The sequence below is a fragment of the Sceloporus undulatus genome, chromosome 1 (assembly GCF_019175285.1).
Source record: "Sceloporus undulatus isolate JIND9_A2432 ecotype Alabama chromosome 1, SceUnd_v1.1, whole genome shotgun sequence".
Lineage (NCBI taxonomy): Eukaryota > Metazoa > Chordata > Lepidosauria > Squamata > Phrynosomatidae > Sceloporus > Sceloporus undulatus.
In genome coordinates, this window is record NC_056522.1 from 124,337,320 (window position 1) to 124,480,083 (window position 142,764).

Here is a 142,764-nt window from a genome sequence, read left to right on the forward strand (position 1 = left end):
GTTTAAGTGTACACAGGCTTGCTTGTTTGTTGGAATGGAGATTCTCCAGTATGCATGGATGTTCTCCACATGAGTTGAAACCCTGATTTTCCAGGTTTCCAAGTGGTTGGAAATGATGGGTGGCTTAGGTGCCACATTGGGAGATAGGCAGGATATTACACACACACATGTGCACAGAGAGAGACAGACAGAGAGACAGATGCACAGAAAGGTTTATTATATTTTGTAGGTTTCAATTGAGTTCAATATATGGTTAAAAGATGCTTTCCCTATATATTGTGACATTTGTTGCTGCTCTATAATACTTCCTGGCATAAAAGTTTTAGTCAGGCAAAAGCTGCTCATGGAGAAAAAACAACAAGCCTGAAAGACAAAGGAGATTATTGCACTGCCTTTTCTCCCAGCCTCAGTGCGGACTGAAACTTTTAAAAAATGGGTGTTATCTCACACTTCTGTGCCCGGTCCGGAGGCATCATGTACCTGATCTTGGTATCCTGTTCCCAATCCATACTTCTCTCGTACTTTGCAAAGAACTCGGAAACTCTTAAGTATGAAATCACGCTCACTCTTCAGTACATATCCATGTACATTTCCACAGTCCATGTACATTTCTAGCACATGGCTTTAGTGTATATTAATAGTGTACCAAGCATTGATGTAAAATACTTTTCTAGCACATGTCTGCTGGATTGCTTATATTTTGCATCCTTTCCCAGTAATGGATCCCAGATACTTGTGGACCACAACATGTCCTCTCACATCTGACTATGCTTGCTGGGGATGATGGGAGCTATAGCTGAACATCTAGAGGCACACATTTGGGAAGGTCTAAGAGAACAGCACAGAGTTAATTCATTATGCCTGAATACAACACTGTGAATGTTGAGACCGAGTTATTCCTGATTTAAGCCTCATTCCACTTTAGATGACACTGTGTCACTTTGTCAGCTTCATGAGCTTCACATTTCCTGTAAATGCTGGCATTCACTGTGACACCAACTGCATTCATTCTCAATCTTTTCCCATACTTAAGTGGTACAATAGCCATTTATCCATACATTGAGAAACATTCATAGCGATACTGGCCACCTGAAACTGCCAGGGAAATAATGGTACAGTGGCATTAGACAACTAAAATCAATGCCAAATGTTTGCGTTCACCCCTGTGATGGGAAGCTGAATGGGTACCTGAAAGGCCCTTTCTTAGCTTAAACAAGCTTTTGTGTGTGTGCTATCATATGAGGCCTTAATATCTTGAAAGGAAAATTCATAATGGACTTTCAGTGCCACTGATGTGCTGCTGGGGAACTGCCAAGATCTTCCATCAAGCATTGTCTTCCCTAGTGATTTCCGAATGTCCAGTCCCTGTTCTGTTTCATTAACATGGCTGTCAACATGGCAGATTTAACTAAAGCTGATTATGTACTTGTAATGATTGCTAATGCTGAAACTTCTTCACAGTCTATGCAAAAAATGTTTTGAACTTATGGAACTCTTACTGATAGACTCCAGGCTTTGTTGTTGTGTGCCTTCCCGTTGTTTCTGATTTATGGAGACCATAAGGCAAGATTTCTTTAGAGGATGCTTGCAATTGCGTTCACCATGCAACTTGCCCAGCAGGCTACTTGAAGCTTATGAAACAACAGAAAGGGTGGGTGGATAGGATCTATATTCTGAAAATCTATGTGTTGTTGTTTTCAATGGCCTGATCCCATAAAGAATTGCACTAAGATAGGACAAGATAGGGGCATGGAAGGAGAACTGGATAAGATGGCCTCTAACTATTTCAGTATACTACAGCTCCCAGGATCACCTACCCAACATGGCTCAGTCAGTGGCTGTGCTGGATGGAGATTGTGGGAGGTGTAGTCCATCCAAACAAAGGAAGAAGAAAGAAAGAAAGAAAGAAAGAAAGAAAGAAAGAAAGAAAAGTTATGTTCCTAAATTGTACTTATTTTCTCCAAATGGAGTCCCTGTCCCCCACACATGCAATTTTATAGGAAGAGGGTTCATGCAAGTTGCACCTTCCATTCTGGCATTCTCATGTTTCTAAGCTTTGATGAAAATGATCTAAACTGAACTGGAATACTGTACTAATGGAATATAAAAGAGGAAGGGAAGCTATTTCCTGTGACACTGAAAGGAATCCGAAGGGGCCTTAGGAAAGCCACTTTTAGGGGGGTTCTCAGATTCCTTGAAATTTAAATCCTAGGGGGAAATGGGAATAAAGCCAAGGAAATAAAGGGTGGCATGGTCATTCTCCCACAAAATCAGCTTATACAGGTCTGGCTCTGGATTCTCCACTCCAAAACATGCATCTGAGGAAACAGGCTCATTTCTATGAAAGCTCATGTTACCAATTTCTTTCTTTCAGTTAACCTCAAAAATGGTTCCAGTCCCTAGAAGGCTGCATAGTAGCCTTTCTCAGCCTGGTACTTTCCCAGTGTTTTGCTTTAGTGCCCTTCAGCTCCAGGTAAATACAGTCCTCCCTGCATTCTCACGGTCTTCAGATTTGTGTCCCTCACTTATGTAATGAGGGATGAACTGAGGGAGAATGAATTGGGCACGTGCCCATGCACCCATGCCTATATTCAAGACAATGAGGCTTGAATATAGGTGAAACTTGGTTTTTTGCGAGGGGGTCCGGAACGGATCCCTCGTGAAAAAGGAGGGGTGACTGCAGTTAGAATAGCTCAAAACTGTGGTCTAAGCACCTGGGAAGCAGCATTCTCCAGAAGGAAGGCTTTATTGGTGTTATTTCCTTTGATTTTGCAAGAATTTGTTCCAGCATCCTTGCTTCTTTCTGTAATGCTACAGTACTATAAGACAGCCAGTATGGTATAGTGGTTTGAAAGTCAGACTAGGACTCTGGAGAACAGGGTTCTAATCCCCACTCAGCCATGGAAACCCACTGGGGACCTGGGCAAGTCACACTCTCTCTCCCTCAGAGGAATCCAATGGCAAACTCCCCTTTGAATAAATTTTGCCAAGAAAACCCCATGATAGGTTCACCTTAGGGTCGTCATAAGTTGGAAACAACTTGAAGGGCACACAACAACAACAAACAATCCTATACTATTTCTTTGTTCATCTTCACAGAAAATTCTTATCAGGGATATCCTATTTTGCAGCTAAAATATTTTCCATGGTCTCTCCCCGCCCCGCCCCCCGCCATATATATATATATATATATATATATCCATTGAAATCATGTTCCTGCTGGGAGATTATGGAGGTGAAGTTGGATCTTTTGTTTCACTAACAAGGGCTGGCTGAAGTCATCTTCATGGTTGTGTAAGGCAGACTTCAGGTAAACCAATGTGCCAAAGAAACATGAATTACTATAATAAAGCTCCTTGAGTTTTGCTGGTTGTTGTTGCCTCCATGTCTTTTTGGGAGGTGGGGTGGGGGCACTGTCTGGATCTGTACTAGGACACTTCCAAAAGTTTTCTAAAACTGAGCTGTGGTTTGATAGGGTGTTCCTATGGTAGGAAGGGCAATTTCCCCCATCTCTGAATTTTTAATTTTTCCTCTTAGAATTATAGTTCTGTAGAACAAAAATTCCATTCCACTGAGACACTATGCCACTATAATTCTATTTTTAAAAAAGGAGGGGGAAGGAGGAGAGGTGAAGGATTCATAGGCGGGTTACAGACCGCCATGAAAGTATGCGCAGAGCGCGTACTAGGGTTAGGAAGGGGCGGTGCTTCTGCACCCCCCCAACCCTGCCGCCACCATGATGGCGTGACAAACGTGCCATGTCCAAACGAGGCGGCGCGGACGTGATGCCATCGCTCCGCATGAGGGCGCTTAATGCGTCCTTTGCGCGGAGCAGGAAGGAGCTCCGTTTTGGAGCTCCTTCCTGGTTTGCGTCGCTGGGCGCAGCCTTCAGACGGCTGCGCCCAGCAACGCAGGGGAGAAAGGGGCCAAGTGGCCCCTTTCTCCTCCTCCTTTTGCCGCTTCCCCGCAGCCTGCAAAGCGTTGGATCGGGGCCTCGGAGGCTGCCGGTCTGGCAGCTGAGGCCCCGATACACCGGGGAAAGGCGCACCTACAGGCCGCCCAAAAGGGGCGGTCTGTAACGTGCCCTAGTTTCAATGAGTCTCAGAATTAAAAAGAAACTCACTTGAGAGTCGGAATAGGATGTTGCAACTGGTGTTGGGAATTGCAAGGAAGTATGCTAGGACCACAGAAACATTGTGGGGATTTTTAAAAAAGCATACAAATCAAGGAGTATAGCAACAAATACTGCAACCTCCCAATACTTTGGGCTAATCTGGAGGAGACATTTCACACGTACACAGTAGTGCGGTGATACATTTTGAAGCACAGGTACTCATCATGACAGCCACCATTGCCACATACCCCAAGGAGATTTAGAAAAAATGCAGATAGTTCTGTAGATCTAAAACAACAAAACTGGCTCATGCAGTTTTCATCTCAGGCAAGAGCAGGTCGTTTGCAAAGCTAGTGTGCCTTCAACTCTGATTCAAGACCAAGCTGGCCTAAAAATATTGCATTACAACATGACAGATCATAACACTACCTTGTTGCTGGGAAAATCCATTCGTCTCCTGGCTTCTGTGAGAATTACAACTAAACTCGCAGAGACATGGAAATTTGGGGGTGAGGGCAGATGATATTGTGGTCTCTGCTGATCAAAATGTTCTGACAGTTTGCCCCTGAGCCCTGGTTTTACAATAGCACTGCATACAGATCAAAGTGGGATGGTGAAGGAGTCTTTTATTTAAAAGGACTTAAATAATGTACCCGCATTACAGAAATAATCCAGTTTGACACCATTTTAACTGCCACGGCTCAGAGCTATGGAATTCTGGGAATTGTAGTTTTGTGAGACATTTAGCCTTCTCTGTCAGAGAATTCCAGTGTCACAAGAAACTACAATTCCCAGAATTTTCATAGCATTGAGCCATGGCAATTAAAGTCATGTCAAACTAGATGCAGACTTAGCAGGAAGAGGTTTACTTTCATAGGAGGACTGGCAGGGAAGGAGGAAACAAAAATAGTTCTTTTGCTTTGTAGTCTAGTGGAGAAGAAGTGGGCTGAAGTAGGTCTGAAAAGTTAATGCAGAGCAGGCAGGAGATTAAGCTTTTCTGGGAAATAGGGTGTGAAAAGAAATGGGGTTTGGAAGGCAATTAAGCTTGCCAGGTTGAATAGACAAACAGAACAACTGTGCCTTTAACACAATGGAGAATGTAGGAGAGGGGCAATTTGTGGTGTTAGGAAAAAAAGAAATTTCTAGCACAAGCTAGCCTACTGGAGTCCATGAAAGCTTATGCTAGAAATGTGTTTTTCTCAGTTAGTCTCAAAAGTGCCACAGGATTCCTTTAAATCTTTTTATGCTGATACAGATGAAGATGGGTATGTCTTTGAATATTGTTACTAGTATAGGGATCAGTTAGTGATATTAGATATAAAACCCTTCAAGGCAGGCAGATATAAAGCTTAGATTTACTGGCATGGAATCTGAAGCATTATCTGTCAGAGGAAGCGGGGATATATTCCAAAGCCATTTCAATAAAATGCCAGAAGCAGATGCTACTGTGGCAAAGTCAGCGGTCTTTTGGCATTTTCAATGGCTTAAAACACTCTTTTTGGTGTATGTTTTAAGGCCCCAGAATCCAATTGGTTAGCTGCAGATGTATGCCACAATTAATGTGTTCATCTTTAACATGTCATAGAACTCTTTCTGTCAAAATCTTTATCTGGGAACTTTTCCTCTTGATTCTAGTAGGTGGATAAGTTGCTCCCTGTAAGTAAGCTAAGGTGTCCTCAAACCTTCAAACATGGGACCCCAGGCTAGAATGCACTTCTGTCACATATACATGTTATGCCCTCAAGTTCAAGGATTCGGTTGGGCCCAAAGAGCTCCTAAGGACTTGTTTGTATTCACTGTAAAGGCAAATCTTGCTCATTGGTGGATTGGGCCCATAGCTTCACCAGTCTTGAAGTTGAGAAAGAAGCTTGGATGGCTGTTGCCTTATTTTGGCAGCTTTTCATTATTTCAAGTAGCTCTGTGGCAAAATGGCGGAATGACAGTAGTGTATTCATTAAACCATTACATTGTTAAACCATTAAATTGTTTATAATATTATCTTCAGGCTATGCATATAAGACATATATGGGGGGAAATGATTTTCATATTTAGACTTGGTCCCATTCTCCAAGATATTTCAATATGAGTATGCAAATATTCCAAAATCTGAAAAACTCCAAAATCCAAAACACATCTGGGCTTAAGCATTTTGGATAAGGGAGACTCAGGTTCAAAACATACTGCAGAAATAATCCAGTTTGAGACCGCTTTAATTCCCCTGGCTCAGTGCTAGGGAATCCTGGGAACTGTAGTATGTTGTGGACCCAGAGCTCTCTGACAGAGAAGGCTAAATGTCTCACAAAACTACATTTCCTAGAATTCCCTAGCTTTGATCCAGGGCAGTTAAAGCGATCTCAAACTGGATTATTTCTGCAGTGTGTTTTGGATCCCAGGTTGTATAGACAGGTCTCATACCCACCACCTATCCTGACTTGTTAGAAATAAATAATTCCAATTAATCTTCTGTGGTCCCACTTTTTTCATCTGCTTATAAAATGTCCCAGTTTCTCTCTTTCCCTCCCACTTTCCTTCTTTTCTGCATACTTCAATTGCTGCAAAGTGAGTTCAAGATGGAAAAGTGGAGGCCAGGGAAAGGATGAGAGAATGGGTCAGACTCTTGTCCTTCCCAGGAGGCTCAAGCAAAGCAAACAGCTGCAGCCTTTCTACGCTTGTCGGTTATTCCTCATTAATAACCTTTGCCCTCTTGTCTGTACTCTGATGTTACTTGGCACATGTGCCCTAGTTTGCATCTGTGAAAAGCTGTAGGCTATCAGGTTGCACACACATATCCCGGCAAAATTCTTCTTTCCCCCTCCCCTGCCCCAAGTTCAAACCAAACAAACTTTTCAGGACTCGGTTTTGTTTTGACAAAAGACACGGGAGCCAGATGAACCCTCAAGGTTGTGTATAAAACTAGAGAAATGCTATTTATATTCTTGCCACCAAACAAGAAGCAAACCTCAGAATATTAAGCAGTCTGAGGAACTTTGGGTTCGCAGAGTCTGCACAGTTCACTGCCCCAGAGAGAACTTCAGATGAGCCAGCCAAGCATGGTTAAGATGCTTTTAGGCAACAGTCCGCAAACCAATTATGGCTAGAGTTGATTTCAAAACCAGACCAAAATGCATTAAAAGTGCAACCATGATAGATGGGTTGATTGGTGGAATGGCTCGTTAAAATGCATCATATATTAATTCTGTGGTGGTTTTGTTCCTTATGTTACAGATGCGCAATGGAGCTATTTGTTTTACAGCTATAGCTGAGACCCACATTACGGGCTGGGGATGCCACAATTGAGTGGAAAAATATAGGTTTAAGAAGCTAAAAGTCCCAGCAATCTTTGGTAGCAGGAATTGGGAAGAAGACTCCTGCTTCATTTCCTAAAGTGCATCTAGAAGTAATGCAGTTTGACACCGTTTTAATTGTCATGGTTTCATCCTACAGAACCTGAGATATCTTGCTTTGTGAGGTATCAGCAATCTTTAGCAGAGATGGCTAAAGACCTTGTAAAGCTACAAATTGAAAGATTCCTTAGAATGGAGCTACAGGACTTAAAGTGGTATCAAACAGCATTATTTTTACAGTATAGATGCACCCTGAGAGAGCTGTTGTCAGAGGAAACACCAGGCTAGATTGACCTGGTCTTAGAGGTTTTTAAACTGAGGCTGGATGGTTATCTGTTGGGGGTACTTTGACTATGTCTTCCTACATAGCAGAATGGGGTTAGACAGGATGGCCCTTCAGGTCTCTTCCAACTCTATGATTCTATGACCTGGGACAGGGAGCACTGGGAGTGATTGACCTACTGGGATAGTCTCAGGCTCACAGCTGGAAATTAATACTTTCTAAGCAAGAGTGCTCCCTGTAAGGCATTACTTTGTGGGGTGAGTAGGAAGCCTAACACAATGCAATGAGTGATACAGTTGGCCCTCATCCATGGATTCTGAATCCATGCATTCAACCATCCATTGTAATATTCCCATTTCACATGTAATAAGTAATGTTTGATCATAGCTTTTACACATTTTCTTTTACAGAACATTTTGAAGGGCTTGTTTCTCCACTTTTCAGGCCATTTCCTCACTATGGGTTCATACAGACAGGCCAAAATAAAGCTGCTTCGGGTTACTTTGGAGGAATGCTATTTAAATGATGCATGTGTCCCAAGAGGCCAGAAGCCATGCCAAAGCCACGCTCCAGTCCTAAGGACTAGAGTGCAGCTTTGGCGCAGCTTCTGGCCTCTTAAGATGCATGTGTCATTTAAACAGCATACCTCCAAAGTGGCCTGAAGCAGCTTTATTTTGGCCTGTCTGTACGGGCCCTATATAGATTTAAAAAAAGAAAAGGAAAAAAAGGAAAGGAAAAGAAATCTGAAGGGAAATAACAAGAAACCGAATGAGAAAGTCAACAAGTTACTTCTTTTAAAAAATTGTAACAAGTGATGATAACGAGATGCTTTTGTACATTTCCACAAGTACAGTGGTACCCCGGGATACGAATGCGCCGGGTTACGAATTTTTCGGGATACGAAAAAATCCCATAGGGATTTATTGCTTCGGCTTACGAAGGTTTCTTCGGGTTACGAAAAAACCGCGGCGCTATTTTCCGCCACCGGAGGGCAGCAGAGAGCTATTTTTCCATTAGCGCCTATGGGAATTCGGCTTACGAAGGTATTTCGGGTTACGAAATTAACCGCGGAACGAATTAATTTCGTAACCCGGGGTACCACTGTAACTGGAATGGTATTGAAAAGAAATTTTCCAATCTCTGTTCAAGGCTAGCTCCAAGTCCGAAGGGCCCACATTCTTCTTCTCCACTGAGAGAGGCTGAGAAGGTGGTCATGTGCCAATGGTTGGCAACAGTGAAAGGGCACTTGAATAGGTTGTGGGTGGCTCTATAGTCCTTAATTTTCCTTGGTATTCCAGATTGATGCTATGCTATGTTGAGGGCACTGTGAAAAATGTTAAGGCTGGCTGGAGCTAACACAAGGCAGACATCTGTTTGTCTTGTCTGTCTGTCTGATTCTTGTCTTTTCCATCTGATTTGTGTCTTTTCCCCAGAAGTGGGACATCAGTGGTGGGCATTTTAGAGTGATCAGTTCCCACCTTTGATTAATTCTGAGGTAGCTTCATGATTTTAACAAACACACATGCATGAACAGTAAGTGAGTAGTGAAGCCGTACTGTTCTTTCTGACATATAAGGATGAGGAACTTTCTGTTCTTCAGATGTTGATGAACTACTACTCCCATCATATCCTGCCCCTACTAGGTAGGCTGACTAGAGCTTATGAGAATTGAAGTTCAGTTATATCTGGATGACCACAATGTTACCCAAAAGGTGAGGGGACCTCGGGTTCCCCGCCAACAATGATAGCATCTTCTTAGTACAATGCGCTCTTGGTATCTGCTGGGGTTTGGTTCCAGACCTCCCCCCCCCCCCCCCCCGATACCAAAATCTGTGAATGTTCAAGTCCCATTAAATACATTGGCAGAATAAAATGGTGTCCCTTATACAAGAGAGCAAAATCAAAGTTTGCTTTTTGGAATTTATATATTTTTTAATATTTCCAATCTATGGATACTTGAATCAGTGGATAAAACATCAGTGGATATGGAAGGCCTACTGTATCTTGGAAGAAATATTAGCTCAACAGGAGGCCTGCGAGAGGTTGGGTGACTTAAGGGCAACTTTCCACCTATGTATACCTCAACTGGGAGCAAGCATGGTGTAGTGGTTTGAGCATTAGACTATGACTCTAGAAGCCTATGGAGTAACCTTGGATTCGTCTCAGTCTCAGAGGATAGCAATGGCATACCTCCTCTAAGCAAACTTGCTAATAAAACCCCATAATAGGCTAGGATCGCTATCAGTCAACTAACTGCAAATAAACTCTGGTTTCAATGAAAAGAGTTTTATTTAAAAAGGTGCAAAGGTGCATGCAATCACACAAAATCAATGCAATCTTTAGAATCTTTAGAACTACAGAAGGAGAAAGGTGTGGATAGTGAGTTATTGGGAATTAGAAGCGGTGATAATTACCAGTCCTGAAGAGAGGGTTCCATGGAAGACTGTGAGTGGATCAGACCGAGTCTGAGGGCAATACAGAGAGCACAGCTTCATTTTGTTTAGCAGAATCTTGATCTGTAGTAACTGTATGTGCAAAATGGCCATGTGTGAGGCTGTTATTTATATCCTGTTTTGCATCTTTAGGGGTACTTGGTGCTATCCTGCAGTGTAACAATGCCCTGATGCTCTTCCCATGAAATGGACAATAGGATTGTGGAACGGCTGATGGTTGTTAACTCTGGAGTGACAAAAAATTGATTGGATTTGAAACAACCCATGGATGGTTGAATAGGAATAGGTAAATGGGGACACAGCTTGGGATGAGAAGGAACTGTGGTCTTTAACTGCTTTGCAATGGAGCTCATTCAGTCCCTGTTGCAAGAGGATATGCAGAAAGGCTGGGGAAAGATGGAGTGATCAGCAAAATCATTTAACTTTTATTGTGGTACTATCTAGGTCTTCCACATATCTTTGAGCCAGTGTGCCTTTCCCATGTGAAACTTCCTAGTGTCCCAAAGGTCACCACAACCTCTTACAAACATGCCTGTGGCGAAAAGGACCCTGGGATGTGGCCAAAATCTACCCAGAATAAATAAATTAACAGATAATCTGGGTTGGGCGGGGAGGAGAGATGTTTAGACTTCCCAGCCTTATTCATTATTACTCACTGGGATGTGAGGGGGGGGGGAGAGGATGGGGAGCAACCAATGAGAGTGCAAGCTAGCAAGATCAATGGGTAAACAATGAGGATATTGGTTGATAAGATTTTGGCATGCTATGAAAATTAAAAAGTACATCCCTTTTGTATTTGGGCAATGGAAATATGTGGCAATGAATACAACTCAAGTCTAGTTTATTTTTAGTAAGTATGACTAATAGGGTCACTGCAGATCAAGAAAATGTGAGGTGAAGCTTCTTTTGTCACTGTAGACAACTCCTTGGGTAACCAGTGGTAGCAGAGCCCATCTTCTCTGTCTCGGTTATTCAGATGGTTCACTTAAACAATAAAATTCTTTTCAGATGGTCTTCAGTTGATGGTTACAATTATCAGCTTCCATGCATGCTATCAGATCTTCAAAACCCTAAGTCACCTTGGTTCAGCATATCTGAGAAACACCTTCTCTGATGAAAACCACCAGCACCTGGCCCCTGCCAGGACATAGAGGTCATATACAAGAGTTCTGAGTCCTACCTCGCTCAGGTGTTAGACTGGTCATGATTGTGAATAGGGCCTTCTGTGTAGTGGGGCCCTCACTGTTTATTGATGAACTCCTGCAAACTTGCCCAATGAGCCATTATTTTCTAGGATGTTGGCAGAAACCATCTTGTTGGAGCAGATCCTGGTTGTGGATGGCATTGGTAGTAGTGTGGAGTTGCTAAGTTATCAGGTGGTGAAAATGTGGTTTTTTTAAAAAAAAACACTGTGCACGTTTTCTTATTTTTATTTTGCTATTGCTCCAATGCATTTTTTTAGAAGACCATGTTATTCCTTTGCACATTTGAAACAGGCATTTGCTTTATCAATGTATTTATTGTTTCATATCTTGTTATATTTATTTACTTGTTTTATTAGCTGCCCAGAGCCACATAAGGAGGTGCTTTTAAATTAAAGCCCCCCCCCCACTATGTTCAATATTGCCACAGCAGAGATCGCAATTGCTGTGTCTTTCAGATCTACCCACGTCAATTAATGCTCCATAACTATGCTGATTTATACAGGCTGGACCTTTCCTTGCCAGCAAATTGTTCGTGATTGATGAGACTTGGCTTTTACAAATAAACACTTTTCGCCATGCTACAAGCCTTGGAGGATCAGCATATTCTCCAAAGCATACACTCAATGAGAGAAGGATTGCTGTACAATTATTCCTGGCAGGCCGGCCTTTTCAGTTCTGATTTGCATATCAGTGAACTCTTAAGCATTTCTTCCTTTTTAACCTCCCTAAAATTTAGCAGCAGCTCCCCCAATGACACACCAGAAATGTCTGCTCCAGTTGAGAGTTTTCTGGCAGGCAACACAACTGCAAAGAAAGAGGAGTATTTTCTTCTTATTCTTCTTCTTCATTCTGTTCGTCTTTCCTTTCTGACACCCTTGCATCTCTTTCCCTGAAGGATACCTCCGGTGTGTCATTATCGTGTTCAGAAAAGCATAGAGAACAGACACACAATTAGTACTGTGGAGTTAAAAGAGACAACTGTATTTAGCTAAGGAGATAAATCCTGATTATATTAGTCCTTGCCAGACTTTCTAGAAAAAAAGTAAGCCTACTGTGAGATGGTAAGATTGCCCTGTCCAATTCCCCCCCCCTACTTTTTTGGGGAAAGAATGTGCATTTTGTGGGTTGTTTTGCATACAATTAATATAAAGTGCAGTATTTTACTAAATATTCTAAATTTTAAAATGCAAACTAGATATATTTTACATAAACTGAACCATGGGGCTCTCCTGTAGAACATTATCTTCAAAGAACACAGCCTGCTGCTCTTGATATTGCTTTCAGCCATCGGGGGCTCTTCATACTATACAATTATCACACGTCATCCGACTTTCATGGCCATAGCTGCTTTCTATGCAGTCCTGGGGTTTATAGTCTGGTGAGGCACTAGAGGAAATCTCTGGCTGAGAACTCTAAACAACTTTTCCTAACAGCAAACCCCAGGATCCCGTAGGTTTAAACCACAGCCGTTAAAATGGAATCAAGGTGTGGTAACTGTGCGTGAATGAACCCCTGGTGTTTTGCACAAATTATGTTTCATACAAATTACAGTATGAATATGAACTATGAAAAGCAGATATGAAAAACATGATGGATACCCCCCTCACTTTAGCATCTCAGTCTAGCTTTGAGACTGCGCTCTCTTAAGGGGGCTGACAAATGCTCCGAGTCCCATTTTGTCATGGCAATATTGTTACGTTCAAGCAACACAAGATGAGTAGGGAGATGGCATAACTCTTCTCTCATACTATGAACTAACTTTTTACAGTCTCTCACATTTGCAAAATGTTCTATGCATGGATTTTAGTTCAGTCACAGTTACACACATACAAATGTACATTTTCCTGGTATATAGTCTGTGGATACCTGTCTTAATTTTTGTGGGACAAGGGGCAGTTGAAATAGATGAACACTGATCTTCTTGGATTTCTACCTCCTTCCCTTTGGGAGGGGAGTGACAGCCACTCTGTGGACAGGCATAGATTTAACTGAGCTTCAGATTTAGAACTCCTTTTTTTTTTTTTTTTTTTGGTTCCTTGGCTCAACCCTGGAAAAAGTAAATTAATTATATGTCCCTGGTGATGTGTAGATTGCCTTTCTCCAACCCACCATCTGTTCGAGATTTGAACTATATGCACTCCAACATTTCACTGGGACATGTGTGGCCAAGCAGCATCACCAAGTGTGGTCAAAATGGCAAAGGTTATTAATGAGGAAGAATATACAAGCTAGGAAATGTTGCAGCAGTTTGCTTTTGGTTGAGCCTGTTGGAAAGGACATGATTCTCTCCCCTCCTCTCTTTTCTCCCCATTCTAAGTTAACTAAGTGCAAATTTTCCACTTTGAACTCACTTTGGAGTACTAGAAGTAAGGCGAGGACAAAGTGAGGAAAGTGGGAGGAGGGGAGGGAAACCAGGACATTAGAAAAGCAGCTGAAAAGGTGGGATGGCAGAGGATTAATTGGGTTGTCCCAGGACAGATGGTGGGTATGGAACTACCTAGTTAAGAGGCCTGGCAACACTGGGCTCCAGCAACATTCTCATTAGGAAAATAAACCATGGATCATTATCAGCCATGTCTCACAGACTTTCAGAAGAATGTGGCAGTGCACTGGAGTGAAATGAAGAGGACTTGTCTGACAGCAGTGTCATGCCATAATTGTTCCATCACCAATCCTTTCAACAAGATTCACTGACATTTCCTTGGGGTTTTGTGCCAGCACATCTGTTTTACGGTTTGCATGTGAGGTCTTGGAGCCTCATCGACTGCAATGGCTTCCAGGACAGCATGTGTCTGCATTGTTGTCCTCAAGCTAATTTGAAGAGGGCCATCAACTTCTATTGTGAAACAGAGAAGGTGCTTGTACTTTGACACAGCTGGTATCACCTTAGCTAGCAAATCAGAATAGCTGTTCTATCAGCAATTAATTAATTACCAGAGACCAAATTACTTCTTTGCATCTAGTAAATCCTCCCTTTATTGCCTCGGAATTTAATCAGCATGATTTATTTCTTTATTATGCAAAAGGTAAGTGGAGAATTGAGACAATAAATTGGATTTCCACCAAGCAATGCTGACATGAGCGAACTTTCACACATAGGTGCTTTCAACCTAGAAGGGATTTGTTTTAGAATAATGTAGAATGGCAGACTTCCAATTTTGTCTTTGATGATTCAGCAGAGAGTAATATTCAGTTTTTTTTAAAATTACTGCTATAGGTATGAATTAGGAGAAGTGTGTGTAAATACACTTGCTATTCTCTAGTAAAATGGTAGTGTGGGGGAGAAAATCAGATGTAGGAAAACACATGGTGTATGTGTTTGTGGGCAGAAAATTGTGAGAAGAGAAAATATCAGGAGACAGACCAATATTTGTAATGCACATTGTTGAATAAGTAGAAATTGTGTTCCACTTGCAATTTCTTTTTAATATGAAAAGCTTTAACTTTCATTCAACATCTGATAGGCAAGAGCAGTGTTCACAGAACACCAACCTTGATATACATATTTTAAAAGTAATGTGTTAGTTATTAGCCACTACTTTTGCACACCAGTATATGCCTTTATGAATAATATATTAATACTACTAAAATGTTACTTTTTCATTACTTTTCATTTTCATTTTTTTAAAAATTCACTTAAAATAACCAAAAAAAGCTCTCTGAAAGGCCTTCAGAAACAAAGGCTTGATGTAAAAAAATCTGATACCAATTTTATTTTTTTTTTAAAAAAAGTAATGCCATTCCCAGATATACATTCTTTTAATTGACAGCACTGGTCACACCATTACTAAAGAAATAATAATTTCTTGCAGGTAACCTGAGTTGCAATGTACTATTTCCAAGCTCGGATTGTTGGTAGCAATGGCACACATGACTTTGCTGTCCCTTTTACACATGCTTTGAACATGAGAAGTAATTTCTAAATTGAGCTGCAAAAAGGTTTGCCATATCCTGGATTCTGCCGGGAAATTCACGTTTTTTGGACGTTTTGAATGTCCCAGCTGTCACCTCCTCCTCCACTGCCTCAGCCATACGTTAGTGGTGGCATGAGAGGACTAGCAGCCTCATTAGATGGGGCGGGGCCTCCGTTGCCACCTGCCACTTGGGGTGGGGCCTCAGCCAGCGGTGCCTCTGCTGGCCAGCTGGGCCCTTCTTATTTCTCCTCCTTTTCTTCTTTTTCTTCCCCTCTTCCTCCTCCTCTTCTTCTTCCTCTCTTCCTCTTTCTCCTTCTTTTTTCTCCTCCCCCTCTTCCTCCTCTACTGCTGCTGCTGCTGTTTTTATATGGCGACCCTGCAGTTTCCTTAGCAAGTTTCTTTGGGGTTGCCTTTACCTCCCCCTGAGAGTCTGAGAGAGTGTGACTTGCTGCCCAAAGTCACACAGTGGGCTTGCATGGCTGAGTTGGGATTTGAACCCTGGCCTCTGATTGTCCTAGTCCAATACTCAGGCCACTACACCATGCTGGACCCTCTACTGCACTTAAAGGTACAGTACTCAGTTGTTATTTGATGTTGTGTACCTTCAAGTTGTTTTCCACCTTATGGAGACCTGGGGTTTGCTTGGCAAGATTTGTTCTGAGGAGGTTTGCCATGGCTTTCCCCAGAGGAGAGAGTGTGCCTTGATTGAGGTCACCCAATAGGCATGAAAGTGAACCCTGGTCTCCAGGGTCCTTGTCCAACACACAAAGCTACATTCCAACCTTCTATCCAGGAAGAATGTCAAAATGACTGAGAAACATGAATTTATATTGTTTTTTATTGTTTTGTCCTCCATATTCTCAAATGTCCTACAATTTGTCCTACATTTTGTGCTACATCATGTCATATTTTTCCTACACTTTGTGGCAACCCTAGCTGCAAACAAATAGAAACACCTGAATTGGAACTTAGCTTTCCTTAGCTATTTTTTCGTTTTCATAATATTGGCTTAACCTTTTGTCTGTTCTAAGGTTGATCTTCTGGTGCCCTCTGTATGGGCTTGCTCAGAAAAGATATCTTGTAAAAAATATTGTTTTATGTGTGGAAGTGAAAATTGGAATTGTCTGCTGTAACTGGACCTCCTTCTGTTATGGTTTGGCCTGATTCCTCCCCAATCCATATAGATCTTTAGTCCTTCTTGACCTTTTTAAAAATACTGTAATGGAGGGCAACCAATCACTTTGCCACTTACTATGTGATTGCCATAATAACCATCATCATACCCAAAGGACATTCATAGGTCAAACCTGCATGCAGTGTCTTTATTCTGTTACCTGAAGTTACTGGAATGATGTTCTTTACACAGTGATGGACCATCAAATATAAAAAAAGAAAGTTAGGAGGATCGCCAGTCAATTCCATGAGCAGAAACAAGTGTTCTGCACATCACTGTACTGAGAAAAGCACACATCAGATGGCAGATAGTTTGTTATTTCAGCAACAAATGTTGCTGAAAGGAGTTTGTGTGCAATCAGATCTGGTAACACTGGAGAAGAAATCTGTTTTTGTCCACATTTTATGCAACCCTACTTCATTGAAGATTACCAAACCAATATGCAATGTAAAATGCAGTTGTTATTCAATATTCACACTTTGAAAACTTTGGAAACCATTCAATTTTGGGGGGAAAATGCAAACATGCATCTTTCTATTAGGACAGGGAACCCCTGGCCTAGGAGTTCAAGCTGACTTTACAGTTGCTTAGTCTTGGAAAAACCATCTCCCCCCGCCACCAGTAGTGCACATCCCCTTAACCTTGTTTCTCTTTTATGAGAAGATTAAATACAAAGGTGAGTTGTGCATGAGCTGTGTGGCCTTGCAAAGCATAGGGCACTGTACCTCAAGGACAAGATTGGGCAACTTTTAGGGGTGCAGTAGTGCATTCAGATGCATTCACCCTCTGAAACATCAAAGAGCCGCCACCTCCAATTCCCCCATGCCCCTCAACATTCCCAGAAGGGCAAACAGTCTCAAATAGCTAATTGTGTCCTCTAGAGCAGTGGTTTCCAACATTTGTTTTGGACTTTAGCTCCCAGAAGCCCCAGCCAACTTGACCATCAGCCAGGAATTATGGGAGTTGAAGTCTAAATCATCTGGAGGACCAAAGGTTGGGAACTACTGCTCGAGAGGTTGCAACTGGGATTTTGCTTCACCCCAACTCAGCCAGGGGAAAACAGGAGGCAGAAGACAGCTTTCTTCTCCAGTAAACTGCAGAACCAGAGTTGGATGCTGCCTGGACTCCTCCACTAAATGGCTGGTGAAAAACATTAGGAGCTGCCCTATGGTGTGATGGGGCTAGAAGCATGACTCTCTTCCTGTATAATGTAGGACTACAGCCAACCTGTGTTTTATAGACTTACCAAAATCTTTGCAAGATACCTATCGGAGAAATCAAAAAAGAAGATGCCACGACTTAGAACCAATAACCCAAGCACCCTCTACATCATTTACTGCTGCTGCTGAAATGGTTTGTAGACTAATTGAGACACTTCCTTGGGAATTAATCAACATGAATGCCTTTGGCTTAACTGGTGGCACCTTCCTGTCACATTATTCAAATTGAGCTTATTACTTGCTAATCATTATCAGATTGAACAGCTGCTACAATCAGTGTGGAAGTTCATCTTCTAATTATTATCAAAAGAGAACCTAGCATCATGATCATACTCAAAGGAGACTACCACATGAGATGCTAGTAATGGAACAGAAGTAGAATTACAACCTATGATTCCTCTCCTTTTTGGATGACATCATCACTCATCCATTGTTAAACCATTATTATTGTGCAATTTTGCATTAACAAGAGATACCCATCAAGGACCACCAATATTGCTACATTCATACATTTGTGCAGGTGAGAATTGTTCTAGTGCAACAGTAATATTATTTTGAGGTTGAAGTGGTGCAAGTGTCATCAACCTCTCTCCCTGGTTATGTTACATCAGGGACCTTCCAGTTTAGTGAGAAGGCTGGTTTCTATGAATTCTTGAGGTGTTAATTTACTTATTTATGTATATGTCTCTGGTGATTATCACAGTCCACAAAACAGAGTTCAGGTTGCAATAACTGGATTTGTTATTTAGCACTCCCCCCCTTTTCCATGTTTTCTTGGTGAATTATGCTTTAATATGAGAGTCTCTGCTGGCATATGGAATCCAAATGTGTTGCAACAATCTGTGGTTTTCAGTCTTCATCAAAATAACACTTTTAAAAAATGCATGCACAAAGCAGGAAGAAAAACGATTGGAGGCTGGGGTCATGTGTGTTGTGTAGAAAACAGAGACCGGAAACATTCATCACAAAAAAAAGGACTGCTGTGCTATTGAAATGTAATGGAGAAATAAGTGCATTAATAGTGTTATTTGTACAATTGTAATCGCATTAAACAAACTGTGCCATTACAATGCAAAAGTACCCTTGTGCAGTCATCTCCTCAAATAATGCTAGAAAGTGGGTTGCATGCATCTATACTACATAATTAATGCAGTGTGACACCACTTTAAATACCATGGCACCATCCTATGGAATCCTGCGTTTTGTAGTTTGTTGTGGCACCATTGAGAGTGAGTGAGTGAGAGAGTACTAAATATCTGACAAATGCAGCTTGACACTTTGCAATTGCCAAATCTCAATGCTATGGAATCTGGGATTTGTAGTTTTGTCATGGCAGTTAAAGTGGCGTCAAACTGCATTAATTCTACATTGTGACAGCAGCCTGAAGTAAGGGCAGTGAGAGGTATGGTCAGATCGAAATAGAGAGTAAGTTGGGAGCTGAATATGTAGTTATGCTGGGTATTTGCCATAATAAATGAAATGAATGTGTAGTGAAGTGCTGAGTAAAGAATTGAGGGCAAAGTTGTTGCAGTGAAATTGTCTGCCCTCCATATCCACAGATTCTGCATTCATGAATTCAACCATCTATGGCTTGAAAAATCTTCACACACACATACATACATACTCAACACTTACACACACAAGTCCAAAAAAGCAAACCTTGATTTTGCGATTTTATATAAGGGACACTATTTACTGTGTAATTGTCTATAATGGGACTTGGAATCCATGGATTTTGGAACCAAACCCCACTGGCTATCAAGGGCCCACTGTATAAAAGCAACTTACTTACTTGATATCTGTCATCCAATAAATCTTTATTTTGTTGTTCCACACTTCTGGCTGAATGTATTTTTATTTAAGGATTTGTAGGAAGAATCAGTCATGAGTCTAAAAATCTGAAGCCACCAATAATTTTGCATGTTATTGTACTTGTCAGATGTATTAGACATCTTACTACATGAATAATACACTTAAGGATTGGTTAAAAAGTCATAAGAGGAAAGTGAGTAAGAGCACCCTGGAGTTGGTGTTTGCATAAACAACCTGTGGAGACAATCTAGTACAATTAAATGGTTGGCGAGTGGAACGAATCTGAAAACTTTGGTAACTGAAGACTTTGTGAATGCTTGCCATTTCATTCAACTGTGGGATAAAAGTAAATGAGTTTGGGACTTGCAATCCAGAAAAAACTGATGAGTTTTACCTTTACCACACTCCCCTGCAATTGCTATTTCCTTTGGTATTTTAGCCCTCTTCCTTATTTCCACATGGCATGATTAATATTTTTTTCAGGCCAAACAATAAACATCAGGGTTGATCTAAGGATAAGATCAAAGATTTAAGCTATAACAGGCATCTGTCTACCTTTGAGGCTCCCATTCCTCATTCTGAGCTTTCTGTCCTGTGAGCCTAAGGCTGACTGCCACATTCAAATTTCATGTACTCAAGGGCTTTCTGTGTGAAACAGGCCGTGAGCTATGTGGATGGAAAGAATGCATCAGGAGATAAAAATAAACAGAAGCACACACAAAGCAGATATTTGAAAATGTTTTAGTAGGATGTTAACACTGCTTAGCAATCTACAGGCCACTTAAAAGCGTCTTCCAAAATGCATCCTGGGATGATTTTTATTTCTTCCATTCAACACCCTCCACTTTTCCTATGATTTCAATTTTGGTGGCCAAAGTTATAGATCTAGGCTTTCTAAAAAAATAATTCTTTTTTTAAAAAAATTTTCCAACGTATTGATTAACATGAAACCACCAATTTCACAACAATCATATAATACGACAACCCAAACATTCCTAGACATTCCCATACATTTCAATACGATGAGTCCCAAACTTTGGTCCTCTGGATATTTTGGACTACAAATTCCAAAAGCCCCAGCCAAATTGGCCAACAGTCAGGAATTCTGGGAGCTGAAGTCCAAAACATCTGGGAGATCAAGGTTTGGGAATCACTGTTCTAATATATAACACATAATAGTATTACATACAATTTCATTTACTTAACTTTCTGTCTTACAGTATTTGGTTTTGAAAAAAAATACTTCAACTAAATGTCTATCTTTTATAGTACTGTGTCTATCTTTTTCTGATGGTACTAATTAATATTTCTTGTCTTCTCCCCCATTTTTGTTGTTGTTATATTATTATTATTATTGAGAGTATATAATCAATAAATCACCTCATTTCTGCTTCAAATATTCCATAATTCTATACTAGTATTTTATTTCCCCTACTCCCCCCAAATTCCCGTCACACATCAATCTTGGGTCTGTCCATTTCTGCTATGTTGCATATTTTTATCAGCCAGTCTTCCACTGTAGGAATCTTATCTTTCCAGATCTGGGCTAACAGAAGTCTTGCTCTTCACACACACTCAGTAAGTGATTCTGGAGGCAACTATTTACCTTGCCTGTTGTACATAAGCACATACATCTACAGTAGGATCACTACAGTAGAATCCCATTCATTGTTTATTGTTGTTGTTGTTATTATTATTATTATTACATACCCCATCTTCCTCCCTGTACAGGGACTCAAGGTGGCTGCTGCAATCCAAAACTGAGTCGTTATCCAGTCCTCCTTTACCATCCTCCCAATGGGGAAAAACAAAACAAAACAAGTTCCAGATAGACCAAAGGCAACTATCTGTTTGGGCTCTGAACATTTAGGTGGGATGACAGATAAAAGATTGAGAGATAAGATTCCAACTTTCATAAACCAAGAGAGAAAGAAAGCACCACACTGCTACTGCTTCTTAAGGAGTTGTTCCATTGGGCGGGGGGACAAATTCACAGCCACCAACTTCTATAAAAGAACTGTATTAGAAATCAAACTGTATTTCCCTGCTCCATGCATTCATGTTTTTGAGATTCTCCTGCCATGCTGGAATCATCTGGTGAGCTACAGTGTCCAAACTACTCACAAAAAAGATGTACCACACAAGCTGAGTCTCATCTTTGCATAGGTGTCAAATAAACTCCCACAAAACAACATATGAGAACATCAAGAGGTTATACAGTTTAGTCATGTCCCACCTCACCATCAACTATGCATGATGGCCACCTCTCCTACCATCCATGCATTTGGTGAATGTGACAAGGCCTTATATTGATATTGCATAGAGATCCTCACACAAAGAAGAACCCTCATTAACTCAGGCAGGATCCTCACTGCATATGTACTTCATTGTGCATATGAATGGGAAACTTCTGAGAGACATGGCTAATATATTGTTGGTATGGGAGCAGGCCTTAATGTTTGTGGAGTATCTGAATATCCATGAAATTACCTTCACAACATCAATGATCTTTATTCTTTTAGTTATGGAAAACCTCACATATCAGTAGCAACCACAGCTATGTGGACTAGCTTCAGTTGCATCAATGCAAATAAGAACCAGCACACGAGAAATGGCAAGTTACATACCTGTAACTGTAGTTCTTCTTGGTGGCCTCTGTGATTCACACAAATGGGTTATTTCACACCTGCACAGTGCATCTATATGGACTGGCTTCAACTGCATCGATACAAAGCAGCAGCAGCACACAAGAAGCCATTTTTATTGTGCCAATTTTTGTTTTTACTGTTAAAATTATTTTCAGTTGTCTGTTAGCTGCTTGAGCACAGGATAACATTTGGGTTGTAAATGAGCAGCCGCCACAGAATCAGTTCAAGGGTAACAGGAGTAAGTTCAACAAGAGTAAACTGCCCAGTGGTTCATCCTCTCTCCCCAGGTAATTTAATGGCTAAATTAGAATTCAAGAAATTTTGGGTGTGTTTTTAGACATGAGCCCAAATAAACAGTTCAAATCTATCACAGCAATAAATGCTGTGTGTCACTCTTACTAGGTGGTGATTGAAAAGGAAATTGCCAGTCAGCCGGATGATTAAAGAGGGAGATGACTGCTGTCTTCAAAGGATTGCCATGTGGAAGATGGCAAAAATTTGGGATCTGTTACTTCAAGGGTGAGGACCAGCAACAAAGGGTGGAAATTGCAGGAGGCAGATTTCAGCAAAACATTAAGATACATCCTTATACATTAAAAAAAAAAGAAGCAAACTGTTTGACAATGGAACAGACTGCCTCAGGACCTGGTAGTTTTTTCTTCATTGGGTGCATTTAAGCAAAAGTTGTCTGCCTGTATTAGATGTTGCCATTTATCTTGCACTGCATTCTGTATGCAGCAGAGACTTGGATTTGATGACCTCAAAAGTCTCTTCTTATTCTAATTGTCTCTGATTTCAACACTGCAGATGTTGCTTATTATCACTTTAACCCAGAAGTAGGCAAATGCAAGAAATTTGGGCACTCACACATCCCTTTCTGTGAGGCTTTCTCATATTTCTCACTGAAATGGTTTTTTTAAAATGAGAATTACCACTTAATTGTAAATAAATACTGTATCTTCCAGTTATATAACAATAGATGTTGCTGTCGTTGTCTTCTTCGAGTAATTTCTGACATATGATCCTACAATGAACCTAGCATGGGTTTTCTTGGCAGTATTTGTTCAGTGTGGGGTTGTCCTTGCCTTCCTTTGAGGCTGAGAGAGTGTAACTTGCTGAAGGTCACCCCAGTGAATTTCCATGGCTGAACAAGGAATTCAGACCCTCATCTCCAGTGCAACTCTCAAACCAATACACCATACTGGCTCTCACAAACAGATGTGCAAGGCGATAAATCAGGTGTGCTCTATTGTGCTGGGGAAGGGGGGCAATTTTACCCTTCCAAGCCCCTGGTGGCTCTGAAACAGTAGTGGTGTGATGGGGAGATGTGTGCTAGGATGCACATGTGGTGGGCTATGGTGTATCAAATAGAGCTACAAAATCCAACTTTCATCTCTGTTGCAAACAAAAAATAACAAGAACTAACAGGTGTAAAAATCATTAACTTTGCAGCATGATGCACTGACATCTCAAAGCATTGGTATCTTCTAGAATCTTTTCCAGCTTTATTGAAAATTTGTAAGGGAGTAAACAAGAAGTGTCAGAAACACTTCCTGTGATGCACTTGACTGGCATGGATTCTTGTATGCTGCTTGCTCCAATTATTGCCTTAAGTGACTCTTAGGCTCTGGTATGCATTTGTTTAAGAACGTTTGCCTTCCTATTTTGAGCCAAGAATTAGGAGTATCAAAACAAAACCATCAGGATTAGACTTGAGACATTTCACTTCTGGCTAGTCTGTGTCCAATTTGATAGAATCCTTTGGTTGGGGAAAACACTGGAAAGCGGCTTCTCTTTCTGATCCAGAAGATAAAATAATGTTTATGGCTCCTCTGTGTTGAACAATGCTTAAATGAGGAGGAATATTTCTGTATTTCTGCCTGCCCTGGCATTTGTAACATCTTCAGTATTTTAGAATGCCACAATAAATACAAAATAGTGTGTAAACCGTATAACTAGAAGAGGAAATGAGAAACCCAATGGCACAAATGAGAGAGAGAGAGAGAGGAAAAGGGAGAAAGGAGCAGGAGAATAGAAAAACAGTGAGGAGTAGTCATAAATAACATTCAGGTAAAGTCAACCACATCCATGTTGAAGGTAAGTATAGAGCCTTTTAAGTATTTGAAGGAAAGCAGATTGGAACCTGAAATCACAGGCATTATTTGTGATCAGGATTAAGTACCACCAACTTGTTTCATCTCTCCATAATGCCTACTGATTGGAGGCACTTAGGCTGATGTCCATGGCTGATGAATTGCATTTGGCTTGCAATTCTTTATAAATTGTCCTTGCAAGACAAACTACTTCTTCACCTGAAAGAAAGCTGACTGTACCAAGATATGTATATCAAGACTGGACTGTTTTTTCCAGTTTATGCAGGACAATTTCTTTCATATTTACCAGAACTGATTTTAGGTCATGGCTGTGTAAAATATTCAATAGCTGTCAAAATGTTCAGTTTGATGATTTGATATTACTGTAAATGATCAGAAGTATTTCACATCCTAGCTCTGTGAAATAAATCTGGCTAATTATCCCCTTTAGCTATAAATACTCAAGGGCTATCAGAATAAGTTACCACATGGCTGGGTAATTAACTCCTGTGTTAATGATGGTGTCATTAGCTAACCAAGTTTAATTATAAAAAATAATTAAGAATAAAGTGAGAAGAAAAAGATACATATCCAAGCAATTGTAGGAGAGGGAGATTTAATGACATGTATACTGGTAAGAAATTGAGATTCAGAACTCACAGAATGTATGGCCACCTGAACAATCCAATTTTTTCTATCTCTCATTTTGATTCTTACTAAAAATCAGTGTATCTGTTCTATATGACTAGACTCCCTTTCACCTTAATGAAAAATAAGATGGTGCCATCATGTTAGAATCATAGAATAATAGGGTTGGAAGAGACCACAAGGGCCATCCAGTCCAATCCTCTGCCATGCAGGAAATCTCAATCAAAGCATACCCAACAGATGGCCATGCAACCTCTGTTTAAAGATCTTCAAGGAGGGAGACTCCACCACTCTCCAAGGAATTGTGTTCCACTGTTGAACAACCCTTACTATCAGGAAGTTCCTCCTAATCTGGAGGTGGAATCTCTTTGCATGGAGCTTGCATCCATTGCTCCGGGCCCTAGTCTCTGGAGCAGCAGAAAAAAAGCTTGCTCCCTCCTCAATATGACATCCCTTCAAATATTTAAACAGGGCTATCATATCACCTCTTAACCTTCTCTTCTCCAGGCTAAACATCCCCAGCTCCCTAAGTCGTTCCTCATAAGGCATGATCAGAACAGAATAGAGTGGCACTATTACTTCCCTTGATCTAGACACTATACTTCTATTGATGCAACCTAAAATCGCATTGGCCTTGTTGGCTGCCGCATCACACTGTTGACTCATGTTCAACTTGTGGTCCACTTGGACTCCTAGATCCCTTTCACACGTAGTTTCGTTCAGCCAGGTGTCCCCCATCCTACATCGGTGCATTTCATTTTTCTGCCCCTAAGTGCAGTGTTGAAATTCATTTTGTTAGCTTTGGCCCAGCTTTCTAATCTATTAAGATCATTTTGAATTTTGATCCTGTCCTCTGGGGTATTAGCTACTCCTCCTAGTTTGGTGTCATCAGCAAATCTGATAAGTATACCCCCAATTCTGTCATCTAAGTCATTGATAAAGATGTTGAATAGCACTGGCCCCAGGACAGAACCCTGAGGGACCCGCACTGGTCACTTCTCTCCAGGAAGAAAAAGAGCCACTGTTGAGCACCCTTTGGTTAGACCAAGATCCAATGACAGACTTTTACTGTTGTTGTTGCTATATGCCTTCAAGTCATTTCTGAATTATGGCAACCCTAAGATGAAAGTATCCTGGGGTTTTCTTGGCAAGATTTATTCAGAGGACATTACCATAGCCTTCCACTGGGCTGAAAGAGTATAACTTATCCAAAGTCACCCAGTGGGTTTTATGGCCAAGTTGGGAAATGAATCCTGATCTCAAGTCATAGTCCAACACTCAAACCACTATGCCATGCTGACTCTTCTGTTATTCAGTTGAATCAGTAGGTGAGTGATGGCTCCCTCCCCACTTCAATCCGTCATCTCCTCTTGCCACGTTTCCTCTCACTCTTTTCTTAATACAGAGATTGCTGGCAGATACATTTTCAGAGGCACACTACCTATGTCTTCTCGATGTCCTCCTGAATCCAAATTGCCAACCAATATTCAAAAGTGTTCACCTTCAGCTCACTTTCAGAAGAGTCCTACCTCGATTCTGATATTTTTCAAAACTGTTTGAATAATCCCAGTTCAATTCTGGGTTTAGGATTCAGTTGACTACAAACCACAACCCCTATGTTGAGTAACATGTCTGGTTACTCAACTGTCTGCTGTCTGCAATGTATTTGGCTATGTTTAGGCTACACAGCATTTTCAAAGTGCAAAAACTTGATGTTCAATCAGCAACTTCTTTAAAACTGTAAACACTAATACTCCTCTATTTAATACACCTCCTGTAAAGCTTGAGTGGTTTTAATAACAACTTTTATCATGTCTAGAACTTTATAACAGACTTAATCAACAGCATTTTTTTAAAAAAAATGCTTTAATAAAGGATTTAATTAGGTGACCAAACATTATTGCTAATTTGGACGGTTTGTAAATAAGTCCCCAAAGCTAAATGAAGAATTTTTATTTGGAAAAACTGTTTTAAAGATTGCTTACAATATTTGTTTCCCTCCATTATTATTAATCCCCATGTGGTCCCAAAATGGGCACTTTCTGTTTCTACCGGTTAAAAAAAAAGTTTCATTTGTTCCACTGGAGCTCTTTTTCCGATTCAAATATCTGATGTAGCCTGCCTGCACTATCTGGACTCGCAGTGGAGGGTTTTGTTTTGTTTTTGGACAAAGGGTTAATTCATACTGGAGCCCTTTCTTTTAAAATATATTCATGCCTCTCCATGTTGTACGAATGACACTGCATCTAGTTTGGTCCTTACCTTGAGCCAATGTTGGACATGTTCAGGTATTATTGCATAGCTGCCACACGTACAGCAATACCTTATTCTAAACTCTTTTCACTGGTTTCAATTAATCCATGTGTACATATTTAAGCTCCCATGTGGAAGCTACCTGAATTATCTTTCACATGGAAGCTTAAAGTACGAAGAGGGTTATTATATAGACATTATTGCTATTGCAAACAACTGGAGGCAACGTAATTATGGCAATTCATGTCTTTTTGTTACAGATCTTGTGCGGAGCTGCAAAAGGTCTCCCTTACCAATGGTTGTACTCTGTATACCATGGTACTATGGGGCAAAAGCAACACTTATTTCTAGGACAAGCATAGATAAAATTTCTTTTTCATGTTATAATTTTCACTGAATGAATAAGTATGTCTCAGGGAACTGTCAATATTCTATTTGTCTTGAAAAGGCAGTAATTTGACTACTGTGAATTCACTAGAGATGGGATTTATATCATAAGGTGCCTGTTCAACAGATTGCTTTTATGTGGAGTAATTAATTAATTAAAGTCAGTTATATCATATCACTCTGGGAAAGAACAGAATACTTAACAGGAAAAAAATATCTCTGAATTCATTTTTGCTTTGCTTATCAGCAGATGTTGTAGAGAACAATTCGTTATCTAGTAATTAAATTTGAGAAGGAATATCTATATACGCATATTTATTCTGCTCCCTCTGTCACTAGTATTATCATGATTCAGATGAATTATTTTGGTATTAACAGAAACTAATGTACCTAGGACTTAATCACAAGTATGAGTTGGTTTTTTTATTAAACACTGTTCATAACTCATAACAAAAGCAAAAGCAAATAGTTTTAACATAAAGCTAGATAAAGAAACTTTTCATTTTCAATATCTATAAATCCCATTAGTGCATTTCTCACATAGCACCACATTCTAAGGTAATATGGCAGTCCATTGTCAAATTCTAGAGGTGTTTTACAGCTACGTGGAAGGAGGTGGGGTGTAGCACATGCTTTGCATTTTCCAGTGCCAAACTGGATAGGCCTCTTTCCTGAAAAAAGTTAGGGACAGTATGCAAAATGAGGCTGGAGTGGAGAAGAGTGATATCCCACCAAGAATGACTCCTAACCAAGATGACAATGCAATGGATTGAAACAAACTGCATGCTGAACTGGTTCTACTGTTCAAAATATGTATAATTAAGTTCTTAATATTATGTCCCAAATCAGTGACATCACTAGATGTGGTGACACCCAATGTGGGGGACTGCTGTAGGGGATGGATGGTGGTGGCCTGCCCTCCTGCTCCTTTGTTCACCTGCCACCTTCCATTGTTGCTGACACCGCCCCGACTCCCTCCACAGGGAGACAGCTAGGCCAGTGATGGAGCCACAAGGGCGCACTTGTCCCTTCACCACAACAGGAGGGGGGCCCAACTGGGTGTCACCCCTTCTCTGAGGTGTCCCCTGGTGTGGGCTGCACCCTTTCACCACCCACTGATAACACTGCCCCCTCCATCCGATTGCACTATATGTTTTAATAAATATCAGGACAAATTTAATATATTCAAAGTTTCATATTGAGAATAAAGTTGTTCAACCTCAAGCGACATAAACAAGTCCTTTGCCACCATCATCATGAACTGCTAAATACCTACCGAAACAATTCTGATACCAAAAGAGGAAACTGCATCAACATGGCTGCCAATGGATTTCATGCTTACTCTAATGACATATATCCTTTCAGTGGTGAAAAACGCTTAATGGCTGGCTCCTTCTTCAGCTTGCTAATGCCCAGCAATGTTACAATGCTGGACAGTTTCTTTCACCAGTTTCTATTTCTGTTGCATTCAAAAGAGTGCCTATTCGCCATAAATAAATACAGAACAAGGGAAATTGATCAGAAAGGTGAAAAATAGCTTGATTGAGGTTTTGCAGAAATTTCTTCTTTTCTTCATCGCAGGCAGAACTGGGAAGGTTTTGCTGTTCTGTCTCAGTTTCAAGAAGCTGTTCTAAAATTCTACACGGAAAGAAAATATTTTCATATTGTATACTCTGCTTGGCTTGAATCTAGGAAGAAAAGAAAACCAAGATACTGTTTTTAGTATAAAATACTGTTGCTTGGATGAAAGGTAAGAAACTTAAGGCCAGTTCAAACATGCATTCACATGACTTGATTTTCACATTACTCAGTATGTGATGACTCAAAGTTGCATGTGTGAACAGATTGCATGGGAAAAAACATTGTGTCTGAGGTGATAATGAATTCTATCTGTGGTGTTTGATCTATGATGGCTTATTCACAGATGCAAGTAACCACTCAATGTTCCAGTAATCACCAAGTGATAAACATACATAGATGAAACAGTTCTTAGAAAATTTACTCTCCACATAGGAGGCATACTTTTTTTTAAAGAAAATGATTCACAATGGATACATTACAATATTCTTTTAGTGTAAGTCTCTTTTAGTATAAGAGACTGACAAGTCCCACAGAATTATAGAAAAACAACATGGATGTACCAGAGTATCTTCATAATGTTAATCATTTAGACAAAGGGTAGAGAATTATGTAGAGATTTTATAATGTCATACTTATGGTGCATCTACATTGTAGAAATAATGCAGTATGACATCACTAACTGCTATAGCTCTATCCTACAGAATCCTGGGATTTGTAGTTTTGTGAGGCCCCAGCACTCTTTGGCAGAGAAGGCTAAAAACTTTGTAAAAGTACAAATCCCAGGATTCTACAGGATACTTTTAAAGTGGTGTCAAACTACATTATTTCTACAGTGTACATCCACCCTTAAGGGTGTTTGTATCTTTTTGTCCAAATTTGATATTCCTGGGAAAGTGTATTCAAATATTATCACTTGCAACTGTTCTGATAATGATTTGTTTTGCACGTGACTGGATCTTGGAAGTACCAAATTACAAGGAATGCAGTTGTAGGAAACAAGTTGCTTTTTTTTTTTAACAAGGGTAGAACAAAGTCACATGAACAAGTGGGAATGAAGTCCCTTTACTGGTGTAATGAGTAATGTCTTCCATTTAGCTTTCAAAGTTATGATCAAAATGCATCTTTGGAAGTATATGAGCATTTCAAAAAGGTTTTATGCCATTCTATTGTTTACCCCTAAGGGTTTTTAAGTAACTAAAAGTAACAGGCAATATACCAACTGATGCCATGAATTACCTTTTAAAACACTGGAAGAGCACTGACAATAAATTACTATTCAGCCACTATAATGAATAACAGAAATCAATTACTTTTTTCAAACCTGTGCTTAATGCTGAGATGAGACTGCTGTTATCATTTTGTTTCTTATCCTATAGTTGACATTCTTTCAGATCAAGTCTACCATGTGTTTAGACAAGAGATGTCATTGATAACTGGTTTGCTTCCTCATTTTGATGAATCCCTTACAATTTCCCACTAAAGTTTTATCTGTTTGCACTGCCTAGCGGAGAAGTGGGTTTATGCATTCTTGCCTTGCACGTCATGCTCACAACTATCCTGTCTCTTATTAACTCCTCTTTTATTGTTCCATAGTCACACTGTTCAGCAGTGATAAAAGCTTCTGCAGTTTCCCCTTGCTCCAGGCATCTCCTATTAAATGTTGCTCTTTCATATATAACACTTGCTCTCCCTACAAAACGGTTATCAAAAGCTTCTTTCACTTCCCTAGAATCTTTACTGTCTTCTGCAGTGAGGTACCCTGTTGCAAAAGTGAAAGCATTTAACGATTTCTCCATAATCCCTGATGCCATTCTATTACTGTCAAACTTCCTAGTGAGCCAGATGCTTAAATTTTGAAAATCCAGAGTTGTTATTTTTTTGGCGGGGGCAAGTAAAGTGTCCCCTCCCAAAAAAGTGGAAGTGGAACCATTTCCATAGTTTTTTGTGGATTTTTCAAGCTATGTGACCATGTTCTGGAAGAGTTTCTTTCCTGACATTTCGCCAACATCTGAAGATGCCAGCCAGAGATGCTGGTGAAACGTCAGGAAGAAACTCTTCTAGAACACCGCCACATAGCCTGAAAAACCTACAAAAAAACTATGGATGCCAGCCATGAAAGCCTTTGACTTCACATTGGAACCATTTCTGTTATTGGATCAGTACTTTACAAATGGATGTATCTTAATTCTCACTTGGCTCTCTCATTATTGCAGGGTCTCGTGTCTTCTCTTCCTATGAATTTTTAATACGCACAAGGATCTTATAGAACCTTTGAGACTAGATGTGTAGAAGAAATTGTAGTATAAGCTTTCATGAACTTGGTCTACTTCACTTTTAGTGTTTCTCCCTTCCACTACTTTGCCTGATTTAAATATCCTGCTTCCAGTGTCCCCCAGTCTTTTTGTTTTCTAGTTACTCTTCTTGCTGCCTGAGTGTGTTGTTCCCACCTTCAGTTTTCCTTGGTGGGGAAAAATATTAGGCATCAAGAGCCCTGTTGAAAAAGAAACTGAAGTATCACCTCTACCTACTCCGGATAGTGCCTCTCCTACACTGAACCCCACTGTTTCCTCTTTAACACATATGCATAACAGTAGCATAACATCAGCACACTTGTTGGAATCAGCAAGGAGAATCCCTTTGCCCTAAATAAGGTAGGCAACCTCTTTTTTCTTTTTTCTTTTTTCTTTTTTACTTGTTCTCACCTTTTTTCTCAAATGGACTAAATCGTATTGTTGCTCCGGAGTAGAAAAGACCTACTGAATCAATGAGATTCACCTACATGTTGACCCACAACAGTCAGCCCTCCACATCTGTGGCTTTGACTTTTGCAGATTTGATTATCTGAGGATTTGATTAATATGTTCTCACTAGGAATCACTAGGTCCTTCAGAGAAATTCTGTGGGATGATGATCATAGAGCTGTTCTGGAGGACCTAGAGATTCTTAGCAGAAAAAAACTTCTCCAGGTATTTTTAGGCCCTCTAGATATTTTTAAGTCCTCATGATTCTATGGTCAAATTATAGCAGATGTTGACCACAGAGTATGCTGGAGGACCAAGAGATTCCTAGAGAAGAGTGTCTTTTATTTGTAGTTTTTCCACATTCACAGAGGTCCTGTGCCCCCAACTCCAGCAAATGTGGAGGGCCTACTTTATTCAACATTTGACTGAATTAGTCCTACTCTAGTCAGGGCTCACCACCAGGAGTCAGCCAGAATATGCAGAGCTCAGCACAAGTGCTATTGTTGATGGCAATCTTTGAAGTGCTCTTCTGACTCTCTTCTCATTTGTTTGGAACTTGCATCAGGATTTTCTGCCTGTTCATATTTAAAGTACTGCTCAGTACAGTAACAATTAAATTGATGATGATGATGATGATGATGATGATGATGATGATGATGAATGATTGAGTCCTTTACCTCTTCAAGGATGTTCAGTCAACATCTAACTATATCACTCATTGTTACAGACAGTCCTTGAAACAAAGGCATAACTAAGAACTTAAGGGGATGCGGTGGCTTAGTGGTTAAGATTCCAGTTCTGATGACTGGAAGATTGGAAGGATGGCAGGTTAAGGCCTGAGTGCTGCATGATAAGGTGAGCTCCTATCACTAGTCCTAGCATCTGCCAACCTAGCAGTCTGAAAGCATGCAAATGCAAATAGATGAACAGGTACCACTTTGGTGGGAAGGTAACAGTGTTCAGTGAAGTCATGCTTGCCACATGACCACCAGAGTCTCCTTCAGACAATGCTGGCTCTTTGGCTTAGTAACGGAGCTGAGCGCCACCTCCTACAGTTGGTTAGGACTAAATATTCATGTCAAGGGACTACCTTTACCTTTTTAGGCACTTAAGACATAACACACAACACAATCACACACATTTTGTTCTCCAAAGTTTTGAATTTTTAAAACCAAGTGTAATGTCAGGAAGCTAAACATTTGAGCCCAAAACAAAACAAAACAAAATAAAACAAAACAAAACCCTGGCTTAACTCTTTCTTCGGAAGCTTAAAATGAAATTCAGCACCGTGTTAATGAAAATATATGGGTACTGCTCTGATAGTTTGAACGAACTGGTTATTTTCTACACCCAAAGATACCTTATGCTACACCACAATTGCTACTATAAAAAAGTGAGAAACACTGGTTTGGGCAATAACCATATCATCTTGGTTGCCTAAGTTGCAAATGAAATACTAAATTAATGCTGAAATTTGGGAAATGTTCAAACAAGGTTTTTTGATATGATTTCCTTTGATGTATAACATCAATGGGTTTTCTACTTTACTAGGCAACAGCATTAACATTTATGCAGTATATGTGCATGTACAGAGAAGTGAGGGTCCGGGAAAAAACAGAAATTTGATCTGCATGTCTGTTTGTATGTGGGTATATTACAATATTTGTCATAAAATAACAATTAAACATATTGTTACCTTAAAAGGTAGGGGGCATTGCCCCTCCCCTTGCAATGACAGTGTCTCCTTGAAATTTGGGGAAATTGTAGCTCAAAGGAGGCCTGTGAGAGGAGGGTAACTTTGGGGAGTTTTTTCACCCATGTATACTGGCAATAACTGCAGAGAGTGCTCCAGTTTCAGTAAATAAGGTGTTTTACTGGGTGTATGCAGTGTTTTATTGGGTACAAGTGTTTTACTGGGTAGAAGTGTGCATGCAGACATACAAGAACTGAGGCAACGTTAAATAACATACAAGGATATCAGAAAGAAAGGTGAGGAAGGTTGGATAGAGAGAAGTTAGGCGTCAGAGAGATAATTATTGTTCCTGCATAGAGGTCCATGAAAAATGTAAAGGGGCTCAGACTGCATTGAGGGTTACAAAGGAGGAGTCATGGTCTGTGAACAATGTGGCTAGAGTTAGGGCAGATTTTTACCCCATTTCATATCCTTAAAATAATAAGCCCTGTTATTTTAAATGGATGATTGGGCATGCTGTTATGCAGCCATTTCTTTTGTTGTCTGTGCATTTGTCCTGCATTTTTTGGTATCTGTGGGGTGGTTCAGAATGGATCCCTCACAGATTAGAAGGGATGACTGAATTTGCAAGCTACACCTGACCCATATTATACATGAGGGATGTGCATACTGTGGTCCCTGGGCTGTAGGTGGCCCTTGGACCCCTAAAATGTGGTTTCTGGGACTCCTTAAAATGCCTCCCAGATCCATTCCCAAAATTTATTTTTTGGGACAATTTTGGGGCAGTTTTGGGGAACAAAATCTCCCCAAATCATTTAGAAATGAAAAGATTGCTTCCCCTAAACCCCAAATCTTCAAACAAACAAAACAAAAAACAAACTCAAATGGAAAAACAGTGTAATAACATCATGAATGCTGGCCAGAATTGATGTCACATCACTTTGGATGCACCAAATCCTATTAGTACAGCTTGCTGGGCACGCACAAGGAGGAAAAATTGCCCCCACCACCAATGCTACATGTTAAGGTCTGAGCATATTCAATTCATAACTGAATGCTGCCTCCTAGCATGGTGCCTTCTCTTTATTACAGCATCATAATCTCTAAGCACTTAAAACTAAGATGGAGACACAATATATGCAGCACTAGCATGGTGTAGTGGTTTGAGTGTTGGACTACAACTCCGGAGACCAGGGTTCGATTCCCAGCTTGGTCTCTCAGCCTCAGGGGAAGGAATGGCAATCCTCCTCTGAACAAATCTTGCCAAGAAAACCCCATGGTAAGTCCATTTTAGAGTCACTATAAGTTGGAAATGACTTAAAGGCACACAACAACAACAACATACAGTGGTACCCCGGGATACGAATGCGCCGCCTTACGAAATTTCTGGGTTACGAAAAAAATCCATTTAAAAAAACTGTTCCGGGTTACGAAGGTTTTTTCGGCTTACAAAAAAATTTTTGGTGCTTTTCGGCGCTATTTCACACGAAATCGCGGCTTTTCCCCATTAGCGCCTATGGGTTTTTCGGCTTGCGAAGTATTTCGGGTTACGAAAGCGGCGGCGGAACGAATTAAATTCGTAACCCGGGGTACCACTGTATAAGAAAAAGTTAGCAATGACAAAACCTTGCCTGGAGGCTAACAAATCTTATCAACAGTCTTCATGCTTTGGCATTAACTCATAGCTTTTATTTACTTTTTATGGACCATATATGAGATAGCTCATTCAGAGGCAATGCACGAATTGAGAACACCAATTTTTGTAACATGGAACAGTCCTTGTACTATGATGACTACAGCATATGACTTAGAAATGAATATAGTTATCGGTCAGAAATAGGTGATTGTTCTGATAAATATATTTACTGTATGTTTCTGTTAGAGTTACAGACCTTTGGGACAAGTGAAACAAAACCCAACAAGAACTGAAGGCCACAATATTTCTCTAGAACAGGTCAAAATGAATGAAAGGAAAATTCTGCAACAAGTAACTCATTTTGGGTGAAATATGTACTATGATGATGCCCTCTTCTGATAGAGAAAAATACCTCCTAGAGTAAGGAGAATAAATAAATAACGGAATAGTAAGTTAATATTTTTTGTATCCAAGCACATGAAAGCTAGCCCATCCAAGACAAAAGTAAAAGTGACTGCACAACCACAGACAAAACAGAGGTTAAAATATATATATATTAAAATAGTCAGATTATTATCACAGGTGGTCCAGCTAAGGCATAAAACAAATCTTTTGAAGTAGCATGAAATACAATTTCGAGATGCAGGAGAAGCAAGGTCCATCAAGATGCAATATGAGAAAAAGCACAAAGGCTAACCCTTTACAGTCAAATATAGTATACTAAAATGGTGACTTGCCTAAGGCTACCTGATGACTATACGGCTGAACTGTGATTGTACCTGGATGGGAATAGTTACATTCACAGTTCATGACTATAACTACAATGCTAAATGAACTCTCAAGACAACTGTAAACTGTTTACTCATTTCCTCTGACTGAATCCTGATTTCATGACAGTGGGGTGTCTTTGTAAGACTGAATAATTCAGGAGAAAAAGATTTGTTGAACTCAGTCATTCTGAATGTTGATCATATCAGTGCATCTTTAATCTCCTTTAAGTACTCCCAGTTTAGCTAGTATGAAGAGGAGATCATTAAACTGTCACACTATATACTTTGTGTTTGCAATCTTCAATTCCCACCAGCTAGGTTTCAACAAGCTTTGTTTCCACTTCATTCTAATAACCTTGGAGAAAAAACTAATTTAGGGCTAAATACTTAAAGTCACCAGATCCTGTCTGATCTTGGAAGCTAAGCAGGGTCGTGTCTCATAGGGCATGGTTTCCAGATCCTTTACCATTTTAGTGACCCCCCCTCTGAACACACTCTGGCTTCTCAACATCATTCTTGAATTGTAGTGCCCACAAAGTATTTCGGGTGAGGTCTGACCAAAGCAGAATAGAATGGCACTATTATTTCCCTTGCTCTAGATACTATACTTCTATTGATGCAGCCTAGAATTGCATTGACTATTTAAGCTGTTGTATCATACTGCTGACTCATGTTCAACTTGCTATGTACTAGGATTCCTGGATCCCTTTCACATGCACATTGATTAAATCAATCCATGACAGTGATTTCTGATACCTTCTCAATTCTCAAAATAATTTCCTCCTCCATCCCCAGGTCACATTTGACTTATACATTATTAAACAAATGTTAAAACTGGATCTGCCTATATAAACTGATCCTGGAGGTAGCAGACTGGACTGTACCACTTTTGACTCCAAGATCTGGAATAACCTTTCTGGATTCCCACTTACTTAGCTGGCTATATACACATGTGCCAAAACTGAAGAGACTAGGGCAACCCCTGTTGCAAGAAGCTTAGTGTGGGCATGAGAACCTTATATTATGTATCTGTTGGCTTCCATCAAGGGAGATGTTTGCAAGTCTTCTAATACACATGGTTCTACTGTAAATACTGCACATAGAAGGCTAGGTTAAAGGAGGCTCTATTATTCATAAAATACTTGTCTCCAACTAAGGATTTTTCTACCCTTCCAATTTCCAGTTACATAAGAAAGATAACTTTAACTGAAAGTTACTGGAATAATGCCACTTAATCAAATATCAAAATAGTTTCCTGTAGTTATGCCACTGAGACACCAAGGCAAAAATTAATGTGGTATGTGAAAAACAACTAGTAAATAATGACTTACTAGTCAGTAAGCTTTAAATGTGATAAAGTGCAAATATCTGTTATATTTCAAAGCAAAAGGAGCTTTCGTGCTTGAAAGGAACATACTGTATTTATTTTATTTTTTGTAGCATTGATATAGAACATCTCCACTCTTGGGAAATTGGTTTCAGTGAGTGTTTTTTTCTCCCTTCAGATTAAAGTCACCAAGTAAAAATCTTGGCAAATAAACTGAATTACTGTTTCTTGTTGTTTTTGCTCATTGATTATGAACACTTCATTTCAGAGTTTCTAGATTTTCTCTCTCATAAAAGAACAGGTTTAGACCAATTTTCCATATGATATAGAGAAAGGATTAAATAAGGGAAAGTATCTAGTAAATCTCTCCTGCAGTTTATCAGTCACACTTCAAATACTGTTTTGTCACAATACACATTGTAAGAAATATTGGCTAAGGCAGCCAAGATAACTGTAAACAAAAATGGCAGGATAAATAATAAGGAATAGAATCATGCCAATATCCACACAGTGGCTATCTTTCAAGCCATTTGCCTCATGGCTCTCCAGGATCTGCCCCAAGGACTTCTTTCTATTACTCCATGAGACATCCCTCAAAGGGTAAACTCTTTCCAGGCAGTCATTTATCATGCAAAGTGATAAATTTTGTTCACTACATATTAAGGATATTGTGGGTCAGGCAGTCTGAGGGCTTATTCCTTTTCAGAAATTCTCCTGGGTCACATTCAAGTGGTGGATGCTGCAAAAGGTTACAACCAAATATACTAAGCTATTGTAGTTTAGAGCTCTTGTGACCATAATTAAATCTTAGGAAAGGTGTTTTGACATTTTAAAGTTGGGATGGGGGGGGGGGTTATGAAGATTAGGAAGCCCTCAATTAATAATGCCATGGGTAAAGTGATATGGCCTTCCTGGGATCTCCAGGGAGGATGGATTCTCCCTCAGTGCCTGATGTCCTGGACCTAGCTATACATCTTCTATAGCAGGGGTAGGCAACCTGCGGCCCGCGGGCTGGATGCGGCCCGGCAAGGCCTTGGGACCGGCCCCCGCCCGGTCCTGCCGCCGATTGCCGCCGGAGCCTTTGGCCTCTCGCATGAAGGTGTGGGGCCTTTGGCCTATCAGGAGGAGGCGGGCAAGCGGCAGGCAAGGGGGGAAATTGTCTATAGAAGCCTCAGAAACATGCATTTATATTAACATTTTTTAAAAAATCAGCATTTTTTTTTGCGTGTTCTCCATTTTTTTTAAAAAAATTGTCCTCTATTTGAAAATTTTGTCCCACATTTGTCCCGGTTTATTTATTTAATTATATATTTTTAAAAAAAATATTTAATTATTTATTTTTTGGCTTCGGCCCCCCAGTTGTCTGAGGGACAGCAACCCGCCCCCCGGCTCAAAAAGGTTGCCTACCCCTGTTCTATAGCTTCTGTAGAAGGGAAAGCATTGAGGTTATGAGTGGCTGACCATGAACAGTCAATTGGTTAGACACAGCTGGGAACAACATCATTTGAATCCTGATCTTACAGAGTTCTATCCCAATGCTCAAACTATTACACCACAATTTCTCTCCAATATTAGTATGGTCCTAGACAGACAGACAGATCTTTGGGGATAGAGGCTTTTCAGTTCTTTCACAGTTTGGCAGATTAAGTTATTTTTGAATAACAACATTGATATCATAAACAAGCTGTACCTTAAATGTATACCTCATTAGACATTTCTTGAAACACATGAAATGTCCAGCTTACTTTGGCTGTTATCAACAAAGTACATATTCTCCTTCAGGAGATCTTGTGTACATCAGCCCTGAGATAAGGAAAGGGGCAGGGACAAAAAGGAAGATATATACTGTATAATATACTCGACTGTAAGTCGATCTCATGTATAAGTTGAGGGCAAAGTTTTGGGGCCAAAGTTATAGATTTTGGTATGGCCCATGGATAAGTCCAAGGTAAAACTTTAAGGCTCCTCAGGTCCATGGTGGCTCTTCAGCGTTTCCCCGGCAGTAGACAGAGGCTGTTTCTCTGCTGCAGTGAGGAAGCACCAAAGAGCCCCCTGTTGCAGCCATTCTTTTCCCTTGGAGTGGGGTTAAACAGTCAGAGGCACCCCATGTCTCTTCAATCATGCCAAGAAACCTACTTTTACAGTAGACTTTCCCCAGAATGGAAACTCTTTACTGCTGGCCCACCCACAGTTGTCTGTAGTGGCCAGCTTGTCTTCCTGCAGAGGGTGAGGAGGAGTCGGGGGTGAAAAGTCAGTTGGGAGAGAGCTAAACATAAAAGGAGTTAAAGCAGGGAGGGAAAGAAAGTGTGTGTGTGTGTGTGTATGCTGGACTAGGGAAAGTGGGGAGGAAGGTGTATGTGTTTGTCACTGGATCACCTGTTGCTCCCATAGAAATAAAAATTGTCCTGAATTAGCTCCTATCATTGGAATTACCATCTGAGCTTTATATAAATCCAAACAAGGCTATTGAGGGGGGGTCAGGTTTTGGGCATACATTTCTTGACTTATGAGAGTATTATTATGGTAACCGTTTACTGTCATGATTATTGCATAATCTCCATGGAGACTGATTCTGCCAACAATGAATTGGTACTTGAAAGCTGGAAACACCTTAGAATTTTGTGCCATTCCCAAGAAAAATGTACTTTCTTGATAACACTCACAAGCAAGCTGGAAGTGCAGTGTGTGAAATGTCTAATGAGACATACATGTAAGATGTAGATCTGTCTCGTTTATGCTAATGATCAACCATAGAATGATCCAAACTATAGAAAACAGAAAGAGACGCCTCTGCACCATATATTTTTTAAAAAGCTCCCCTCCAAATACTTTTATCTAGGTTCATGCTAATATTGCAGAGCAGGGCTCCTTCCCACTTGCTGTTTAAATTGATTCCTGATTCGGTCTTGCGCTGTATGGAAGTCAATTCCAAAGGTCCCTCGTTCCCACTATAAAATGGATTTTTTCTTACCCCATTGTAATTGCTTCTTTTGTGGCACATTTGTTGTCTCCCCTTGTGCCGCTTCAAAATGGGAGGAGGAGGAGGAGGAGGGAGAGAACCCCTTTGCTCCTGCCTCTCAAAACCTGGACCCCTTGGTTTGACCCCTTTGGCTGTGACCCACTGAGGGTGGTCAGCTAAGCGGTGGTCAGCCCCTCTACTACCAGGGAGAAATCCTCCTGCCGATGTGCGCACCTTCTGGGGCAGAGTAGGAGGGGGACGGGGGGGGGGAGGCCAGAGGAACATTTGGCTCAAGCTCTCCCCTTCTCTGCCTCGGCTGCTTTAAGTCACCTCCTGAATCACCTGACCCCCTCAGCAGGAATCTTATGCTTGGGGCCTCCCTCATGCCCCCCTTTCCCATCTCCACCAGTCCCTGATGGCTGGCCAGGGACTCTCTACATAAGCACAGCTGTGCTGCCCTGCCTGCCATCCTTGAGGAGGAGAAGGAAGCAGAAGGGGACTAAAAAGGTAGTTGGGCCGGGGGAGGAGCGGGAGAGTGGGAGCAGGGGTCCCTGTCGTGGCGGAGAGGAAGGGATGGCGCTTGTGGAGAGCCCTGGGGGCTCCTATGTGAGAAGGGAGGAGGTAATATCCGCTTCCAGCCCCCCGAGGCTCCCTCTTCATGGGGCCTCCCTCACCCTGCCCGCTTCCCCGTCTCCACCGTCCCTGATGGGCTGGCGGGGGCTTGCTTGGGTGCTTTTCTTCTGCTAAAAGAAGGACCTGGAGGAGGAGGGGACACGTTTTTATTTTTTAAAAATAAAGTAATCAATAAATCGATAGAATGGTCAGTAGTGCGTGACTAATCTATCAATTTATCGATTACTTTTATTTATAAAAAAGCACCCAAAATAAAAAGGCAGCAGTGGGGAGGTGACATCTCTGAGGAGGACGGTAAACACCCCTCTGCCATTTACCTCTCCTCAGATGAATAAATTCTGATCTGTTGTTCCACTTTTGCGCTTCAGAATCCATTCTTCGAAAAGAACCACTATATAACTTACTGTCAGAAAAAAAATTGGTTTTTTTTTTTGCGTTTGCCCACTTTGTTGCAACAGAAATCGATCAATTGTGAGAACGACGGTATATAAGCCGATCAGCGATTCGCTGAAATAGTGTGTGACCGAGCTTGCACCAAAGTTTTTTTTTAAAGCCCCTCGAATACTTTTATCTGAGCCAGTGTGGTATAATGGTTTGAATGGTGGACTAGAGCTATGTAAGATCAGGGTTCACATCCCTGCTGGATATGGAAACTCACTGCATGGTCTTGGAAAGTTCACACTCTTTCAGTCTCAGAGGAAGCAACAGCAAACTCCCTCTGAACAAATCTTGCTGGAAAACCCAGTATTAGATTTGCTTTGTTGAAAACAACTTGGGGCAAGCACACAACAACAACTAATTGCCATATTAATGTACATGTATGTTGACGATAATTTATTAGGGATTTTATACTTTGTGCATCCTTTGAAATGAAGAGGATGCCAATTCTCTCTTATGGAGATCAAATTTCCTGCAAGCGTAATTCAATTTCTAATGATGAATAGAATATTCACAAACTGTATTGTGGTTTTGCCTAAAACAGAATTTTTCTTCCTCTCTTTTACAAAGCACTTTGATATTACCCTTAGTTTTTCATGCCACAGAATCACCACTGAACTAAGTGAAAAACAGTATCAGCTTTTGCACAGGGACAGATTCTTCCCGAGCTATAATAGTATATTCAGATATAAGCATATGGCCATTCTGTTTTCCCTCAGGCGACAGTGTATCTGTTTGATAAGAAATGGTACATGGCAAGGGGCAATCTGACTAGAGCATAAAGCCTACAAAGTTGAGCTGAAAATAATCATGTATTGACAATATCCGACCAAACTTTCACTCTGTTGAGACACAGTATGTCACTATGGATGTTTTATAACTCATGTTCACACCCAATGTCCCCACCCTTTATGAACTGACATCAGCTTGTTCTTGGCTATGAAGACTGATATTAAAAAACAGAATAAAATGAAATATTGGGATTCTCTCCTCCCTCCCTCACAAACCTGGAATGTTTTACAATATTGCCAATCCGACCTATCTCTCCCCTCTACTGCCAAGATCCTGGTTCATGCCCTAGTGTCTCACGACTCGATTACTGAACTCCTCCTGGCTGGGCTTCCTCTTCTCACCTCCGTCCTTTAATCTCTGTCCAGCATTCGCTGCACGCATTATCACATCCACCGCTCTGACCACATCTCTCCTGTGTTGGCATCCCTTCACTGGCTCCCCCTCCCTTTCCGCATCAGTATAAGCTCCTGCTGTCGACATTTAAGCCCTCCATGGACTGGCCCCTCTTACTATCAGACCTCTTTCTCCTCACCTTCCCACCAGGGCCCTCCGTTCTGGAGTCGGTCTGCTGTCCCAGCCCGGATTTCCTCTGCCCCCACCCGGATGCCCCTTTTCACTTGCTGCCCCCCACTCCTGGACCTTCTTCCCCCACAAGCAAGAGCCATCACTTCTTTAACCAGCTTCAAAAGGAGTTGAAAACCATCCTGTTCAGAGAAGCTTCCCAGGATTGCATATTGTTGCTTACTATTTGTGTTCTTTTGGTGCCTGTTTATCAAACCATTTCCTGTATTGCAGTACTTGTAGTATTATCCTACTTGAGAGTATGATTTCCCTGGAAAATGAAACCATCCATTATGAAGCCAAGCCCTCCCTCCAGTCCATCTGCCTTGGTCCAGGCCGGAGGTAGGGGAACTGCTGGACTCTTACCCTTTCCCTCCACACTCCCTTCTCCTTCGTGTCATGTCTTTTAGATGTGTAGCCGAGGGCAGGGATCCGTCTAACTAAAAAGATTGCATGTACAGCGCTGTGTAAACTTACAGCGCTTCATAAATAAAGGTTAAAATAATTATAATAATAAAATTAATATATAATAATAATAATTTTGTTTTTGCTGAACCTAGACAAATACTATGTAACCTGTACATACTTTTTAATGTGAAATTCTGCAAACTATGTAGAAGTATAACTTTATTTTCTGAGTTCCCTGCAAGCAACACATGAGAAATATGAAGAGGAAATGACCATTTCTCTTTCATGAATTTAGATTTTAAAGATCTCTTTAAAACACAGCAAATCTAATTTAGAAAGGCACAGCTAGGCAGGACAAAGATGTAAACTTTACATTGCTGATTGGACTAAGAATTTATAGACCAAACATTCTGCATTTTATAGGGAGAATATTGGAGAGTAGGAGATGAAAAATCTATTCCATACATTTAATTCTTAAGAAATATATCAAATCTTAAAAATAATGTAATCTTCAACAGTGATTATGGAAAAAATTCTGTGTCACAAAACTGAAACATGAAACTTGTCTCTTAAATTAAAGCAAATATTGGAGGTAGATTTTTATTCTTATTTAGGCTAAAGTCCTACATACACTTACTTTGGAATAAGCCTCACAAATTATATGTGATCAATTTCTGAGGGGTGAAGCAGACCGGCAGCTTGGAGTGTCCTGCGGCCACTCCAGCCCCAATTGGCCCCCAATCAGTGTGGGACCATGGTGAACAGAGGGCTTGTTCTGAAAGCAGGCCACCACCGTGGTCCTGAACAGGACGCCAGGAGGAGTGGCTTTTTGCTGCTCCTTTTTATGCTGGCTTTTCCTTTATCCACACGGCTTCAAGCCACTCTGGGGGCATACGTTGTCTGGGCACCCCACTAAGCAGCTGGAAGCTGCTTTATTTGGCCCATCTGCTTCAGACCTGGGAGAACAAAAAGCACAGATTTGCATCATTAAAGTTTATTTAAGACAGAGATATTGCATAAAGTGGCCCACAGAATGAAAGTGTAGGCCCCATTGAAAGTATAACTGACTTTGGAGGATAGAGGGGAGGGGAAAGTAATGTAGCAGTACCTTTATTTTAGCATGAGCTTTCATAGATTTAAACCCACTTCTTCAGATGCAGTACAGAGTACAGTTGGCCCTTCCTTTTGTCTTTGACTATTGCCGATTTGATTAGTCATGGATTTATTTAGTATGTTTTCTTTTGGAATTTCTAGAACCTCTAGCATAGGTCAGCTGGAAGCTGACCATAGAGTCACACAGGAGGACCTAGAAATTCCTAGAGAAAACACTTCTTTAGACATTTGCAGTCCTCCAGAATGATTCTATGGTCAACCTCTTGTTGCAGTTCACAACAGATTTGTGTTTGAAAACCTAGAAATTCCTAGACAGGTGTTCTTTCAAGTTAAAAAAAAAGGAGTTTTATTTTTTTTAATTTTTATTTTATTCCACTTCACAGGCAACCTGTGCCTCTTTCGCCAGCAAATGTGGAGGGCCACTATACTGGCATTTCTTGCGCCAAGTATGGTAAAAGTTTTTCTTTTAAAATTTTGAGCATTACTTTGCTTGTATGGGAGATTAATGCAATAGTCCAATAGTTACTAGAGTTTCTAGTGTCTCCTTTCTTGGAGAGTGGAATGTACATTGAAGGTGTCCCATCTGTATATTGAAGGTGTCTCATTGTTCTGTTTTCCACATGTGTTGGTAGGTGATGGCGATGATGATGATGATGATAATGATTATGATGATTTTGAACTGAATGGATTATACCTCTATAGCTTGAAACAGTTTATCAGTATGACATCTGCTCCTTGTGATTTATTGCTTGGAAATGCTTTGAGAGCCTTTCTTACTTCACTTTTAAAAACTGTGGGTTCATCTTCAAATGGTTCTCCCTTTAAGGAATCTGTCATCCTTTCATTTCTTTTATTCAGACAACTGAATAAATAACTTCAAACAACTTTTATTTTTAACTGACTGCATAGTGTGTTTCCCTGTTGGTCATACAGCATTCCTATTCTTGGTTTTAATTTTTTTAAATTTTTTGGATCCTGTGGAAGAAACCTTTCCTACCATTTTGTTGTCTTTGTCTGTTTCTCTGCTTTAATTATTAAAACAGTACTGTGATGAAGTATACTGAGGCCTATGAAAGCTTATGCTGTCAAAATAGGTCTTTGTTACATTGTAAGATAGCACCTAGCCCTCCTCAAGGTTAGGATCTCAGGTATAGATATCAGTCTAGCCTCTTCACACCGAGTTGGCCCCCAGTCTGCTCACACAGTTGCACACCGTGTTCACATAGAGCTTCTTCCACTCACTGTGTCACTCTCAGATGCCATCTGAGCCACACCCTGCTTTCTGTAGTCTCCTCTTCAGGACAAGTAAATATCATCCCCCACTATCCAATTTCCATTTCAGTTAGCTCTGTATGATGTTGCTGCTTGAATTACTATCATATGCTTGGTTTTACTTTTGCATATTTCTAAATATTTTTTTTCTTTATTCACCAAACATGAAGTCCCCCTCAATTAGTACTAGTATAAATAGGTAGAAATGATCCTCAACATTACCTAGCCTCTCTCAAGCCTCTTTGGGCTAAGCAATTCTCCCAACATTTAAAAGAGAGGCTGACACAGTTGGTGGGGACTCCCCACCACCAGCCCCCCCTTTTTTGAGTAACACTATAATACCCCTTTGCATACTGATCTGGACTAAAATGACTATGCCTTTCAAGTCTCTGAATAGTTGAGTTCAGGATTCTGACTGTTTATGTCACCTTTTACTTTTTCTTCTCACATTTTCTTAACCATTTGAAGAGTTTCATCTGTCATCCAATTAGCCCCCCCCCCCCCGACAACAGATAGCATCTTTTCACCTTCTTCTCTGACAATGTCCCTGGTTTCAGTCCAAAATTCTTCTGGTTCATGGTCTTTAAATTCTATTGGATGTTTTTCAGGTTATAGTTTGGCATGCTGATTTAATGTTCTTCCTTGGCTTTACTTTAATTTTTGATAACAGCAGTTCATGATCTGTACCACAATCTGCTAATGGTCTTGTTTTTGAAGAGAGACTGGAGCATCTCCAGCCTTCTGCTTGCTTGCTTGCTTATTTATTTATTTATTTCATTTATGTTCCATCTTTCTCCCAAAATGGGATCCATTGGCCATCAGGTGATGTCCATTTATATAGACATCTCGTGGATTATAATTACACTGTATAATTATCTGACTGAACATGTCCCACTACAAACCACTTTAGCTTGATTACAGCAAGTATGGCTATGTCTATATGTTCAATTCCTTGTTTCAACATTTTCCAGCTTTCCTTGATTCATGCTTCTCACATTCCATGTTCCTACTACACATGCAATCTTCAAACTTTTATTTCATCTCTGTATATGTCAACAGTTGAATGTCCTTCTGGTTTGAGTCCAACTGCATCATTATATACAGAGTCACTCATACTTGCCCTCTGTAAGCAGTTGTATTTTTCTTTTTTTCTTTCCTCCTTGTTTTTCTTTATTTTCTTTTTTGCCATGACAGCATTTTAAACTAGCTACTTTAATTCTCAGGATAAAATGTGTATTATTCTTCATTTGAATTTCTAATTGCTGGTTAATCCTTGTTCCCTATTTAAATATTCAGAATTACGACTTCATAATCCTTTTGTTTTTGCTTTAGAAATGAAAAGAATAAATACATACATCTGTTTTATCTCTAAAAGAGGGCAGGATTGAGGGTGAACACATTATCCATTTAGCATACTAGAATTATAGCAATATGGGAATTATTGGTGGGATATAGACCCACCAAAAAGGGCGGTCTCCCGCCGCCCTGGTTTGCTCCGCGAGGGAGCGGCAGCGGACAAACTGTGCGGCTCTGTCGCGGAACAAAAAGAACCCGCAAAAAGCGGGTTCTTCTTGTGGTGCCTTTGTGATGCTGCAAGGCACCAATGGCGCACTTGCGGCATCACAAAGGCGCCGGGACGTGTGGACGCTAAGCATCTGTTGCGTCAAAATGACGGCACCTGTATGTACAGGGTGCCGCGATTTGGATGCCCCTGTCACATGCTAGGGGTGAGGCCAATACGGACGGTGAGTCCTCGGCCAACCCCAGCATGTGACGTGGGCGGTGCAAAGGCCCATGTAAATCGGGCCATTGCTACTGTAATCAAAACAACAGAATTTTTCTCTTATAATTCCAACAGATATTCATTGCTGTTCCAAGGAAACACAGAGTAGTAGAATACAATACAAAGTTCATGTGAGTGCAACCTCTTTTTTTTGTCTTCTGGCTAAGATTTTGAGAAAGTGTGAAAAATATGTTTGCTTTTTGTGTTATTATGCAAACATCTGCATCCTTGCTACAACTAGCAAATTCTTATCTCATAGGAACTGACGGTTATTTCAAATATAACTAGATTTTAAAAAAAATAACACAAAAATAACACATGCACATATGGAAGCCTGAAGGGAAAAATGAAAAAAAAAATGATGTCAATTCAACCAAACTGTGGTGCTTTCTTGTTTACTTTGTGCAGCCAGTAGGCAATGGAAAACTCTCTGCTGAATAATCTTGAGCATGGAGAATCAAATTCCGAACTGAATATTAAGATTCTAAGCAAAAAGACAGGCAGTGTAAACCTGAGATATATGAAATCTAAAAAGTGAATTTCATTTCCACAGGGGCACAGAAGTGTGGGCAGCTATATCCAACAATGTGGCTCAGAAGTGAGAAACATTTTGCCAAATGAAATATACAAGCAATTATTTCTTTCACTTCAAAAGTACCTTGACAGAAACGTAACTAGGTTTTCCTAATGAAGTTAAAACCTGAATTGATCTCATCTATATTGCTTCTATGTTAATTGTTTCATTTCCTATTTGTAATTCTCAGAAGAGAATATCTGCACAGTTTTATTTCTTTCATATTGAAGTATTTGCAAAGGTGAAATATGGATGTTACATTGCTGGTCAGCTTCACAGAATCTTTGCAGAAACATTTCATATGGTGATCAGAGTAAAAATTCCTGTACTTTACATAATGTATAAGTGACTGGATTCTTCTCTCCTTTACTAGCCACTCTGAAAGAATTATATTCAAAATACAACATGAAATATGCAAAAAGTATGATATTATGTAAAAATTAAACCATGGCGCTACTCTAATGAAATTAAATTAATACTTGGATCTGTTCCATTAATGTAGCATTAAAAATCACAAATTTCAACATGTGATAACTCAGAAGGCATAGCCAGGCACTGTAAAAAACAATTTCTCATTGTTCTCTCATGCTATTTGTCTTATCTGACCTCCCTAGGTCACAAGAAATACAGTCATTTTCTATGACAGCTGTAGTGGCTAGGTGTTCCATGCTGTTCTGTAGTGAAAGGCAACTAGTGGAAAATGCATATACTTTCTTGGCCCTTGATTGGCTTTGTGATGGTGGAAGAGGTATATCAAACCACACACCACGTATAGAAACTATAGCATGTTACAAGAATCCATATGTGAGCTTGGATAATGGTCAGGGATTTTGGAAGCCAAAGTCCAAAACATCTGGGGGAATCAAAGAAGCACTGGTTTGGAATGCTTACTGAAAAGACAGGCAAAATTTAACCAGTGGGCTGAGGGTGCATCAACACTGCAGAGATGATGCAGTTTGTCACCACTTTAAATTTCAAGAATCCTGGGATTTGTAGCTTTGTGAGGCACCAGCACTATTTGACAGAGAAGGCGTAAGACTTTCTAAAACTACAAATCCCAGTATTCCATAGGATGGAGCTATAGCACTTAAAAGTGGTGTCAAACTGCATTATTTCTACAGCGTAGATGCCCTCCGAATCCAGTTCCCCGTGATGAATTTAAGTCTTTTACTCCAAGTCTCAAGTCAAGTCTCAAGTCTCTGCTTTGGAAGATACTTTCAAATCGTGTTTCAAATCTTACATAGTATTACACAGAATAAAGTAGTAATCCAAGATAGAAGCATTTCTTTTGTTGTTGTATGCCCTCAAGTCATTTCTGACTTACGGTGACTCTAAGACAACCCTATCACAGTATCTTTCCCTAGGTACTTTTCCCCCTCTTCCTTCTACCACTACTTCCAACTTCCAGCCTCTGCTTCTCCCTTGCCCAGCTGCCTTTACCCACCCCTTTCTTGTCCAAGGTTATCCAGTGGGTTTCCATGGTTGTGCAGGCATTTGAACTCTGGTCTCCAGAGTCAACAGTCCAACATCCAAACCAATACAGCATGCTGTCTCAACCACTCACAATTAGTAGCTATTAGTATTACCATTCTCGTGGATTTATGCCTTTTCAAATTGTCCAAAGTGGCATCTATCACTGCTTCTACTGACATAAAATTCCACAGTTTAGCTTTATATCCTGTGTGAAAATATACTTCCCTTTCTCTGTTCTGAATCTCCCACAATTCAGCTTCAGTAGATGAGCTCTGGTTCTGTTGTCAGAAAGGAAAGGTTTCCCTCTATCTACTTCACCTCACACACAATTTTTATATATCTCAGTCATGCCTTCCCTTACTTGCCTTTCTTCTAGCTACACAATCCAAAACATTATAATTTTTCTACTCCATAGGATAATAGAATTGGAAGAGACCACAAGGGCCATCCAGTCCAAACCACTGCCATGCAGGAACTCACAATCAAAGCACCCCCGACAGGTAGCCATCCAGTCTCTGCTTAAAGACCTCCAAGGAAGGAGACTCCGCTACTCTCTGAGGGAGTGTGCTCCACAGTTGAACAGCCTTACTGTCATGGAGTTCCTCCTAATGTTGAGGTGGAATCTCTTTTCTTGGAGCTTGCATCCATTGTTCTGGGTCCTGTTCTCTGGAGCAGCAGAAAACATGCTTGCTCCCTCCTCAATATGACGTCCCTTCAAATATTTAAACAGGGCTATCATATCACCTCTTAACCTTCTTTTCTCCAGGGTAAACATCCCCAGTTCCCGAAGTCGTTCCTCATAGGACATGGTTGCCAGACCCTTCACCATTTTAGTTGCCCTCCTTTGGACATGCTCCAGTTTCTCAACATCCTTTTTGAATTGTGGTGCCCAGAACTACAGTACTCCAGGTGGGGCCTGACCAAAGCAGAATAGTGTGGCACTGTTACTTCCCTTAGTTTAGACACTATACTTTTATTGATGCAGCCTTCTGATCATTTTGGTTGCCCTTTTCTGCCCATAACTATAGCTGGTTTAAACTAGGAAGGGGTGCTTTATTCTTCTCCCTCTCCTTATATTGTGGAGCAGAGGGAAAGACACTATGCAAAAGCCTTGAGAAGACTTGTTGGTGCAGCACACAAGTTTTAGGTCTATTCTCAAACTGGACCATTATTTTAGTAATGTGCAAACCTTTCATTTGCAAAATGTTGATAAGATATTGTATATCTGGGCACTGACGATACTCTACCTGCTACTGCTGCTACTACTACTACTACTACTACTACTCACACACACACTGTACACTTTCTTTTTAAGAATAATTAAAAAAAATGTTTTCAAGCCAACCTGATTTTTATAACTATAAAGCTATTGGACTATATCCAAACAATGTTAAATGTATATCTTCTGTCTGAATTAGGAAAAGTTTGGCTTTCCACTTTTAATGTTTATCTGAAATGACTACTAAATATTAAAATGTTGTGGAGAACCAGATAAAAATATTACACCATTAATGAATTACGGTACTACTCCTAAAGTTGCAACTACTTCTCAGGTGACATTTTTAAAGACTGATTCTATTGGTTGATTTTAATGTGTTACACTACACAGCCTATTTGATGGCCTACAATTGGTTGATAATAAGCATAATGTTCATTCATTGTTAAACGATTCCTGCAATTCAAGTCTTTTTTTTTATTAATAACTTGACCTAAGAACATTTCTTGTATGAGCCATGCATATACAGTATTCCAAAACAAGAACTGACATGAATGCATTGATGTTTATAGTAATTCTGTCAGGCAGTAAACCATGACCTGGTCAATGCTGTCATCAATGCTGGAATGAAAATGTAGCATAAAGTCTATCAAAGCTCATGCTACAAACTTCTTCTTTTTTTGCTACACAATCTCTATACATAGATTCTTTGTAGTATTGCTAACATATATTGCATGAATAGTAGCTGTATGACTGTTATAAAATACCATTATTTTGAAGAAGGAAATTTTAGGATAAACTTTTCTCATTTATTACCAATTAAAATATTATATGTCAGATAAAAACAAATTCATAATTTGAAAATGGTAGAATTTAATACTCATTAATAAATGTTACAAATTTTATGTTCCTTTTTATATTCTGTATGGAAAAGCACAGCAATTGCAATATATGCACTGTAACATAACTAATATTTTAGAATGATTAATCTAGTGCAAAAAGTAAATCTCTGAAAGGTGATTAATTAGAGAAATTGCTCTTGCATTTATGGCTGTACAAATAGTTACCAGTAAATTCTATACTGCAAGTCACCATAGGGAATTTTCTTTAAATAACCTTTGCAAAGTATCTGACAAAGTTAATTGCGGTTTGGAATTTGCAATGTATGAAGAAGTGCTATTTATCACTGATGTCCTAAAACCAAATTACCTGCATTAAAAAAAAAGTCAAAGCCAGCATTTAGAACCACTATTTTATCATTATTTTGTACAGCTGCTTGCAATGTGCAGCCATTTCACCTATTCTTTCCAAGACTCACTCAAGTTTCCCATTTATACAGTTGGTTCTCCATATCCACAGATTTTTCAATCGCAGATTCAAGCATCCACGGCTTTAAAATATTCCAAAAAATTATAAATTCCAATAACCAAACCTTGATTTTGCCATTTTATATAAAAGACACCAGTTGACTGAGGCGGGATACAAACCGCCGCTTTGCGGCGGTCCCCCACTGGCGCCATTTGCTCCGCGTGGGAGCTTCAGCAGCCAAACTGCGCGGCTCCCGCGCGGAGCAAAAAAGAAGCTCCATTTCGGAGCTTCTTTCCGCGGCGCACTGATGACGTCGCGAAGCGCCAAGGGCGCATTCGTGACGTCATTAGGGCCGTGCGATGTTCGGACGCTCAGCGTCTGATACGTCAATATGGCGCCGGCCGTGTAGAAGGGCCGGCGCCATATTGTACGGACACAGTCCGTACTAGATTCAGGGGCGTCTAGAAGAGACGCCCCCTTTTTTAAAATGGGACGTCCTCTGGACGTCCCAACTGCCGGTATGTAACCGGCCTATGTCATTGTATTTAACAGCACTTGAGCATCCACAGATTTTGGTATCCATGGGGGGTCCTGAAACCAAACCATATGGACTGGCAAGTTTTGTTGGCAAGATTTATACAGACGGGGTTTGATATTGCCTCACTCTGAGGCCAAGAGAATGTGACTTGCCCACATTTTCATGGTTCACTAAAGATTCAAACTACTCTCTCAGAATCCTATCCAAAACCAAACCAAACACAGACTATTATACCAGACTGGGTCTCTGCAATTTCATGTTTTTAGCATAATTTCATGCCAACAGAAAAGACAACTTCTGGCCTAAGAAGTAGCAGAATCAGAATAAGCCCTTGTAAAGAGCTAGGCAGATAGAACAGGGCTCTGAGAGTTACTATTTTGGACCACTTTTCGAATTTCTGAGACACAGGAAGGGCTAGTTCTCTGACCATGCCATTATAAAATGAACCATTCTTTAGACTAGATGGCCAAAATCTATAAAGATATGTCGCAAGGTTCTTGCACAGTTCATAAAGACTTATCTCTGTGGCAGATGGCTTTCATTATTATTAGACAAACAAGTCCCGCAGAACTGTGATATTATGGGGCAGGAAGGGGGGGCAGATGATAAGAAAAGGGCACTGAAGAACACCAATTCAGAACTTTGGTTGGATGAGAGCTGATCTTAGGGATGAGGAAAGTCCGACTTTCCAGATTCTTTTGGATTTCAGCTTCCATAACACCTCACTATTGGCCATGTTAGCAAGGACTGACAAAAGTTGCAATCCAACTTCTGGAAAGCCTATTTCCTAGCTTTTTCCCAATCCTATTTGTTTTTGCAGCTTTAAGCACATAACAGCAATCAGTGTTTTCCTCTAACTGACTTCTTTCGGTCACTGAAAATACTCCCTACCACAGCAGATAGTGAAAGGCAAATACAGAAAAACAGGGTAACATTCTAAATGACAAGAAGGAGGACATGTTGGGAAAAGTTTTTAAAGTATAATAAAGCTTCCCCAGCCCTGCAGTCATGAAAGTCTGTTTGTCTTCAATTGTTCTTATGTTTCTTCCTCAGATTTGCACTGAACCAAATGTTCCTGTTCTTCACCTGCCATCCCAATGCCTCATGGACATTGATTTACCACAGTGCAATAAAATGTGTTGGCAATTCAAGAAACAGAGACAAACATCTCATGCTACAAGCCTAACATTTTTCTTTCTTCAGACCTGATTAATAACCTGTCAAGGATGACCAGTGAATCTTGATTTTCTATAGTACATAGGAATTTCTACAGTCTATATGTTATGTAACTGAAGCTCTTCACCTCCTTTGCCTTCCAGGCCAATAAGGTGACTGCCACAGGTAACCTTGCTTTGTTTTCCCCTCAGTCAACACACATCTATACCTCTGAACTATAGTCCACTTAGGGAAACATTGAGATGTTGATATATAATTCTGTTTGAAATTATTTTCCACTGCATTTCTGACAATCACTTTTATGACATAAAATGAAATCCAAGGCCAGAAAGAAATTAAGACTTCCTTGGTGGTTCAGACTGGAAAAAAAACCTACAACTTTTTGGCAACTGGATGATTACATATTCCCACTTTGCTACTTGCTTGTCAGTATATATTAGGAACACATTATTGCAGAAGGAGCAATGAATTCTTCTGCATATCTTAGATGAATAATTTCAATTGTGGCTCTGTTCACATGAAACCTTGTAATCATCATCTGGCTGACTGGCAAAAGGAAAATCCCACAAGGAACAATCTCAGTTTGGAAAGTGCCTGCTGCTTCCAATTGATTCAAAACTATTCAGATGTAATGATGGTTTCAAACACTGATATGTGAGACGAGCGCCTTTTCAAATCATTTTCAGAAGGAAAGTACACCAGGCAAATTGCAAGGCACACTTTTAATCCATGGGACAATTATACTGATTAGTCCTGATAAAACATTTCAGCTGACTATGGGCTGTGAAAGTCAGACAGAAATTGGTAACAAGACCAGAGACTGGAAATGCTTCTTTTTTGGGACTATGATTCCCAGAATTTGCTGGCCAACTGGGATATTCAAAGCAGTAATGTCTCCAAGCTCTAACATAGATTCTAGAGCTCATGTTCTTGGCTGCAGAACTTCATCCTGAATGTTCCTTCAGAGAAACAAAAAACTAAGCAATAAAAAAGAAAAGAAACCAGGATGTCTGTCACTGGCAGATCTCAGTGATGAGTATGTGTCGGATGAATGGATGACTACTGCTCTATAGACTGTCTATAGGCTAATTTCTTAACATTCTAGCACAGTGATGGTGAACCTTTTAGGGACTGAGTGCCCAAACTCAAAGGTGTTTTGGCACCAGGTGTTACCCAGTACCAAGGGCAGAACTTTTTTTTGGGGGGGGGGGGGGCTTACAGCGGTGGGACTTCTGCCTTCTGGGGGCAGGGACTCTGAAGGCAGGACTTCCCTGGAGACAGCTAAAGGAACGGGAAGGCGGAAGGGGGAGGAGGAACAGGCGCACACCTGTTCCTCCACTTCCCCCACCCTCCCAGGCCTTCAGCTGTCTCTAGTGAGACTGCTAAAGACATGGGAAGGTGGGGGGAGAGGGGGAACAGGTGCAGGCCTGTTCTTCCTCATCCCCCGCTTTATAAGCAAATGTCTCTTCGTGTGCCCTCCAAAATTGCTTCGTATGCCAGGGAGGACACACATTCCATAGGTTCACCACTACAGCTCTAACAGGTTTTCTTGTGGACAACTAATTGTGTGCCATATGTGCACCTCTGGCTGCAGATCCAAATTCTACATCTGACAGTTGTAATGAGAAAGAATGAATTTCCATTGTTTGAAACAAGAGTAAAATCAATGCAAAACAATCAAAATTGTTTTTATTGTTTACAGAATGTAAACTCTGGGGTTCCATTAACTACCAACTAAGATATGACACATGTAGAAACTGGATTAGGACCTACTAGGGATCCTCTCTCCTAATTCAACTGCAATCCTTCCATTTACAACAAATGCTATGGTTTAAAAAAACCCTTTTACTTTGAATGAGTGCAATTGCTTTGGCTTCAATCATCCATACTAAATTATTGCCTGTTTTTCTGATTTAAGCAAATGCCCTCAGTGACCATACCTTATAAACTGAGTGCACTTCAATTTACTTTTTTGTAACATGGTATTTGCAGTGTATCTACCAAGAGGAACAGCACTGAAATGAATGAGCATAAAGATGAGAGTGAACCACATTTCTCTAAAATAATTTGTTTTTGCAAAAAAGCAGGTATCTGGTATAATTAAGCAGGGATGTCAGTGAACAAGGCAGGGACTTAAACAGGTGCATCTTAATTATCTATAACCAACCAAGATTAAGCAACAAGAAAATGATCCCCTGGACTAATGCATGAATGAAATAGGCTATGCATATTTACAAGAGGCCCAGCTGTCACTTCTTAATGATAGCTGAATCAAAAACACTGAGCTGTAACTAATTATTATAAGAAAAAGAAAAGGAAAGGAGGGTTAGCTAAGTCTAGAATGCACACACAGTTGTATATTTGGTTATTCAAGGCACATCAGCGTACAATATTATCTCAGCCTGGGTTGAGGCCTCATGCTGATGTTTCATGCCAACCCATCTCCTTATTAATTATTGGAGGAAGTTACAAGCCGTTTTCATATTGTATTAGTGAGCTTCCTTGCATAGTGAGCTACCCTGATTAAAAGCAGTGATAGAATCCACATCCACTCAACAAGTTATGGCAGTAGACATGACAGGCATGCCTGTGGAAAGGCAATACAAGGGAGTAATTGGATAGCGATTCAGGTAGACCAACCTTCAAATACTGAGTATGAATGGGAGTATGGCTAGTAATGAATACTGAAGTCAAAAGGGTTGTCTGCAACTAGCTTTTCATCAGACAGCTCTCGATGACACTTCCTTCTTTAGGTTCTTGTGGTCTCCCTGGATGCTTTATAAAGTCTGAGGGGTTTGTGCCTTGCATAATTACTAATGGAGACCAACTCTTTGAACTCTGCTGAAGAACAGAAAAAAAGTGTGCCGTACATCCTGCTGTTTGAAGAACATACTGTTTCAACTGCATCCATCTGATAATAAAAAGATTGCACCTCATTCCACATTGTGTGAGCAGATGTGACAGCATTCAGCCTGCAGTAGCTTCTGAGGATGTATGGAAGAAACCTGAATGGACTCACTCCATAGCATTCAGGTTAAACAAGAGAACATTATTGTACTGTGTCTGTAGGCTCTGGCAAAGAAATGTTCACTCTGTCTTTTTGGTCATGTTGAATTATCAAGAGAACCATATGAGAACTCTTTTGCTCACACTCTAATTTAAGAACTCCTCAATCCTGTATCGAAAATATACTTTGGTTAGAAAAGATTACACCTCGAGTGAAAGAAGATCCTGCAGAGCAAGTGAAGCAATGCTGCCTAAACAAATATATTTGGTCTGCTGCACTATTGATCCTCACCACAAGAGAGGGACCCAATAGGATTGCGCTGACTAGCTGGCCATGAGTTGGCAGATTCTTAATAGCTGCAAACTCTTGCATGGTTTTCAGTGACAATATACCTCCACACAATGTGGTTCATACTGACAGGTGAAAGTGATCATTTGATGTAAAGAACTGTTCATGTGTTCATGCTGGTGCACCTTGGAATACGTCGGCAAGGGGGAGGAGACAAAATGTTCTCACTGTCAGATGTGGAATAAAAATGTCACTAGGCATTACAACACAGGTGGTAATTATGCATCTCTACCGTGCCATTTTTACTCCTCTGTCAAGAACATTATCACACAGCCTCATGTCTGGAACATACCACTTTGAAAAATTTGTTATCACACTTCTCTTCTTTTGCATGACTGTGCTGTTTGGACCCCGCTGCCAGGGTGGGATAAGCCTCTTCACTTCAATTACAGCATTACACCCATGATGTGCTATTAGGGGGCCTGTTTCTTTTCCCTTTCCCACTTGGTATTCCAAAGAGGGCTAATTCTGTGCCTGTTGGTGTATTATTACATACCTGCTGTAAAATTACAGCAAAAATGATTGAGACATTTCAAAATTATTTTTTATCTTATTTTATTGTTTTGCCGTAAGTAGGAAAACACAGCAAAGATAAAAGCAAAAAACAAATTGACAGGAATAGCAAATGGACAGAGAATCAGGTCCCATCTGGCTGCAGGACTGTTGCAATGCCGGAATTGAAGTGAAAAGACTTTTTACACAATAATATCTGTGCTTTATAGTCCTCTCTCTATATTCGCGCGGGTTAAGGGAGTTGCAAATAACTCCACCACCACCCCCACTTAGAAGTCAGTAAAAAGGAAGGGTGAGTGGAGAAAGAGGAGCAGCGCTGTGTGCTCCTCTTTTCCTACCCTCTTGTCCCTTTAATTGGCTCCCTGCTCCTTTTCCTCCCTGCTCCTTTCCCTGGACAGCCCAAGGAGAGGGTCAGGGAGGAGAAGGCAAGAGGTGCTTTAGCCCCTCTGAGCCCCTCTGCCTCCCTGATCCTTTCCCTAGGAAACCCAAGGAGAGGATTGAGGAGGAGAAGGCAAGAGGTGCCTATGCCCCACCAGAGCCTTCTCCTCCCCACATTTCCCTGGGCAGCCTAAGGAGAGGATCAGGGATGAGAAGGGTCTGGGGTGCCTTCACCTCCCCAATCTCTCCCTGGACTGCCCAAGGAGAGATCAGGCAGTGAAAGGGAGGAGGAATGCCCACATTAGTGGCCTTGACCTCATGAATAATAGAAATTGGGAGTCTCAAGGCTGCAAATATGGAGGGCCGACGGTAATAGCAAGATTTTGCCCATCAATGAAAAGGTACACTACAGTAAAAGGGCAGCAGCAGGATGGACATGACATCTTTTGATAAATACTGGTCAAAGATACTTTCATCCTCTTAAAATTTTGCATTTTAATTTCATGTGGTAAAGTCCCAAGTCCCCCCTCCTTTGTTTCAGAAGGTGCAGTTCTAAAATAAGGGATACTCCCTAAAACCTTTCCTCAGTTTTTTTTAAACCCTTCTGGTTACTTCTATGAGATAGAAAATGGGTCCTAAACCTTCAGAATTTTCCTACTCCTCTAGTGGACTTTTAACAGCAGAAGGAAATGCCCAAATGCTCATCAAAATATATAGAACCAGCTATATTTTCTAGGTATCCGTCCTTCAGCTATAAGTCCAAAAGCACAGCATAGTGGGGTGGCGGGGAGTTGCATGAACCATAGCCAGCCAGTAAAAATGTTTTGCCAATTTTGTTTGAAAAATGAGTAAAAAGGGTCTTTTCTAGTCTAATTCATTTTCTAGATTTATTACACTGTGCTGATGAAAGGAGGTAGGAAGCATGTTCTGTGCACACTAATTTCTATATGGCTGATAATGCTCTCTATGATTTATTCCTCCTGTAGTTGCCTCTTGAGATTCAGTAGTCTGATTTCAAGTGATCACCACCCACAAAATTCTCCATTCCATCCTTATTCCTTCCAAGCTAGTTCCTCTAGAATTCTACTGGGAGTGATATATAGTTTTGTCCTACTTTAATTTGCTGATTTCAGATCTTCAAATACCCTGCCTACTCATTCCACATTTGGTTTGTTTTTTTGGGGGGGGGGGGGTATAGGAATTGTCAACAGACTTCTTTCCTAGATCCTGATCCTAGCTTTCTGTCAGTAAGTTCAAAAGTAGCTTTGTTGACTCACTGTCCATGAACTATTTAGGCTGAAACTTGGGGTTTTTGCTGGCATTCTGATCTCATAGGACTGGTTTTGGTATGGAGTGAGGTGAGGCTCATATCTTCTAATTCACTAACTGCAGGTCTTCAGCATGCATTGCCTTTTTCTCCCTACTTCCATTTTCATTTCTCCTCTGAATAGGACTGAAGAAGTTAAAATAGAATTATCATGTGACTGTGAAAAGACCTGCAGGTAAACCTTTCAAACGATAAGACACAGATGAGGCACGCTTCAGTGTAACATGGGTCGTCATTTTTCAATGCCTCAGCACACTTCTCTTGAATGGAAAGCTACATTCTTCCAACAGCCTTTGTTAATAAAGAGATCCTTTCTCTTCATGAAATCCATTTCACTGCTCCTTCTGCTGAAGAGAAAACACCTGAGTTTTCTGATTAAGTGTCACCCTCAATTTTGCTATACAGAAAAACCAAGTGACAAACACTTGCTCTTTTTTTGCTAGAATTCCATAAAGCCATTTTTTCACAGGAACAGAGAAGATATAAGAACTATTCATCTTTCTGATGTTCTAACTAGCCTACTACAATATTTTGTATATTCTCTGGCCATTTGTAAGGCATCTGTCACCTTGGTGTGGGCCAAGGAACAGTAACTGTGACATATTTGAAACATAATACCAAAAACTTCTCCTATCCCACTTTCATGTAAAAGCCAAAACCCACAGGAGAAATTCTACATAATTTTTTTTTAAAAAAAGGAGTTGCAGTTCAGCTTCTAGGTTGTTCACCATTTCCTAGAACTAAACATTTTTTCTGCAGTATAAAGTACTTTCACTTCTTTAATATTTCTCTTTGATGCTTTCAAGTAAACACAGTATATGTCCAAGACATAACAACTGATAAAATGCAGTAAGAAATACTAGAAGTTAGAGCAGGGAAGGGGAACATCTGACCCTCTGGATTTTGGTGAACCGCAGTTTCCATCATCCTTCATTGCTGACTATTGTTGACTATGTTAGCTAGGGTTGGTAGGAGTTGCAGTGCAACAACATCACTTTCCCCATCCCTGGACTAGATGACTGTGGCATGTCATCAGAAACAGCCTAATGCTATCAGTGGTCTGAGCTAGACTGAGAAGGCTGTAGGCACACCCACATGTTACCTAAGATGCACAAAGAATAAATTTACCACAGAGGTTTCCAGAAAATGGGCTTCTGTTGAAAAGCTACTGTGCACTTACACCACCATTTCCCTCCTATACTACCACCATTACCTCAATAAAACAGTAGGACAAAGCAGTGGAAAAATACAAGTAGAGGTTATAGATAGAAGATGCCATTCTTTGCACAAAGTGGTAAATGCTGCACATGAAGCAGGTGGATTTCACAATAAAAGCCTCATATGGAAACAACCCAAGTTAACAAAATGGGAACCAATAGAAACAGACTGCAGTGCACACTGCACAATTGTCAGATTGTCAAAAAACTAGCCAACCAAACCCAGATTGCCTAATTGTAACTCTAGTTTTTTGAGTGGTCATCTGTGCACTTACAGATATGGGTCGTTGTGTGTCTGTGCAGTGATTTTTGAAACTTTGTAGAGCTGCATTTGGGCAGTACTCCTAACTCTCAGAGATATAAGCCATGCATACCCAGCAAAACCCAGTTCCAAGTCCGCCAATGGGAACCCTGGGAGGTAAACATCTCAGAAAATGGTGACAGTTGCCTCTGAAGAGCCCAAGGACTCTGGAGAACCATGGTTGGGCCACCATGGGGTGATTGTCCTCCTCAATCTTTGTAATGACTCTGGTGAAAAGAAGAAAGGAAGGGAAAACATACAGTAGTGGCTTCTCCCATGACAAATTAAATGTATATCTCCTAGAGACTCCCTGTTTGACAATTCCTGATGCAGAATTGAACAGATTGTGTGTGCTGAGGGTGTGAAGAGGTCTACTGAGGATGTGCCTCAGCTATGGAAGAGACTTGGAAGGAGGACTAAGTCTATCTTCCACTCATGGAAGGAGGAAGTCACCCTACTGAGATTGTTTGTGAGGACACTGTCTACACCTGGCAGGTGCATCATAAAAAAATGCCCCTGCAGATGTACCAGTCCCAGATCTGGAGGGTGGAGCTGAAGGAGGATCCAGGAGTGTGTTTCTTCTTGTTTGTAGAAGGCAACCACAGTTTTATCTGCAGCCACTTAAATGGTCTTGTGATGGAACATTTTTTGGAATGTATGAAGGAATTTCCACAATCTCTGTAAAAGTAGAACACCGCTGTGATCTAATTTGGAACAGCAGTATATAAATAAATTATTATTATTATTATTATTATTATTATTAAAGTGAAGAAGGAGAACATCCAAGACCTACTCTGGTATCAAGAGGAGTAGAAGGGCGTGGCTCCTAGTCCAACTCGACATGTTGTATAACTTCAGGACCAAACAACCCTGGAGTCAGATCAGGGACCTTCTGGTGGTTGCTGAGGGCAGGATCCCAGAGAGAGAACATTTTTCCAGAATCTCCTGTTCTGAGTAGAAGCCAAGAATTTGAACCTCATTGGAGGGGTGAATATCCATTTCCCTAGCGATACTCTTCAGGACAGGGCTAGGGAGCAATGAAGACACACTGGAAAAGTTAGAATATGAGATGAGATAGCTCTTGACTAGGTATTGAAGGTTCCAACATAGCTGAATTTTGAGGGGCTAGCATCAGTGGCCTGTTCTTATGCTTTTAATTCTTAGGCTCCATCTGGCCATATAACAGGATGTTTTTCTTTCTAGAGGCTTACCAGGAGTGAGAGGAACAAGAGTGAAGTTTAAGGTCTTCACAGGGTGTTGGGTCTGAGGGTGCTAACCTTACTGCAGTAGGTTGAGTAGCAGCCACAGCAATTTGGCTCAATGAACTATCTGGCTGAAAGTGGGTGGGAGCAGACTTGATTGTCTTCAAGTAAAGTGATTTTAAAATTACACATGGAAAGCAAAGTAAGACTGAAATGCTTTTCTGACAGTTCTCCCACCCCCCCGCTCCCACTATGGCTCCATTTGAAACAGCACCTTTGAATCCTCTCTCTGTGATTCTCACAGGCCTTTATATAATCTGACTATGTTTACAAAGCTATGAGATAGTTTTAGGGATTGAAAAATCTGCCAAGCTTGATTTAGCTCATTTTTTTCTGCAGTTAACAGATGCCAAAATTGTATGGAACAATACATATTTTCAGTCACATCTCAAACTATGCACTTTTGTACACATTTTTTCAAAAATCTGTCTTTTGGGGAAGGGAATGTTTTTCTTAAGTACATTTCTGTGCATACTCTCCTGTATTACAACAGCTGAGATCAACTTGCAAGTGTATTCCATTTCATATATACTGTATGTGCATGGAGTTTTCATAAAAATGCTAGAATTTCTCAAGCATCCCTTGATAAACAATAATTAAATTTCTTACAGTTAATTGAAGCATAAATATGAAGTGAAACATATCAGTGTAGTTTTTGAATACCTGATGCACTCACATACCTCTATGTCCCTGCATACTATCTAGAAAAAAATTCACTGCTTAACGTTTCATCCATAAAAGACATTAACTGAATATTTCTGTAATCCTGAAAGCCAAGGGTTGCTCTAAATAGTATTTGGGGGAATGAAAACTGCCATAGTATGGCAGCTAAAAATGATCTGCAAACCTGTAAAGTAATAGCGCAAATTATACCTCAGCCACAAATGGCAATTTAGGTAAGCTGAGGGTCTCTTAGCCTTACAGCCCATTCTTGTATTTGTTTACTGAAAATTTCATTATGTGCTACATGGCCAATCCCCACAGCTGACCCCCCCCCCCCCCCAACATTATAGCTGTTGTAAGGCAAGGTAGGCAAATGGCAGCCTTGAAATAATCCAGGGTACCACAAGAATGTTTCTGGAGCCCTAACTTCCTAAGACTCTCTGGACTGGCAAAGATGGTAAATGGCCTCTGCTGTCAGTGTCCAGGACCAGCAAGTTCCCTTTTAAATAGATTGTAGAGTCAGCCCTAGTCAGTACTTTTATGGGAGACTGCCAATGAATACCAGGTGCTGTAGGCTAGAGGAAGGAACAGGGAAAACAACATCTAAGTATTCTTTGCCAAAGAAAACCCTATGAAATTCATGAGGTTGCCATAAATCAACAGATAACTCGAAGGCACACACACAAACCATCCTCTACATGATTTACAAGTTTTTTTTTTGGGGGGGGGGACATCATTTTTTTCCAACTAGAAATGGACATCTACTTCTGCCTTTCTGTGTTTGTTTTGTGGTCTGTGGAGACTCCAGAGAGTCCGGGGCCAAAAACTGCCCAGTGAAACTCTCTGACAAGACCCACCCCTTTTGTAAGGAATCCTGAGATACCGGACACAAGGTATGACATCTGAAATATAAATGTCAAGTAAATAATAATAAGCTATCACAAAGACCTATATCACAGTAAAGTGTATGTGCACACATTTACTCTATGGTCAACTTAGAAAATACTGGAATGACACTCAAAGAATAAAAACTGAATTATATCTTCAACAATGACATATCTAGAATCTTCAGAAAGCAAAATTATACTAATAGAATGAACGAATGAATAAACACGCACATTTCATTTATACATGTTGTTGTTGTTGTTGTTGTTGTTGTGTACCTTCAAGTCATTTCTGACTTATGGCGACTGTAAGATGACCCTATTACCAGGTTTTCTTAAGAAAGATTTGTTCAGAGGGGGTTTGTCTTAGCCTTCCTCTAAGGCTGAGAGAGTGTGACTTGCCCAAAGTGGGTTTTGGTGGCTGAGTGGGGATTCAAATATTGGTCCCCAGAGTTATAGTCCAATGCTCAAACCACTGCAGCTCTCTCACTCACTCACTCTGTATGTGTATATATGTGTTTGTATATATATTTATGGTAAAGGTAACCCTTGAACTGACTGTCTGGTCATAATTGACTGCAGGGGGTGATGCCCATCTCCATTATTAAGTCAATGTCTGAAGATGACTCCAGTAGTCACATGACCAGCATGAATGCATGGAACACTGTTACCTTCCCACCGAAGTGGTACCTATCTATCTACTTGCAGTTTTACATGCTTTTGAACTGCTAGTTTGGCAAAAGCTGGGACTAGTGATGGTAGCTCATTGCATCATGCGGCACTTGGGCCTTGACCTGCCAACCTTCTGACCTTATGATTGTCAGAATTGGCATTTTTGAGTGAAATTAAAAAAAAAATATGTAAAGCCCTTCTGTGAGTACAGCTTGCTATGGATGGGATGATAGCCATCAATGCTGAGGGAAATCATTGCGGGGTAAAAAGTGCAAAAAGAGAAAGAAAGTAGACAGTATGGTAGTGAAAAATAAGGTCGTTCGAACTCTCCAAAATTTCGTTCCTGGAAGGAAAAGCAGATCATTTCACCAAACCAATCCCCTTCCACCCACGTCCAGAAGACTTTGTACCCATCTCCAGAAATAAAATAAACTATCCTCTTTGCTTTATCATTTAAAATCTGATGTGTGTGATGATTTGAGAAGGCTTTTCTTTCCCTCCCATTCTCACCACTGCAGAGAGCTGAAGAGCAGCATGCTGATGACTATGAGCAGTGGCATCTTAGAGCATCTTCCAAAGGCTGCTGAGAAGGAAGGAAGAGAAGTCCTATCCTCCATACTCTCCACTACTGTAATGACCAGCTTTTAAAAGGTAGGGAGGTATATTAAAAAGGGGAGTGTGTTTTAGGATTTCGGCTAGCAAGGAAGCATGGATGGGAAGCTGAGAGGAAGACTTCAATTCAATCAAAATTCAATTCAAATTTTGATCTGAACTGTAAAAGGGGTGTGTGTGGAATTAAAGCTCACTCTTTCTTTGGGGTTTTTGACCCCTTGCTCCACGAAATCATTATTGAACATAGCTCATGTGAACTTCATTAATCCCTAATGAATCATCTCTATAGACAATCCTCACATATGGTTTGAAATTTAGTGCCAAAATGACAATTTAAAGGCAACAAGGAAAGCTTTTTGGGAGATAAAGTTACAGTTCAAAAACGGCAGCTCACCAGTGTCAAGGTGAAATCTATAACATTTAAATCATTATGGCAGCCATAAAATCTCAAGCACAACAGTACCTCATTGGTATGCTGCAACTCATCAGCAAATCGACTGACTTTTCTGAAAAGCAGGGATATCGTAGAGTTCCTTATAGCGGTGCAGCGGCCAAGCAAAACGAGGGCATGAGATATAGAATCTTGCATCTGAAACTAATTAAAAGCATCATTAAGCATCAGATGGTTAAAAACAACAACCTTAAGTTAAAATGTGCCAATATACTTTCATAGGACACTGAAAAGATCAACTGGCTAATAAAATATGGTAGAATCATATAGTATTATGTCATCCTAAGTATATGTACTCAGAAGTAACTAGTAAATCCACTTAAGTTCAATGGGATTTACTCACAAGTAAGTTTCTTTAAGCCTAAATACAATGAAGGTACCAGACTCCAGCTGATTTTGCAAGCTAAACAGAATCAGTCCTGGTAAGCACTTGGAGTGGGATGGGGGACCAGAGAATACCAGATGGTGTAGCCTACAGAAGTATGAAGGCAACAGCAAACTACCTCTGCATATTGAGCTATTCCACCTTCAGTTCACTCTGTTCCCCAAAATGGATTGGGGAGCCTACCAACCATGCCACAAAACCTTGCCTTACTCTTATGTAATGCCAGGTCAGTCAAAAACAAGACTCATATCATCTATGACCTTCTCTTAGATGAAGAGGCTGACCTGGCTTGTTTTACCAAGACCTGGTTGGGAGAGGACAGTGCAGTAACTTGGGCACAGGCCCTCCCAGCTGGGTACTCTGTCATTGAGCAGGTAAGGGGAAGTGGGTGAGGGGGTGGAGTGGCTCTGTTTCACAAAAACAACCTCACCTTGACCAGGATACCTGTCCAGAAAACGGTCCACTTTGAGTGTATGTACCTAAGCCTGAAGACCAAGGATAGTTTGGGGAATCTGTTAGTATACCATCCACCCCTTTGTCTAACAAACTCCCTAACCGAGCTGACACAGCTGGTCTCAGAGTTGCTGTTGGAGTCGCCCAGACTTCTTATTCTGGATGACTTCAACAACCCATTTGAGACCAGTCCATTAAATCTCACAGGTGCAGCTCGGGAGTTCATGGAATCCATGACAAACATGGGCCTATCCCTATTGGTCAGCAAGCCTACTCATTGTGTGGGTCATACACTCAATGTGGTCTTTAGTACGGAACAGGAATATCCATGGGTGGAGGTAACAAAAACCTTCCCATTGTCATGGACGGATCATTTTCTGATCAAGGCTGAACTCAGAGCCACTGTCCATCCCGTAGGGGGTGGAGGACCCATTAGAATGGTCTGCCCTCGAAGGCTAATGGAACCAATTGGATTCCAGAAAGCCTTGGGGGGTTCATTGGTTGGTAATGCTGGTGATTTTGTCGAAGCTTTGGTTAATACCTGGAACAATGATCTTACCAAGGCTATCGGCAGGATCACTCCCAAGCGTCCTTGCCAGCCCGCTTCAAACCGTCATCCATGGTATACAGAAGAACTCAGAAAGATGAAGCGGGTTGGACAACGACTAGAGTGCGTCTGGCGAAAAACTCAACTCTCATCTGACAGGACTCATCATAGGAACTTCCTTTGTTCCTATAGAGGCAATACGTGCCATGCAGAGAGCTTTCTCCTCTGCACGTATTGCGTCTGCAGAGTCTCGTACAGCAGAGCTCTTTAAGGTTGTGAGGGAACTGACACAGGTTCCACCTGTGCAGAACCCTTTACTTAACCCGACAACGGTCTGCTGTGGTGAATTTAACAACTACGTTGTAGATAAAATCTCTCAGATAAGAGCCGACTTGGACACTAGACTTATAACCAAATCAACTGATGAGGTGTCCAGCAACTCCGCTGATGTGGTTATACTGGATCAATTTCAATCTGTAAGTACTCATGACGTGGACATGCTCCTTGGTAGAGTGAGGAAAACAACTTGCCCTCTCGACCCTTGCCCTTCGTGGCTGGTCGTCCAGGGGGGTGATGCCTTGAGGGTGTTGTTAAGGGACATCATCAATGCATCCCTTAGGGAGGGTCATGTTCCATCTTGTTTGAAGGAAGTGGCGGTTAGGCCACTCCTGAAAAAACCTTCCCTTGACCCCCTGGATATGAAGAACTACAGGCCAGTCTCTTTACTACCATTTTTGAGCAAGGTGATCAAGAGGGCGGTTGCTCTTCAACTCCAAGCTGTCTTGAAGGAAACCGATTATCTTGATCCATTTCAAACTGGCTTTAGGATGGGATTTGGGATGGAGACTGCCATGGTCGCCTTAGCTGTTGACCTTCATCTGGGCATTGACAGGGGTAATGTAACCCTGCTGGTGCTACTGGACCTCTCAGCGGTGTTTGACACTATAGATCATGGCATCCTCTTGAATCACCTGAGAGGGTTAGGAATAGTTGGTACTATAGTAGTAGTAGTAGTGGTTCCGTTCCTTCCTCTTGGGCAGATTCCAGAGAGTGGTGCTTGGGGACAGCTGCTCAGCAAGGAAAGAGCTTAATTATGGCATCCCACAAGGCACCATCCTGTCCCCGATGCTTTTCAACATGTACATGAAGCCTCTGGGAGAGATCATCCAGAGGCATGGGGCAGGGTGTTACCAGTACGCTGATGACACTCAAGATATATTTCTCCATCCCTCGGTCCTCAGCGTTGACTTCAGATGGTGTCTCGCCTCTCAATGATTGTCTTAAAGCGGTAATGGATTGGATGAGGGAAAACAAATTGAAGCTGAATCCAGACAAAACGGAGGTACTTACGGTATCGGCTCCAAACCCAGGTATTGGAATACAACCTCCAGTCCTAGAAGGGGTCACACTCTCCTCAAAGGACTGTGTTTGCAGTCTGGGGGTGCTCCTAGATTTGTCGCTTCACATGACAAATCAGGTGAATGTGACGGTCAGGAGCACCTGTTATCAGCTTCAGCTGATATGCCAGCTGCGCCTTTTGCTGGAAGTCAGGGAACTTGAGACTGTAGTACATGCACTGGTAACCTCACGCCTTGATTTCTGCAATGCACTCTATGTGGGGCTACCCTCGTGCTTGGTCCGGAAACTTCAATTAGTCCACAACATGGCAGCCAGATTGGTCTCCGGTACTTCCAGAAGAGACCATATAACACTGATCTTAAGATCACTCCACTGGCTGCTCATCAGTTTCCGGGCCCAGTACAAGGTGTTGGTTATCACCTTTAAAGCCCTAAATGGCTTGGGTCCAACCTATCTTCGGGACCACCTCCTTCCATATAATCCTCCCTGCACACTTAGAACCTCAGGGAAAAATCTGTTACAGCCTTGTGTGTCTACGACCTCCCAGAGGACCTTTTCAGCTGTAGCTCCCAGATTGTGGAATGGCTTGCCGGACAAGATCCATCATATTACCACTCTAAACAGCTTTTAAAAAGCTATAAAGATGGATTTCTTCCGGCAGGCCTTTCCTGAATAGTTCTCCGGCTATCAAAAGGAAAATCTAATTGCTGACCTCTGACTTCACCACAGTTATTGTATTGTTTTTAAGTATGTTTTAAATTCTACATTGTTTAATTGTATTTTAAGGGGTGGTGGGTTGAGGGTTCAGATTGTATATTTTTAATCTTGTAAACTGCCTCGATTGCATTTTGTAGAGAGGCGGGATATAAATAATAATAATAATAACTATTTTTATTATTCCTTGTCTAAGAAAACCCTACAATATCCACAAGGTTGCCATATCTCAACAGGCATCCTAAAGCTCCGTACACACATACACAGAAGTATTCTTAAGACTAGAATCTACTGTATATCAGTAGTTTGCAAGTTCTGGTCCTCCAGGTGTTTTGGACTTCAGCTCCCAGGAATCCCAGGCTGCTTGGTCAATGGTTAGAGCAGGGGTAGGCAATCTTTTTGAGCCGGGGGCCGGGTTGCTGTCCATCAGACAACTGGGGGACCGAAGCCAAAAAATAAATAATTAAATTTTTTAAAAAAATTAAATTAATAAATAAACCAGGACAAATGTAGGACAAAATTTTCAAATGGAAGACACTTTTTTTTAAAAAAATGGAGGACACACGAAAAAAATGCTTTTTTAAAAAAAATGTTAATAATGCATGTTTCTGAGGTTCTATAGACAATTGCCCCCAAAGGCCCCAGCGGCAATCGGCAGCAGGCTGGGCTGGGGCCGGTCCCAAGGCCTCGCCGGGCCACATCCGGCCCGGGCCGCAGGTTGCCTACCCCTGGGTTAGAGATTCTGGGAGCTGAAGTACAAAACATCTGGAGGATCCCAGATTGAGAAACAGTGACTAAATTACTGATGCAGCTCCCACTCAATCCACCAAATCAGTTTGGGGGCATCTTCTACCCAATGAAAACTGCATTAGAGTAGTTGTACAGCATTTTAGATGCATTGCTAGTGTGGATTTGTAATTTGGAAAAAAAAGTAAAATACAGTAAACAGGTTTCATGTTGACTGAGTTTGTACTTTATGACATAAAACTACAAACATCTAGATGTATTAGAATTGTCTATTACACAGATCACACTGCTAGCAGATTCAAATAACAGTGTGTGTGTGCATGCATACCTTTGTGCTATCAGTTTCCACAGAAATTTTCTGTTCACTGGATAACAGGGATGTTATCCCACAAATACTTGTATTTTAAATCATTCATATTGTAAGGCCTCCTAGGTGAGTGGAGGGAGGCAAGGCATTTGTTATTCTTCTGTATTCTGTTCCCAGATAAGGCCAGAATCCACAGGAAAACAGTGAGCCTGGATTCACTCCAGACATGTTTTTGCCAATCAGCCACAATTCTAGCAAGTACACCCCCACATCGGCAGATGAGAGAAAAGCATGTATTCAGAGTACAAAACCTTACAGTGCTATGATTTCAACGGAGGGAATGTTGTTTGTTGTTTGCAGCACGTTTGGGGTAGTCTACTACCACATAAATGACCCATCTGCATCCAATACCTCTATATAAGCATATATAAAGTTTTTTGTGAGGTGGCTAGCAGAAGATACAAAAGAAGAAGAAACATACAGAAGAAACATACTTTAAAATAAGTTTTCTGTTCACTGGATAACAGGGATGCAACAGTATGAACATAAAAAGGTAGTATTTCTATGTTTAAAAGAAACACATTGAAGTCCTGGATTTTTTTGATTTTTTTTTTTTTTTAGAAAAAAATGTTTGTAAAGGGACTTTCACAATTTGGTCACCATGTCCCTAAGCTCAGAAGGTAGGGATTTTTGCAGCAGAAACTTGAATGACCTCAAAGAATGGCCTAGTTCATATGACCATTCAAGGCTGGACCTTCAAACGGAAAAAGGGGGATTATTATTTCTACAGAGGTACAATTAACAAGTCATGGGACAGCTGCCTGTCAAGATTTGTTATAGGTCAACTGTATTTTATTGCTTGGTCCAATGAACTATGGGGCAATGACTGGAGGCCATACGTTTCAATAATGTCTTCAGTGCTGGCCCAGTTTGGCCTCCAACCAGTTATTTTACAGTGGTCCCTTGTTATACGCTGGGGTTTGGTTCCAAGATCCCCCGTGGATAACAAAATCTGTGAATGCTCAAGTCCCTTTAAATATAATGACACAGCAAACTGGTGTCCCTTATAAAAATGGAAAATCAAGGTTTGATATTAGAAATCTATACTTTTTTTTGAACATTTTAATACCGTGGATGCTTGAATCCATGTATAAAAAATCAGTGTATAAGAAGAGCCGACTGTATATACTATTCTATAAGTCTAAAATTTTAATCAAAAAATTGACTCAAAAAACCTGAGTCGACTTATCCATGGGTCGATGTAAGTACTGCACCTTAAAGGAACCATCCTCTGGTGAAAGGCAAGAACGTCATCTATCCTGGAAGCACTGACCTGCCTCTACTTTCTCATCCATCCAGCCTTTAGTGTGAGCAGAAACAGTCATGCTTGCTGGAATTTTTTAAGTTCTTTGACACTGTCTTTCTTCGCTCCATTCTTTATATCCTTTGTTACATGCCCTTAAGTTTTTTCCTTGACTTATCCATGGGTAATATCAAAATCCATAATTTTGGCCCCAAAACCTGCTCTCAACTTATACATGAGATCGACTTATAGTCGAGTATACACGATACTTTCCCCAGAGGTGCAAGGAGTCTAAACAGCCACATAATGAACAGGAGGCAAGTTTCACATTTAGATAATATCAAACCTATGTCTGCTGACCCTAATCCAAATTCACTGAAGTGGGACAATTTAGATACGTAACACAACTTTCCCTGAGACTGTAAGTCTGAGCACTGGGAACTGTCTAATTAACAATTTGCAAGCCACTCTGACAGCATTTCTAAAGAGCAGAGTATAAATACAATAAATAAACAAATAAACAAATAATACAGTTTGATACCACTTTAATTGCCATGGCTGAATGCTATAGAATTCTAGAATTTGTAATTTTGTGAGATATTTAGCCTACATTCTCAAAAAGCTCAACAAACTATAAACCCTCAAATTCCACAGCATTGAGTCATAGAGGTTAAAGCAGTATCAAAATGCATTAATTCTGCAGTGAAGATTAGACATCAGTCATACTGCATTCAATGTGCATCTTTTAATGTCCAATATATCAGATCTGCATTACATAAGATTCTTAGCTTCTTATTTAAAGTTGTCATTTTTTATTACTTGCTTGCATGCTGATTTGTGCAGAAATTAAATGTGCATCTTAAAATGGAGATCTAAAAATGATAAACATGGAAAAGTAAACTCATTAATTCCAAAGCCCATTTTAGAACTTTTTGTGTTAGTAGGCTGGAATTAGGGATGCCATTGAAAATGCACTATAGAATACTCAGGTACCATATTTTGCCTGTTAGGAAAAGGTAACATCCTTGTGATACTGGGTTAACTTAGTCTCAATGAAATCTTTAGGCCAATGGGATTGAACCATCGCCCTTGAAATTTATGGAAATATTTATATATAGGCCTGTGTAAAATACTGTGTTGCTTTCAAATGTCATAGCTGTTAAATAAAGCAATGCAAATAAAAAGGAGAAAGAAGCAACACAATTTTGCATATACAAATGCATGTAAGTCACTTTCAATAATAACATGCACTAGCATTAAAATAAAAAATACCCAGAAAGAATGCTTTGCAGACAATGTTGTAGATGAAGCACATGACCTGGTAAAATACAACGCTAGCTTGAATTTTCCATGTCTGATTAACTCCACTATGTGACTCATTCTTATAATTATAGTGTACTTCACATTTACCACTTTTGCTTAAATCCTTTATTTATGCCTGCATATAACCATTTCCACCTATATTAGTTTTATTTTGAAAGCAGATAATCACCACAGCTATCTAGATATGCTATTTAGTATAGAGTACATTCTGTGCAGCTGACCTCAGAAATGAATGACTGTTATCCTCATTGGTCTTTAAAATACTAACCTTCCACTAGTGGGTTGAAGCAATGGGATTGGAACTATTTTTTTCTTTTTCATACTTGCCAGTCAATCTTGAATAACCAGGGAAAGGAAACAATACACACGCAATCAGTGATATAAACACACAGATGACCACTCTGGAGTCCAAATTCTAGTCAGGCTGAATTGAGAAGGAAAATAATGAAAGTCAGAAAGAGAGAAGGAGAGAGAGGGAGGGAGAGAGAGAGAGAGAACAGTAACCAAAATCAGTCTTGTGTTGAAGGTTGGAAATTAAAGGTAGATTACTGAAACTTCTTTCGTAGAAAGATAGCTGCATCAGGCTGTATCAGGGAAGAGATCGATTCTTTAGTCTGATATTAGACAGTGTTCTTTGCTTGGCTTCAGAGAAATATGTCCACTGAGTTCAGTAAGATTTACTTTGAGGTGAGTGTGTATAAGAATTGCCCAGATTTACAAATGCAAAAGCTTTCAACCATACACACCTGCAACAGGCAAATGTGCATTCCTTATCTGCGATGGTATGTATGTGATTCACACTGCTTCCACCATTAGATAAATCAACATTTGTAAAATGGTTAGGAACCTATGAATGAGCCTTGACTTAAGAAAGAGATGATTGAAAAATTGTTTAGCATTGAACCAAGCATATTTAAATTTTAATATTCAAAATAATATTTTGGGGATGAAGGGAGGGGGGGGGGAATGATTCCCCAAACAGGCTTAAACAACAAATATTCTTTTTTTTTCAATCTACTGAATGTACACTGCCATCATCCCTCACACTTTGAGGGTAGTCTAAGAATTCAATTTTTCATAACAAATCTTGCCAAGAAAACCCCATAATAGGTTCGCCATAGATCAGAAACAACTTGAAGGCATACAGCAACAACAGCAAAGGTAACCAGATTGATCACTGGAACATCCAAAACAGATAATATAACACCAGTTTTAAAATCTCTACACTGGCTACCAATCAGCTTCTGGGCGCAATACAAAGTGTTGGTTATTAGCTTTAAAGCCCTTCATGGCTTGGGCCTGAGTTACTTGAGGGAACTCCCTACATAATCCGCCCCGCACTCTCAGAACATCCAGGAAGAATCTTTTAGAATACTCAGACTAGATTTATATCAACTTCCCATAGAACATTCACTGCCATGGCCCCCAAGTTATGGAACAACTTACCGGAGGAAATCTGTTTTATCACCACTTTAGATGCCTTCAAGAAGGCACTAAAGACGGATCTCTTCAGGTGGGCATACCCACCCGACCTTCTGTAAGGAAATGGAAGAAATCCCACTTCTGATTGTAACATCACATTGTAACTGATGTTTTTATTAGTATTGTTGATTCAAGTTTTAACTGATTGTTGTTTATAATATGTATTTTAGATACCATTGTATTGTATGTGGTTTTATGGTTGTAATCCCGTCTCGATCCAGTGGGAGAGGCAGGAAAATATAAATAAAATTATTTTATTATTATTATTATTATTGGTGCATTTTCCCCAAAAGGGCATAATATTTAACCAACTTGAAAAAACAAACCAACATCTAAATATGAGAAACGTTGGATTGATTTAGAAAAGTTCCCTTGGGGCTGAAAGGTGGTGGTGGTAGATCTTAGGTCTGTTCTCTCCCCCCGCCCCCTCTTGTTGTCACTGTGTTCTGTGCACACCATTTGACAGGATCGGGAAGGTGCTTTCCATAACCTTAATTCTAGCACCTGAGCAAGTCATGGAATAACAGCAACCGCACAGCCATAGGGAAATGTTCAGAAAGACTCTGTCAGAACGTGAGATACGATCATTGGCTTACAGTGGCCAACCTGACAAACAGGAGGATGATGAATACACAAGAAGAGAGAGGACAAGCAAGCCAAGCCATGTGCCAACAGAGTATATGGAAAGAAGTTGTTATGCTTACGCACTCTCTTTCCTACCACTATTCTTCCAGCTGTCAATGGAGAGTATATGTATAGCTAATTGAAACCAATAGGTATTGCCATTCATTTCCATGCCATCACTGATGGCCAAGACAACTGTTTCAAAGCGTCCCCAGAAATGGCGCCCTCTGGAACAGAATTGGGATGCAATGGGAATGCGCGGCGGCGGCGGCCCCCCATGCGATAAAGTCGCGTTTTGGGCCCCATCTGGTGCCCATCGCGTTCCGTGCGTGCCCCCGCTTGCCCCCGTTAGAATGCGCTGGGGACCGGTTTAGGCCCCGTGCGATAAACTTCAATCTGTCACAAGGACTGTATCTTCCCATATGAGCTTGCCTGAGGATCTGGAAGGGAGGCACTTCTCTTTATATCACTACTTTCACAGGCACAGTTGGTGGGAATGTGGGAGAAGGCCTTGTGTATGGTTGCCCTCACACTTTCCTAGGAATGTTAGAGTGGCTCTTTTTTGTTGTCCTTTCAACAGCAGGTTAAACTACTTCTTTTTTTAAATCAATCAAGCTTTTGGTAACTGATTTTTAACAAAGGGGCTTTTATGGTGCTGTACTGTTTCCAGTACCACAGAAAAGATACAGAAATTCAATCTAGACAATAAGGAAATCAAAATAGTTAAGAATTCCCATACCTAGGATCAAATATAGACAAGAAAGGTGACTGCAGACAGGAAATAAGAAGAAGATTGGGAAGGGCAACTATGAAAGAAGATGAAAAGCTACTGAAAAATAAAGATATACAACTGAGCACAAAGGTTAGAATTGTTCAAGCCATTGTATTTCCCATCACTATGTATGGATGTGAGAGCTGGACAGTAAAAGAAGCAGACAGAAGTCAACCCATCTGAGACGTGATGGTTGAGAAGAGTGTTTAGTATACTGTGGACAGCCAAAAAGACAAACAGATGGGTCTTGGAATAGATCAAGCCAGAGATCTCATTAGAAGCCAAGACATTGAGACTGATGTACTTTGGCCATATTATAAGAAGGCATGGAACACTGGAAAAGACAATAAAGTTAGGAAAGGTAGAGGGCAGAATAAGGAAAGGAAGACCACATGCCAGATGGATTGATTTGATTGGGGGGGGGTATGGACATGGGATTGTAAGAACTAAGCAGCGAAGTGGAAGATAGGGGATAGGGGTACTTGGAGGTGTCTCTTCCACAGGGGAGCTTATCAGACAAGGGAAATTGGAAGTATAATCCAATGGCAATCCGAACGAAATCATGGGGTTTAAAGTTATTGCGTGATAGACTACCACACACAATTTCAGGCAATGGGAAATCAGTCCGAACGCAATCATGGGGTTTCACGTTATTGCGTGACAGGTGATCACACACAATTTCGAGCAATGGCAAGCTATTTTCGGGCAATGGGAAGTCAGTTTGAATGCAATTCGAATTCACGTGAATGTGTTCTGGCCCCACTTTCTTTTCATTCGAAATTAAGAGAAAATCCTCCCATGTGATAAACTCCAGGGTCTCCATGAGTCAAGTTTAACTTAGAGGAAGATAACAACAACAACAACAACAACAACAACAACTAGTTCCAGTCTCAGTTTTAAAGTAAGATTTTAAAAGTTTTAAATTCTGTTGTTTAATTCTGTTTTAATCTTAATTTCATGCTTTTAACTACATGCATTTTTATTGTATTTCCTGCCTTTCTGTATGCAGCCTTCAGACTCAGTTTGGGAGAAAGGCCAAATATAGATAAAGGAATGGATGAATGAATGGATAGCACTTTCATGAGTGTTGCAAAGAACAAAACAAATAGTGTGCAGAGTATAGCACCATTTAAACTGTCCCTGACATGCCTACCTTTCTGTGTGTTTTGTGTGTGTGTATGCACTATGGAGCAGCACTGCTTGGAAGAAAATATTGTTGTAGTACAAAATGATGTCAGCCATATGGGATGACAGTAGGCCCTCCAAAGATGGCAGGTTGTTGGCTCACACACACACACACACACACACACACACGGACCTAGAGTGCACCTACACTATAAAAATATGCAGTTTGACACCACTTTAACTGACATGGCTCCAGCCTAAAGAATCCTGAGATGAGTAGTTGTGTGAGGCACCAGCACTCTTTGGCAGAGAAGGCTAAAAAACATATACAACTACAAATCCCAGGATTCCATACAGTGGATCTACAGCACTTGAAATGGTGTCAAACTGCTTTATTTCTACATTGTAGATGCACCCCAATTCTTGTGGTTAATGTGGCCATAATCCCAGAAACAACATTTTGAACAGAGGAAGTTTTTATGAAAAGTATTAACATTAAACAAATTAACTCTGAATACACTGTGATCATTCCACTTTTACATAAGTAACTGATGGTGAATTGCTACCATTTCTTTGCTAAAGCAATTAAGTCTGCCAAGCTGTACAGGTCACAATATTACGAAGTGTCAAAAAGTATGGTATAGTTCACAATATTATAAGGAAGCCTTTTCCATTTAAAAAAAAATATGAAAGTGCTGTTGCAGATAACCTGTCACTTTTCTTGCTTTGAATTATTGCAATTTTATATGCACAGAATAAAAAGGAAATCATATTTGAAAGATTAAAAGAGCTTTGTGCTAAAATACTCTCTGATGATGGATGAATGGTATTAATACAATTTTCAAGGACCTTTCTTTTATATAACATCTGTGGAAATAGGTGAAGTATTGTAAAATAAGCAAAGGAATATGCTTCAGAGATAAAACTCACCCCTTCCTCACCAATCTATCTTTTTAAAAAAAATGCTGCAGAGAACAAAAACTTCTAAGCTGTTTTACTGGGCAGACTACTTAACATTAAGCTTTGGATTTGGAAAGCAAACACATGAACAGCTTACTTTTGTTTTGAGTCTCTTCTTTCTTTTACTGCTTGTAGCTTTTTATCTGTCATCCATGGTTTCTTCTGTTTCTTTTTCACTACTGTAAGTGTCTGTCTGCATTCTTCTTTTATGTCCCTGGCTTCTGACCATAGTTCTTCCCGGTCTATTGTGCTTAGTAATGTAAATCTGTTCCTTACATTGTCAATAAATTCTGTTGAAATATTGTTTAGATCAAAGTTTGGTATGATGACTATTTGCTTCTTTTCTTAAGTTTTACTCTTACTTTTGACATAAGTAAATCAGGGTCTGTGCCACAGTCAGCACCTAGTCTAGTCTTGGCCACCAAAATGGAACTTCTCCATCTTTTGCTTCTGATTATATAATGTATTTGGTTCTTGTGTTGTCCATCTGGTGATGTCCATGTGTATAGCCTTCTCTTTGGCTATATGAAAAAGGTGTTTGCAATGAATAGATTGTTGGCTTCACAGAAATCTATCAGACGCTCACCTGGTTCATTTCTTTTGTCTAATCCAAATCTGCCTACTGTTTTTGATTCCTCTTTGGTTCCAACTTTGGTGTTCGAGTCACCTTTTATTAGCTTAACGTCTGTGTTGGGGTGTTGGCAATTTCTTCCTGGATTCCTTCATCCTCTTAAGCATCTGTGGTTGGTGAATATACTTGCATTATGGTAATATCCACAGCTTTTCCAAGGAACCTTATTGAGATAATAATAATAATAATAATAATAATAATAATAATAATAATAATTTTATTTCTATACCGCTATTCCAGTGATCACAGCGGTGTACATCAAAGAGTAAGACAATCAAAACATCAGCATGACAATAATACAAAGTTAACAATTAAGAACAGTAAAAACTAACAACACCCTATACAGGTGGCTGTGTAGAATGGAATACACAAAAACATTGCCAAGGGGAAGAGAATGACCACAAGGCTCACGGGGGGAAAGCCTGGCGGAACAAAAAAGTCTTCAAGTTCTTCTTGAAAGCATCAAGGGAGGTGGAAGTACGGAGCTCATTGGGGAGGGAGTTCCAGAGCTGAGGGGCTGAAATAGAGAAAGCCCTCTGAGCTGATACATATCGAGCGTCTGGAACTCTTAAAAGATGTCTTTCACCCGACCTGAGAGTGCGGGGCAGATTGTATGGGGAGAGGCGGTCCTCCAAGTACCCTGGGCCCAATGATTTGGTCTGATTTGGCATTATATCCCTTTACTGATTTTGCCACATGTCTCCTTATAAGAATGCCACCCCATTTCTTTGTGTATTCTCATTCCCTGAGTAGAACAATGTGTAGTTGTCTGAGTCAAACTGGCCCATTCCTGTCAATTTTAGCTCACTTACTCCCAATACTGTTACGTTCATGCATTCCATTTCCATTTTTATATATCCAGCTTCCCTTGGCTCATGCTTCTCACATTCTATGTTCCTATTATATGTGTTGTGGAGCTCTGGAAAGCTTTTGTGCACATTGTGCAGTGCTAACAATTAGCCATGATGTCACTGTCGTTCTCTCAACCTTAATGCCATCCACCATCACTGCTGCTGCCCAGTAGCTGTTTGCCTCTCTGTAATCCCTCCCCCTTGTTGTTTGATTGTTTCTCTACCAATTTCCTTCCTCCATCTGTTTCCCTTCCCCCTCATGTCCTCCTCCCTCCTTTAGTTCTTCAGCTTTCTCCTGGTCTCTCATCGAGTTTCTCTGGCCCTTGTGGCCTGGATCTGGTGCCGCCTCTTTGTCGCCTGGACTGGGGGGGGGCAGGGGTGGAGGTGGGCTTTGCTCTCCTTCACCCCATTTTTCCCAGGAGTCCTCCAGGCTCTGGTGTTTCTTCTCTGTCCCTTGGGCTTGTTAAAAGTATTTTGCTGAAAATATTCTACTGGTTAGAAAACAAATACAGTAAAAATGTCTAATCACATGCAGAGGGCTTTTTTTTGCGCCAAGAATGTGCCATCTATTCCTCCCATGGAATTAAGGTGACAGGTAATAGCACGGATAGTACGGATCCCCATAATCTCGACTTAGCTACAGATCTTCTTCTGTCCACTATGTACACAGATTTCAAAACAGCTGGATTTGCTACTTCATAAGAATTTTAATTGATCTATAAAATGTTCCAACTATTACTTAATCTAAAAAGATGAGTATGTTATCTTTCTGCCAAATGGCTTTCAAAGAGGCTTAAGATAAATTATAACACTGCAGCATCATATGAGAAAATAAACTTTTTGTTTATGCAAGCTTTTAGTAACTGATTGGTTGATGATGAAGAGCTTTTAATAGGGGTGCTGTGTTGCTCCCCCTCCTCAATGTGCTTTTTACATTTTAAAAGATGGGTTGGTGTTTTAACATGATAATCTCTTTAACTGTGTTTCCATACTACAACTTATTTTGTTTTTAGCGGTACTTGTTTTTTTTTAATCATTTTGTGTGCTGCCTTGCATGCCAGTAATGGAGAAAGGCTGGACTATTCTATATATACAGATCAAGTTTTTTGTCTGGTGGTTACACCCACTTCTACCAGTAAGGGAACCAGGATTGTGTTTTTGGTGATAACTCAGCAACTGGGCAGATTTCTACAGAAACAGAATGGAGTTTATCGTACCGGGGATAAAACGTTCTCCGATGCATTCTAACGTGCACGAGCGGGGCTGTGCACAGAGCGTGATCGGAACTCGATGGGGCCCAGAACGCGACTTTACCGCACAGGGAACACAGCCGCCGCCACCACGTGTTCCCATTGCGTTCCCATCGGGTTCCAAGGGACGCCATTTCTGGGAACTGTTTCAAAGCGTTCCCAGAAATGGCATCCCCTGGAACCCGATGGGAACGTGATGGGAATGCGTGGCGGCAGTGGCGGCGTTCCCTGTGCGGTAAACTAGCATTCTGGGCCCCATCGGCTTCCCATCACGCTCCATGCGCAGCCCCGCTTGTGCACGTTAGAACGCATTGGGGAACGTTTTATCCCCGGTGCGATAAACTCCGATATCTTGCAGGTACCCTGGTTTTGACAATTTGGTAGAATTTTATTGGAAACAAACTGGAGCTCCATGCACCTTCCTTTCTTGTAGCTGCCTTGTTCTGGTTGCCATGTTCTGAACCAACCAATATTCCTGAAGACTTTTCAAAGACAGCATCATATATCATAAGTTTTACTTAACCATTGTCAGACATTACAGACAACTAACAAGATTAACAAGGCAGGATCTGTTCTAATTAATAAAGTTCCCCCCAAGTAAACATAAATTCAAAGACATAGCCGTGTTAGTCATCTGAGGAAGTAGGCTTAAAGTCTACATAACCTCATGCTATCAACCTCTTCATTTCTGTTGGTCTCAAAGGTGCTACAAAATCACTTCGCATGCCAAGTAATCATAGTTGAGGTGAGATCCATATCCCAATCACAATGATGGTAGTGAGAAGAAGATGAAATTAAAATGGACTCAGTAGCATGTACATCTGTTATCTGAGGTTCTAAAAACTAGACAGAAGGAACAAGCAGAGGTCTGCAACAGGTCAGTGGCTGTCCTTAGCTTTCATCTCATCTGAAGTCTGGCTTAAAAAAAGAAAAGAAAAGAAAAGAAAAGGATAAAAAGAAAAGTTCTTCTCCAATCCACTCTGAACCATCATAGTATTATGAATGCTGTTCAATACTGGTATGATCCAGCTTACCCACATTCTAGCCTTCTGTTATGGTGATGAAAGCAAATACAAAACATTTGGATGAAAATCTACCCACAAATATTTTATTTTCTGAAAGAATTAATTGCATTAATATCTTGTCTTGCCTCCAATAAGCTCAAGTCAACACACATTGCTCTCTTTCTTCCAAGCTTAACCACATAACAAACCTATCAAGGTAGGTCAGAATGAGAGAGAGATTGGCTCAAGGCTACCCAGTGAATTTCATGGCTCAGTGGGGAACTGAACCCAAATCTCCCAAACCCTAGTCCAGCACTACAACTACTACACCTCATCTGCTGTAAATTAAAGCACACTTTTTTGTTTCTATTTCTTGTTGTGTGCCTTCAAGTCATTTCAGATTATGGAGATCCTAAAGTGAATCTATTATGGGTTTTCTTGGCAAGACTTGTTCAACAACCTTTTAATTTCAAGCATGAAGTCAAAGCTAAGCTCCATATGGATGAATCCCCCCCTCCATTACTTTGCAAGATAGACTGTTATAGAGTCCCACAAAGGCTGGTATTTGTTAATACACCAAGTAGGAAAAGCTAAATTCTGTAATGGTAAATCATGGTAGAATTTCCACAAGCAAATCCTGTGAGCATTACTTATAACTAACAGATGAAAAAGATCACGAAAGAGAACAAAGAGTAGTGGGGAAGAAAATATCAGTGCTAATAGCCAAAGGAGGAAATGAAGCATGAAGAGAATTTGAGAGACAGGCTCAAAATAAAAAAAGAGACTGGGAATAGCCCCCAGTCAATGATACATCACCTCTCTTATACAACTGTAGTTAACCAGCAAAGAGTAATAAGACAACTACATACATTCTTCCAGTCAGAATGGCAGTTCACTAACTCTACAAAGCCTATCTAGTCTGATTATGGTAATGGATTTAAATGAAATCCCTTGAGCATTTTTGTTAAAAAAAATATTCTTGGAATATTACAGGCATTATTGTGTTCAGAACAAAACTGATTCTATTATCTTCAGTGTCAGAGATAACTTGATAACAGATGAATCTAAAATATTCTCAGTCTCTCTGTGTGTAATGAAAAAGAAATCAAAGTAATTGTCTCATTTTGAAAAACTTCTTAAGGCCTGTGGTGAGACAAAGACAGTTGATCAGCATGTTTCATGACCTAGCTTGGAAACTGGGGGTTGCCTCTTCCATTTTTGCTGTCCTATTTATTCATTGATGCTAAAATACCCCAAAGGCACCCACCAGATCCCATCTGATCTTGGAAGCTAAGCAGGGCAGCTCTGTCTAGTACTTGGATGGGAGGCCACCAATGAATACCTGATGTTGTGGGCTATATTTCAGAGAAAGGAACTGGCAAAACCACCTCTGAGTACTCCTTGCCTAAGAAAACTCTCTAAAATTCATGGAGTTGTCATAAGTCAACAGACGGTTAACACACACACACTTTAATTATTTAGGAAATAGTACAGATACTTAAATCCACTGGTATCAGCAAGAAAGTTGTAAGATTCTAACCCACCCCCTGCCCCAGTTCATCCAAGCATGGCAATGATTGGAAATCTGTCTTAATGAAAGTGATTATACTAGGAATTTAAGATGGACTACATGCTTATACCACCCTTTTTTTGTGTTTAAAATGTCTAGTTTTATTTTTTCGAAATCCTGCCATTATTAAACTCCCCCTTTTCTCTTGCACCATGTTGTTAAGTCTTGCTCTATTGTAGCACATAACAATTCAAAAATTGCCCATGGTTCATTTTCTTCCCTCTGGAAAAATAGAAAGGAGTTATTTGATTTCATTTGATTGATAACCTTCTTTATTAATTCCGTAAGATCATGCTTTATTAACTGTCTAAAGGGGACTTTTCCTTGTAACCGTGAGCGACAGTCTAAAAGGACTACATTTCTTTAAAAAAAAAAATGTAATCAACAGACTGAACAGTGAAGCTTGTTCACACATAGGCCTTGTAGGAAAAATGAAGATTTGCTATTATTTTATTTTTTAAAAAGATATTATTCATGGTGATCTTATAGCTTATAAAAAGTCTATTTTGAAAGGAAGACTCTATTTTTAAAATTTGATGTTCTAACCAAATACCCTCTATTTGGCTAATCATTCATCACATACACTCAGTCAGATTTCCTTAGCCATGTGTTTTTGGAACAAAAGAATAGCCCAAATCTGTTCATTTTCATAAGCTACAGAGCAGGGATTGGCAACCTCTGGCTTTCCAGGGGTTGTGTGCCACATATGTCAAAGCCAGCATGACCCATAGACAGAACCCAACAAAATGTGTATGGCCACAAGTTGCCCACTCCTACTATGGAGACAGTACAAAACCAGCTCACCCAAAGGTTGGATATATTTGGTACTAAATTTTATTAATATGTTTATTCTTGAAGGACAGAGTGCTGAGATTCTTGTGTCAGTGACAGTCTTTATACTGTTGGTCAATACAACTCCTATCCCAACAATGTTCTTGTTCTAAGTTGCTAGAACAGGGTGAAAAACAAACTCAAGATGATAGGTGGAGTATCTAGTCACACTCCTTTTAAGTGCCTAGTGTAGGAGTATGAAACATGCAGATGTTGCCATTCTGCAATTCCCAGCATCCCTAGCCACCGTAGCTAATGTTAAGGCATAGTGGGAGCTGTAGTTCAACATCTGGAGGGCCACAATTCTCACTGCTCGCCTAGTGCATCCTATCCCAAAGGCTTAGTGAAGGCGCCATAATTTTCAAATGAAATAGTGAACGTCCTTTCAACCTTGCCATCACCTCTGTGCCCTCTTCTGTTGAGGTCAGGGGCTCAGCCATTAGCCCCCAGTTGTCTCTAGGATCCACTGCAGTTATGGAGAAGGCTTACAACAGATTTGTCCCTTATGCAGAAAGATGGGAGGAGAGTCTGATCCAAACCAGGTTGGACAGCTTCCTAAACATTGCAGAGAGGCAGGGCATATTGTGCTTGCCTTCATCTAAACTAGGACTGGGCAACTTGTAGCCCCTGAGAAGTTGTTTGACTACCATTCTCACGATCCTTCACCAGTGGCAAGGCTGGCTGGGACTGACAGGGGCTACACTCAATCATCTTGAAGTTCATATGTTGCCACCCTTGTCTTAAACTTTAGGTCCTATAAAATATATGAGGAGAAACATATGGTTTGTTTAGTATGAAGCCTCCACAGGTGATTCAGGAAGGAGGTACTCTTTGCCTACCAAACACCATGCTTTCCAAAAAGATAGGCATAATAGTCTGTTTCACCACAAAATGGAAAAGGGATGTGTACCAGTGTATGTGAAGGAATCTAGTATTAAAGGGGCTGCTGCATTCTTTCATTTCCAACTCCCCCCAGACTATTTGACAATGACTGTAGCCACATATTTAATGAATCTAGCAAGAGGGGTCCAAAAACAGTCTGCTGTTGATGGAATGATGCTACTAGTAACAGTTAGATCTTCGTTAAAATATATGTTACAGGTTGGGTCTCCCTAATCCAAAATGCTTAAGATGAAAAGTGTTTTGGACTTCAGAGTTTTTGGATTTTGGAATATTTGCATATACATAATGAGGTATTTTGGAGATGGGACCCAAGCCTATTTTGTATACACCTTGTACATACAGCCTGTATGTAATTTTATGTATGTTAATTTTAAAACAATTTTGTACATAAAATAAAGTATGCATATATTGAACAATCAGAAAGCAAAGATTCACTATCACAGTCACCTAGGTGGACAATTTTGGATTTTGTAATATTTCTCATTTTGGAATTCTGGATACAGGAGACTCAACTTGTTGCTGAAAGAAGTTATCAGAAAAAGGGAACATTAGAGTATCCTATCATTTTGTTCCAAACAGAAGTCCTGGCATTTTAACTTTTCAGCTCAGATTGAATGGTCTGGCCCACGTAAGGGTAAGAGCCCATTCCATGTGTGACAGATGCAGTTTTCAGTCGGTTCATTCTGGCTTCCAACAGCAGTTACTATGTGTTCATCTATTCATGTGAATGCCAGTGATACATGCCAGATGTGGTACTTTTCATGTCCTACTAGGTGGGCAGCTTTTAAACTGATGACAGTGACATGCAAATGCCAATGTGTGCTGTTGTAAACTGCTTATCAGTATTTGCACAGCCACTCTTTGAAAAGCAAGTGCAGCTTGAATTCAACAGAAAACTCTAGTTTGGTCCTATGACCAACCAAGCAGAAAATCCTGCTATCTGAAAAATGTTCAAAGCTTTTTCTTGCATTGTATGATCAATGACTCAATAAATAAATAATAAGAACCAGAGATTTACTGTTTGCAAAGCTAATAAACAATGTTTGCCATATGATATGTCCATCATCATTTTGAACATTTGGACAATGTTGTCTCATTAGCTGGTTTTTGGGAGTTCAGCAGCAGATTAGGTAGCAGTCCTGAAGGTAATACTCCTAAATGTTCAAAATCACAGTACATATCATATAGCAAATATTATTTATTAGATTTGCTAACAGTAAATCTCTGGTTCTTATTACTGTATTTACTTACTGAGTCATTGAACATACAACACAAGAAAACCCCTTGAACATTTTTCAGAGACAGCAGGACCTCAATACCTTAAACCCACCATCAATATATTCCAGTCGTAAAAATTACATGGAACATGGAACTTAATCACAAACAAACTTAATCCAAATGTTTTAGCCCATAAGTTTGAAACATAAGTGCCCTTTTCACTAACAAAACACTGTTAGTGACAGTCACTCGGATCACTAAATATACTGTCCTCTGGACCTAAACAAAATTGTGGTGGAATAGCGCCTATGGAAGCATCCATGAACAGTGTCTTGGCAAAAGAGTTAGGACCAAAGAGCAATCAGGATTTGAGAGTAAATCTATAGGTAAAACCAGAGATCAAGCATAACTGGAAGACCTTGTTCCTCAAGCAAAGCTTAACTGGAACAGGAAGCCATTTGTCTACCTTCCTGCCCAGAAGGATCCAATAGTTAGCTTGAATGAACAGGTAAGTATTGAAAATTCTTTATCAAGAAGGCGGCTGCAACCTGAAGGTCAGAGAGTCTGCTTATGGCAGGGCACCACATATAATGGTGGTGTTGAAGAACTAATACATCTTGTTCCTCTGAAGGGAGACATTTACCTGGCTAGGCAGGCTGGTACAGCCCAGGTTAGATACAAGGGTAGTAACATTAATTAAAGAAGGGACATGGTGGCTTAGTGGTTAAGACACTGACTCCTGATGACCCTAAGGGTGCATGACAGAGTGAGCTCCCAACACTTATCCCAGCTTCTGCCAATCTAGCAGTTCAAAAGCATGCAAAAGTGCAAGTAGATAAATAGATACAACTTTAGTGGGAAGGAAACAGCGTTCTGTGTGCCTAATCATTTAGTCATGCTGGCCACATGGTCACAGAGTCATCTTTGACAATGCTGGCTTCCTCGGCTTAGTAACAGATATGAGCACCACCCCTACAGTTGGACACAACTAGACAAACACGTTAAAGGGGAAACCTTTACTTTTTAAACATTAATTAAACCATGGTCCCACACAGGATGAATCATGGTAGGGAACAATTTTTACACCAGCCTAGACGTATTTAGTCTTATTTAGCTCCTGTATAGTCTAACCAAAGACCTAACATATTTTAGGACTATCCCATGAAATAAGCTTCTACTTAGCTGTGGTAGAGGGCAGTGAATTAAAAAAGAAAATCCAGCAGATAGTGCACCACATATGGGCAGCATGCTTCCAATGACCAATGCACCATCCAAGTAACATGCTCCAGTTATCTGTAGAGTGGCTAGCAAGAACTGGATATTTGTCTCTCTCTTTGGATACTGGGACAGAAAATTGTCCCTTGACACCATTAACATTGGGTCTTCCTGCAAATAAAATAACAGCTGTTTTCCTTTAGGATGTGGTGTGTTTCCTAATTGGAGGGAGGACGAATAATCTTTGTTGTTTCGATTGTTTTTAGCTAGGAATAACAGAAGTCATATTTTTAAGATAGTGAAACTGTATGGGTTACATATTTACAAAAAGGGGAGGGGGGCTGACAGCTGTTTAAAAGGAACACTATATTTTAATACAGTGAGCCCGCACCATACACGGGCTTCACTTCAGCAGCTTTCAGCATATGCTGAAGCTGTGGGAGAATCTAATGAATGGCACGCATACACGCTGCATGCACACACCCCATTATTTTCAATGGGGTGTGAGCATACACAATTTTCCCCGTACGCAGCAGGTTCCAGAACGGATCCCCCACATAAGGGAAGGGAGTACTGTATGACTTGCGTCTTCAGGTTCTGGATATCAGAATATTGTGGGATCTTCTTAATTCCCAAACCCAGAAACACTCCTGTGTAAAAAAGGAATCCTTATACCTTAAATGCATTGTGATCAGAAAATACTTCTGTAGTCACTCAATGTAGGCTTTTAAAAAATCCACATGCAGAAGGGTTAACAGGCATTCGCATATAATAAAAATATGTGGGTTCCTATATTTAAGTGTGCTTTGTTTAAAAATGTATTAATCTTTTAACTAAAAACTTAAATTCAATTTCATTCTAGATTTTTATACACTACTTGATGAGGAACAAGTTTCCAATCCCAACTAGTATAAAAGAATAAGGCAGTGTTTTAAATTAAAACTTACCAACCTCACAAAAATGAGTAGCTCAAGTCGAAGAAGAAAGGTAGTGAAAATGAGGGTCGAGTTAAAGGTACGTATCTAATAAATCAATTTCACAGAGACTACTACAAGGCTGAATTATTATATTTCTGTTCGTATTTGCCACTTGAAAAGCATGCTATTTATGAATAATTTATTTTAAAATTAGTTTCTCTGAATCCATAAAGAGTCCTCTCTTAACAAAAGTGATCTGAAATTGAAAAATATTCATCTAACAGTTAGTATGTTGAAGGAGGCAAAGTGCCAGAATTGTTCATTTATACATTATTCAAAAGTCCATAAAATGTCCAGTAACCTATGCAAATTTTCCTCAATTTTAAAATGTTTCCCCCCATGTAGTAGTAATATCAGCAGTACAGGTTAAATCTCCCTTATCTAAAATGCTTGTGATCAGAAGTCATTTGGAATTTTATTTTTATTTTTTTTTGGATTTTGGAATATATGCATATATTGTACTTAACAAGATATCTTGGAGATGGGACCCAAGTCCAAAGGCAAAATTAATTTATGCTTCCTATACAACATATACATATAGCCTGAGTTCCACTCCATGAAAAACATCTGAGGAAGTAGACTGAAGCCTACGAAAGCTCATGCTGCCAACTTCTTCTCAAAGGTTATACAAGATCTCTCTACATACAATTTTATACAATACTTTTAATTAGTTTTGCGCATGAAACAAAGTTTGTGTACTGTACACTGATCCATCAGCAAGCAAAGGAGTCACTATCTCAACCACCATTTTGACCTATTTTGAACCTAACATTTGAGTCATCAAGCACATTCTACCCTCTGTTCTGAACTTCATAACTTTCAATTTCAACAGCCATTTGTTCATTCTTTTTCTGTGGTAACACATGGTGTTACTCAGTTCTGAAAATAAATCTGGGCCCTGCTTGGCTTTTAAATTTGTGACTTTTTCCTATTAAACCATATATACTTGACTATATGTCTACCTCACGTATAAGTCAAAGGCTAGATGACCACCTAGCCTCTGTTTAAAAATATTCAAAGAAGCAGACTCCACCACAGTGGAGTTCCACTGCTGAACAGCTCTTACTCTCAGGAAATTCTTTGAGTGTATGGGAGGTAGTGAAGGAGTAGGTCTAAAGTACTGGGAAATGGCTAGCAAGAAGTCAAAATCACCAATGGACATCTCATCTTTTGGCTCTTTCAGGACAGTGTAGTTCCCAAGAATCACCAGGAAGCTTGATGCTAATGCCTGTTAAACTTGGAATGCAGAAGGTAGTCTGTGCCCACAACATTTTTATGATGTTTGAGATTCAACCAGAAGTGATGTCTTCGAGTTCCTCTTCTTCTGAGTAATTATAGATGATCCTCCCTCATCCTCTTTCTTTTCTCCTAAATCCATCCATTTCCATATGTCCCACTCGCTTCCCTGGTGCATCACTATCTCCAATGTATGAATGCTCTGCCATTTCTATAGAACTACACACTTGACAAACACTATTCAGCACACACCAGTTTTTCCAATCTTCACCTTTCTCTATAAAGTCTAATAGAACAGGTACGGCAGTCCATGCACATGGACAGGGATAGTCTATGGCCCTCCAGAACCTGTAACTCCTGCAATCCCTTTCCATTAGCTGTGCTGGTTAGGAATGATGGACACTCTTGTGCGACAACCGATGGAAGAGCACAAGGTGCCTGCTCCCTGCAACAGATTTCTGGAATTCCTCAGTGGGCCACAGCTCATGAAAGTAATGGCATCATAGGCTTAATGTTGTAAACGTTTGTAATGACATGAACACATAGTAATTTTAGTAATCTACTAAAAAAAAGTAGATTACAGTGGCAGTCCCACATTTTGAAAGAGTGCTAATGCTTCACCAGATATTGGTATGCTAAACTCTGACACAGATACACTATACATGATCTTATACTGGCTTTTCGTTAATCAGAGAGGAAGAGGCCTGAATCAGTTTCCACACATTATCTGTTTTAATCAGGTTTTAATACAATGCTTCCAAAATGTGTTTTTAACTAATTGTTATCTGCATCAAGCCTTCGGTACATAACCCACAATTAAGAAAAAAGGGAGGGGAAAAACACCACCTTATTGCAAAAAGAAGAACAAAGACTATGATCATAAAAGAGGCTTCCTAATGAGTCTGCTCTCACATAATAAGAAGCCTAACATCAAGAATAGCAAGTTAATTCACAACAGCTACATTTTACTTTGTCAATTAAAGACCCTCAAAAGATTTCTAGCAACTTCAGACTCATCACTTGTCTTTCAAGCAACCATTAGCTACCACAGTACATAAAATCAATTCATAATCTAGTAGTACTTCATGTCAGTTGCTTGGAGGACTAGAGGACTTCAGTTCATGGCCTGTAAATCGAAACTGAGCTGAGTGAAATGCAATCACCAGGAAATGGTAGGGGAAGAATCTGCTTAACTCTGTAGTTTCAATGAGTTGAGCTCTTCCTTTTTTCTGACAATTGTGCAGTTCTCTTTGCAGCAAGAAACTTTCCAGCCTTCTATATTGCTATTCTATTTTGTTTTAGTCTCTCCTGCCCTGCCCAGTCTGGTACCTCTGGTTCTATACCTGTGAGGCAGGCTTTTGGGATATCATACGTGTGGCAAGCAAAGAAGAACTGAGCTTCCCTATCTCTCACATACAATCCATATTCATTCTTCCCTAGACCTCCTATTTACATAACAAAAATATGCATGTTAATTTTACCCATACAATTAATGTCCAGACAATATTGGACCCAAACACACCAGGAGCTTTTACTGAGAAAAGAGCCCGATCAGAAAAAAATTATAACTACAAAAATCTCATTGTATTGCATTACATTATATATATACTTCTGTATAAAGAACTAGTTTTATATCTCGTGAAATATGCTTATTGCCATTTGGTAATATAGCGATTATACAGTATCAGTAAACTGAATTATCACTGAATACGCAGTGTGGCATTTCATATATGCATAATACATATTGTTTCACTTATACTTAGCTATGGGCCTGAACAGACTGGCCAAAATAAAGCTGCTTTGGGTCACTTTGGAGGTATGCTGTTTAAATGACACATGCATCTTAGGAGGCGAGAGGCTGTGCCAAAGCTGCGTTCCAGTCCTTAGAACTGGAGAGTGGCTTTGGTGCAGCTTCCGTCCTCTTAAGGCGCATGCATCATTTAAACAGCATACAGTATCTCCAAAGTGACCCAAAGCAGCTTTATTTTTGCCGGTCTGTTTGGGCCCATAGGCCCAAACTGCGTGACTCCTCCGTGCTGCAAAAAAGGAGTGCAGAAATCACACTCCTCCCGGCAACCTGGAAGAGCCGCCGCAAGTGCCAAAACGCACACTCGCGATGGCTCTTCCGGGTTTAGACATCCGGATGCTGCGCGTCCGTTACATCAAGATGGCCGCGCCCGTCTGTATAGGGGGCCGCCATCTTGCAGTACGGAATACGCGCGAGGGGCAAGGCGCATCCGGAAGCGCCGCCCCTGGCGCAACGACGGCGCCGCTTAGGCCCGTCTGTAAGGCGCCTTAGTTACCTAGGCTGGGCACTTTCATTGTGGGTGTTATATGCTGGTAAGCATTTAGTCTGATATGTTTATCTGCTCTTTTTTGAACGCACATAAGCAAAAGAAAGTGCATATTACAGTGTGCCCATGTCATGGGATGAATGGGGCGTGTGCCCATGGTATGCACGCGCAGCCACACTGCCCCATTCATTTAGGTGGGGCTTGAGCATAGGCGGTATTTGCTTTACGCAGGGGAGTCTGAAACGGATCCCCTGCATAAAGCAAGGGCGCACTGTAGTTTCATTGGGGCATCCTGACAATTTGTACCTCTACATATCATTGTCTTTGCATGTTTTCAAGTCATTTTTGACTTACAGTGACCATAAGACATTGTTCTTTTTGCTGGGGGGTTGTCAAGATTTGTTCAGAGGGGGCTTGCTATTGCCTTCTTCTGAGGCTGACAGAGTGTGACTTGTCCAAGACCACCCACTGGATTTCCATGGTTGAGTGATGATTTGAACCCTAATTCCTGGTCCAACATTCAAACCACTACTCCATGTTGGCTCACTGCTTCAATATTCAGAGACTACTCTTTGCTGTATTTATATCATACACTGCTTATATAACAAAGCAAAAAGAAAAAGAAAAAAAAAAGCATCATGCCAAAAGCTTCCAGGCTATCTCCCATTCCTTGCCAGGCACCAACTAGACCTCAACCTCTTAAGGTAGCTGTTCCATGTGACTCCAGACTAGCTAAATTTCTGTGGCAGATGTGCAGGAAACTAATTAGACAGAAATGATTTGCATAAATAATAACAAACTGTCCCTCTACCCAGAAATATGATGTGCTCTCCACATTTACATGAAAATACCACAGGAATTATTATTATTTTTAATCAAGTGCTCTTCAAGATAATGACCATTATTTGAGTTGCATTGTTATCTCTAGTAAAAATGCTCACAAACTGGAAACTCATGTATGTTTATTACTTTTTAACAGCTTGTAGATATCGCCACCCTCTTTCACATGTTCTTTGTGTTTCAAAATAAAAGTATGATAAATTTTGGATGCATTTAAGAGTCAACAGTTGCTATTGCTATATTTTTAAAGCTGATCAGAATTTGCCTGAGTTTTTCAGTCATAGCCATAAATCCTCTGGGGACTCAATTAGTGTAACGCAATGGTCCTTGGTAGCTTTAAACTTGAAAGCAAGCAGAAAGACACACTAATCTATTTTTAAATATTACCCGTCCCAGTATCGGAAAACGCTTGCAAGCTACAAAGGAGTCAGCCAGAGTCACCAAGACTATTTGCAACCTAAGGCAACTTAGTACATTCATTTGCAGCAACCCATGTAGGCAGGAAGCTGATTACTGGAGCAAACAAACAAACCACAATGAAATTCACTGCACCATCCACGATGAAATGAACATACCTGGAAGACATCCTTGTTCATCAAAAGCCCTTGCTCACAACTAAGACAAATAATTAATACCATGATCTTATACGTGAGGCATCAACAAAACGTAACAAAATGTTTGTTTTAAAATTTTCTAATATAGCCTATATCCTGACAGCTTCCAGAATGTTGCAGCATAAAGAATTTCTCATCAGCATCCACACCAATGAGTTCCACACCATTCATCTCTCCATCTCACACACATGCAGTTTATCTCTTTGCACCTGGCAAGAAACAGTCAACATACTTATGTTGCAAATGAATGTATTCAAAATGTTTACACCTCACTTTGTTCTCGGCGCATGCTCTGCTGCCCTCATTAACCTGTTTGAAGGACTTTCCTTCCCATCTCTCCCCTCAGTTTCACTTTGTTTTTTGGAGTGAGGACAGGGTTGTCATGAACACACTTGTATCCAGTTTACAGCTGATTCATTATTGTTCTGTGCCATCAAGTTGACTCTAACTTATAGTGAACCTATCAGTTTTCTTAGCAAGAGTTATTCAGAGGGGGTTTGCCACTGGCTTCCTCTGCATGCATCCTGCAGTAGTTGGTATTTCCTGGTGGTTTTCCTACCAAGTACTAACCAGGGCTTACCCTGCTAAGCTTCCAAGATCAAAGAGAATCTGAGGCCTTCAGGCTGTATAACAATCTAATTTTTCTGTTGGTATCTATGGCCAATTCTCTCATCCACACAGGGAACACTTAAAAACTTTTCCAGGATGAGTTAAGAAATGATCTATCCAGACAGTGTAATTGTCTGTTCAACCCTTTTAGCCATATGTATCTTCCTCTCCCTTTCCAGCAACTCTAATCCATTCTGCATACCATCCAGTTGTCAATTTCTTTCTTTTCAATCAGGCAAGATACTTGTGGCATTACTGCCCAACCTCCTTTTATGCAGCATTGGTAATTGTGGTTTCACTTTCTCACATCTGGGGGAAAAGGTCTCTCTAAGCATCTGGAAGTCCTCCATTATGACTCTATAGTTAACGTCCAGTAGAAATATAGTGTTCACTATTATCCATAGTTTTCACTATGTGCTGTATGTCTGGACGTGCATCCCTCACAGATATGAGGGTCAGACTGTATATGGATGCACCACCCCTATCTCTTTTAGAGGGCTAGTTTGAACAGTAAGATTTGAATAGTCTGAGACAGAGAGAGTGGGTTGTACCAAACTGTATCTGTGTTTTGAAAAGTTATTTTTGAAACTACAACTCATAATCCACAGTCCAAAAACATTTCCAAACTATCAGTCCAGTTCAGTGGATGGATGTATCTGCATGACTTTAGCCCACCCCACAAACCTGCTCTAGAGGGATTGAGGAAAAAGAAAGTCCTTTTCTATTTGAGCACTTGTGTTTTAAAAGCACTCTTGGTGATCCACTTTATTGTTGTTGTTGTTTTCACAAATACAACTACTTCCCATACCTGGCAAAAACATAAATAGTTTTAAAATATCTTACAATGCTATAACGAAAGCCTGGGTAAGCTTATTAAGTAAGAATATTCCATCCCAAAGTATCTCATGGATTGCCTTACCATCATTTTGAATGTAAAAGGCATTGTCAGATGTTGAAGTTCCTTGAAATTATGTGCTTAACTTGAAAGCGGAAGCCACCTGGGTGTATATTACTAACTATAAACCCCTTGAGCTCATCTGGCACAGAAGAGTTTGATTTACTCTGCCCCTGTGAAATATCTGAATTAGGTTGACATAGGCTAATCTTAAACTTCATGCATAATATGTTCTTTGAACACTTTTCAGAATATGCCATAACTCATGCAGCCAGTGCAGATGGGCCGAGCTTCCAGATTGCCAGCATTAAGTGGCTTGAAATTTTCACATACAACTGCCAACAAGCACTCTGTGGTGCAGCATCAGCACTTCTGTGCAATGTAAGATAACTTATGAAAGATCAAAAACTTCACACTGGCTTCATTTGATATAGCTTCCTTGTGTTCCCTGTCAGGTGCCAAATCCCACCAAGGATTGCAATTTGCCCAGGTGTGTTGGGCCTAGAAAAGTGCTGAGGGAGGACAAGAGGAGAAAAGTGGGTTTCATGACAGGAAAAACAACTTCCATAGAACCCCCCTGCAGATTAGATCTACTGGCAACCAGACCTGTGGCATAGCTTGGTAAGTCCCTCTCCATAAAAGGCTGTAACAGAACTTGACAAATATACTTTTTGGATTTAATACTTTGGATTGGCTATCCTGGCTTCTGAATTCTGAGAATTACAGTCCCAAAAGTAATTTCCCGAACTTTGGCTCTAAAACACAATGCTCTAACATGGTGTATATGGCAACTGTATCTGATCACTACTGCCAGGCTGTAGTCTGCCTCCAACAAGAATCTCTGTATAACTTAAGCAGCAGCTAAATGTACAGAGGACCAGAAGTAAACGAACCCACTACCCTGAGATAGCCTGTTTTTATCATGCAGCTTGGCATAGCACCCAGTGGGAAACTTTCTGGAGCCACATCTGCTTATCCATGGATAGTGAAGGGCTGAGCCCTATGTCCCCCACAACCTTTTTTTTTAATTATAAAGGTTCCTTATGGTCTCTAGGGTCAGGGGTCAGCAATTTCACCACATTTTACTTTTCTCAGCTGTTTTAAGACCGCCACCCCTCCCCCGCAAACATGAAGTGACTCTGACTTGTTCTGGTTTTGAACTGCTCAGAAGGGGGAATTAAAACATAGTGCCATTGCTTTCCCGCACCACTTCCTAAAGGGTATATGAAAAGGCTATTTAAGTAAATAATTTTAAAAAAAGTTTGACATGCAGGGGACATAGGAGTATTTTGATGAGGGCTGCATACAGGTCCCAGGCTGTATTTTGTCACAGTCACACACATATATACACACACACTGTGTAGAAAGAAGGAGGTTCCACACAGGCATCAGTGCTTGCAGCATTGTCTGCAGTCAATGGAGTCCACTTGCAAATTCAATGACCTCTACATCTTGCCCTTTACACAGAGAGCAAGAAGCTGAATTGTGACTGGAACATCCAGCAACTTAAAACTGCCTAGCATCCCACTTCCATCATCAAAGAAGTTTCCTCTGATAAAAATAATAATGATGCTTGCAAACTCAGCTGCACAAAAAAATACTTTGGAAATGGAATCTGTGGGTGGCATTCTACTTACTCTGTTGAGATGGCTGCTGTTCAAAACAATGTCAAGAAGCCTTTTCACACAGTCTTCCAGTTTCTTCAAACATTTTCCCAGAATCAAACTAGATACATCCGCATCACTTAATAATTTGGTTATGAGAGAAACTGCTTGAGTCGTAACATCTAAAAAAGGAAGTTCAGGGAGGCTATATGAAGTAACCAGACCATCAAGCAACCGTGAGAAAGAACAGGGTATTATGGAGCAATCCTTTCCAAGGTATTTTAAGTCTGTTCTCAAATCTCCAGCTTCTGTCAGTTTTCTTAGTTCAAGGAAATGCTGCAGAAATTGCATGTGTGATATCAAAGACTTTCTTTTGCTGGTCCAACAAGTCAATATTGGAAGTACACTTGATGATGGTTCAGATGCACAACTGTTGTAACTATGGTGCCTGTGACTGAGACTAGGTAACATTTCTAGAGTATCAATTATGTAATCATTGGAAATATCACATCCAGAATCTTCAAGATGACCTGAGCATTCTTCTGTATCAGAAGGCAGTAGAGTCTCATCTAAGACAGCTGAAGACCCTGAAACATAAAAAGTGAGCCAGTGCATTGCAGTGGATAAAGAGCTAGACTTCATATTAGGAGAGCTGGGTTGTAATCTCTCCTCAACCACGAGTAGACAACTTTGGGCCTATCACTCTTTCTTACCACACATTATCTCCCTAAATACTTTTATCTTTTTCCAGACCTAATTAGTGAAGAGGGACAGGCTGGTTGGGGAAGTCATGTGAGCTGAATTTGGCCCAGCTGTTCCCCACCCCAGCCTCAAAGAAAAAGTGAACAAAAGCACGAATAAAGAACCTAAAAGAACAAACAAGTTACAAAGTTCATACTCACAGTTCATTATAGCACTGGCAAGATTTCTATTATATTCCATAATTTATACAGTGGGCTCTTGCCATCCACGGGCTTGACATCAGCGGATCTGAGCATCTGTGGACGGCAAGCTCCATTGTTCTCAATGGCTGCATGTGCACGTAGCTGTGCTAGCAGCTGTGCACACATCACATTGACATTAGAAGCAATAGGACTTGAGGTCCCATGATTTTTGATTACCTGTGGGGGGTGGATGTGGAACAGATCCCCTGCAGATACGAAGGGCTGACTGTACCTGCAAAATGCTTTCTGCAATTTGGCAAGCTTCATTCATTCAGAGAGTTAAAAGGCCTGAAGGTCTCATACAAGATGTTAGCAAAGTTATTGCCAATGGCTGATTACTGCTGGGAGATGGTAAGATTTGGATTTCTTCAATGGAGGTTCTATGAAAATATACCAACTCCAAAGTAGTCCAAGCTGAATCAAGCTGCTTGTCAAATCATTGAAATGGGTTCTAGACCAGATTAGAGATAGATAAACACCACATTACTCCTGTAAGATGACCTCAAAAATAAATTAAGCTACCCCTCAGTCCAATAGTTTGAGACATCTCCAAGCACAGTCAGATTCAGCCCAACCCCAAAATTCTGACTAGAAGTTCAACTTTGGAAAATCAAATCACAGCTGTAAAGATAAGACCTCTCATTGGACTTGGTGCTATTGCTTGCATCTCAAAACTGTGGATGCTTGCAAGTAGCCATGATCTTCATTTTAAAAGGCAGCCCATAGGGTTTAGCTCAGAGGAGCTTGGCTGGCAGATTATATAAACAGTGGGGTAAATCAAAAATGGCTAAACAGACACCTTGTAAGCATCCATTAACTTGAGCTGCACTAAACAGGAAGAGAGTGCTAGTCTGGCACTCAATCTCTTCACCAAATGAAGGAACACAAGGTGGGTTTAGCTTGTATTCCTCTAATGCCAACAGTAAGGCGCATCTAATTCACCCTTTCAGAATCACAGCCTCAAACTACATCAGCAAATGTAGTAAGGCTGTAATGCTGGCCAGTGTCCACTGGAACAGTACAGAACAGTAGAGACATATCTCAGGACCCATTTCAAGATTAGCCATGCCTTCCTGTGAAATCTGATATGAAAACATTTCTCTCTGAATCTATGAGTTCTTCCTCAGTCTCCAATTAAAGGGCAAAATTATTGATTACTGCAGGGATGCATCTTATCAATCTTGACAATCACATCCAGGGGTGACAGAGGTAAGGATGATCCTACAGGAGAGGTAATATTTTAATCTATCTCTACCCTAGCAAGATGCTTGGGAAAACAACTGTTTCACCCTCACTAAGGTAGAGAGATGAAGCCTCTTCCACTTTCAGATCACAATAAACATGTTTCAAATTGGGGGCAACTGGTGACGGTACCTCTGTTGGGATCATGGGCGGATGAGGCTTTAGCCTCTTACTCCTGGCATTTGGCAGCAGACACAAAAAGGCCACACAATAGACATGACATGGCCCATACACTTCCCTTCTCCTGAATAAACTCCCAGGGATAGAGAAGGAATCTTGTTTCAAAGGACAGCTGAAGAAATCAATAAAGAGAAGACATTTTTGTCTCAAAGTCCTGATTCCATCAGGGAAGGAATTTTTTACTGGTCATCAGTAGTTTATGCATTTTTACATTAAATTACCCAGGTTCCCATTAAATATATAGCAACAGCAACAACTTAACAAACAAGTTAGGTCTCTATCCTTGGGTAATTTGGGGGAGGGGATATCAGACTAGAAAAAAAGACCTAGAAAAAAACTTATTCATATTAAAGCTGCAAGTTTAAAGAAATGAGACAGTCTATAATTCTTAGCAGCAGGAGTACTAAAAGAAAAGATGCAAGAAAAGGTTCTCCTCTTTTTACTTTGATCTACCATACTTGAATTAATAACTAAGAAGTCATTCCAAACTAAAGTAAGTTCTCAAGAAATACAGTCCAACAGATGAAAAGAAAGGTGGGAGAAATGTTCTGAAAACCAGATTGCACTTCAAACGAGATATGATTTTATGGGCTGTGCATCTCAGTTACTTTTGTGGTTTCAGAAAAGGGCTATGAACTGATGGAACTGCATCTAAGAGAAAGGGGTGGGGGGAGAAATTGAGAGATAAGGAATTCCTCTGAGAATATTACGTGCTGGAATTTACCCCTTAAATACACATTTTTCACTATAATACAACAAGAAAGATAATAATTTGACAACCAAAGAAAAGATCCTGATTAGTAAATAAAATGAGAAATTTAGATTCCAAGGAGGAAATCTCTTCTTCCCTTTGCTTAAGAAAATAGCAGGTAAGAGTGGGAAGAGAGGTTGCATTTCATCCTACATAATGAACCTCTACAGTTCAAATCTGGGTGATGTGCTGTTCAGGCAAAGGGACTCAGCCATCTCATTCCAGACTTCCATAGTGATGTAGTACATGTAACTACCAACAGGTATAAAACTCTTTCTTCTCCCCATTTAAGAGCAAATTGGTAGAGGCAGGGTTTAAATGAATCATCTTAATGTATAATTGATGTATAAGTTTTAAAATGTTCTGAACTGTTTTATACAGTTTAAATTCTTTGACTTTTTTCTTGTGTGTACTCTCTCCCTCCTGAGATCTTCTTTGATATAGGGCAAGATATAAATATTTTCATAACTATATTTTTTAAATTAAGAAATCAAAATCTACAGATAATGATCATAAATATTATAAAGAAAAGGTGCGAGAGATGTTTTCTTTTTCCATTCAAGCAATGTTTGACATCCAGAATTCATTCAAAATGAGTATTAATAACTTACTATCTTTGACTCTTAATCCTGAAGTTTTCCTCAGGAGGAGCTGCTGCCTTAAATGAAGAACCTCAGCTTCCAACATTTCAATTCTTGATTTCCACTTAGAATCCTGTAAAGATACTATCCTGGCCAAGTGCTCTGCATATTCTTTGCTGCTTTTATCTGGTGGCTTTGAGCGGATAACAGCTAAAGCCAGCGCCAACTGTGAAGTTTTCAGGTACCACATCACATCTTCTTTATGTTTTATTTCTGTCAGAAAACAAAACGAACCAGAAAAGCCATATCAGAGTACTTTTCACTAGTAAAAAATATTTTTTCTTATTTTAGTTACAGTATTTAGAAGAAATGTTATGGTAGGAGATCAGTTTTCATAGGTTTGTAGAGGTATGAGATCAATCAAAAGATACGTCACTCTAAGCAAGAGAATTAAATGGCAGCAGTAGAATGAAAAAATAAATAAATGTAGTATGATAGAAAAAGCATGACTCTTAAGACTTTCTAACAACAGAGAGATGGGAATCTTGCTTTATGAACCTACTGTTTTTCTTGGAAAATTAAATTTCACTGAATTCAGCTCAGGAATTGTGCCCCACCTCTCCAATAGTGAGTGAGATAGTATGCATGTGTGAATATACCAGGCGCGTTCCACACACACCAAAAGTACGTGCTTAGGAAGGGGCATCCTTTCTGGACACCCCTAACTCTAGTACGCACCAAGCACGTACAAAATGGTGGTGCCCATTCTACATGGGCGCCACCATTTTGATGTGCGTCCGCACGCCTCAGCACCATTATGACGCCGCAAGTGCGCCAATGGCGCTTTGCAGTGTCATAATGGCGCCACAAAAAGAAGTCGCTTTTTGCAGCTTCTTTTTGCTGTGCGGAGGAGTTGCGCAGTTTGGTCGCTGAGGCTCCTCCATGCAGCAAATGAGGGTGCCAGCAAACTGCCCTTTTGGGCGGTCTGTAAAGCACCTCAGATAGTAATAGGGTGACCAGGCTAAAATGTTGTCTGAAACCTTGTATGAAGGTGATCAATCCACTTGCCATTCTGAGATCTGATACCCAACCCTAATAAAGGCTAACCCTAAATTAATACTTTTGTCACTTTCCCAGCCAACCACCCAAAGTCTTTCACTTTTCTGAAAGCTCTCAGGTATCAACAAAGGCTCCATGTTGGTAAGAGTGTTGACTTGAAACCATGAACTTGGCTGTTGATGGGAGCAATCTCAATGGCTGTGTCCATAGCATTTAACCAAACCTTTTGGCCTTGAAATAGGTGAGAGATGTGACTTACATGCTTATTTAAATTAATTTTCTTATTTCTTGGCTGAGATTCAACCACTTTCTTTCTTTCTTTCTTTTTGTGGAGAGCCTATGCATCTGAAGAAGTAAGCTCAAGTCTACAAAAGCTTATGATACCAACATCTCTCTTTCAGGTAGTCTCAAAGGTGCTACATTACCATTTTGCATAGGATAGTCAGCCATAGCCTCTACCTATTGGTGGATGATTCCATCACTGTTCAGGTGGAAAAGAATATCAACAACTTCATACTAAACTTCTGAATGAGCAGTTTTAGAAATGAACAGCACATGCCATGACATAAGATTTACAGAACAAGGCCATTTCACCCTAAGGATAGCAGAAACAATTTCCAATGATAATTGCATAGTCTTCTGGTATCATAATATCTGATCACTAAGGAACACATGTCTTAGAGAAATCTCCCAACTCAGCTTGCCTGAGACAGAAGGAACTAGAGAAGCTGTTCCTGATATATTAGCTTCTTAAGTAATTTGCCCAAAGGGGAGGGGGGTGTCTACCATCTGACTGAATGCACCATCCAAACAACTTGCTAGGAGACAATTATGTGAAACAAATGTAGTTCATAGATTAAACTCACCTAAAAGGGTAATCTTAATACTAACTATATAAATATTACACTTGAAAGATACACTACCACATTTGGGCAACCAGAGAATGCTGAACAATAACTGAACTGGGCTAATATTAGTACTGCTTTAAGATACCTTTTGGCACAGAAACTGCACTTGTTGACTGAAGCTTCTCTGAACAGTTACATTTATTTGGAATCCCGAGAGTTCAAGCTTTTCATTAATGTGTTGGCTGAATTATGCCCTCTTGTTGAAAAAGTCTGGATAATTGCACTAGCAAAAATGTAAGACTAAGAAGGGAGGCAAACGGCACTTGTTTTTTAAAAAATGAAACTTTCAAAATCCCTTCTTACTTGAAATATCAAATTTCACAAGCATTAAAATAATAAGAACTATTATGTTCATAATGCTATACAGTCTATCTCTTCACTGAAATGTTTCCTATCACCATTGCCTATAAAGCACCAGACAAAGAAATGTTACTTTTTGTTTTACAGACACCACAATCCCTCAGCTAATGAAGTCAATGGCAAGGCTGGCTCAGGGATACCAGGAACTGTAGCCCAGAAAAGTAACATTTCTAGACTCTTGGCACATCACACTAAAAAGCCTCCTATTCTTAGGCACAGAAAAACATGAAGCACTATCAGATTCCAGGAGCTGAAGTCCAGAAAGATAACCTTTATGGGATCTGAGTAGATCAAACTAAAGAGCCTATTTTAATTACACAGAAAAACATGAAATATTATCAAACTCTGAAGGAAACTGTGCAGGAAGAATGTACAAAATTATTTTTTTGTGGACAGGCAATCCATCAACCCACAATTTATTTGAATGCTAGGCTGAACACTGATTCAGACTTTGAAGAGGAAATAAGACAACCCATCAAACAGAATCTAGGAATAAATATTACCTTAGACAGATCATATTTATTCAGCACATAAAAACATATAATACTTAAGAGTAAGCTACTGGTTTTAAGCTACCTCAGGCAGAACACTTGGATTTAAAGAGGTAGAATTATATTAAAATCCATTTAGCTGCTTTGAGAGCAGGAAAAAGTTCTGCAGACCCACAACTGGCCTTTGATAGCAAAGCATCACTGGTGCTGAGCAGGCTAACCTCACAATCCAATACAGATGGCCCTCCTTATCCACAGATTTTTTTAATCCACGGATTCAAACATTCATGGTTTGAAAATATTCAAAAAAGTATAAATCCCAAACAGCAAACCTTGATTTTGCCATTTTATATAAGGGACACCATTTTGCTATGCCATTATATTTAATATGATTTGAGGATCTACAGATTTTGTTATTCACGGGGGTCCGGGAACCAAACCCAAGTGGATAACAAGGGCCCACTGTACAGATTTGTTTAACAGTAGGACCAAATTCATCCAATGAAAATTATACCCAAGTCATTCTGCATAGAATTCAAGGCAAATCGTTAACCCTCCCATATTGCTTTATCTTCACAAGAAAGAGACTGAACCACATGAAAGACACTGCAGCCTGCATTATTAGTAAATTTACCCTTCTCACATATTTCTCAATTGTTTTTAAACTGGAGACACTTGCCAACTTTATCTATTTTGGAATTATTATAGGGATTAAGCAATTCTACAAATTTAAGAAGAGATACATAACAATGGCTTCAGTTGTGAAGAATGGCCCTCCATATCCACACATTCTTCATCCACGGATTCAACCTTCCACATCTCAGAAATACTCAATCAAGAAAAATTCCCAAATCAAACCTTGGGAATTGTCCTTTTTATATAAGGGACACCATTTTACTATGCCATTGTATTTAATGGGACTTGAGCATCCTCAAATTCTGCTATCCTGGGGGGGGGGGTCGTGGAACCAAACCCCACCAGATACCAAGGGACCACTGTATTCAATGCTCACATGAACTAGGGATTGGAACTAAGTAAACTGATGAAACAAAGTTGACTGTCCCTATTGGTATAAATACAAGTGTATGATATATATTCCATATAAGCTCCTATAAAACAGGATATGAATGTGTTGTCAGGACTAATGCATGTGGGCACCCAGATTAACTGGTCTTGTGCCCTGTCAATGAATGATATGCACCTTGGGCTCACTCGCTGGATGGCTCTGTATCATTGCTGTGCATCACACAGCATGATGCAAGTTTGTTGCAACTTTGCCTCACGCCATGAACTCGTGACTCATCTGTGGCAGCTGCATAGGATATATGTCACTACATGTTGCCTGTCACTCAAAATATTTTCCTTTGCTCTGTTTAAAGCACAATTATTCCAACAATATTAAGTCCCACTGAACTCAGTGAGCAGAAACATTTAGGACTGCTTTATTAATTTTTGTAGGGGGTCTTAATGAAAGTCAAAGCCCCTATGCCTAGGTGCTAAAAGGCAAAAGTTAAAGCCTACCAAGGTCAATGATGACATTTCAGCCCATGAAGGATCTTTAGATCAAGACAATATCATACATGTTTGTGGGTCACTTTTGCAAAATGTTACAAAACCTTGTATGACAACTCTGCAGATTTTTCTATGCTGCTCAAGTCTCCTGTTGTATTTCTGTGTTCTTTCCTTTGAAAATGTGACCACAAGAAATAAGAACCTCAGTGCTTTATATTGGCAAAGAGGCTACAGCTTTAGAGAAGAGATCCATTTGTTTCACTTAACACTGATTTTAGAAGAAATTGGAAAGAGGTGTCAGTTTACATTTACTGTCCTCCTGCAATGTATTTCAGTCTGTTGCTGTACCATTCAAGGGCTTCATCTTGCACCATATTTACCAACCTAAGGCCAATCCAGCATTCTTCACACACATTCTCAGGCTGAGGATCAACTTTTAATCTACAAAATCTTCAGATGTGACATTAGAACCTTTTTGTTAATCCACACTGAAAGACAACACAATATTAAATGTACATATAATCAAAGTAACCAGGGGTGCAGCTAGGGAAATGATCTCTACAGATATGACTCTACAACTGTTGAGGATTTGGGGAATGTTACGACTTCAAAGATCTAGAGAAAAGGCCAATATTCACAAATGCTAGTAAACACCTGCAAACTTGGAGAAAGTCAAGAAATGAGACAATAAGGACCAGCTCCCCGCTTCAAAGCTAGGGGATTAGTCCAGTAGGAGAATTAAATGTGCAGTTTCTATGTCATCCAACTTTAAAAAAAAATATTACAAAATGATTCCTATGATGTGGTTTGTCAGTTATCAGCACTGGTGTCATAGGAAATATTGAAACAAATCATGCATAGCAATAGCAATAGGTGTACTAGCCGGCAGAAAAAACTATGTACAGTATCTTCCTATTGCTGCGAAAATGTAATATTCACACAAGAGAAATACAATCCTGAAGTAAAACATACTGCACATTTATAACATTAAAGGATTATAATTTAGAAAGCCCCTCCAAACAACATAGCTCTTCTTAAATAGAGATAATGGCTTTTTAAAATTATTATTATTAGCACCACCACATGCCAATGAGGGAAAGAGTTGAACTTTTAAATGGAAAGACCCAAGTTAGATTTCCTGCTTTTAACACTAGCTTTTGCTTTTCTTTTTAACCCACTGTGAAAGAGAAAGAAACAGGGAATATTTGCAGATCTGGCTTTGTCACACCATTACCTGACTTCTTTCAAATATGTTTATATGCAGTTAGGGTTGCCATAAGGCAGGACCTCCAAACCGGGACAAATGTAGGACAAATGTAGGGCCACATTTTCAAATGTAGGACACATTTTTATAAAAAATGGAGGACATTTGAAAAAATTGATAATTTTTTTAAAATGTTAATATAAATGCATGTTTCTTAGGCATGCTCAAAATGGAGGACATTTGGGGATTATTCCTAGACAGAAGGCTGAAATGTACTTCTCTTTCTGGCCAAATCTCCCCCCCCCATTCTACAAGAACATTTCCCACTCCCAAGCAGGCATAGCATTTGCAAGATCACAGGCAGTCCCTTGTGCCACTGCAAACTACATTTCCCACTCCCAAGCAGCCATAGCATTTGCAAGATCACAGACAGTCCCTTGTGCCACTGCAAACTACATTTTCCACTCCCAAGCCTTCTTAGCAATTCCCTCCTTCCTCCTTTTCCTTGCCCCCTCCAACCCCCCCACCCCCTCTTTTTCCCAGGTATGTCTCAACTTAGGAGGGATTTATGGGACAGATCCAAAGCCTTTTTTCTTTTCTAATGGGGGCAAAGCCTTGAGAAGCCCTGGACCCCTGAGAAGAAGAGGAGGGGGGCTTAGAGAGAGGAAGAAAGAGAAAAAGAAGATGAGGAGGGGGAAGAAAGGAAGAAAAAGGAGAGGAGGAAGAGGACGGGAAGAGGAGGAGAAGAAAAAAACGGAATAACAAGAAGAAGAGAAGGAGGGGAAAGAGAAAGAGGGGAAGCAGCTTGCCTGAGTGTAAATTCCTCCCTGCTTGGATGTTGGAGTATGCCCAAATAAGGAAGCAGAGGGCTGGCCAATAGAGGCAGGGCAGTGCAGCAGACCCCGCCCCTGCTGGTTTCAGTCCTCCTGCTGCTGCTCCAGACAAGCTGCACAGGCAGCACTCTATAGAAGGCAGGCAGCAGCCCTGGGAGCTCAGAGTTGGGCAGCCACCCGGGAAAGGGGGTGGGGGCGGGACGGGACCGGGCACGCCCCCCAGGAGGCGGGAAAGTCACACCCACCGCCGTGAAATGGCAACCAGTGTTGCCAATTTCGCGACTTTCACACGAAAACGGGGACTTTTCAGAGCTTTTCGTGTGATTTTCGCGCCTTGCTCTAATTCAGTGCCTTTTCCGTGCCTTTGGCCAGTTTCAGCTGCAGCCTGCTGCAGAGCAACCAAAACCCTTTGGAGTGTAACAGTTTTCAGCCAAGAGGGCTGGAGAAAATTCTCTCTCTCTCTCTCTAATGACTCCCTCTGAGAGCCAGGACGGAGCAAGCCTGTTTGGAGGAATAGTTCAGCCAATCAGAGAGAGGACAGTGATTGCCCCCCCCCCTCAGGCATTCTCAGGCTCCAGGGGCAAAAGTGCTGGAGAGAGGCAGGGAGTGAGGGATCTTGGCTGGCTTCCCAATTGCCTTGGATTTCCAAGTAAGACATAAGTTTTAAGGCACACAAAGGCAATACTTGACAATGGTATCATGGCTTGATGTTGTGGACTTCTGTGTGTGCCTGAGAGGGACATTTGAATTTCTGAATTCCTGAGCTTGGGCAGAGTGCCCCAAGCCTACCTCTCAGGGTTGTTGTTGTACTGTGAGGACCATTTGGGTTGTGTGATGTGAATGCGATGTCCCTGAGTGTGTGTGTGTTAGTAAATATGCCTCTGAGCATGGGCATAGCACGTGGTCAGTTGGCACCCCTGCTGCCCTGTCTTCCAAGAATTTGGTTTGTGGCTCTCTTTTCGTTCCCTTTTCCATTGCCATCCATACTGCAGAAATAATCCAGTTTGGCACTGCTTCTAACTGCAAGGCTCCCTGTGATGATGGGATTCTGGGCAAACCACCAAGCCCAGAATTCCATGCATGGAGCCCTGGCTGCCAGTAAAAGCAGTGTTTCAACATGTCACAACAAACTACAATTCCCAGGACTCCCTGGTCTGACAAGGGAATTGCCTCCACGCTTCCAGATCACAGCCCCAGAGAATGAGTCTACAGGATATCAGTGTTGCCAGTTTAAGTCCACTTCTTCAGCTGCATTTGGATTTAATAATGATAATAATAATGGTGATGATGATAGAGAGATCTTGTAGCACCTTTGAGTCTCACTGAAAAAAAGTTGGCAGCATGAGCTTTCCTAGACTTAAGCGTATTTTCTCAGATGCATGGGAATTGTAGTTCATTGTGGCACCAGAGCCCTTTCTCACAAAACTACAATTCCCAGGGTTCCCTAGCACTGAGCCAGGGCAGTTAAAGCGGTCTCAAACTGGATTATTTCTGCAGTATGGATTGGACCTTGAGCATTTTTAATAACGAAGGTCCAAAACACTGCAGAAATAATCCAATTTGTGACCGCTTTAACTCTCCTGGCTCAGTGCTAGGGAATCCTGGGAATTGTAGTTTATTGTGGCACCAGAGCTCTTTCTCATAAAACTACAATTCCCAGGGTTCCCTAGCACTGAGCCAGGAGAGTTAAAGCGGTCACAAACTGGATTATTTCTGCAGTGTGTCTTGACCCAACTCAGGCTGCATCTTCACTCCAGACTCCAGAGACAATTCCCAGGATTCCCTAGTACTGAGCCAGGGCAACTAAAAGGGTTTCAAACTGGATTTATTTCTGCAGTGTGGTTGCATCTCAACACATTTCTATTTGGCACAAAGCTTCCTGAACCTCCTTCATGTCAAAATAAATATCTTAAAAGGACTGAAAGATTCTTTGTTTGGTTCAATGGTGATTTTGAGAGTTGAAATAAGTTACAATTATTTTTATTCAATTATATTTACGTTTATTTGCAAAACATCCGCCATTTTAACATTATGGGAATTTTCTGGGAATTGTGACTGAATATTCCGTGTGATCTGGGGGAATTCAGCGGGTTTTGGACAGACATTTCTGGGAATTATCTTCGAGGCTTGTTGGCAACACTGATGGCAACCCTATATGCGGTACAATGACAGTGTTGTTTACTTGCAATCATCCTGTGTTTTCCTACCACTCTTTCCATCTTGTTCTTCCTAACAGAGAAAAATCTGCTTAGGAAATAAAAACTAAACAGTTGCATGGAACCTTTTAACAGATAAGACTATGAGACCTCGATCTGGAAGCATCCTTGGATTACTCTTACTGCCATTCTCCCGCACCATTAATGAAAATATAGATGAGTATCTAAATATTACACCTCACCTACTTTTGAATATTTATTTCCTTGCTTGGAGCTAGTATTTCTAAAAGGTAGCTTCTTCCCATATGAGCCTGCCTAAAACTTGAAATACTTAGTGCTGGCCCTGTGCCATGCTCCTTCACTCCACAAAGATAAGTGGATGGGTACAACCGATGGAGCTTTCTCTGGGTAGGCAGGCTGGGTCCATCCATTTTGAGTTTCTGGCACAACAGACAGTCTGAGGCAAAGAAAGAATGCCAAGATACAAACTGTAATCTCAAACACAGGCAGTTTGAGATTACAGTTTGTATCTTGGCATTCTTTCTTTGCCTCCTTTTTTTAAAAAAAGTCAACATTTATTTTAATTCAGAATCATGCTCCCTTTCCAGGTAACAAAAATCTTTTAAAACTGAGTAGCGGCTATTAAGGCGGAAACTAGGGGTTCTTCTAGACAGAAGATTCTCAGACCTACCAATCAAAGGACATTAGCTACAGTCGACATGGTAATTCAGGGACCTGTCTTGCACCAACTGTATAGCTATTCTGACTTTATATCCTTAATAATTTTGTATAGGAAATAGAAGGGGAAAGAGCTGTAGGAGGGAGGGATAATACAGGGGGAAGAAGATGATACTTAGATCCTGGGTAAAATATTTTGAATGAGGAAGTATGATTGCACAATGGAAGTCTCGTCTGGAAACATTTCTACAGGTTGAAAGCTATTTTTTTGTTTTCTAAAACTTTTGGAATTTCAAATTAATTCTCTATATTTTTACTATAACCGATTATCTGTTTTATTTCTGTATTTAGTGTTTGTGTGTGTAGCTTTTTTTGCATTGTAATGATGCTGAAATAATTAGCAGCGTCTTACCATGTTCTATTCTCTCCCCTGAAAGTATCTATTAAACTAAAAGTTATAATATGATGTAATTGGCCACATATTTCCCCCCTTCTCCCATTGACTTCACAGGGCACCATATGTGGAAGCAGGGAAGATCACAACACGATGATGCCATTTGTTTCACTAGGTGGCACAGGGCTGCCGTTATATGCAGCAGCCATTCAATTTCAACATCATGTAGTTTCTCTTTAAGTGAGGATGAATGTTTCTTAATGAAGAAGTATGAAGCTATATTCCTGTGTAGATGTAAATAAAAGTTCAAAGAGCTTCTGAACAGCAAACAATGGCAGCTCTAACCAACAACATCACCATGGCCTTCCCCACATGATATTTGTCACGACTGTGCAGTTTATTAAAGCTGTACATGATGACACATTATTTACAGAGGGTGCATCTGCACTGCAGAAATAATCTAATTTGACACTGCTGTAACTGCCATGGCTCAAGGCTATGGAACTGTGGGAATTGTAGTTTTGTGAGACATTTAGCATTCTCTGTCTGGGAGCTCTGATGCCACAACAAACTACAGCTCCACAAATCCACAGTATTAAGCCATGGCAGTTAAAGTGGTGTCAAACTGGATTATTTCTGCAGTGCAGGAGCCAATTAGTGCTGTCCTGCTGTCCTCTACAGAATCTACTAAGATATTGACCCCATCAGTTATAACTGTCATACATAATAATAGGGCATATTTTCATATGGAACAACCATGTAGATATAATAATGGTAAGTAACATTTTAATAAAATTGTCATAATTAGCATGACTAGCACAATGTGAACTAAACTATAAGTTATAAATGATGAATTTTAGATGTGGATTATTTTAATATGTGTACAACCTATTTGTCCTTTTAAAATGATATGTGTTTTAACTGATGTTGTTTGTTTGTTAGTTGTTGTATCTATGGTGAGACAGGTAAGAAATAATCATATTAACAACAACAACAACAACAACAACAACAACGCCATGTGTTCATAAGTCATAACATCATCAGTGGGGCTTCCCAACTAAGCAGCCTCTACTCCACAGAGTCATCTAGATCTAAGTAAATTCAAGAGTCTCTTCTCCCAACATACAGTTACACTCCAGCAATGTATTTTACAATAAACAGGTTCCCCATCACATCTGTTTTAGTCATTCAAAACACAGGCATAAATGTTGTCCTGGTACTAACACAAGTAACAATTATAATATTACACCAAGGTTCCACACTGAACTCACAGTGAAAAGAGGGGCTGAGATATTTCATTAGGCTGTGATAAATGGGTGAGTTTCATGAACACTTCTGAAGTGAATATATTCAGGCAATAAGAGCAAAAGAGGATTGGAAAATATTTCAAACAATGAGGACATCAACCTTGTCCTTCTCCAACATTTTTTCCTTCAAAGTGCTTAAAACGACTGGATTCTGCTAACATCTAAATGTACAGATCCCACAGATCGGGGTATGAGAAACTAATGTCCACTATATGTGTGTGTGCGTGCGTGCGTGCATGTGTGTTTATTTTTCTTACACCAGACTTTCATGACTACTTCCCAGGAAGATGTCACCTCTGATGTGAGATATATATATTTATATGACTACTTCCCTGTGAGAAATACACACATACATTTCGCAGGGAAGCAATCATACACACACACATCTCACATCAGAGGTGACATCTTCCAGGGAAGTAGTAATGAGAGTCTGGTCACGCAGTGGTGGCGAACCTATGACACGCAGAGGTGGCACTCAGGGCCCTCTCTGTGGGCACACATGCTGTCGCCCTAGCACAGAGTGTGCCAGAGTTTCTTAATAGAAAGCCAGAAGGACGTGGCACTTTGCAATAAATAAGTGGGGTCTGGGTTGCAGTTTGGGCACTTAGGCCTGTTACAGACTGCCAAAATAAAGCTGCTTCGGGTCTCTTTAGAGGTATGCTGTTTAAATGATGCATCCTAAGAATCCAGAAGCTGCACCAAAGCTGCACTCCAGTGCTTAGGAATGGAGTGTGGCTTTGGCGCGACCTCCAGACTCTTAAGACCCATGCATCATTTAAATAGCATACCTCCAAAGAGACCTGAAGCAGCTTTATTTTGGCAGTCTGTAACAGGCCTGTGTCTGTAAAAGGTTCACCATCACTGGTATGAAAAACAAACAATTTGAGGGCTCTGCAAGGGTATCAGATGCCTTCTAGCCACCATAAACCTGTAACCCAAGTTACAGAGTACACAAGGGACCTTTTCTAAACAAAGTCAAGACCTTTCTGATTGCTTGGATCAGAGGGAGAATTATGCTGTTTTAATGCTTTAATTTTAAAATGGTTTTAACTATGGTTTGTTTTTAACTTATGTTTTAATGTTGTGTTTGTTGTGTCCTTCTGCTCATTTATGACTTATGTTGACACGAAAGCGAACCTATCCTGGGGTTTTCTTGGCAAGATTTGTTCAGAGGAGGTTTGCCATTGCCTTCCCCTGAGGCTGAGAGAGTGTGATTTACACAAGATCACCCAGGTCCAAAACACACTGCAGAAATAATCCTGTTTGAGACTGCTTTAACTGCCTTGGATCAATGCTAGGGGATTCTGGGAACTGTAGTTTTGCGAGACATTTAGCCCTTTCTGTCAGAGACCTCTTGTGCGACAATAACCTACAGTTCCCAGGATTCCCAAGCACTGAGCCAGGGCAGTTAAAGCAGTTTCAAACTGGGCTATTTCTGGAGTGTGTTTTGGACCCCAGTGGATTTTGCAGCCCTGCTTGCAATCAAACCCTGGTTTCCAAAGTCGTAGTCTAACACTAAAAATATTACTCCACACTGTCTCTATGTTTTAAAATTAGTATTATTTAACTGTTTTTTAAAATTTTTGTAATGAATCCCTGGTCAGTCATGTGAACCCACTGGGTGACCCTGGGCAAGTCACACTCTCTCAGCCTCAGGGGAAGGCAATGGCAAGCCACATCTGAAGAAATTTTGCAAAGAAAACCCCTTTGGGTTGCCATAAGTCGGTAATGACTTGAAGGCACACAATAGTAAAATTAATGTTTTAGTTTTATCCTTTCTAAATTGTTATAAGTAATATATTTGGGGGAAGGCAAGATATAAATACAAATAATTAAATATCTGAAAGCCTCAGAGCTTTCCTAATGAAGGACCTCAATTCTCAACAGTTTGGAAAAGTTACTTTTTTGGCTAAGAACAGTGAGATGGTGGTGGATGATGAGAGGTATAGTCCAAAAGAGCCTCCTTTTCCAGGACATGTCCTACACTTCAACCAGGAGGAATTGCACCATGTCCTCCATTTTGAGTATCACTAAACAGCATGGATTTTACATTTCTATGAATGGGTGGGTATTTTTTAGCTTTTCTTTGGTCCTGCCCTCCATTTCCCCCTGCATTTTGGGGTGCCTTGTCCTCCTTTGTGGTGAGGACACCTGGTCCTCCCAAAGTGGAGTTGGCAGGAGTGAGGGGAAACCTCACCTCATGAGGCAGACTCACCTGAGGCCTGGGTTGGGCCCATGGATCCCAGAGCCCCTGACAGGGACTGGAAGCCCTCCTCCTCCATCCCACCCTCCAGGCTTTGCTCCTAGGAGAGAATTAGGCCCATTATTCCTCTCAGCTGAAGAGGAAGACGAGGCAATCCCCATAGGCGACACCGCCCCCTTCAGGGACTCACTGGGAAGTGCAGCTCCTTCAGGAATTAAAGTTTGTTTTAAGTCACAACTTGGCAATACAGTCAGGAAGAAGGGGCCAAAATTAACATAGGCTAAAGTGGGCTTTTTTGTGGGGTTTTCTGGGTATGTGGCCATGTTCTAGAAGAGTTTATTCTGGACTTTTCGTCAGCAGCTGTGGCTGGCATCTTCACAGAAAATAGGCTAAACTTTTTCGGGACACTTTTTTTAGGTATAATTAATGATTATTTATTTATTTACTGCTAATAAGGTAACCTTTTAATGGCATTGGGTTTTTTTTGTGTTTTTCAATTTTATTTGTAAATTTTTGGCTTTTTTTTTTGGGGGGGGGGGGTGATCCACCTTGAGTTTCATTCCAGGAAAAAAGCCGCATTTAAATAAAATAAAACAGCTGTTTTTCATCTGCAGTTTCCATCATTCTTTGCCATAGGCTGTGCTGGCTGGGGCTGATGGGAATTACAGTTCAATAACTTCAAAGGCCACCAGTCCCTCATTCTTCTGATAGTTGGAGGGAATTTTCCTTTATCCAGAACAAGAAGGTACAGAGAAAAAGCTAGGGTAACCTTATTCAACTTTCTTTTATGGCATTTTATCATGCTCTTCCTTTGAAGAGAACCGCAGCACCTACGTTTTTGTGTATCTCGTTTCATCCCATTTTATCCTTAACAGCAACCTTTTGAACAAGGTTAGGGGGTGGTCCAAGATTGCACAGTAAGCTTCAAAGCTAAGGAGGGATTTGAACTTGGGACCCCCTCCCCAAAACACACACACACACCACACACACCAGTATTTCCCCATGGCCTAAATGATGTATTCTAAATGCATCGCCTTTTTTCTGGATGGTAATGATGGCAATGGCAAGCCTCCTCTGAACAAATCTTGGCAAGAAAACTTCGTGATAGGTTTGATTAGAGTTGCAATAAGCTGGAAACAACTTGTAGGTACACAACAATAACAATGTAGATCAATGATTCCCAAAGAGGATTGTACACCCCCCTGGGTTCCAGGTTCCAGGGGGCCATGAGGGAATAGTGGAGCAGCAGGGGGAGGGGGTTGGTCAAAGTATTGGTGTTCAAGAAAGACAAGGAGACACTGCGACCTTTAGGACCATGGTGGGGATAAGGATTGCATGAAACCTCTTTTCAAGGTCCTCAGAAAAAAACACCACACAGCCTCACTTATCATTTTGTGTGGTGGGATATTATCAGACAGAGGATAAGGATGAGAGCAAAGTGGATCGCTCCCATCTCATTTGCACAATTGGAGGAAAGATTATCACACACCATGTGCTTATCCCATTCTTCTCCAGTCCATAAAGTGTAATGGCCCCGTCATTTGATTTTAACGGAAACTCCCATTAATACCAAATGTCGGGGCCATTTCACTTCATAGACAGAAGGGGATAAGCATGTGGTGTGTGATAATCTTTCCCTCAATTGCATGAATGAGATGGGCTAAGGACGGGAGCAGTCCACTTTGCTCCCATCCTTATCCTCCATTTGGTAATCTCCATAGTGTCTCCCGCTCTTTGCCTGCCCATGTGAGCTTACTTCCTTACTGGTGAATTCTCTAATAGTGCCAACTGGGAAACTCTTGTGAGGCTTGGACACAGAGCATCACTTCTGCAGCTCGGAGTGGCACCATTTTAGGACAAAGAGTTTGAGCACATGGTGGCGGGGAAGAAGTGGTTTGAAGAAGCTTTCAAACGTGGGATGCTACTTAAGCTTTGTGAGCTTTTCTGGGACTTGGCTGGCAGGCTGGAGTTGTGTTGCTGCTCCTGCTTTATTTCATCAGACAGACTGAAAGAAGAGGTAGCAAAATAAGCCTTTTTGGGGGGGAGAGTGGACACTTGAAGCTGTGTGAGGAAGACATGTCTTCTGCTCTGAGAGCATTTCTAAAGAGTTGGGTATAAATATGATGATGATGAAGATGTCCTTTGGGAAGGAGTATCTGTGCTTGATTAATGGAAAGAATACTTGCTCTTGGAGCTGCTCTTGTGGTTAAAATCGCTCCTTTTCTGGCCCACACCTGTCTCCAATTCAGAGCATGTGGCCTCTGTAAACCTCCTACATATGCACCAGCTGTGCCTTTCTCTTCCCTGATGAAGGACTGAGAGTCCTTCCACTCTGGGAAGAAGCTTCCCCCTTGCACCTGGTCATCCTGGGAGCAGTTGGCTGCGCAGCAATCAAGAGGCCTCTTGTTCACACTGACCATTGCTTCAATGCTGGCAAGAGTGAGAGACCTCTTAGTGAACTGCTCAGTTGTTGCTCCCAGGATGACAGGGTGCAAAGGGAGAAGCAACTAAGCAGCCAGTCAAACAGTGACCAAAAAGACTCTTGCTTGCGCTGGCTTTTGCTGCAGCACAAGCAAGCAGCTTTTCAGTTGCTGCTCCCAAGGTGACTGGGTGCAAGGGGAGCAACAAATGAGACCACCCAACTTACCAGGCTGGCTCAATTGTTGTGGGCAAGAGAGGGGCAGCTTGGCTTACAGCTTGAGCCCTGTGCGATGGCGAAAGCCTCCCTGGCCATGCACTCCAGTGGGCAGGCCGGAGCCACTCCACATGGGCTGGACTCCAACTCCCAGGTGCCCTGGGAGTGGAAGTGTTGCGACGTTGGGTGACCCAGACGCTTCCGGTCCTGGGAACACACTGTGAGTTGAAGTGGCCGCTAATTGGTTGGGGTGCCCCGACATTGGCTGGGAGGCCAGGAGGGGCAGTTCCCCCGGCTTCCTGGCCGCTGATTGGCCAGGGGGCCTTTTTAATGCCTTGGTGCCAGAATTCGACTTCATTTTCAACTCCCCACCCTGCCTCCCTCTTTTAGGGTTGGTTATCTACTGTCACAACTTTCCAGGGGCGGTAGCATAGGTCTCGGATCTGAGGGGCATGGTTTCCAGTGCTGCGGAGCACTGGATCGGGAATCCATCAGGGATCCAGGAATGCTGAAGGAGTAGCGATGTCGGCAATGCGGGGGTGACATCGATTCAGAGTTCCCCGGTGACAAGGGCTGTAATAATAATAATAATAATAATTTGTTTTATTTATATACCGCTATTCCAAAGATCATAGCGGTGGACAGCAAATAAGCTAATTAGCAAGTAAGCTAATTTGCCCCCAACAGTCTGGGTACTCATTTTAGCGACCTCGGAAGGATGCAAGCCTGAGTCGAGCTTGGGCCCTTTTGCTGGTCTTGAACTCGCAACCTTGTGGTTTTGAGTGAATGGCTGCAGTACAGGCATTTAACCACTGTGCCACCAGGGCAGGTGCGCGTAACCAACAGTTGACTGCCTCTCTGTCATCCCAACGCCTGGCCGTGACCAGGCAATTCGGTTCATTGACCAACACGGGTTGGTGGATGACAGATCCGGACCTTATGCATTTCAGGTCAACCCTTCCCACTTGTTTGTTGTATGTAATAAAATTGTGGTCTTTTTTCTGCGAATCGGGCGTCCTTGTCATTCACTTCTTCCTCTTCACTGCAACTGAGATTGACTGTTTTGAGTTAGCAGTAGAACAGTAGGCCTAATATATAAAAAAAATTGCCTGTGTGTGCACGCTAAGGTTGTCACTCAAGAGGAAAGGAGGCAGTAGCCTGAAAAAGTTTGGGGACCACTGATGTAGACGAAAGCATGTGAAAAGCACCACATTGAGGAAGACGTCTCTGACCACTGTGATCACACTGCACCATAACCATTATGACCAAGGTATAAATCACTTGAAAACAAGCAACTCTTTTATAGAATTAAGTGAAGCGACTGTATTTCACCACTATAATTCCACATATTATCATAGCCTAGCAGACTATCATACATTAAAATCAATAGACACTTTCAAAAGTAACATCAGTGAAATTCATAATGAGATGTCACAGTGAACATCAAGTAAGCTAAGCACTTTTCTTCTGAGTACATATTGGTTTTCTCGATTGATAATTCACCACTAGGTAAGAAGAGAGCATATTGAACAGGAGTGTGCTCTTATCCCAGCACCGGGCATTTCCCCCCCATAATGAAAATGTGACAGAGCTTTTAAAAATATTATACATGTTACATCATTGAAAGCTTTAGGGTCCCTTTTCCATTTCAATCTGGAAGTCTTTGTACAGTATGATGAATAAGAAAGCAAGAGTTGGAATAATATACAAACTGGGAGAAAGCCTGTATGCATTTACGAGAAGCGTTTTTGTAATCGTTCAGAAATGGTCAATGCAACTTCCAAAAATTATATGCTATTAAACTCAGCAATATAGGTGCATTCCATATTTTTAATATTATTCAAATAGCCAGAGAATAATAGTGAAAGCTTTTTATAAGTGAGAGGACTAGATAGTTAAGTATAAGATTTCACTTATGTGAGCTACACACTGTGTCTTTTGATAGCTGGGAAAGTTTTTTTTTAACAGAGCTTTTCTTATGTAGTGTTTCATTCTTGAAATGCAGTATTAATCCAGTAACACTTGTGACTCATAATATATTATGGAGAGGTGGCAATAGCAGTCATTATTTGAGCCAGATTCAAAGCCATGTATAGGTGCACTGAACTCTGAGTTGCTTTAATCTAATTTTTTTCTTTTTCTTTTTCAGTACCTCTTCTGGTCCCTGAGTTGAAACAAACTCCACAATTGATAGACTTCTGTGACGTACTTCTCTGATTTTCATTACTGTACTATTATTATTACTATTGTATGTGAATTTTATGTATTCATTGTATTTTATGTCACTATATAGTTTATTCTACTTGGTCAGATTTTGTGTGAGCCACCATGGTAAAGTGGTTTGAGTGTTGGACTACGACTTTGGAGACTAGATTTTGATTCCCAGCTTGGTCATGAAACCACTGGGTGGCCTTCAGCAAGTCACATGCTTTCAACCTCAGGAGAAAGCAATGGCAAACCTCATCTGAACAATGTGTTGTGTGCCTTCAAGTCATTTTCTGATGTATGGTGACCCTAAGGCAAACCTTGGGATTTTCTTGGCAAGATTTCTTCAGAGGAGGTCTGCCATTGTCTTCCCCTGAGGCTGAGAGCATGTGGCTTGCCCAAGGTCATCCAGTGGGTTTCATGGCCAAGCTGGAAATCAAAACCTGGTGTCTGGAGTCATAGTCCAGCATTCAAACCACTACACCTCATTGGTTCCTTACCTTACATATTTATTGTACTTTATACCAATTTTTATTTTATGCTACTTTGTCATATTTTACTGCATGGTAAAAACTGTCTTTTTTCCTTTTGTGTGGGTCTATGAATTTAATAAATTAATGATTGATTGATGGAGTTCCAAAATTGGGCAATATCCTTATTAGGACCAACTAAAATTTCACTGTTCAAGTTTTTCAGAACTCTTTATCAGACAGCATGGTACAACTCTCCATCTCCATTTTCTCTATTCTAATCTGGCCTGATGGAGAGTTCAGGAGAACTCAAAAGCTTGTGCTTTCTTGGGCATCTTTCTTGATCAAGGGAGCCAGATAATAATAATAATAATAATAATAATAATAATAATAATAATTTTTATTTCTATCTTCCTGCCTCTCCCAATGGATCAAAGCGGGATAAGAAATTATAGCTCATGAGAAAGAGTAGCTCTAGACACCATCTAATCTTGGATGCTAAGCAAGGTACAGCCTGGTTAATACTTCCTTCCTCTGATCTATATTTCAGAGGAAGGAAATGCCAAACCTTTATTTCTGTATTTCTAAGAACATTAAACAAATAATGCAGTTATTTGTACTTTATATATTACTTTACAAATGGAAGGACGTATGGGAAGAGTTATTTAATAATTTTCAAATATTATAATAAATATATATATAAAGAAAGAAGGAATATTATCTCTTTAAACATACTGTTTTGTGGTAATTTTAATTTGTACTATGAACATGGTAGAGAGTAATGCAATAGAGGTAAAGTTAATAACGATGAGCATCCTGTTTAGTGTGAGGAACTGCTGTTTTGTTTTTGTGGTTTTTTTCTATTATTTTTATTTTGTCTTTATTTGTAGTAATGATTGTTCTTGAAGGAGAGACTTATCTGTACTGAAGGGAAGACATATCTGTATTCGATTCATAAAGAGTATTGTATTAAATATGGATAAGTTCAAAGGAATAACAATAAATATAGTATTGTTAAAAAGAGATATTAATGAGGTTGCCATAAAACTAAGTGGTGGCTTAGTAGTTAAGATACCAATTCTGATGATCAGAAAATTGGAAGGTGGCCGTTCGAGGCCCAAGTACAGCATGATGGGTGAGCTCCTGTCACTAGTTCCAACTTCTACCAACCTAGCAGTTTGAAATCATGCAAATGCAAGTAGATAAATAGGTACCACTTTGGTGGGAAGGTAACAGTGTTCAGTGTAGTCATGTTGGCCACATAATCACAGAGCAGCCCTCAGACAATGCTGGCTCTTCGGTTTAGTAATGGAGATGAGCACCACCCACTACAGTTGGTTACGACTAGACATTCATGTTAAGGGACTACAGTACCTTTACTTTTTTACATAAAACAACAGACAACTTGAAGGTGCCTGCATACATGCACATAAACAAACACACTCACACATATTATCCAAAAAGCATAATAGGAAAGAGAAGGCAATTACATTTAGTATACAAGAAGGAAATAGAGCTTTCCAAACAAGTGTTAAACTGCCTGCATTATACATTTAGATCTATGTTGAGTTACTCTAGAATTACACATTAAAAGAACTCTTTAGATCTTGCTTATTAGGCAGAATAGCTGCCATCTTACCCAATATGTTATTTTGCTCATTGAAATTAAGGCTGTCTTTTTAATGAAAGATAAACATTTTATTAATTGGTCTTCCGTACATACTATGTAATAGCTTATAATGCATTTGTAACTGTCTCTGCCTTATTATGTTGATAATTATAATGACAGAAATACAGTTCAAACACACACAAGCTCTTTTGATCTCAATTTGCAATTCTAAATGGATGTGTTGAACCAAAATGCTTTGAGAATAATGAGATGTTTCTCTGGCAACTTTTCAGAACATTCCAATAAGGCACAGCTTTCCACTCAGATGAATTCTGGTTAAAGCGGCTGAGAAAATATGGGGATCCATGCTTCTGTTTCATTTCTAACGCAAGAGTGAAAGATTTTCCAGGGCCTGACAAATATTTTCTCTCACTCTTTCTGTATATGAGGTGTTGGGGAGCATTTCTTCTGTGTTTAGTTGCAAGTTGACTCTGGCTGAGTATCATCAGAGGCAACACAGGGCATTTCAAATGTTTAAAACCAGCAATATGATTGAATAATAATACAGCCCTATAAAATACAACATCCTAATTAAAATCACATACCAAGATCAGTCAGTGATCCATCCATGTTTTGTTCATGTACAAAGCAAGCCTTTTATTGCATAGCACCCATGATAGGGGAGGAAGGCATGGGTAATCTTTTTGTGATGGTAGTTGTACCTGCAGTCATGTGGTTCCACACCAAAGAAGAGAAAGACAAAATTAGCTGCAGTTCTAAAGACATACAGTTTAAATTAGTGTTGCTGTACTTCAACAATAAGTACAAACCGAGCAAAAAGTAAAGAGGTCACCAGTTACTGTTAACACTACTGTATAGTCATCATTGACCTTATCCCATCCCACGCCATACAGAATCCTTAGTAATGTTTTTGTGCTTATGTTATTCATTAATAGGTAGCTGTGACACAGCAGCACTTCCCATGCATAATGATTCCAACATCTTCCAGCTAAAACATTTCAGTTTTCATAGAAGTATAGAGTTGAAAGGAACCTCCATGACTATAAACACCAGTGGTTCCCAAACCCTATGTGATGTAAGGTACCTTTAAGACACAGCCCTTAGTGATATCAGCTGCAGTCTATATATACTATTAAGAGTGTTGGAGAGGGATTGATTGTTCTCTCTTCCTCATCTCACTCTCCTGGGACTGACTGTGCTCAGTAGCTCATGGGTGAATAAACTTACTGCTCTTACTTGAAGACTGGACTCTGTGTGGATTCTTGTAAGATTGGATTCCAACAGCAGACATCACACCCTAGGCCTCCAGGTGCTTTGGATTTAAACTCTATGAATCCCAGGAGCCCCAGACAACTTGGTCAACAGTCAGGAATTTGAGGGAGCTGGAGTCCAAACCATCTGGAGAATCAAAGTTTGGGAACCACTGATCTGGACCGACCCCCGCCATGTAGAAATAAACAACTAAAGCACTCCTGAGAATGGGAATCCAATCTCTGTTTAAAGACCTTCACTGAAGGAGAGCCCACCCCTTTCTGAACCAGTCTATTCCACTGTTGAATGACCCTTTTTTCTTTTTAGGTAGAATCTCTTTTCTTCTAATTTGACTCCATTGGTTGATTCTCTAATCTCTGGAACAGCAGAAAACAAGCTGGCTCTTGCTTCTACATGACATCCTTTCAGATATTTGTTGATGACTGCATAGTAAAGAAGGAAATGGAATGCATGAATATATCAATACTTGGAGTAAGTGAATTAAAATGGACAGGAATAGGTCACTTTGACTCAGACAACTATACAGTAATCTATTCAGGAAATGAAAAAAAACCCAAGAAGAAATGGAGTGGCTTCCATATTAATAGATAGAGAACTCAAGGGATACAACTCAAAGTCAGATTGTATAATATCAATAAGGCTTCTGGGTAAACCTATAAACATCACAATAATCCAGGTATATGCATCAACCACAGATGAAGAGGAACTTTAGAGATTTTATGATGCAGTTTCATGGGGTTGAAGCCAAAATTTCGTAAAATGTGATGTTTCTAAAGATTTTTTTTTTAAATTAAAGTGTCTGGAAGAGCAGAAAACCAGCTGGCTCTCCCTTCTATATGATATCCTTTCAGACATTTGAAGATGATTTAAAAAAAATTAAAATCTGGGGCCTCTCCTTTCTCCTCCCACTAAGCCTCAACCCACTCCCACCATCTTGTCAGCGTTTTAAAGGGATGCAGCGAATGGTCCACATACCCTGCATCACCCTAGGGATGCCACTGGCTCTCAGTCTTCTCCAAGCTAAAAAATATCCAGCTATTGCTCATAGTGTTTGGTTTCCAGAATTTTTACCATCTTGATCCCTCTTCCCTTGGTTTTGAGTGTTTTCCCAAAGACAAACAGCTAGTGAACTCCAGCTTCTGTCAAAATAAAGCAAAAGATTTTGGATCTTGTTTTTAGAATGTGTGTGAGAAACACATTTTGTCTGATTCCCTATCCATATGTACATGTTGCAATCAAACAGAATTCATTTTCACCGCCTGTACCAAAAGAAATTTTAACTGGGCAGTGACAAATGTGAAAAGTGTCAACACAGAAAACAGGGAAAAGCCATACATGCCATAAAATGGAACTGTATAAAACAAGAATATTTTCAATCAAAATCTTTCAATCACCAGTGACACATTATGAAGTGCAAATGTTATTCATTCGTTTTTCAACTACCTACCAAAGCAATTCCTTTAACCTTTACTGTTGAATGCCAGGAGTAGAAACAGTTCCTGGTGGAGGAATTAGTGAGCTATTTAAAGTCAAAATCCATTTTAACTAAAAGGCCAGACTTAAATATGGCAGATGCTTTAGCTTTGCATATGTAAGATTCCTCAATCTTCAGCCCAAGCATTTGGTAAAGGGATCACAAACAGCACTATAAAGCCATTATGTGATGTGAATTCCATTCAAGAGAATATGCATGACTTGATGTACTGTTATCTAATATTACCCTACACTTCCACAGCACTATTATTCTACTTTAACTGCTATGACTGTTAATGCTGTGGCATTTAGGGGATTGTAGTTTAGTGAGGCCTAACAGCTCCCTGGCTGAGAATCCTAAATGCCCATCCCCAAACTGCAAATCCCAAAACCTGTAGGCAAAATGATTTTCAGAATGCTATGAAAGGACCATAATGTGAGTGAGAGGAGCTGGGGAACTGACCCCTAACTTGCCACTGAAGTTCCTGTGAAGATTTTCTGGGATGGGTATGTGTGTGTCTGTTTCCCTCCCATAATTGGATCTTATCACATCTTTATTTACATGAGGCTATAACAATAATATCCATCAGATGCTCAGGAACCATTCAAAAGAAATCTCAGGATGTTAATGCACTGTTTAATCTGGCTCTTTTTATAATGCATAAAATATATCACTTTTAAAGCCTGAAGCCTTGCCCATATTCTTTCAGTTAGTGACAGAAGACATGTTCAAAGAAGCTTTTTAAAATGTCCAGTTTAGGATTTTGAAAAAATTTCTTTCATTTAACAGAATGTTCATTTATTCCACATTTGCTTGCTTGCATCTCAGTTACACACTTTGAAAATCCACATATGTACTCCTCAGATCTTGCCAATTTCTTCACAACAGAGCCCAGCCCTGCTTCATACTGTCCATAGTGCAAAAAGGAGCCCAGCAGTAGATCAGATAGTATTGGGTTTCTCTTGGCTAGCAGCTCATTTCAAATAATCCCCTCACTTTTTACTGTTTTATTATTATTTTACTTGAATAAGAATTCATATGTGGAGTGTTTCTTTTGTATTTAGCTGGGAAGGAAGATCTGGTGCATGCAATAAACTTACACTGTATTTACCCTGGAAGTAAATCCAGTTTATCTCATTGGGAATTACTCCACACAATAGATCTGCATTGGATTACAGTCTTAACTGTAACCTATCCATTTCTAGATGGGTGATATCTCAACCTCATTTCAGGAGAAGCAAATAAAGTATTTTTTTTTTCGTTTTACAAAAGATTTCATTATGCTCAAGGAAGATAACTAGATGCCTTTCACCCAAAATTATCTGGTTAATTCAAAGCAATATGTGACATTCAGCTTCCTACTCAATAATTTCTGGTTCTATCTGACAGCTCACTGCTTGCTCTGCTTTCCATTTCACAACGTTTAATGGGAGTGGAAGGTATACTTGGCAGAAATCCCATGTTGGGCTCACCACCATGCAAATCTCCACCCACTTTGCAGTCTTCAATCACTCACTTCCAACAAAAAGAAGGAGGATCACCCTTTTGGAAGTCTCCCATCTGTTGGGGATGCTTTGATTTAGATTTCCTGCAGGGGGTTGGACTGGATGGCCCTTGAGGTCTCTTCCAACTCTACGATTCTATGATTCCAGGAAACATGAGGTTCCCCTAAAGCAAGGTGGACAGTCATGCTTTATTGGAAATAAAAGTGGAAATTAACACCTCGTCATTTCTCTTTACAGCAGAATATATGGGTTGCATGGTAGCAAATAATTCATCCTGCATGCACAACATGATGTATGTATGCATATGTCATGAACACATGTGCATGCCAGCCTGTATAGGTCTCCTCTAGTTGGGACAAATAATTGGACTTTGGCTTTATTTTCTCTAATGATCCATGTCACCAGTCTCATTGCCACAACACAGTGCAGTATGGGTAGTAAAACAACTCAGATTTACAGACAGTATAATCTCTCAAGGAGAAATGTTATTTCATTAATATCAGTTTGAGATATTTTCATTTGTCTAACATTTTTTAATCTCATGATCAGAACTTGGATATGTTAATATGTTAAACATATGTCAGTTCACTGTATATTTTAAGCGCCCATAATATCTACACAGTTGTTAAACTTTATATGTACAAATGATTGATTTAATTATGCAAACATCACTTATTACCTGTTTATTTCCTATAGAGCAGCAGCACTGTGTGACCTACATGCATTATGCTCCTAGAAATATTGAACTATTGAATGAATTAAAGCAAGCAAGTTTATTGTAATTTAGCAATTTGCCAGTACATATACTTAAAAAAAAGATTTCTCAAAAGTGATTTTTAAATGATGTAATTCTTTAAAATCCCTATATTTTGGTTGTCAACAATTCAGTATATTACCTAAGAAATAGCCAGGGACTTCAGTTTTAGTTCATTGTCTGTGTGGATTTTTAAAACACTTTTTAAAAATAATGCTGGGGAAAAATTCTGTAATTAATGTTAAATTAATGTTATACTGTCTACTCTAAGGCATAATGAAAGAATATGTTATGCTTTAAAAAGCAAACAACATCCTTGATTCTTTTCCCAGTGCAGTTTTATATTTCTTCCTTTTTTCCTTCTCCTCCTTTTCCAAAATAATTTATACAAATGATTAAATAATTTAATGAGTAATCTACACTGTAGAAGTAATGCAATATGACACCACTTTAATTGCTGTAACTCCATTCTATAGAATCCTGGGATTTGTAGTTTTATAAGGCCCTCCCCAAACTACACATCTCATGATTCTGTAAGATGGAGCCATGGCAGTTAAAATGGTGTCAAATTGCCTTTCTTCTGTAGTATAGATGCACCCAATGTGACCTTCCCTAACTGAAGATTTCCAGGGCTTGGAATCCTCATATTAATAATGCAAATAACATGCTGAAGTTCTCCCTACCCAAGTAGTAGCTCCATGATCTTTTGTGCATGACCTACTGCTGTTTGGGTATGGATGGTTTTCACATTTCATCATATTTATTCTTCTTATAAAGAACTTTCCAAGTTCCACCCTGCGCTTTTCTTAACAGAAATTTTGGCAGACGACAGACCTGTAAATTAAAAACAAAACAATTCAGCTTACTGTGCTGCTTTTCAGTGTGTGCATGCGTTTGTGTGTGCATATATGGTTCTATGTCTGTTTCTTTACAAAGAATATTGGGAGTTAGATTTCAATACTATACAGACAGTACTGTCACAATATTTTGTGAAATCTTTCTAATGTTGCAAAACCTTGAGCACATCTAATTCTTATGTTTTAAAATTATTTCCCCTAGGTACATATTTTCCAGTAATGAAATAAGTTAATGTGAACAGTGTATGTAAATAGTCCCTATTTTGCATTATCTGTGCCACTGTAAGTATTATTGGAAAGTTACATTGGGTAAAGGTGGGGTTTTTTAGAGTCAAACATTCTATACTGTGACAGTGCTGTCTGCATTAGAAAACCAATAGTATATTTACACAAAGAACATTTATTTCTATGGAAGTCTGATTTAAAAAACAAAGCAACAGCATCTATGAAATCCAGGATGACAGAAATTTGGGAGGGATGGGAATTCTGAAACATTTTAGTTGATATTCCTGTACTGATTTTGGTATTAAAGTCTACAAATTATTTTCAGTATTATAATATTAATTGATTTATACTTTTCTTGCATTTTAGATTTCTGACTAATGCATATTTATTAGAAAACACTAAAGTTTTTTAAGGTTCAGCTATTTAGTTGCATTGTTAAAGTATTTGCCTTTATGGCTTTAAACCTACAATGCAAGCCAAAAATGTGGAACACTTTGTAAATTAATAAAAAGTCCTTAGTGGGCTTGTTTTCCTACATTGTTGATACACATGCTGTCAAAGCAATATTACCAATATTCATGAGAACTCTAATAATATCATAAATTCTTTTATTGTCTCTGAAGGTAAACAGAATTCTGCTTTATGAGATTATAGGCTATGAATGATCACAGTACTATGATGGATCAAATGCTGTGCCCTGTGAATAAAGGTCAGACTGCACCAGAAGAAATCCTGCTAGATATTTTGCTGTTATCAAGGCCAGAGAGCAATCTAGACCCTGTGCAAAGCATGTCACAGGAACAAAGAGAGCTGCCTTGGAGCAGGTCAAACTATTGTCCATTGCCCAATATCCTTTGCTTGGACGGGGCTTTCTTCCTACTTGTTGTGTGATACTTTTTAAAACTAGGACTGAAGCGAGGACCTTCTGAGCTCAGAGCACCAGCTTTTTCTTCTGAGTCTTAAACTGCTTCCACACTGCAGAAATAATCCAGTTTGACACCACTTTAACTGCCACGGCTCAGTGCTATGGAATTTCTGGGGATTGTATTTTTGTGTGACATTTAATCGTAACCTGTCAGAGAGCTCTGCTGCCTCAATGAACAGAATTCCATAGCATTGAGCCATGGCAGTTAAACTAGTGTCAAACTGGATTATTTCTGCAGTGTGGATACAGCCTTAGTCTTCTCCTGAGATGCAGATATCATTGTTTGTGTCTGCTGGTCAATGAAATCTCTTATTAGTATATGTACCATAAACTCCTATGGAATTTATCACATTGGGGGGGGGGGGGATTGGTGATTAACAGTGATTAACCTGAGAAAATTGCGCAATTGACATTAAAATGTGCTTAAAATGAGATTAACACAACAGCCATTATCCTGTGAATAACCAGGGAATAACCAGGCAATAAACAGCAAAATATCATTCAGAGGAAAATCCCATGAATGATTTGCTGCTCTTTCTTATCTTGTTATTCATGGGTTAATGGCACATTTCACCTTGACATCATATGAAAACCATTTGCGCAAATGCATGATAGTAACAGTTTATTCACAGGATAATATCACTTTGAACATGACATCGTGTGAAAACTTTTAGCACAATTGCGGGATTATTATGGGTTAATCACCGTTTATACTTCCAATTGCCCCCCATGTGATAAACTCCATATATACAAATAGCTAGTTTACTGTTCAAGGGTTAGCACATTAATGTGTAGCAATCAGTGAAAACCAGGCTGAATTTAGTGGGTAGTGAAGCTTTTTTTAAAAAAAGAAATAAACTATAAGGCTGTTTTGAGGTTCTGATCAAACCATGACCTCTGGTGCAGCTGACATTAACATATAATGCTGTTACTGTAATAAACTTGAGCTGTGTGGTCTGTGATGGTGAGTTTAATGCTAACCACCATTCTGAACTGGCAAACTCTGGTTTTGGAAAGTATTAGTTTCACTGTCATGTCTAGGCTATTAAAAACAACAGCACTTTCTTGGAATCCCAACTAATATGTTTGTTAGACATCTGAATTGTGATAACTCAGCTCATGCTCATAACATCCTTCATAAGTTGCTCAGTAATGTTCAATGGAAGTCGTGAGAGGTGGAGTTGGTACAAAAAATAGAGCCACAAAGCTAGAATAGTTTGAAATTGCTTTAGCAAGCATCTTTGGAAACCAGAAAAGTAGTTTCCGAAGTATACATATGCCTTGTCATGGACACAGTTGTATTCATGTAGCGGATTTAGCTGTGCAATCTCATTTTTTACAGTCTGGATTCAAAGTGATTTGAGTTTTTAACAATAAACCCATATTTTATCCATTCAATTAATTTGCATTTATGTTTAAACCTTCTATGTTTAAACATAATTACTTCGTTTTTAATGCGGACTAAGAGAGGCAAACTATTCAGAAAGTTAAAAAAGATCCAGACGTAGTACAGATCTAGGAGATGACTCCCAAGTGTTGTGTACAGTGGTTCCTCGGGATACGAAATACCCAGGTTACGAAATTTCCGGGATACGAAAAAATCCCATAGGAAATAATTGTTCCGGGTTACGAATGTTTTTTCGGGTTACGAAAAAAATTTTGGTGCTTTTCGGCGCTATTTCACACGAAATTGCGGCTTTTCCCCATTAGCGCCTATGGGTTTTCGGCTTACGAAGGCTTTTCGGGTTACGAAAGCGGCCGCGGAACGAATTAATTTCGTAACCCAAGGCACCACTGTACCTTCAAGGTGTTTTCAGTGCATGGCAACCCTAGGTGAATCTATCATAGGGTTTTCTTGGCAAGATTTCTTCAGAGGGAGTTTGCTTTTGTCTTCCTCTGAGGTTGAGAGAATGTTATTTGCCCAAGGTCATCCAATGAATTTCCATGGATGAGTGGGATTCGAACCCTGGTCTCCAGAGGCAGAGTCCAACATTCAAACCACTACCCCACACTGGCTTCCAGTGACCATATTATGTATACTTATTTTCCCTAGTGCACCCATGTGGAGGGATTAAGGACATTCACAAGACAGTATTGTGTTGCCTGTAATATAATCAATAATACTTCTTTATTTATGGGAGTAGAGGAGAAGACAAGCTAGAGAAGAGAAGAGCCTTTTCAGTATGCAACAAAGGTTTAGCTATGGGGGCTGGTGCTTGCTTAGCCTCCAACTATGACCAAGGAGTTCATAAAATTGTGCTGCTGTCATCATGAAAAATAGTAAATTCTTCATGTTTATATACTATTTAAGTGTATGACTTGCAAAACAGTAAGCCTTACCTTGCTATCCTTAGTAGTTATCTTATAATTTACTTGAAGTTGCAAGCATGAAACATCAACTCTAGCAAACAGTTTTGACTGATATTAGGTCATATACACTTTCTACAAAATGTAAGCACCACATATTTCCTGCTGACTAACTCTCAGAAAGATCAATATGCAATAAAGTGAATTAGCTCTTTGTACAATATAACTTTTTAATATGCTGACTTATTAATATTTAATCTTGTTGTTTTGGTTTTTGGTTTTGATTTGTTTCTTGGTTTTGCTTGTACAGAATTCTACCAGCACCACATTTGGAGATGAGTGCAAAACAGATACACTGGTGCCTTGGGTTACGAAATTAATTCGTTCCGCCATTCCTTTCGTAACCCGAAAATTTCGTAACCCGAAAAGGCTTTCCGTTAGCACTGGAAAGCCTATAGCTGCACTTTGCAGCATTTGAATTTCGCGCCGAAATGAATTTCGTAACCCGAAAAATATTTCGTAACCCGAAACAGTTTTTGCCAATCCAACTTTTTCGTATCCCGGAAATTTCGTAACCCGATCATTTCGTATCCCGAGGCACCAGTGTACTTGGAAAGTCTCTTTTCCACGCATGTGTGGCTGCATTTTTTGCAAGTCAAAAGCATCCCCTACTATAGTTCTACTGGATGGGTTGGGGCGGCATCCAGCCAAAATTATGAGTCTGATTAATTGTTGGATCATTAACAGCAACATAAATGAGATTTCAGCCCTACCTCAGGGTGATATGACCTTTGGTAGCTAACCTGGTAGTAATCTCAGTACAGAGAGCCAGCATGGTATAGGGGTTAGAGTGTTGAGGGAGCATCATTCCTGCAGTTCAGATGCTGCCTTGAAGGCACACAACAACAACAATCAGTACAACTTAATAGGACTTACTTTTGAGTAGACATGTCTAGGATTGTCAGCAATTGATGAGGACAGAACATCAATGACAGGGAAAACCCATCAGTGACAATATCCCATGATTTGTTTCTATTGTGTCCAATGGGTATTTTTTGTTATTACCATTAATATTGTTCTTTTAAGACCTATAGAGCCTTCAATGTAACCAGGCATTACAATATTTATTTTTTATTTTATAAAAATTCAGTAGGTTGATAGGGAAAAAGAGCCCATGTGAGATTGAAGCACTGCATTACAACTGTGGAGATCCAGCTTTAAACTCTCTGGTGAAACTCATTGGATGGCCATGGTCTAGTCAATATTTCTCTACCTCACAGAGTTGTTGTTGTTGTTGTTGTTATTGTGCGCCTTCAAGTACTGTAGATTTTTTATTGTAGATAAATTTTGGCAACCCTAAGGCAAACCTATGGCAACAGGGATGTAGCCAGGATTTTGAAAAAGGGGGATCAAAGTGCCACCATTATAACGGGGTTTGGGTGTGGCAGCGTGGCAGCATTCATTTTATCTAATGGAAGGGGGGGGTGCGGACCCCAAGTCCCCCCCCCTTGGCTACGTCCCTGATGGCAAGCCTCCTCTGAGCAGATCACGTATGATGATCCCGGAACTAAATTTGATTAACAGCCAGGCACCTTCATTTTAAACCCGAATTCTCCAAGAGGGCATTCAGGGTTAAAATACCCCGATTGATAGTCAGTACTTGCTTCCAGAGGAATTTGGGGAGGGAGAAACCGTAGCTTCTCAGTTCCATCCAGCACAAAAGTGCCAGTGAGAATGGGGCCATAAATTAGCTTTTTGCCTCTTATTTAGTTTGTGAAGTGATAAATAATTTGAAATGAAATAAAAACAGCCTCTTAAAATTTTTTGCAAATACTATTGTCTTCACTTTTCCCCCTCTAACAAGCAATTTTTGGTAAAGAAATTGGTAGTTTACCTCATGGAAATAAAAACTCCTTTTTTTCTGAATACTTTATCTGTATGTACCTGGGTTTTGTGTAATGTGCAGTAATGACAGTTAATTTTCCTAACAGCAGCTCTTAAGTCAAGGAGCTAATTAAAAGTACAGAATTTAAAGTACAGGCAGATACCATTGGAATACATTAGAGTTTGCAGTGAAATTCTAGTCTGTGAATCATGTAGAAGCCCAATTGTCTTCATATTCTTTAGGAAAAAAGAAGAGGCATAACCAAAGATTTAATCAAACTCTTGTCTTTACATTTACAACATGCTCTTTTCTGCCTGCTCTCCTTTGATTTTTTTTTAACATGCCAGTCAAAAGCCCCTTGTTAACTCTTTTCCCTCAGGAATATTCCCCTTTCTTTCCTTTTTTAAACTATATCTTTTCTATTTTCCCAGATTAAAAGCAAACCTTTTTTCACCTAGCCTGTGCAGGGGTCCCTTAACATAATTGTAAGGACAGGTTTCTAACTACTTTTCTAAGTAAGATATTCTTCTCTTCTGCCTCCACCCCCAACTTTTTCCATCTACATCATGCCACTATTCATCAATGCCATCTCATAATCTTTCTGACTTCCTCTTCCTTTTTTTTTGATGGACCTTGATTAATGTATTAACAGCAGGTATTCTACCTCAACTCAGGATGCATCTACACTGTAAAAATAATGGAGTTTGACACCACTAAGTGCTGTAGCTCTATCCTATGGAATCCTGAGATTTGTAGTTTTACAAGCTCTTTTAGCCTTCTCTGCCAAAGAATGCTACACATCCCAAGATTTTGTAAGATGGAGCCATGGCAATTAAAGTGGTGTCAACTGCATCATTTCTACAGTATAGAGGCACCCTGAGATATCATTTGTATAGTGTTCCGTGTGCACACTAGCACATTTGTAATGCATAATGCTGTTCTTAATAGTACAGGTAAATGAGGAGAGTTTTGCTGGAACGGATTTGCTTGAGCACCTTTGTAGGGAGCGTTATAGATTATTGGACAAAAATGGCTATCCGATCTGCAGGCAGTAACTGTCACAAATCAACATATCATCACAAGCTCAGATCACGAATCACCACACTATCCAAATCCTTCAGCATCATCTCCCATGTTTCTCTATTCAATTTTAGTCTGTCTTTTCAATCATGCTGCCCTTTGAGCATGGATAGTCTCCCAAATGTCGCTGAATGCATAGAAGCAGATGGTATAAAAGAGGACATTTTGCACATTGTCAAGGCAATATTCATAGTTATATGTTTCTATTTCTGTGAAAGAAATACTGTACAGCGATGAATGTTGACTGGACAAAGCACAAACTGTCCTTCTTTATATTGTCTCTTTCCAGGCGCTGAGTAACGTTTGAGAGATTATACATGCTGGAAGGACTGCATAGTTGAACAGAGACTGAAATTGAACACAGATCTTTAATCATTTTTCTCTCTCAAAAAATGACAAATGAATGGAAGATTTCTTAGGTGCTCCCAGGGAAGGGAAACATTAAAATTGTAGAAGTCATATCTTGTATTTTACAGGTTGGTTTAGTCTTGCCTTGAGCAATAAAATAAATAATAAAGTATGCTCCCTTTGTGCCAAAATTTGGATGTGGATAATTATAAGCTAAAATTTTATGAGATGGATGTCTTATATTAATGGTCATCTAACTAAGCAAAGGTAAACATCTTCATAATAGTATAATTAATCATGTTAACTCTTATAATGGGCAGCTTTGAAGAATTTTTGCATACATCAGTTTATATTTGTTCATTTTAAAAGACAAATGCAAGCACAAATAAGTTGGTCTACTCACCATCATTACAATATAAAAACTGAATGCAATCCTCAGTGTGACAATGGCCAAAAGCCAACTGAACTCTCACTAGGACAAATGAAGCTACGTATATTGAATCCCAGTTCTGCTCACTCTTGGGGTGTAAGAAATTATGTAGGAGTGCCCTCACCCTGGCCGAGCTTTCTATCAGCATTTGTGGTTATGTCCTAAGGCTGGGTAAGGTTTGGATCTTGCACAACTCAGTTCCTTTCTCACCCCACACCTTCTTCATTTTTTTCTTTCTCTTACTGGCAGCACTTGGCCAGCAGAGTAGATCACTCTGTTAGAAGATACCTAAGATCAACTTGCTGAAGGGAGTTCTACTTGCAGAAGTGAAAGTCTGCAGACTAAAGAGCCCTGAATTTAGGGCATCTTTGAATAAAGCTGCATTGTTTGTACTATGTATCGAGCCTATATGTATTTTTAGAGAACCAGTGTGGTATAGTAGTTTGGGGGTTGGACTAGAGCTCTGGGAGATCAGAGTTTGACTCCTGGCTCAGCCATAGAAACCCACTGGGTGACTTTGGGCAAATCAAAATTTCTCAGAGATAGGCAATGGCAACCCCCCTCTGAAAATCTTGCCAAGAAAATCCCAGGTTGGGCTGCAGTAAGTCAGAAATGACTGGAAGGCACACAATATGTATTTCCAGAGAGTGATTGGCCCTAATGGTTGAAAAGCTTTGGTCACTTGTAGCAGTAAACCTAGCTTTTTTGGAGTTTGGAATTGTTTTTTTTACTACAACATCCAGGCTCCCCCAACTAGCATGGCCACAGACTGCAACAAAAGCCACCTTTCAAAGCTCTGGTTTGAAACCCCTACCCAATTCTAATTTTGAAAAGTGTTTGTATCAAACACCTTGAGGAAAATTTCATCAGTTAAGGAAAATTTCTACAGGATCCTTTTGCTGTTCCTTAGTAGCACCACTGCCTCAGTCTGAGTTACCTATGTATTGACTCACAATTCAATAATTGATTCAGTGGGTCTACTCATGTTGGAATTAACCAACATAATTTCTAGGTTGTGTGTTATGGATTGGGTTCAGGAAGGGGTCTCTGGCAGATTTCAGTTCAAGCTCATGGCTAATTTGCTGTGGAATTTCCTCTCTTTCGGAACTCAAGCACTGTAAACTGTTGTCACAAATCCTATATGGAGCTCCACTTTGGGCAATTGAAAAACTGGATGAGATGGGGTCAGTTCAACATAGGTTTTTATCAAATTCCTGTTCTAAGAAGACCTCAATGGCTATAATAAGAATTCAATCTATCCTTTCATCTCTTGCTTGCAGCAGTATACCTGCGGCTTAGACTGATTTCCGGCTAGCTCACCTATTGCTTTTGTCTGCCTGGAAAGAAATGGTAAGCAAGCTTAGTGCATGGTCTTGTAAAATCCGGCTAGCTCAGATTGGGTTTCCCACTGAATTTCTATTAGTATTATGATTATGATGATTATTATTATTATTATGATTATTATTATTATTATTACCTTTTTATTTATAAAGTGCTGTAAATTTACACAGCACTGTACATACATCTTTTTAATTGGACGGTTCCCTGCCCTCAGGCTTACAATCTAAAAAGAAACGACACAAAGGAGAAGGGAGTTGTGGTGGGGAAGGGGCCTGTCTAGTAAGATAATACTATAAAATACATATCAAAGGGTTGTGATGGGGCCCTTCCCGTTTTTGAGGCATATAGATATGGCCAAGGCAGCAAACCATGAATCAGATAATATATATACTGAGCTGTCAGCTATTCTTAACCAGGCTGCACAAAACTTTTCCTATTCACCCCACTACCAGCTTTGAGTTTACTTGGCTAGATGCCATTTCAATAACGTCCCAATGAAGGAAGTAGTGGTAAGATTTCACAGTTTCTAGGGAATTACAGTTATATCCATTTGGCTGTATGGTGGTAGAAGACTGAATTCATTTTTTGTTAGCGTGTGTAAAATATGCCAATTTAAATTCTAAATACATTTCTTCAGTTCTGAAGAAGAGATTTTAAACATTAAGAGTAAAAGTGATTACATTATTAAATGGGTCAAATTGTTATGTTGCTTTTAGAACAGCAATATTTATTAAGTCTGCTATGAAAGTGAGGCAGGAGTCCCTAACAAATTGCTGATTTTAATGCATATTTGCCAGGCATTGTCTTGTTCTAGATTTGTAATTTATAATCTGTATTAGTTGTTAACTGTTCTTACTCTTACTGAAGAGTTCAGTTTCAGTTATATTGTCTAGTATAATTGACTGAGGTTTTATAATTTTAATATTTGTTGGTTTTCAGTCTTTCTACATAGTTATCTTGATTAGTAATCTCATTTATGGATGTTTGTTTTAATGTAAATTGACACTATGCTTTTGTCATGTCTACAAGAGCCTGCAAGAGCTATTTTAGGAACCCAAAACAGCACCCCTATTTTGTTGTGGCATGTGACAGGATTTCTTCCTATCCCCCATTTGAAGGCCAGTTGCCTTCAGTTCAGTTCTGTTTGTTTGTTTGTTTATTGGGATGTGTAGGTTCTAGATCAGTGTCTAGATGCTGTGATGGCCTGGATGAAAGTCATTACAATGAAAGTGAATTCCAGTAAGACAGAAACTCTTCCTCTCCTCCATGCACCATCTCTGAAGTGGAAATCCTGCTCATGTTACATCCAAAACGGGGAATTGGTTTAAGGTTGGTTATTCTTCTAATTACTTGTTGCTGCTGTTGTTGTTGTGTGTTTCAAGTCATTTCTGACTTATGGCAACTCTAAGGTGAACCTATCATGGGTTTTTTTTTTTTTTTGGCAAATTTCTTCAGAGGTGGTTTGCCATTGCCATCCTCAGAGGCTAAGAGAGTGTGACTTGCCCAAAGTAAGCCAGTAGGTTTCCATGGCCAAGCCAGGATTTGAAGCCTGGTTTCCAGAGTTCTAGTGCAATGCTCAAACCACTACACAAAAAAACAGACCCCCCCCCCCAATTTTTCCACACTAATTTCTTAGTGGTTCTTTTGGAAAGAATTGATTCCAAAGTGTATTCAACAAGTGAGAATGACAGATCTGAAGCGCATCATTCTGGAGGGGAGGGACAAATGACAGAGGGATGTTTACCATCCCTCCTCAGTTTTTGTTAGATTCACCATTTCTCCCCCTCTCAGCGCTGCCTTTATGTTTGTGATGTGGCCTATAGGCGCATGTGTGTGTGTTTTTTTAAAAAACAAATTGATAGAAGATGGAGTTCATTGGTTTTGCAACTACTTGCCTCACTGATTGTAAGTAGTTGCAAGACCAATGAATCCCATCTTATATCAATTTATTTAAAAAAAAGTTCCCAAGCTGGGCTGCCGCTTATATCACTGATGGTGCACAAATGATTGACATGCATTTTGAAGCTGTACAAACTAGCTGGGATGACAATTGTGCCAAAAAAGAAGCAATTACAAGGGGTAATGAAAAGATCTGCTTTCATAGTGGAAACGAAGGACCTTTTGGAACCGATTAACAACACGGAGCAAAGGCAAATCAGAAATCACTTTAAAGTGTAAATGGGAATGAGCCCTTGGTGTGTTTTCCATCTGTAGCATAACCCTGCAGAATTTATTTGTAATCCAAGCTCACCATACAGAGCCATTGTAGGTTATAGAAATAATATATATGATGTTCTTTGAACACTTGTTATGCTATATATTCTACAGAGCCTAGCATAGCAGGCAGCTGATATATTTTAAATTATAGTCAGCATATTTGTAATGGTTACAAACAGCAGACAATCCAAAATCTTAAACCAAAAGAGCATATTAAGTTGCTTACTAAATTTAAATAACTGCTTCTGTGAAGGCACAAAATACGCCAGGGGCTATCCCTTGCAGCTGTTTTTTATCTCAGGAAACATGCTTCCTCCAGTATGAGAACATCAACAGCTAAGAAAATATTACATCCAGCAGAAAGGCCATTAGCCAACTCTCAGATATTCCTTGTTTGCGATTATACTGTATCCTCCAACACATTTGAATCTAACCCAGTATCAAAAGGAAGACAGAACTGGCCTGAAGCGCTTATTGATTTAACCCAGTGGTTGCTCATGAACTGAGAATGTGAGGAGGGGATGCCTCAAACTGAAATGGTGGGTGGGGGCAGCAGCTTTCCCACTTGGTCTTTGAGCTTCTTATGCTTTAATTTCTTGCAGTGGTGACTGTTACATCAACGGATGACTTGCAGTTGTTAATAGACCATCACTGATATGACGCCAGAGAAATATTTTCCTGTCAACATCAAGGTTAATATTTTTCAAAAATATCAGCTTCCAGATTCAACTGGCCATCATCATGTGTACAGTGATCAAGTACAGGGAAATGAAATGATGTGCACTCACGTGTGAATGATAACAAAAAGAAAAAGTGATTCACCAGGAATTCTTCTATATCTACTAACTGTACTTTCCCTCTCTTGCACTGTGCTATCTTCAAACGCTACTGTGTAAAACCATCCTGCACTAGCTACCTTATTTGACCCTTCGTGTGACTTGATTTCAGTGGTGGATGAAATGATCCTCCATAAATATACATTAGAGGGATGTTGTGACTGGCTTAATTAGGCAATTCTTTTAAGAAGCTTGTGATACACTTGCATTGAAATCCTTACATAACCACATACCAATTATTATTAAGAGCACTATGTTGATCTAAAAGGCACTTTGAATAAAGGAGGGACCAAAATAATAATAATAAGAGAATCGGTGTGAGTCATAGGAACTACCAAGACAAACTTCTCCATGTGATGCAATTTCTACACTACTTAAAACATGCCTGCAAGGCTGCAATAAAATGGCATAAAACACAATTTAAAAGTGACAGTGGTGTGTGATGCTGCTGTCAGTCAGGAACTGGATCTGAAATGCCAATGTTCAGTTTTGTTTGAACATTCATGATCAAAACAATACTGTGTACTTGAGAGGCAGCCCTCTATCACCATAATTTAACGCATTTTAAAATCCTTTGCTGATATGCCAATCACTATTAATAAACTCTGGGTGGGGTTGGGAGTGGGGATACACAAATGTCATTTAGATATTCATGTGCGTCATTTGATACAGGGTTATGTTCAAAGGGGCGGCTGTGAGGAGGAGGATACAGTATAATCTCAAGCAATGAATAACCTGAAGCTTAGCTAATGACTTTTCTGCTGAGTATAATGCCGACATTATTGTACTGGGGAGAACATGTTCTACAATTGACAAATGTGGTCTGCCTGGAGTTCAGATGAATGCCAAATTCCCTTCAATGTATTGCTTATCAGATAATCTTATGTTATTTTAGTAGCCATGCTACCTAGGACTGATAGAAACTGACATCCAATAAAGGCCGAGATCATGCATTTTATAGGCATAACTGCAATAGTTTCCCCCTTTTCCCCACCAGGACTCACCCTTTACAGCTGCACTCCCCACAACCCAGCCATTTAGTGACTGGTGGAGAGCAAAGATCATAGGAGAATTGTCTGGTTATTCCTCTATAGCCAGATGCAAAATGCTAATATCATCCATTAGGACTTCTGTTAAATGGCCATAGAGTGGTGGAACAGCAGCTAAAAAGTGAGTCTGGAGGAATTTTAATCATTACATGAGATCTGGAGAGAATGTTGACCTCTGGTTGCATCTGTACTGCAGAATTAATGCAGGTTTACACAACTTTAACTGCCATGGCACCATGCCATGGAATTCTGGGATTTGTAATACTGGTGGTGCAGTGGTTAAATGCTTTTTATTTTATTTTATTTTTTTATTTATGCTTGTACTGCAGCCACTCAAAACCATAAGGTTGCAAGTTCAATACCAGTGAAAGGGATCAAGCTTGACTCAGGCTTGCATCCTTCCAAGGTTGCTAAAATGAGTACTCAGATTGTAGGGGGCAATTAGCGTACAGTTGTAAACCGCTTAGACACTGCTAGTTCAGTATGAAGTGGTATATAAATGAAGCTGGTTTTGTTTGTTTTAGCTTTCTCTGTCAGAGAGCTTTGGTGTCACAGCAAACTACAAATTCCAGGATGTAGTCAGTTGGAGCCATGGCAGTTAAAATAATTTGGACTGCAACTCCCAGATTGCACCAGCCAGCATGGCTACTACCTGCGGCATGTAGTACTTTCTGTCTGCTTCCACACTGCATATGCTTGCAGTTACATACAGAGGGTTCTTGCTTATTTTGTCAGTTCTATGTTTCCCTTTCCCACTTCATGAATAAATTGGTCTACAGCAGTGATGGCAAACCTTTTAGAGACTGAGTGCCCAAACTGCAACCCAAAACCCACTTATTTATCGCAAAGTGCTGCATGCCTCTGGCTTTCTAGTAATGAACTCTGACAAACCCTGTGCTGGAGTAATGGTGCATGCGTCCACAAAGAGGGCTCTGAGTGCCACCTCTGGCACGCTTGCCATAGGTTTGCCACCACTGGTCTACAGCATCAGGTCTCTGCTTTCTCCATGCCATTGACTGCCTCAGGCACGCATCAAGGTGCCTGAGTTAATTCTGATCCCGCTACATCTCTTGTTCAAACATTCTTATGTGGGCTAGTTGGGGTTGATAGAAGAACGTCTGTCTTAGAAAATGCATACATGCCTCCTCCTTCAGTAGCACAGAGACTTCCGCAGTGTTGTAGACTAAGCCACAAACATGAAGAGTTATATTAAAACACACCTCTTTCCTTGGTTATGAAATGTATTGGAATTATGAGGAACAAGTTATAACCATCCACTATATATGTTTAGTTCATTTATTTGGGGGTTTCTCAGCTTCCAGACCATATCCAAAGCAGTTGCCATGCCACCTTCTTGTAGAATTATGGGTTGGCTCTATTTTCCTTTCCCATTAAAAACAAACAAATAAATAAACAAATGCAGTTGGCACATGCAGTGCTCACCACCACCACCACCACCAAAAAAAAAAATAAAAATAAAAAATAAAAAATAAAAAAGGAAAAAAAAGAGAGAGAGAGAGAAGAATTTTTTAAAAAATAAATAAATAAATAAATAAAAAGGGGGGATTTTGTACAGTTTCCATGATCTCAGCATTTTTAGCTGCTGGTGTAATAGAAGTTGTTAAAGGATTAAGCTGCAAGTTTTATGCATCATTGACTCCAGTGAAATGGGATCCAGCAACAATCTGCTGCTTCTTCTCCCTAGCAATTTTATCAGCTATTGGAACCTATTTCCTACTGGAATAAAGGAGGGTCAGCCTCTGCTAAGCTATCAAATTCATTTTCTCTTCCAAGCCAGCCTTTTTAAGTGCCTTGATTTTCAACATCAGCTGCCATATTGCTTCCCCCCTCACTATTCCTTCCTCCTTTTAAAACTGAAATTTAGGTCCAAAACAGACGGCTCAAATGCGCCATGCTGGCGCCGATTTTAGCGTTAGGGACCACGCAGCAACCGCACGGTCCCTAACTCTAGAACAGTGTGGAGGTGTTATAATGGCATCTGCACGTCGCTGTGCATCACTAAAAGAACACTTTTTCCAGGTTCTTTTTCCTTCAGAGGGAAGCTGCATGGTTTGGTGGCTGTGGCTTCCCTCTGGAGGGAATTAGGCTGCCAGCAGGCTGCCCTTTTTGGGCGGTCTGTCCCACACCTAAATTAGTTTTTTTTCCCTCCTCACAATTTTAAACACCCCTTTTTTGTTTTTAGTTTCATCACTTGCTATCCTTTATAGCTGGAATCCCATTAGGACACTACAGTAGTATAAAAAATAGTTACAAAAAAGTTCACTTTCTCAGAGGTTGTACAGGTGTGGGCCCCTAATGAAGTCCAAGGCCCCATTCACACTATGAAATAACCCGGTGTGGAAACTGGGTTATTGCCACGTTGTTCAGGCTTGCACCAATTCTACTCAGTGCAGTCAGCAGGGGGGGAGGCATTTAAACTAGTGCATTTAGCACTTGATCCCTTAGCAGTTGTTTTTTAAAAGAACCACGACAATCAGCATCTCTGATAATGTGAGTAAGCTATTGGATAGATTCAGATCACACAGCCAAAATGCATCAAAATGGATCACCATCTTCCAGAGGAGGAAGCAGAAGAGATAAGAGGGGAAAATGCAAGGATTCTGTGCAGGCAAAACTATCTCTGAGGAACATAACCAAAAAAGAAAGAAAAGCCATCAAGGACTTCATTCGGATCCAGAAATCATCATTTTCCCAGACAAAGGCAATGCCACAGTAATCATGGATACAGAACAATACAAACAAAAAACCAAGGAACTCCTGGATCCTATAATATACGAAAAGCTGAAACAAGACCCAACCAGCAAAATCACCAGAAAAACAAACACCCTGTCCAAAAAGCTCCTCAATTCAGCCAACCACAAGACAAAGATGTTTATCACACTATGCTCTTAAAGAGGTACTATTCCAGTGTGACTCCTCTAGCAGCCTCCTGTTGCATGCTGGGATTGGCAGTTTTAAGGAGCTGAACTTCTCTGCCTGAGAATTCTAAATACCCCTCCTTAAAACTGCCAATCCCAGCATGCAACAGGAGGCAGCTAGAGGAGTCACACTGGAATAGTACCTCTTAAAGAGCTCGTCTGATAAACACCAAAGTTTGTGCAAATCTGAGGCTCTCCCACCAAGACTATATGGACTTCCTAAGATCCGCAAGGATTCCATCTCACTCCGACCCATAGTGAGTGCTATTGGATCCCCACATATGACTTGGCCAAGTTTCTGGCCACACAATTACAGATCCATATAGGGCAGAACCCCCACTACATCAAGGACTCAGCTCACTTCATAGGAAAAATCAATAACCTGGAACAAAAACCTGGAGACATGTTAATCAGCTTTGATGTGGTCTCCCTGTTCACCAAAGTCTCCATAATGGACACCATGATACACATCCGACAGATTTTTCCAGAAGACATCACAGCCCTGTTCAAACATTGCCTCATGACAAGCTATTTCCAGTGGGACAATGGATTCTACGAACAGAAAGATGAGGTAGCAATGGGAAGCCCTCTAAGCCCTGTAATAGCAAACTTTTACATGGAACACATTGAAAACCAAGCCCTGGAAACAGCATCGAAAAAGCCCACAACTTGGTTCCGATACGTGGATGACACTTGCACCATCCTGAGCCATGGAGAAGAAGACCTGGCTGTATTCCTGAACAATCTGAACAACATCCACCCTAACATCCAATTCACTATGGAAAAAGAAAAGGAAGGAACACTGCCATTTTGGATGTCCTAGTCATCCGCAAACCGAACCAAAGTTTGGGTCACACAGTATACCGACCCCCCCTCACACACACACAGACAGATACCTGCACAAGAACTCCAACCATCACCCAGGACAAAAAAGAAGCACAATCAAAACAAACCCCATCTGTGAACCCCACTTCTTGGAAGATGAACTGAAGCACCTGGACTGGGCTCTGCAGGCCAATGGTTATTCCAACTCAGACATCAGAAGGGCTGCCAGGCCCAGGAAAACTCAGAGAAGTGAAGACAAGCAGCCACCAAAAGGGAAGGTATTTTTACCATACATCAAAGGAGTCACAGACAAAATAGGCAAAGTGGTGAGGAAGCACAACCTTCAAATGGTTTACAAACTGACGAAGAAAATCCAGGAAATGCTTTGCTCAGCCAAGGACCAGAGAGACCCTCTCACAGCCACAGGAGTTTACCGCATACCATGCAGCTGCGGACAAGTCTACATAGGGACCAGCAAACGCAGTGTGCAAACAAGAATCAAGGAACACGAGAGGCACTACAGACTGGGCCAGCCAGAAAAATCAGCAGTAGCAGAACATGCCACAAGCCATTCTGGGCATAAAATACTGTTTGAAAACACTGAAATTCTGGACCATGCCAACCACTACCGTGTCAGGATGCACAGGGAAGCCATTGAAATCCACAAACATCTGGATAATTTCAACCAGAAAGAAGAAACCCTTAAAGTGAACAAAATTTGGCTACCAGTCCTGAGGAATAGCAAAATAAGGACCCAGCAAATGCAAATGGGAAACCGCTCAGAGTCAGGGGCTTCCCCAGCAGATAATGATCACCAATTAGCAGACACCAATCCTCTTTTCATTAGCCTCCCATCCTGAGGCCAGCCATCAACACAGAACAATACACATGCAAATCACTCCTGCATTCCCAGGCTCACACTATATATATGTAT

The 142,764-nt window shown here is 40.2% G+C and overlaps 1 protein-coding gene and 1 long non-coding RNA gene across 4 annotated transcripts; one reads left to right on the forward strand and one right to left on the reverse strand.

Moving 5' to 3' along the window:
* Positions 1-27,985: 27,985 nt before the first annotated feature.
* Positions 27,986-120,618, reverse strand: MEI4 (meiotic double-stranded break formation protein 4). 3 transcript variants are annotated; one of them, XM_042446563.1, is made up of 5 exons: positions 120,146-120,618; positions 99,547-99,789; positions 95,852-96,405; positions 65,188-65,319; positions 27,986-29,236 (listed from the first exon to the last, which is right to left on the reverse strand). In XM_042446563.1, the coding sequence occupies exons 1-5, from the start codon at positions 120,168-120,170 to the stop codon at positions 28,970-28,972; spliced, it is 1,221 nt and encodes a 406-aa protein (XP_042302497.1). In that variant the 5' UTR covers positions 120,171-120,618; the 3' UTR covers positions 27,986-28,969. The 3 variants fall into 3 exon arrangements, with proteins under 3 accessions (XP_042302497.1, XP_042302489.1, XP_042302507.1); XM_042446555.1 differs by lacking the exon at positions 120,146-120,618 and adding an exon at positions 112,634-112,771; XM_042446573.1 differs by lacking the exon at positions 120,146-120,618 and adding an exon at positions 110,383-110,406.
* Positions 120,619-133,868: 13,250 nt separating this feature from the next.
* On the forward strand, positions 133,869-137,278 carry LOC121920017. The gene is made up of 3 exons (XR_006101616.1): positions 133,869-133,973; positions 135,137-135,293; positions 136,784-137,278. It is a non-coding gene; the product is annotated as an uncharacterized LOC121920017 (long non-coding RNA).
* The last annotated feature ends 5,486 nt before the right edge of the window (positions 137,279-142,764 follow it).

Excerpts from the sequence above, each read along its gene's own strand:
- MEI4 (XM_042446555.1), bottom strand. The coding sequence starts at position 112,700 with ATGGAGGAGGAGGGCTTCCAGTCCCTGTCAGGGGCTCTGGGATCCATG. Across the intron at positions 99,790-112,633 it reads GGGCCCAACCCAGGCCTCAG|AAATAAAACATAAAGAAGAT; the intron begins GTGAGTCTGCCT and ends GTTTTCTGACAG. Across the intron at positions 65,320-95,851 it reads ACAGCAGCCATCTCAACAGA|TTTCAGATGCAAGATTCTAT; the intron begins GTAAGTAGAATG and ends GCTTTTAATTAG.